Below are 115,970 nucleotides of genomic sequence, written 5' to 3'. Positions count from 1 at the left end.
GTGCACTGAGCGCTCTTTCTCACCATCATTAGTAGACACGCCTCCCCTTATCAGTTTTTTATGGTACTTGGCCCGGGTCACATTTCTAAAGCAGTTTTGAAATAACACTTACCCCACCTTTAAGTTGGTGATAAGCACATAAAAATAATACTTTTTTCAATTGAGTAATGATAAAGAACACTCTAAAAAATGCTGGGTTAAAAACAACCCAAGTTGGGTTGAAAATGGACAAACCCAGCGATTGGGTTGTTTAATCAAACATTTAACCCAATCACTGGGTTAAAAGAACCCATTCACGGGGTCAACACAACCTAATCGCTGGGTTAAAACAACCAATTGCTGGGTTTGTCCATTTTCAACCCAACTTGGGTTGTTTTTAACCCAGCTGTCCTACATTCATTAGTCTCACTGTGTTGTGCTTGGAAAACTGCCACATCACCAAAAAAAATGTGAAAAAAAGAACTTTAAGAACTTTAAAAAATTATATATTTATAGGTATCGGTATCGGCAAGTACCAGGAAAAAAATATCGGTACTCATACTTGGTCCATAAAATTTTTTATTGGTGCATCCCTACAAGAAACACAAGCAGAACAATACAATACAAAACATAATCATGCATGTGTGAAATTTTGTATAAAAATATTTATTAAAATAATAAAATAAAAGGTAATTCAACTAAATTAAAGATTTATATATTAATTTTTAAAGCAATTTTATTGCTATTATTACCATCAAATGAATTATAAATATCTTTTTTATAGTCTTATTTATCTTATTTATGTGAAATCGCCCACCTTTTGAAACAACCTTTCAATCTTTTGCGCCCCTATGACATCTTAAAACGTTGCCTGCGGTGGCAGTTCACTAGGTTTTGGAACAGAGCTAATATGTTGCATGCCCCATAAAGCTAATGCAAGGAAGGAGGGGATGAGATCAGATTAAGCCGAGGGGTGAGGCCCCAACCGTGTTGGATAGTCTGCTGGGGAAGTTAAAGGTGGAGGAGTCAGCTTTGCATAGAAACGGTGGACGAGTGAAATTGTCTGATGTAGACAGGAATGAGCTCCGACAGCTCCACTAAGGACAGAGGAAGGAGCTTATTTCATGGCTGATTTGTTTTAATATCTGGAGCAACAGCAGGAGAGTGTGGGATAGAGGCACAGAGCGAGGGATCGAAGGCAGCGGAGGAGTGCAGTTCCAGGGGGGAGCTGTAAAAGGAGAGGAAGAAAGGGAGAGTGTGCGGAACTGAGAAGACAAGATAGGGTACAGAAACAAAGGGGGGAGGACTAAGTGTTGCCAGGTGGCCAAGTCCAGTGAGAACATGTGAAAGAACTTGGAGAAAGAGCAGCAGAGGAACCCTGCATCTCAATATACACACTTTTCTCTTACACCGTAAAAGTATGTCAAATGAGTAGGATGTCCAAATACTCAGTATTCATGATGTTGTAGATTTGAAACCAAATCGAAATACTTTAGGATGGGAATTTGTACGGCCATATTTACAAGAGTTCAGCAAATTTTGCGGTTGAAATCCAGTCATTTCAATAGTATGCCATCAGGAATTTAACATTAGGACGGAAGATTTCCCAAAGGCAGATTTCACAAACGAGTTCAAGTTGGTCACACGTTCGCCGCTTTGACCAACAGAAAGCCGCTTGGATTGAAAGTGACTTTAGTGTGATGTGTGTTTCATACATTTCCACAATATTAGACAGTAGACAATGGACCTATAGGAAATCAATATGACCGCACCTTTGCTTTCTGAAGCCGGAGGCATTTACACGATAACGTTTTCAACTAAAAATGGAAAAAAGTGCATGTTTTTGTAAACAATACCGGGTTACACTTTAGAATACTGTTCAGTAATTAATAAATAACAACACAGGAACAATAGAGTAACGCAATGTTCAGTTGAATGTGGCGATTCATTAACAGCTAATCAATAACTTCTATTTTTCATACTAAGAACTACGATATACAGGTTCATAATTAATGTGAATAATTAACCCACTATTGAGAACACTTAAGTCATCATTACTAGTGAGTTACCATGATCTTCACTTTAGAATACTGTTCCAAATCATTAGTAATTCCTTTAGAAGGATGTAGTAACACTTGAGACATTACTATCCAAAACCTTACAAGAACCTCAAAAACTGACAATGTCTCGAGTCAATATTAGGGAGTTATCATGCTTTTCACTTTAGAAACCTGATCCAAATCATTAGAAATTCCTTCTGAAGAATTCGGTAATACTTGAGTTATTACTAGGTGGGTTACCATGGTCTTCACTTTAGAATTAATTATATATTATGCATTATTCACATTATTTCTGAACCTGTATATAGTAGTTCTTAGTATACTGTAAAAAAATGTCAGGCCTCTCCAATTCAAAAATGTATAATGACTGGTCACATCAAAATTTTTCAATTAGCCAAATTGAATTTCGGTGAATTTAATTTTATCAATTGTGGCAACAGTCTGTTAGCATGTCAGTCAGTCTTCATAACAGTCAGTCTTCTGCATAACAGGATGTCTTGATCTGGTGAAGAAAAAGCAGCACTGTACAGGCTAAAAACCTGCAAATAAAAATAAAAACTAACATTAATGACAAAGTTCCCCTGCATCACGTCTGGCAAGTGACAGAACAGAAGTTACTTAATTATATAATGAGGATAAGACGAATGAATGGATGAAGAAGAAAATCACGAGCTTGATGTGTTTGGCATTAAAGGAACACTCCACTAATTTTGAAAATAGGCTCATTTTCCAACTCCCCTAGAGTTAAACAGTTGAATTTTACCGTTTTCGAATCTATTTGATCTCTGGGTCTGGCTTTTAGCATAGCTTAGCATAGATCATTGAATCTGATTAGACCGTTAGCATCTCGCTCAAAAATGACCAAATACTTTCGATATTTTTCCTATTTAAAACTTGACTCTTCTGTAGTTACATCGTGTACTAAAACCGATGGAAAATGGAAAGTCGCAATTTTCTAGGCCGATATGGCTAGGAGCTATTCTCTCATTCCTGCATAATAATCAAGGAACCATGGGCGCAGCAGGCACAATGATATTACGCAGCGCCTGAAACCGGTAAAAAAAAGGATTTGAAAACGATAAAACTCAACTGTATAACTCTAGGGGAGTTGGACAATGAGCCTATTTTCAAAAATAGTGGAGTGTTCCTATGCAACCCCTTCTCACTCCCAAGGCGTCAAAGTCTGAAGCATGGTCAAGTGCTTTCCGCGTCACAATAAAGACGCTAAAGGCACCCCTAGGCGTCACTATATCGACGTGCTGAGTGCTCCATTCATTTCAATGAGAATGCAGGGGATGGGCATGGGAACGTTATCGCCATGATGATACGATATAGGTATGATTTTGACATAATGACATGTTGGACTAAATTCTCAATTTAATCAGCCAGCAGAATTGTATTTACGCTATCTAGACACGTTTTAACATGTAACCCAACCCCATTCCATCCCTAAATCTACCCATTTGTGTGGTATATAAAACACAGATATAACAGGCAGATAAGACTGCATGCACAATTTATTCAAAAAGTACAAATATTCCGAGGCCAAGCGATTGATTTGTGTGAAGAAAATCCCCAAAAGCGATCAGCGTCTCCATCTGCAGAGGATCATGAACACATTCAATTTCAAATATTGCCGCCCGTTACATCAAAACAAAATTGCATTGGCTCTCGTATGTCTCGAGACCAATTGCGTCATTACGTCAGCTTTGATTGTAAAATGTCATTAGCTCTCGTGTGTCTTGTGACCGAATGCGTCATGCTAAAGAGTCGTTTGTATTATTTGAATGAAATATGAAGGAGTGCGTTAACGGAGCGGCGGGATCATCATCTCAGCGATTAAAACATTAAGATCAACTGTTCTTTACATAAAGACATCGTGTGACTTCAGAAGACTTGGAATGCAACATGAGTTAATAGTTTTATACTTTTTGGTCAGTTTTTTCAATAAATAGATGTGACTGTACTTGTATTTGCCTGTTATGTGTTTTATATTGTTTAGGAGTGGGTAGGTTTACGGTAGGAGTTGGGTTAGTTGCTCCAAAATATAAAAGAAACCTTTAAATATGAATAAAATATTAATAAAATCATTACTGCTTTTACAAATGCAAAGAATAACATGAGTCTTGATCTTACGCATTGGGTAAACAACTGAAATGAATGGAGCACTCAGCGAGTCAATATAGTGACGCCTAGGGGTGCCTTTAGCGTCTTCATTGTGACGCGGAAGGCACCATGCTTTGGTGACCATCCTATAAAGACAGATGCATACTGTAATCTAACGGCACTGTGTTCAACAGTCTCATGGCTCACATATCACACAAATTACTTAATTTACTTATTACTTATATGAAATAAAACTATTGGCTACCATTAGATAATTATGTGGTAACTGGGAACACAATCATGAAACCAATGAATGCATGAACTCGTGATTCTCTCGTTTTTTCAAAATGTATTTTTTTTACAGTGTAGTCCTCTGGGAGGTATAAAAAAATGTGTAGTTAATGATTAGCTAATAGTGGACTACCACATTCAACAGAGTGCAATACCTATAATTCGTTAATCCGAATTTATGGTTAGTTAATAGTAGTTAGAGTGTTAATAATGCGTTACTCATTTGTTCCTGTGTTGTTACTCAGTAATGACGTAGTGGTATTCTAAAGTATTACCCAATACCGTTATTGTCTCCATGTAAGCAACAAAAATGCAAATTTGTCAAGAAAATTTGTTTCTTTACAAAGTTGACATCGCCAACTACTGGCCTGGCATGCACAATACAGTTTTTTAACCGTTTTCGCTGATCCGTGAAACTTTTCAAAAATGCAAAATAAATACTTTTCTGCTTTTAGTACATTGTTGTAATGTAAACGTACCCTTAAAGTATTAATGGAAATTCTGTGATCATTTACTTATCCACACCCAAGATATTATTTAAATTTTTTTCCATACAATGAAAGTCAATGGAGTCCAACAACATTCAGATTATTGTCTTTTATACTTCACAGAAGAAAGAGAGTCATACGTTTTGGAATGACATTAGGGTGAGTCAATTATGACAGCATTTTTTATTTTTTAGGTGAACTATGCCTTTAACAGTGTCATCGTATGTTAGAAGAAAGAGGGAAGTGACAAAACATCTGTCACGAACATCAAAAGCCTTGCTCACCTTTCTAGTCCGCGTTGTAAGCACAGGAGGATTGACAGGAGGTTTGACAGAGGCAGGAAGCTGTCGGAGAGGGCTTTGCCTCTAGAGCTGAACACTTTGGAGGCGTGACTTTTAGAGAGGAACGTACTGGAGCCGAACTTGAAAGAATCCAGTGCATGTACAAGGTGAGAAGTTCAGACATGACTGATAATCTTTCTCTTCCAATTTGTGTCTTTTATGTCATATTAAATCGACGTAGTGGTCCCTTTTCTAAATGTGCACTAATTCATTGATATTTACCACTTCAGAAATAAGTGTGTAACTACTTGAAATTCAAAACTCCCCTTGTGTTTTCTAGCCTCTTATCAGAGTGCATGTTAATCACGCTTCTGTTTTAGTGCACGCATGTCGAAACAGCCCTCAGAACCTTCGGAGCTCTTAGTCTCTGAGCATTGTTCACAGTAAACGACATGAAATTCACTTCGCCTCTCCATCGTTTTGTTTCACAGGAAAGTGAGCCTTTCTAAAGCCATTTGGAGAACGTAAGTGCCCATCTTCCTTTATGCATGGCGGTTTGGAGGTGGGCATAAAGTATGTTGGGGAAAAGCCAAAGTGACATGCTTGTTTGAAAGGAGTACTTGAACATACTCCAAAAACAAAGAGCACTGTCGCACGCCGCAGTCCCATCCCTCTGATTTGAAGGCTGGCTGGTGTCATTGGCTCCAGTGTACATTTATAGTGCTCTTGTCTGTTTGGCAACAGTTCTTTCTCTCCATCGTGACAGCTGGTTGTCATGGCACCTGTTGCGGTGCTCGGTACCAAATTATTGTTGCCGCTGATTGGTGACATCATTGCTTTCATCTTCCTCTCAGAAGTGAGGCTGAGTGGAGGAGCAAATGCTTTGAAATCTAAAGCTAGGGAGTCACTTATGGAATCCAGCGCTATCAATCTGACCCCATTCTGAATTCAGGGCTCATCCCCCTCGTCATCATTAGTGACAGCACAGATCTGGAGCAGTACATGTGTGTGTGAGTGTGTGTACTTGTACAACTATCTTTTTGAGGACCAGTTTTAGAGTCTCAAGAGTAAAGTGAGGACATTTTGGCCGGTCCTCGCTTTCGGAGATCCCTTTAAAGACCTGTTTGAGGGTCGAGACTTTGTTGTAGGGATAAGGTTATAATTAGGTTAAGGTTAGGTTTAGGGTAAGGGTTTGGGTTAGACAGTTAGTTGTGATAGGTAGGGTAAGGGTACACTGTTAAAAAAAAATCCCCATAAAATTACGGTAAAAAAACGTTTTCCAGAACTTTACCGTAAAAAATACGGTAGCAACATTTGAGATTTTACTGGACAGCACTTTTGGATTGATTTACTATCTATTTTACAGTTCAAAACCGTATAATTTAAAGGTTTATATTGTAATAATTATGTGTACACTATAAAAAAATGTATACTATAAACTGAAATAATGTTAAATTACCAACCTATTGAAATACTAATATCTGTTTTGTACCTTTGATATATACTGACAACCACCAATCACAGTGTTGATGAAAATCACGTGATGAATCAAAGCTCATTACAAGCAACTTTTAGGAGGACAATAGTAATATATAGAAGGTGCACAGTGTCATTCACACAAACACTACACACCATTATTAGCCTGACAAGCCAGACCCACATCAAGATGTTGGGTCTGGGAACTCAACGTTGGCAGGGCTCGAGGGGCGGGATAAAGGGTTGTCTTTCAAATTCCCTCTGCACGCAACAGAATAGCGCTACAACCAACCAGAGCAACGAAGAGGGTGAAGCGGAGCTAGTTGATCGATTAAACTTTCGCCGGACCGGTCGGCAAAACTCCGAACACATCTTCATTTGTTAAGACTGACTTCAGTGCCGTTCTTTGTTCTTTTCTCAAATAAAAGCTTAACTCCAAGTCTTCCAGAGTCGCGGCCAAAGCCGATTCAATAGACCGCTGTTCACCAGCTTCTTTGTTTACAAGTAGCATGCGGAACCGCCGCAACTCTGCCGTCATTATGTTAAGCCCGCCCACCGACTCTATACACGATGTGATTGGCCTGACCAGAGTTTGGTTTTTCCAGCTCGCACGCCAACGGAGAGTTGCTAGACGACCCTGGCTGCAAATTAGATTTGCTGCCGCTAGGGTGCGTCTAGATTTCTAGGCTACACCATCATGGTAACAACCATGAAATTTTAAAAATGCAATAAACCTTAATTTAACAACATTAGATGTAACATAAAACCCTTATGTACATAACTGATTAGAAAAAAATAAGAAGAAACAGTTATTTCAATGAAAATAGGGAATTCTGGGAATGTCAATTTACAGTTTTTCACTATAAATTAAACAATGACTTGTTCTTTTTCACTTCCAAAAACCGTAAATTTGATGGTATTTTACTGTCAAATTAAATTAAATGTAAGGTTAGATCTATTACAGTTATTCACCGTATATGGTACAAAAAACTTTCTGTTAACCAATTAACTGTTTTCACCGTAGCATTTACAGTCTTTTACCGTTAAAATCATGATAATTTTTTACAGTGTAAGGAGTTAGAGATTGCATTGTGTCAATGAATGTCCATGAACAAGAATGTGCGTGTGTGTGTGTGTACGTGTGTGTGTGTGTGTGTGTGTGTGTGTGTGCGCGTGTGTGTATGCGTGTGTGTGTGTGTGTGTGTGTGTGTGTGTGTGTGTGTGTGTGTGTGTGTGTGTGTGTGTGTGTGTGTGTGTGTGTGTGTGTGTGTGTGTGTGTGTGTGTGTGTGTGTGTGTGTGTGTGTGTGTGTGTGTGTGTGTGTGTGTGTGTGTTATGTGTTTATGTTTTTCTATCCCGGTGGGTGCTTCAGCCTGATTGCACATTGACTCATGGGGACTCTGGGGAAATTGGGGGGTAGGTTAATGTAAGGGGATACAAAATACAGTTTGTACAGTATAAAAACATTATGTCTATGGAGAGTCCCCTCAAAGATAGTGAACCAGATGTGTGTGCGTGCATGTGCTTTCAGGGGTTTGAACTGGGATGTGAGTCACTACACTGCCAAGAAAGAGGTTGCTTTATACCAGACTACCCCTCTATTAAGGGGCACGGAAATTATTATCCTCCTTTTCAAGACTTTTTTGGGATGTTTTCCACTGCACAGCATTGCTTTTGGCCTCTGGGTTGCATAGGACAAGTTTTAAGAGCTGAGTGACATCACTTTCACATTTGGCCATGTTATTCTCTTATTTTTACAGAGTCTCGGGTAAGATGTGTCACCCGTTGTTTTTTAGGAAATATTCACAAAATAAAGTGAATTCCCTAGGGTAGTTGACAAACTGACATGAACTTTTTTCAACATCAGTTAAGGTTAATTTTTTATATAATTGTATAAGGGAGTGTGTATGTTTTTGGATGTTAACTGATCACCTTTTCTTTTAGGTTTCAGAGTATCTGAAAACCATCCTTCAGTAAAAGTACAGATACCTTACACCAAAAATGACTCCATTAGAAGTTACAAGTCATCTTTTTCAAAATGACTTGAGTAAAAGTCTTAAGAGTATCTAATTTTAACAATATAATTTTTTTACTCAAGGTTTTACAATACAATAGGTTCAAAGATGCACTAGTCCTCAACAACTAAGAGACATGCCAGTGAAAAACAAGAAACAGATTTGTAAGAAGAGCCATCACTTGTTTATTTTCTAAAGTCAAAATAAAACTGAACACCTCAATATTGCAATCGACACAACAGCCATTTAATGTCTACAGACACTCAAGTCTCAGTTAGGCTCAAGTGCTGTAAAAGGGCATAAGTAAACCGATAAGCTTCAAAAAGGTCTCTTCAATATAATTGATGTTATAATTAAAGACTAAAAAAGTCAAAGCCTACTTGCTCTGGATATGCAGGTTTTGGCCTCCTCTCAAAAATAAAACATCTGCAATTCAGCAACTATGCCTGCTAATCCACTCACATTCATGTAAAGCCTTGTTGACAATTGGGTGAGTTAGGGCAAAACACACCCTCCAATGTCCTGTAAATGGCGATATTACTTCTTTTGCAACAGAAATAAACTGCTGCAGAAAAAGTACGGTGCCATACAAAATGTAATATGTAATTACATTACTCATTACAAATGTATTGGCGTAAAACAGTTCATATACTTGTGTAGTCAAAAAGAGAGTAAAAGTTGCTACAGTAATATCCTTGATACTCAGTCAAACTACAAAGTAGCCAAAATTAAATACAGTAACTATGCCTAATTTCACTGCAGTTAATCAACTAGTTTATTTCAGTGGTCATGCAGTGAGACAAATACATTTTGAAAAGTACAAACATTACACAGTTTGACAAATGCTGTTTAAAGTAGTTTATGACAACACACACCGGTTTAAATTGAGGAACCATTTTACAGCTTTAAAGCTAACAATTCATATTTGGCCCATTTATCATAAATTCACAACACTAATGGAAACAACTGTTAGAATCAACTAAATAAGAGTGTTACACCGCAGGATAGTAACACTTTAGTTTAGGGTCCAATTCTCACTATTAACTAGTTGCTTATTAGCATGCATATTACTAGAATATTGACTGTTTATTAGTACTTGTAAAGCACATATTAATGCCTTATTCTGCATATTCTACGACCCTTAAAGGTATAGTTCACCCAAAAATGAAAAATTCTATGCTTGGATGCCAGCCAAACTTAGCCCCGCCCACAACATTTGAGGTCGGGAAGTTCAGTCTGGACTTGATCCGTTGTGGAGCAACTGCTCGAACCAGAGCTGTCACTTACTCCGTTGCTCTGATTGGTAGGTCTATCCAATTGAGTGCTGAGTATTGTAAATAATATAATGATATGCTTAAAATAAATGTGCAACTAGTAGTAAAACAATACAAACGCAAATGGGACAAAAAAAATGCATTTTAAGTTTAGAAACATTTTTAGTCCAATTACGCGCCTATCTAAGGGTGTGTCATTGTACTGTGTTTTTTATTAAGAATAATAGGCCAATGAACCCAAAATTCAAGCAACCCGCCCCTGAATTGGCGATACTTCTAAACCGAAGGTATATGCGCACGGCCGCTCTGTCAGATCTGTGTTAGGTTTTGCTCAATATGATAATAAGTGGCAGATCAGAGGGCTTGCTGCAGTTGAATATCTAAATATCACAATATCATAGTATAAAATACTATGTTGAGGATGCAAGATAATTTTATAATTATAATATGACTGCGTGGTGAAACGTACTCATATTTAAACAACTATCGCTTTGTGTTGTTGGTCAGATAAAATGACAGAGAAAAGAAAAACATTAGATCATTTTTTCAAAACGCCAAATAAGTAGGCTACAAAATGTTTTTTGTGGAACACATATCCTTGCAAGTACGAGTACAAGTACGTTTTGGGAGTTCATTTTTAGTCCATCTCTGCAAAACGGACTTCAGGATGGACTAAAATGAACTCCCAAAACGTACTGCCAGATTCTGGAAGATGAATTCTTCAAACAGTGGTACTAGAGGATGTGGTGCTGGTCCTTCAAGAGTCACTCTCAACCTATCTGTCCATAAAGCCTATAAAAAAACCTTCTTCATGTATTTTACAACACTTCAGCTTGTGATTCTTATCTAGTGGGGGTCATTTTTTAGGATTCTTTACCTAACTGAAGTCTCTGAGATCCTGACACCTTGCACTTCTGGAGACTCCAGGTAGGTTGCAGCTCTGGAAAATGGTGGCGCTGGAGACTAAAGGGTTCCTGATGGTTTCACCCTTAATTCTTCACCTTAATTCTTAATTCTTTTGCAGTTAACAGGTGTCTTTTCTCCGCCACATGTTTTTGTCAGATCCTGCTGACCCAACGAGCATTTCACTGTCCAATGGTCATGCCTTAACTGCAATGTCTAGTATTGCATTAGTATTGCATCCTTCTCATGGGCATTTAATACTTTTTGACTTTTCAGTCTGAGTTAAATCTCTTTTTTGGCTCAATTTATCTGTAAAAGAAAACATGCCTAATAATTCTGCACACCTGAATATAAGGTGATTTTCATTTCCAGCCTTCATGAACAATTATATACATTATTAAATACTAAATCAATAGTAGTTATTAGGATTACTGTGGTTTGGAATTGGTCAAATGTGCCTGGAAAAAAAATATGATCAGAAAATCAACGTGCCTAATAATTCTGCACTCCCTGTAGTCCCATTTTGAGAACTACGCCGAGACCTAAAGCACGATCAATGTAGAATCCAACAGCTTAGATACGCGCGTCTTCCTCTGCTTGTTAACAAATCCCTTCTGAGTCATCTGTCCGAACGCCGGATCTGCGTCATATTCTCGCGCATGCGTCGTGGAGGCACACACGGAAGACAAGAACAAGCTGGATAAAGGTGTTATTTTGATTTTTTTTTGCGCACAAAAACTATTGTCGTCGCATCGTAAAATTATTGTAGAGTCACTGTGGTGAGATTGACTTTGTAACGACGTTTTAAGTGCCTTTTCTGGGTCTTGGGAGTATTAATGTACTGAATGCTAATGGAGGCCTATCTGAAGCCTTTCTCAGCCATCAGCTTTCAACAAAAATATCTTCATTTGTGTTCCGAATATGAACGGAGGTCTTACGGGTGTCGAACGACATAAGGGTGAGTAATTAATGACAGAATTTTCATTTTTGGGTGAACTAACCCTTTAAGTAGCATGAGGTAAAGCATAACTTTTTACTTATAGTTGTTTAATAGGTGTGCCCAAAAATTTGCCTGTCTAAAAACCAGACTTTGTTTACATTCTTTGAGGAAACAAATGAACTGCCATATTTTAGTTTAAATTAAAAGGCAATGTTTTTCTAGTGTTGTCTTTTAAGACAATATTATATAATACCACATCTTTTTTATATATATATTTGATTTCTTGCTTATTATTTAACAAAATATGATTAATTAATTAGGCTAGTGTAAGCCGGGGATGGCTGTACTTTCCATATTACTTACAATGGCAAGACTCAGAAAAATTCAGACAGTTGATGATTAACAATAAAAGACACTTTAAATATTCAGCTAGTGTGAATATTGCAAATAAACACCTTTGTGACTCATCAAAACAGTATAAAAGGTGAAAGGAGTATTTTCGAAGGGCAAGTGCGTATATGTGTGCACACTTTGTGTCACACTTTGGACAGCTCTCTCTAAACTCAGTGTCTGAGCTGCTCCAGTTAGCTAATGGTCCCTGCAATGTGTTCCCTCAGTGGTGCCATTACTCTGCATTCCACATGGCTGGCGCACTAATAAACAAACTGTGAAATGCATTAAATTCCGCAGAGAAATTTGCAGGGACGAAACGTACCCTCTTTTCAGAGGTATTTAGATTTCTTTTATTGCGACTTTCTAAGCGAGAGATTTTTTTAATTGTCCGTGATTGGAAAAGCAGTGAGCCCAATCGTTTCTCCTCTGCTTTGTAAACAGATCTGTTCAAATCTCTTGAAAAGCGTGAAATGACTGCACCACCGGTAACCTCCTCTAAATGAGCCTGTGCTCTCTATCTTCTGGTCGGAGGCTTGGCTCTTCTGTCGACACATCCCTCTGTTTATTGTTGGAGCAGATCTCCATTTGTCAGTCTGGCACTTGGTTTACCCTTACACTAGAAGAGGCCTGAGGGGGGGAAGGCAGAGAACAGGTCATGAACAGTGTGTGATAAAACAGCTGTGCCTTGCTTTTGCTAGTATCCTAATCAGTCTCAAGATACAGACACTGTCCATGTGAAGATGGACAATGCATCTCCCATGAAGAATCTACCTATGGATGTTTTGACTTAGTAGAGTTAACCTAGCAAAGATAGCAACACTGGCAACAGATTATGGTGCACATAATTCTCCATTTCAATTATGAATATATTCACTACCATTGAAAAATTGGGGGTTGGTAAGATTTTTTGTATGTTTTTGAAAAAGTTTCTTATGATCACCATGCCAGGCTGAATTTATTTGATGGAAAAATACAGTAAAAAAAAAAAATTATTTCAATTTAAAATAAGTATTTAATTTATTTCTGTGATGGAAAAGCTGCATTTTCAGCATCATTACTCCAGTTTTCAATGTCAGATGTGCTGCTTAATTTTTTAATGGAAATCATGATCCATTTTTCACAAATGAATTACCTATTTTTCTTTCCGCCCTAAATTAAAGACATGAGTCCACATTCCACCCTGCAGCCTTTCACCACGAGAGTGTGTATCGAGAGCCGAGTGGTCTTGGCAGAATTCTGAGATAGGTAGACATCAGTTATTCTGGAAACCATCTCGCGAAAGTCCACAGTGAAAAAAGGAGATGACGAATGGACCAGTTACACAGAGTCAAGGCATTTCCTTTTGGGTCGCTCACAACAGAGGCCGCGTGTAAGTGTATATGTGTGTGCATGTTTAATGGTGTTCTGGAGGAAGGGCTTATGAAAGATGTGTGCTCACATCTCTAATTAGAAAGACTGATGAGGGCTGACACCTTGCCTGCCTCATGTTATCTGTCATTAGTGAGAGTGCACTAGATTATGTGGGCCATGACCTATGTGATGGTGAATTACCTTTCCACCATTCTCGCTGTTTCTCGCTTCCAGTGCTCTCCAAATATCTGAGCCTAATATAGCCTGAACCAACGAAGCTCACGCGTAAGACCCAGACAGAACAAGAAAACCACACCGCCATATAATGTATCTCTCAATTATACTCCAATGATAATTGCTTTGGAGCATATCCCTGGTGCTTCCCCTGGTGTAAAACTGATACCTTGGCCGATATGGTGCAGACCATCTGGTGGTTCCTCTAGCAGACAATGGTCTCGTGATATGGGGGTTGATGGAGAGCTTTGGCTTTGCTCAGGGTATCAGCTTTTAATGCAGTGGTCCAGAACAGTATGCTCAGTCAAAAGGACAGGATGGGACGGAGTGCTTCAGAGGCCTGCAAACGCTCAATGCCATTAGAGAGGGAGGAGGGTAGCAGGCAGTGAAAGGGCCGGATGGAGACTCTTATGAATAGTGCATGATTTATGATCTTTAATTTACTGCACTTTCAGAGTGCATGATGTTAAGTGGGCCGGTGCTATTGCAGGTACAGTGAGACCACCGGACCACGACTCCCAATGCTGGATGGAGCTGCGGTTTTATGTGGACATTTCTGCAGGACCAGGTGTGGGGGAATAAGCAGCTTGGCAGGTGTCTGTATTCAAATCTGTTGTTTGAGAGGGAATCCTTAAAGAACTGGAGACAGCAGGAAAGTAATTAAACATAATTTCACAGCTTAATTGTGTTTACAAAGAACACCTTTTGCCTGGCATGCTGTTGGAGAGAATGAAAGGATAGTTGCGTTGCCTACTGGCTCTTTAGCGACAATAAGCAGGCAGTGATTTTTGAGGGGATTTAAAAATAAAAAGAGCATTTTGTAATTTTTGCCAGTAAAGGATTGCAAATGGAGGACTTGAAAACAGAAGGAGCATGATCACACTTAACAGACTTGCTTTCATAAAGAGTTAAAAACAACCAAACTGTTAATTGTCTGAAAGAATGGACCTTGTTGTGATATAGGCTACCCATCATTTAAAAAAAAACATGTTTTAAAAAAAAGTAGGCTATACATTTTTTCAACACTGTGAACAGGGCTGTGTCTCATTCAGGGGTGCGTTTCCCAAAAGTTGTTAGTTAAATATGGTTGCAAGTTCCATCGTTATCAGTTATTATTAAGTATAGTTCAACGAGTCAGTGTTTCCCGAAACCATACTTCCAAACGAACATTCGTAAACAGCATCGCAAAGTTGTGTGGTTGGAACGACAGCTCTCGACCTGTGGTTAGAAACATAGTTTCTTGTTTGCATAACTTGTGGACTTAATAAATCCTTATCCTGAGCAAAATAAGCAAGCTGACATTCAGTAATCTATATATTTTATTTAGAACACATAGGCCTAAAATTGTCATTTAGGCTATGTCTTTTAGTTTGAGATTTAAAGCACTGTTTTCAAAGAGTGCGCATGTGCAACCCGTAACCCGTAACCCGTGTTTTTCCAACCTTCTACCCGTGAAAGTGCACTGGAACAGCAGTCAAACCCGTGACTTCCCACCCGTGAATTTGTACTAGATTGATGTACTCCCAGTTACGCGCTCCAACGACACATAGCCCACGAAACAACAATGGCAGCCCCTACGGATGCTGCGTTTCTGAAAGTCGTACAATAAAAACCAAATCGTTTATTAATATAAGGTATTGCTCTAACGTTATTTATCCGCAAATGTTATGCATTATCAGCATCTTTTCTAGCGTTATCTAGTTTTCAGTGCATTGAGTGCAAGAATAAATGAATACCAAATACATTTCCAAATATACAAATGACGTAAAATAAAAGGTACAACAGCTTCTCTTGCCTTATGCACCATTTTTTCTCCTCCCTTTCCCTCAAGTAAGCAAGGAGTAAGCACCTTTGGCGATATAAATGATTGTAAATGAGCATAAGCCCCATTCGGTCCGCCATGCTTTGTTTACATCTACCACAATTTCTTGCGCTCAGGCAGTTTGGCGTGACTTTGCCTGGAACGCTACAAAGTCGTGAGTCGTGGTTTGAAGTCGTAACTTACGGGCTTAAAAACCTGCCTGGAACGCAGCATAAGGACGAGCCAATGATTGAATCTGGAAATAAAGCAAAATAACTGAGAAAAATCAGATGCCATGTTCATAAATTATAGCAAAAACATCTAGCATTAATTCAACCTTAAACGGATTCATTAAAAGAAGTTATTTCTCCACCACCTGCGTGACATCATTAACCAACGTGGTTGAACGACAAATTTGTGACTAGTGATTTCTTCAACGATGCATCGTACTATACTATACGTACACTCAAAAAAAAAAAGGTTCTATATGGCACCAAAAATGGTTCTTGGCTCGTAATCATAGGGGAACCTTTTTTAGTGCTATATAGCACCAATTTTGGTGCTTCAGCGGTTCTTCAGAGGTTCTTCACCGGTTCTTTGACTAAGGCGCTATATAGCACCTCTGAAGAACCGCTGAAGAACCACTGAAGCACCAAAATTGGTCAAATTGATAGACAGAACAATGTTTATAGTTCGAACAATGTTTAAACATTTTGAACATTTCATTTCATGCATTACCTGTGTTGAAATTACAGTCCAGTAAATTCCTCTTCCTGTCATACGCTCTAAAAAAAAAGGCTCGTAATCATAGGGGAACCTTTTTTAGTGCTATATAGCACCAATTTTGGTGCTTCAGTGGTTCTTCAGCGGTTCTTCAGATATAGCACTAAAAAAGGTTCCCCTATGATTACGAGCCAAGAACCATTTTTGGTGCCATATAGAACCTTTTTTTTAGAGTGTACCAACTAATAAATTCAACTTCCTTTGGGTGTGGACAATTCTATTCAAATTCATACTCTTGAATTGAAAGGTAACCGATTCTTCAGCTCTGCAAGCAACACATCAAACAGAATCCAAAAACTATTTTAACTAAAAATGATTTTTTTAGAACATTTAAGAGATTTAAGAACAAATGTTTATTTTCCAAAAATAGAGCTGCTAAAAATGTTGCAAATGTACAGTAGGAGCAGAATGTGTCTGACTACACCCAGACTCGTGGCTTCCACAGCAACAGCTCTCTCTCCTGTCAAACTCTGTTTCAGTCCTGCTGTAGTGAAGAGCAGACTCTTAGCAGGGTGAGACCTCAATGAAAAGACAGCAGAGAGCTGGAGGAATGAACTCAGAGAGGTTCAACAATGGCTGCAAAAGAAGTTCAAAGAATGTGTTCAGAGATTACACATCTTTACAATGACACAGAACATATTCTTGTAAAGATAGTGGGTGGCTGTTTGAAACCACATACCTCAACAGACAAACCCAAAAGGAAAAGCCTTTAAAAATGACTTGAAAACACAAAGGATACAGAAAAAATCACATTGTTTTTAGTCATAGTTATATAAGTGCATATATGAATGAAGAAAAATACCAATAAACATACAACCCCAAATCAGAAAAAGTTGGGACAGTATGGAAAACGCAAATAAAAAAAAAAGAAGTGATTTCTAAATTTACTTTGACTTGTATTTCATTGAAATATTTCATGTTTTGTCTGGTCAACTTCATGTCATTTGTAAATATACATCCTTTCCTGTCATTCAGACCTGCAACACATTTAAAAAAAAAGTTGGGACAGTAAAGCATTTACCACTTTGTAATGTTGCCATTCCTTTTCACAACACTTAAAAGACGTTTAGGGACTGAAGACACCAAGTGATGAAGTGTTTCAGGTGTAATTTTGTCCCATTCTTCCTGCAAACAAGTCTTAAGGTGGGCAACAGTACGGGGTCTTCGTTGTCGCATTTTGCGCTTCAAAATGCGCCACACATTCTCTATTGGAGACAGGTCGGGACTGCAGGCAGGCCAGTCAAGTACCCGTACCCTCTTCCTCCGCAGCCAGGACTTTGTAATGTGTGCAGAATGTGGTTTTGCATTGTTTTGTTGAAATATGCATGGACGTCCCTGGAAAAGATGTCTTCTTGAAGGCAGCATATTATGCTCCAAAATCTCTATGTACTTTTCAGCATTAATGGTGCCTTCACAGAAGTGCAAGTTACCTTTGCCAAGGGCACTGACATAACCCCATACCATGACAGACCCTGGCTTTTAGACTTGTTGCTGGTAACAGTCTGGATGATCCTTTTCTTCTTTGGTTCGGAGCACACAGCGTCCATTCCTCCCAAAAAATACCTGAAATACTGATTCATCTGACCACAGTACACGTTTCCACTGTGTGATGGTCCATCCCAGATGCCTCCGAGCCCAGAGAAGTCGACGGCGCTTCTGGACACTGTTAACATAGGGCTTCCTTTTGGCACAGTACAGTTTTAACTGGCATTTGTGGATGTAACTACGTATTGTGGTACTTGCAAAGGTTTGCCAAAGTAGTCCTGAGCCCATGTGGTGATATCGCTTATAGATGAATGACGATTCTTGATGCAGTGCCGCCTGAGGGATCGGAGATCACGGTTGTTCAGCTTAGGCTTGCGCCCTTGTCCTTTACGCACTGAAATTCCTCCAGATTCCTTGAATCTTTTAATTATGTTATGCACTGTTGATTGTGAAATATCCAAATCTCTTCCTATCTTTCTTTGAGGAACATTGTTTTTAAACATTTCAATAATTTTCTGACGTATTTGTTGGCAAACTTGCGATCCTCGGCCCATCTTTGCTCCTAAAGTATTAGACCTTTCTTGGATACTGCTTTTGTACCAAATCATAATTACAATCACCTGTTGACATCACCTGTTTCATATCACATCATTATTTAACCATATTACCTCATAACTAGCCCTAAATTGCTCCTGTCCCAACTTTTTTTGAAATGTGTTGCAGGTCTGAATGACAGGAAAGGATGCATATTTACAAATGACATGAAGTTGACCAGACAAAACATGAAATATTTTGTGTTCATATTGTCTGCAATGAAATACAAGTCAAAGTAAATTTAGAAATCACTTTTTTTTTCTTTTTTTTTTGCGTTTTCCATACTGTCCCAACTTTTTCTGATTTGGGGTTGTAGTACATGATGCTCTTGATGAAATATAAATAAAAAAGTAATAAGTGACTCCATTTAAAATTAAGAATCTCTTCAAGGCCCCAGAAACGATTCATCCATCTATTTTCCCAACTTTGTCCCAGGGATGTTGGGGAGAGTCAACTGAGAATACATGCTGTGTTGGTGATGTGAGCAGGAGAATTAAGTCAGGCAGACAAATAAAAAAACCCAAAGACAATCCCGGTATCCAGCACATGTCACTGTTGTAAATTCACTTCCGTGGTTACATATCTGCATTATATAGACGACTGGTATCCATAGAGACAAGCTTCACGGATCAGGGTGACATTCCAAAGTAATATCTAATCTTCAGCAACCTGATCTCATTGTCATTCAACTAAAGCTTTGCCCTTTTGGTGGTATTTATTCTATTGTGGATTTTGACTTATTTGAACATGCAAATGAGGTATAATGTAGACCTGGGGCATCTGCTGGGCTCAAACACACACACATCACGGTTATCGGGATGAGCACCCACCTCCCCATAGCCTATCACAGTAGTCCCATAAGCCTCTTGGACTGCGTGGAGGCGTGCGGAGCCTAGAGGCCTGCTGTGCGTAAAATCACCCCTAACACCATTAGAAACATCCAAGCAATCACGCTACATGGGCGTGAGACAGACAACAGTGCTTTCTGTCCGTGGCGTTTTGAAGCCATTCAGACTATTTTGTCGAGAGACTCATTTAGAAGACTGGCCATTTCCATTGACTGTTTCCTGTCTCAAAGAAGCTTGATTACTAGAGAGTGAGACAGACTGTACAATTCACGTGAGTGGGATTGTTACAGGAATATACGATTTAGCAGAACTGATTAAAAAGAAAGAAAAATTGGCACCATTTGGGCTCATTTTCATATAGCTGGAGTTAGGAGTGTAAAAGAGAAATTGTACTTGAATTAAAGCATGGGTACTGTGTTAGTTATTCAGTAAAAGTAAACATGATTCCTAGTATTTTTCCTTACATTTTTCTAACTGGGACAGTTTTATTCTGTTGTTGACCATGTTTTTTTTTTTATAGTAAGAAACAACAACAAAAAAAGCTATTATATGTTGAGTGAAGCACTATAGAAATTAAATGTAAATTTTATTGAAAATGTAACTTTTTAGGATTATGCATCCAGCTTTGCAGGTAATATTTTCAAAATAACATTTGTATAATTTATTTTGACATTAATACAGTATGAATGTACACAATATAAAATAACAAAATAAATATTTAATTACTTTATTACACACACTGTAAAAAAATCAGGTCTCCAAATGAAAATTTTCTAGTGACTGATCACATCCAAATTGAATTTCTGTTAATTAAATTGCATCAATTCTCAGAAATTCAATTTGGCCAACTGAAAAATTTAGATGTGACTAGAAAATTTTCAATTGGAGACCTGAATTTTTTTTTTACAGTGCATTAAAATATATGTCTTTATATTTCAGAAAGTGGGTCCCTTGCAAGCCAATCTTCAAATCTGGGGGTCCTTTGCATCAACATATTTGACAAACCTCTGGTCTAGGGCTCACCAGATGTTAAGCTACAACCAATACTGACCATGTTTGAGTCTTAAACGAGGGTTGTAACAAACATAAAATGCATTGCTTTGGGACAGAGATTCTGTTTGGAGTTTGGAGTCAGATTTGTTTTATGTTTTTGAAGGACGTCTCAGACTCTTGTGAAATATTATTATTTCCTATTATAATATATTTTAAAATAAAATGTATTCCTATGATGGCAAAGCTGAATTTTCTGAATTTTTCACATGAAGTATGATTAGGGGTTTTCACACTGCGCTTAACACCAGGTTGTTGTTGTTCTAAATTCCACTTTTAACTCTAGCAATTTAGAGGCTGAGTTAGCGATTCTTTTATGAAACATGCTCCAGAGCAGGGTTAGCACCACTTTTCCACAGTTAACCCTGTATTAAGGTGGCAAACATGTGCATTGTGTTAGAATGTTACAGCTAGATGCTTAGCAACCAACAACTAATTGTATGCCTCATATTCATGTGTTTTGGACAGTCATTTTGTAGCATTTGAGGGGGGAAAAGGTCAATTGGTGATAGAAAACTTGACAATTGGAGTGTAGAGAGCATTTCATTCATACCTTTAGTCTGAAAAGTCCATTCAAGATAAACCCGATAGTACAGTTGGCAATATATAATATGAAGATGCAATGCTACAGCCTTTTTGTAAACATATATCGTGTGCCATTCGCCCAATCAGTGACTGACAACACAAATATGCAAATAAGAATGTTAACCCATGTACAGTGTGAAAGGCCAGTTTATATCTACCCAGGATTAATTGTTAACCCCGGTTAGATCCTTTTCACAGACTGTGATGACGCGTTTTAACGGTCATCAATATCATAAATCCTGCAACATTTTTTGTATTTTCATTTTTTTTATATACATATATATATATATGTACATTTATAACACTAATACTTTGTACTTTATTACTTTTGCATCAAATTACAATAAAAAAGTTACCGCTGCTGTGAGGGTGTTTAGTAATAGCGTCTATAGGAGTGATGGTAAAAATGAACATATTTCTCTCCTTTCACTGCCGTTATCAATCTCACTCTATTTTTTCCCTCTTTTTGAAAGTTGTGAAATCACTACTGTGGCGTTTTTCTCTTGCTATGTGAGCAAATGGGCATACAAAAAAAATATTTAATGTATTCTCTCATTCACAGCTATAATATTTAACCCAACTATGACGACTTCCGCTCTGAGAAACCCGGAAATGTGAAAAGGGTCTATTATGAACACTGTGAAACATGAATCAAGATAACCCAGGATTCCATTTACCCAGGGTTTAAAATGACCCAGGATTAACTAATTCAAGTGTGAAAAGCCCTATTGTTTCCTTACACAGTATTTAGTTCAAGAGCCCTTGAGTAAAGTACAAATTCCCCAAAATAATACTTGAGTAATTGTTCTTCGTTAGTATATCCAAGTGCCTTACACAGCCCTGACTGGAAGTTTCCTGTGGACAGGTGAAAGGGGACGACACAAAGGCCTTCAACCCTGCTTTTTTCTTCAGCTGCATGCTCAGCTCAGCCCCAGAGGACATATCAGTGCCTCCACAGTAAACACTCCTACTATTTGTCCTGGGCCCTCTCATGAGACCAGCTCCATCCTGCACCCTAAATAGCTTTAGGCCACAACAAAGAGTAAGGACTGGGGGAGGAAGAAGGTGAATGAGGGAGAGAGAGGGCAAGGCACAGAGGAGGGAAAAGGGTGAGGATGTGTGAAGAGGGGCTAAGAGCTTCTGTCACTTCTGGTGTGAACACAGAAGAACCGGTCGGCGACGGGGGGTTGAGTGGACGAGGACGGACCAGGTCATAAATTTAGCTCCTGTGAAGCCAAGTGAGGGAATACACAGACAAAGAGGCATAAAGGAGGCGACGCTGGCACACTTGTGGGAGGAAGCCGCCATGCTAAAGCAATAGCAGTTATGCCGGGCCCAATACGCAAACACCTAATTGACACCAATGTCTCAATCATCACACTGTCAGCGCAACAAATGCTCAGTCTGACCTGACCCTGACAGACATCTTATCAGCCCAATCAAACAGACCAAATGAGACTGAAAACCTCTCACCACAGGCAACAAAGAGGCTGGGCTATATATGTTTTGCATGCCAAACTACACGCTGTCTTCTCTATTGTGTGAGGACAACGCTTTGTGAAGAGATCAGCATGCCTTCAAGACATTAGCTGAGCCACATTCTGTGAGACAAAAGGCTTAGGTAATTCTCTTTTTTCTCACATGGGTGACTCGGGCTCTTCTCTCCTGCTAAAGTCTGACTCCATTTAATGAACGCTGCAAAGAGCGATGACAAGAAAGGCCTGGGGGAGGGGGCCGCCGTACTGCAGCGGAGAGATAAAAATCAGGCCCTACAGGTGGAGCTGGGTTCTCTATCAACACCACCATTGTTTCCCTCTCCAACCGCCACACGGCAAAGAGCCGCAACCTGCCCAGATCCTGCTGACATCATCGCGTACCGTACGAAAACCCTCTGGATCCGATACATACAAACACTTTTGCTTGTTTGGTTTGGTTATGCTGAAAATGACTGACGCGGTCTCAACCATTAACCCTAGAGGCTTCTTTGCATTCTTAGACACTGTGTCAGTCTGAGCAACACCCCGCTTGAGTTTGCCAAGTCCAAACAAAACCTAGAGAGGCATCGGTGTGAAAGGGTGCACTGTTAAAAAACATCTGGTTAAATTCAATTCAACAGAGAAACAACTTTTTTTATATAAGATATAATCATACGTGGTGTTTCGGGAATGTCCTTATACTGTTTTTCACTGTAAATTAAATGGCAATTCCTATGTTTTACTTTGAAAAAACATACATTTGACAGTATTTTACAGTAAAATTACATGCAATGTCATGTTGACAGTTTTTTTTTTCCATACCATATATAGTAAGATAATAGATTTGTCTATTTTTACAGTGTGGGAGCGATGGAATCCTGTAAAGAAATGGACGGAGAATGAATAATTTTGATACTGCTTCATGTAGCGGTACACAATCTTTTTGTATACTCTCACATGACGGAAGACTGACAGATGTGTTGAAGCCATTGAATTGGGCCTGAAAATAGATGGACAGGAGGCCGCCGATGGCTCGAAAGGATGCAAGACCTTTTATTGTATTGTTGTTATTCCCTGAGAGACCTTCTTTGATAGGGTTTTTTTCCACTCTCTTGTACCCCATCAATCTTTTTCCAATTACCTGTCTTGTCTCCCCCAAATCTGTCACAATTGTTGCCTTGGAAACTAGTAGCGTCCAGTGCCATTATATTTCAGACCATTGTTCGATTTGTGTTGATGTGACAACATTCCCCCAGACGAACGATCCTGAAAAACATCATGGCGTGATCAGGTTGGGAAGCACTTGAATCGGATGTAATCAGTACTATAACACGACTGGCTTAGAATGAAAATGTTTGATAAAAATTTCCGATAGCAGAAAAATATTGTCTTCGATTGGCCTCCGTAATAACTGTCACGGTTGGCATGTGGGGCGAGAAAAAAAGAGAAAAAAAAGTGATGTCTCTGCCCTAAAGGACATTTCCGTTCGCTGGAAGCCCAGGGTACTTTGAAAAGCACCAGAAGTGACAAGACTCCCTCTTCCAGACTGTCATGCATATACATATACACATACACACAGAGACTTACACACTCACACAGAGGACTCGCAGAATGTCATTAGACGCCTGGTATCCTGTGTGGTGAGCTGTCAGCTTGTCATCTTTCAGTCGGTGCACTCGACTGGACAGCGGCGAGCATGCTGGGATGTGACAGCCAGTAAAATGGAGTCTTGTCATTACTTCTCCCCACACCTGCTGTTCTGGTTCCCTAAGAGGCAGCAGACAAATAAACATATAAACAAGCAATCTTACAAACATTCCCAGTGTTTAGAGCCAAATATGAAGAACATATGTACAGTATAATGCGTATAAATGAATGGACAAGATTGTTAGTTTCAATATGTTTCAAAAATATGATGCTTCACTAAATTCTGTCATTCACTGGTTGTAACATGACACATTACAAAGTGCATGTCAGCAGAGTTAGGCAACATACAAATATCAGCAAGTTGTCAGTGGCCCTCAGGCACATCCATTCCATGGTGTGCATCAAGTCAAGTCAATCACTCTATCAACATCTGCAGTATCATCTGCACTCTAGTCTGGTCTGTCTTACAGATCAGGGGGGGATCTAAAAAGATCACAAAATAAATAAAGTGAAATCATTTCAACAAAACAGATAATTGGCCTGGAGACCCTGAGAGGTCGCTGTCTTTACAGGGCAGGAGGGGAAGTTTCTTCAGTGTATTCACCAAACGAGAACAAAGATGTGTGAGAGCGGGAACTAGGGTGAGAAAAAGACTTGCAAAATGAAGCTAGAAGTGTGTGAGCTGCACTTTTGTGGAGATTGGGGCTCATTGTAACACTCAATACTCCAGTGAATATTTCTCAATCAGATTTTTTTCATTTCCAGGAAAAACAATGAACAGTTCACTGACACATCACATTACAACATGCCATTGCTAAATTTAAACACAGTAAACCATTTATGAAACACAAAACACTTTGAAACAATTGTAAAAGATGATGTTTTGCCAACAAACATTACAATTAATAAATTGCACTTTATATTAGGTGGCCTTAACTACTTTGTACTAACATTTAAATTAATCATTTGATACAATGCACTTATTGTGTACATACATGTTTTTACATTGTACTTACATTTTTAAAATTGCCTGCATGTAATTACATCTGTAATTAATTTATGTAGTTACATAATTACATTGTTGACACTTCCCTTACACCTAACCCTACCCTTAAACTTACCCATCCCACCACACCTGTCCCTAACTTTATCATTAAACTTACCCATCCCACCACATCTGTCCCTAACTTTACCCTTAAACTTACCCATCCCTCCACATCTGTCCCTAACTTTACCCTTAAACTTACCCATCCCACCACACCTGTCCCTAACTTTACCCTTAAACTTACCCATCCCACCACACCTGTCCCTAACTTTATCATTAAACTTACCCATCCCTCCACATCTGTCCCTAACTTTACCCTTAAACTTACCCATCCCACCACACCTGTCCCTAACTTTACCCTTAAACTTACCCATCCCACCACACCTGTCCCTAACTTTACCCTTAAACTTACCCATCCCTCCACATCTGTCCCTAACTTTATCATTAAACTTACCCATCCCACCACATCTGTCCCTAACTTTACCCTTAAACTTACCCATCCCACCACACCTGTCCCTAACTTTACCCTTAAACTTACCCATCCCACCACACCTGTCCCTAACTTTATCATTAAACTTACCCATTCCACCACACCTGTCCCTAACTTTATCATTAAACTTACCCATCCCTCCACATCTGTCCCTAACTTTAGCCTTAAACTTACCCATCCCACCACACCTGTCCCTAACTTTACCCTTAAACTTACCCATCCCACCACACCTGTCCCTAACTTGATCATTAAACTTACCCATCCCACCACACCTGTCCCTAACTTTTCCCTTAAACTTACCCATCCCTCCACATCTGTCCCTAACTTTACCCTTAAACTTACCCATCCCATCACACCTGTCCCTAACTTTACCCTTAAACTTACCCATCCCACCACACCTGTAGCTAACTTTACCCTTAAACTTACCCATCCCACCACATCTGTCCCTAACTTTACCCTTAAACTTACCCATCCCTCCACATCTGTCCCTAACTTTACCCTTAAACTTACCCATCCCATCACACCTGTCCCTAACTTTACCCTTAAACTTACCCATCCCACCACACCTGTCCCTAACTTTATCATTAAACTTATCCATCCCACCACACCTGTAGCTAACTTTACCCTTAAACTTACCCATCCTACCACACCTGTCCCTAACTCTACCCTTAAACTTACTCATCCCACCACATCTGTCCCTAACTTTACCCTTAAACTTACCCATCCCACCACACCTGTAGCTAACTTTACCCTTAAACTTACTCATCCCACCACACCTGTCCCTAACTTTACCCTTAAACTTACTCATCCCACCACACCTGTCCCTAACCCTACCCTTAAACTTACCCACACCTGTCCCTAACTTTACCCTTAAACTTACCCATCCCACCACACCTGTAGCTAACTTTACCCTTAAACTTACCCATCCCACCACACCTGTAGCTAACTTTACCCTTAAACTTACTCATCCCACCACACCTGTCCCTAACCCTACCCTTAAACTTACCCACACCTGTCCCTAACTTTACCCTTAAACTTACCCATCCCACCACACCTGTCCCTAACTTTGCCCTTAAACTTACCCATCCCACCACACCTGTCCCTAACTTTACCCTTAAGCTTACCCATCCCACCACACCTGTCCCTAACTTTACCCTTAAACTTACCCATCCCACCACACCTGTCCCTAACTTTACCTGAACCCCACCTCAATATTAGCAAGTGTTTTGCAATACAATATGAATACAATAAGTACATTGTGCTTTTTTATTTTATTTTATGTAAGTACATAGTAGTTAAGGCCACCTAATTTAAAGTGGGCAATTTTAAGCATATGTGATAACAGTTTTGTTTTAAAAAAGTCGGTTTTATCAACATTTGAAGATGAACAAAAATGCCTCTTGAGTGGTTTCTTGAAAAGTTTCATATGCTCACCATGGCTGATTTATTTGATCAAAAATACAGTAGAAACAGTAACATTATGAAATATTATTACAATTTATTACATCTGTTTTCTGTTTTAATATATCTTAAAATGTAAGGTTACACTTTATTTGAAGGTGTCATCGTTACAGTGTAAGTAGAGATATATTTAGTTACATAGAGTTAGGATAGGATTAAGGTTTGGTTGAGGGTTAGTTGCATGTAATTATGCATAATTTACTGTTATTACTATGGTAAGTACATGTAACATATGTAACAAGGACACTGTGAAATAAAGTGTTACCAAATGTAATTTCTTCCTGTGATGACAAAGCTGAATTTTCAGCATCACTACTCCAGTCTTCAGTGTCACGTGAAAACCTTTAGAAATCATTCTGATATGCTGATTTCATGCTCAAGAAACATTCATGTTGAAAACAATATTTTTGTGTAAACTGTTATACAGTTTTGGCAGGGTTCTTTGATGAGTATAAATTAATGTTGTCAAAAGAACATTTATTTGCACTTATTGCATTTATTGTGACAAATGTCTTTACTGTCACGTTTGATTAATCATTGCTGAATAAATATATTAGGCTAGTTACTTCAAAAAAGAAAACAAAAAATTACGTATCCCAAATGTTGAACGGTGCAAAAGTAACCTTCAAACTTCTGCTTACAATGTGAATAAAGAAAAACATAATTAACATAATTTTTATGTGAGAATGCAGTTGTAAGATCATGAATTACCTGCAGTTTAAGCTTATATATAAGAAAAAAATCAGCATGGCGTAAAACATTAAAGACACGTTTCTAATATATAGTTGCATGAGTTATGACAATATTTCTAATCAGGATTAGATGGACTTTGACAGCACCAATCAACTGGAATTATATACTTGGCCACCAGGGTGGGCAGTAGACATCTTTTAAAAAAAACTTACATTACCATAGAAACATTTCAAACTTCTTGTCACAACAAACTAAAAGGGCAGCTGGAGAGTTCTTCACATTTTTTACGACGCTTGAAGGGCAAAACGTACTACACACATCTTGTACATTCAGAGAATGTAGATTGTAACGTTATGCTGCGATATTAGGAGCTCTCTCGAAAGGCAATGCTCAATTCTCAACGCTACTGTTAGTCTTTGAAACAACGGTGTGTTTAAAACACACTGCAGCAGATCATGGACAGTTTTGAGTGCACGAGTTGTAAATAACGAGGCGTTTGTAACCAACAGTCTGTTTGATCAACACACACACACACACACACACACACACACACACACACACACACACACACACACACACACACACACACACACACACACACACACACACAGTGCCTGTCATCTCGGCGCACACATGCGCATCACCTCGGTGCAGCCCGTCCTCGCGATTGGCTCGAGCGCGTTTGTTATTGGTAGTGACGTATGTGAAGTGACGACCCTCCCGTTGTGCGGTGCCTCCGTCTGTGCGCTTCTAGAGCCACGGTCCTCGCTTCAGTGTTTATTTGGTTGTCATGGCGGAGGGACGTGGAGAACTATTGCCTCAGCCGCCGCTTCACCTCTCCTTACCCCCGGCCAGCAAGCGTCCGTGTTTGCGTCCCGCACCTCGAGGACCGGGTCCGGGGCCTGGCCCGGGATTTCCGAACTCTCGTTTCCGTTGCCCGGAATCTCTACTGGACTGCGCCGCGAAGGCCGTAGCGGAGAAATGGGCCTTCGAGAGGGTGGAGGAGCGCTTCGAGCGGATCCCCGAACCGGTTCAGCGCCGTATCGTGTATTGGTCGTTCCCGAGGAACGAAAGGGAAATATGTATGTATTCGTCGTTTCAGTGCCGAGTGGCGGGTGAAGAGGGTCCAGTAGTGGGCTCGAGCTCGTCTGTTGGATCTGGTACAGTCCCCGGAGGGGTTACGAACACAACAGGCAACACAGGGACGGGGGGTACCGGAGATGGACTGCCTTTCCGCAGGGGAATCCGGCTTTTGGAAACCGGTTGTGTGGACAACGTCTTACAAGTCGGTAAGTGCCGCTTTAACCGTACGTTGAAAGAACGTTGAAAGTTACATCAGAAATATTTGTTTCACTTTCTAGCAAACGAAGTTTCTTGAGAAAAATGGAAGTGGCCTCGTTTAGAAACTGTAACCTACCAGCTTTTTTTCTACATGGAGATTTCTCACTGCCAGTAAGGGAGCGTTTAAATGCCTGCCGTATTGCGAAAGAAACGGAGCGCACGTTTTAAAAATTAAAGGGCTTCCCTTTGGGTATGTTGCAATGTGGAATTAATTGGTATATGTGGCTGAAATGTTCATTTAACACTTGATAGAACACTTATGTGCGTTATAAGGTACAGTAAAAACACAACATGAACGAAATAGTGTATATTTGAACATTCACAATGTGGTCTGTCGAAACGGAACATTCTTTCCCAGGTCGCGAGGAAGAAAAGACTAACATGCTGGTCACAATGAATCTCTGTTGTAGCACACCGAGCTGCTATTTTGTGCTAATATGTCCGTCTAAAGTTGGTTTCGGAGAATTGTTAGCTTTTCTCCGCGTATTTTTGGTTGCTTGACGGTTGTTGGGTCTCTTGATATAATTAAGTCCAGGGTAATCCGCTTGAATCCAAATCCCATATCTTTTGTTTATTTGCTGGTTGGTCAAGACAAAGGACGCGTATTTTCCGTGGTAAAACGAATGATAAAACACGTGCCTAGACTTTATCTAGCTATCTGTTGTTTTATTTCGAAGACCCTTTTTGATATATTCGTTCAAATTAGTAAAAATTGTACTATTCGGCTAAATGTGCCGTTGGGTTGTCCTCTTAGAGGCTACAGCACAATAGCTCAATACCCCCCTCGCATCGGGCTAGTTCTTCTGTATTAGCCGAATAGCAATTCTTTTGGTGTGTAGATGTGTTTTTCTCAACCATAGAAACCCGTCACAGCATTTTAAAGCTTCATTTAAACGCACTAAATCGAAAAATTGTGAAAGCAAGCAACTCGAAAAGGCTTTGGTATTTAGAGCACGAAGGCAGTTTCAATGGCTGCCTAAATGTCTATACATTTTCCTCCCCCACTCGCTTCACTTCAGTAAACATACTGGTAAAATACTATCGTGGAAGAAAGGGAAAAGTGATTTTTATAAATACGTACAGGCCTTTGTATGGCTCCAAAGCACAAAATGATAAATTAAGTGCTCATTTGAAGTAGTACAATTGCACCTCACTTGTAAGGTCCAATGTGACATTTATAACGTTTGAGGCTTAGTTAAGATCAACAAAACCATTCACAATATTCAATATTTAGCTTGTATACCACGTACGAACAGGAAAAAGCATAAAATCAGTCACGTAGTGGACCAGCCACAGTTCTCCTATAATGTAAGCTTTCTTTTCTTGAAATAGCATTTACAGGAAGCCCCAAATCTCCAATAATTGTAGGTGTTATGAGAGTAGTGAAAGTACACGTATAACTAATTCAATAAAGAAGCCATGATTCATTTATTCTCACAAAGATCCACTGTGTCCCTTTAAAAGGCCAATGTTAGTGGAAACGTGATAACCTAGCTGTAATGAAATAACATGGGCACTTATTTAGCAACCTTGAAAAGCTCCCTTCATGAGTCAGTGTAGCCCCTTTTTCACATTCAACAAAACTAGTTCAAGTTATTTTGTGTTTTTAAAGTTACCCTATATACAAGACTATCTTCAAAAGTTTCTAGACTAGACTTAATAGTGTTACATGAAGTCATTCTGGTTTATATTTTTAATTCTGACGATAATACGCAGATGCCAAAACTACACTGCATTTCTAGGATTGCTTGAGTTTTTAAACATTAACCCTTTAAGTGCGAATAAGCACAATCTTTTGGATTGTAAAATAAACAATGGGCTATAGTTGACAGATCAGGCGTCTGACAGGAAGGGTATGTCACCACTTGATAAACTGAGATAAAGCAGGTTTAATTGCATTCTGTTTGGCTGTGTGTGTGTGTGTGTAGATTGTGTTCTTTTGGTTTTGATGGGTACAGAAACTAAGAGCTGGACGTGTACATCTGATAGGCAAGACAATTGTGCCCTCAACCATGAATAGTCTAGAAAATGTGTGTGTGGGGGTGTTTTTTTCACACCAATACAACTACTAGATCCACCTATGCATGGTTGAATACACTTTTTTTTGGTCTCCCTTTTTGTTTTACCATTTACTCATAGTTTTTTTTTTAGACCTGTTTAAAACTCTCAAAGACATTGCTACAAAGTGTAAACCGCTTTTATCGTTTATTCAGCATGTTAGCCGAAATGAAGTTAGGAAAGATTCATACTCGAAGGCTTACTCACGGTAAGCCAGGCTTACTCTGAAGTTTGCCAGAAAGTTCAGAACAGATTTTGTACTTTTTCCAGAAGCCATAGCGCAAAAACACCCAAGCCTGGGGATGCGGAGGATGTTAAATTCATCGTTATCCTCTGAATGGTCAGATTTTCTGCTCCAAATATAAAGGGCTGGGCGGCTTGCTACAGGAAACCTATTTGATAATAATAATTAATTCTCATTTGTGTTTGTGTAATTCAGCCACCCAACCCCAGCCTCTGTCTTATGAAGTCCTTAGAGAGGAGGTTCTAGCTTTGAGTTAGGCTTGAGGATTATTGGGTCATGCTTTGTTACCCAGCTGTAGAAAACTCCCCCCATTCACAGAAGGGTGGGGGGGGGGGATTGTCGTTGTGTGTGTTTGGGGGGGTGGGAGGGTGGTTAAGAGTATAGCTTTTCGCAACGGAGCACAAAGCTGTGATGTGAAGCCTTTAGAAAACCTTCTTCTGTGGATAGCAGGCAAAAGTTCGGTGGGATTATGACTGGAGGAGCCACTGAGAGGTTGTTTAGTCCCTTTAGTGCCTCTGTAAAACCTAGGCAAGCATTGAATTGAGTTATGTTACTCTTCTGCCAAGTGACTCAGAAGGCTTCAGGTTGATGGAGGCTTCAACTCTCCTTTTGCTATTACACACAATGTTAACTTTTTATTGTGGACGATCGTTGGAAGCCAGTTTGTTTGAGTTTTGAGGAGGACGGCCATTAAGCATTAGGCCATTGGCTGCTCTGTGATGTCACTAGGCCTGTTTTTAGCTCTTTGTCTCCTTTGAGTGTTGCCATCATTTTGGTCTTTGTAATCGGGACACATCTCATTCAGCACCATACAAGTTCAACAAGGGACCGCTAATTCTGCTCTATCTTTCATCAGCCGTACAGACAATATTTAATCAAGGTAATTAATTCCATGCCTGCAAGTCTCAAAGAAAATCACTTAAACAAATCTCCTTTTCACACTTATTAGCACTCTTAGTTTTGAAGGACACGGCCATTAAACACCCCCCCCCCCCTTTGTCTTTATCAAAGAAGGGAAATTAATTTGGAAATAGGGGAGAGGGTGGTTAGCCGACTTGTCAGCTAATCAGTGGCAACTAGAGCAAGGTGAATAACAACTCGCCGCATTCCAGGACAAAAGACCTGTCAGAGACTTTGATCAGGTCCTTGTTTCCGAACGCTGAGCTCAGACTTGATAAAGTGACGCAGTCCCACATGCTGTCAGGTTTTTAAAAGTGCACCCATTGAGAAGCCCATGCTATATGTGTTTTTCACACAGTGTGATGTGTTTTTGTTTCCTCAGTGGATCTGGCACCCGCCCAGGCTCTGAAAATCAATTGCGACCTTGCCCTCTTTGCATTTTGCTGCAGCTCGCCCCATACCCTCTGATTTCAGTTTATCAGCGATGCACTCCTCAGACACGGCCCTGTCTGCTTCACAGCTGTGTTTTTGCTGCAATTGGTTTAGTTCAGTATCTCTGCTCCTGCAAAATGGAGCTCTGATTTTGAGCCAGAGGCAAGGTTCCCGTCCATACCCTACCCACGTGCAGCTGCGAGCTCATCTTCCTGCTGCAGCTTATCTGCCTTTTTATTGGAACTTAGTGAGTTGCATGCACACACAATGCATTCACTCATTATGCATTATTGCCCCGCACAATCCTAGTTTAAAAGTGCTGGCTGTTAAACGTCTCTTATCATATAAGCTTTACCTCTTTGATCTCTGCACACAGGCGGCTGATTATTTTGTCGATATTTCGTCATGAAGTAGTCGCTTTAATGGAACTTTTATGCTCTGGGTGGAGCGGAATATGGCTTGCGTGCCTTTAAAGCTCCGATTTACACAAGATACACATGTTTCAAAGCTTTTGGAAGCGCTGTAACCCTTTTTTACTTTATCGCTGGGAGGGACATGCCCCTTTTTTCTCTCTTTTTCCTCCCTCTTGCCTGCTCCTCTGTTTGGGTGTCATTGTCAGAGATAGAGGCCGCTGAGAGTTGCTCCTCTTTAAAGAAGGGGCCTCCAGACATGCCTAATAGGGCCTCATTTGGCTGTAATTGCCTAACAAATGTTAGAGAATTCCAGAGGAAACAAAAAGAGAGAAAGGAGAAGGCAAATCAACCAAGCGAGAACAGAGGAAGGGGGGAAAAATTGGTTTGGAGGTGAGATTGCGTAGAGGAAATGGAATCATATACTATGACATGCTATGTTTAGGCAGGCAGAAAATAGAGGACGGCCCCTACCTTCAATTTGTAAAGACGTGGAGGAAAATCCTTACATCTGGGGCTGTAACACTAAACGCGGAGTGCAGGAAACTCAAGCAGCACTCAGGCAGCTACCCTCCCCCATAGAAGGCCTTTCATCCAGCTGAGATTTTGTGTGCGGGGAGTTTTTGTGGTCAGTTCACATGGAAACTTAATTTTCTAAGTCTGGACGAGAGAGGAAGGATAATGTGTATTGGAGATGAGGTCAAATATCCTGCCAGAGGGTGAAAGAAAGAGGCCCCGGTCGGTGGCAGTTAGCAATGTGCAAACTTCTATGCAAATGTCACATTGGAGCCTGTGGACTTTTTAAAGCCGTCACTTCATATGTGTGTTTATTCTAGCCATACAAACCATTCCATTGCAGTTCCTGTTTTTAGCTTGACTCGTTGCCAGCCACCAATCACACGGGTGCACTGAGGGCCCCACCATTAGCAATGTGTGCTTTAAAGGTCTCTGTGATTGTGTTAATTCTAAAGCCATTTTCTCCCCGTTACTTAATTCTGCATATTGAATAGCTTCGTCTTGTGCTTTTGATTTGTACTTGTCTGTTTCAGCAACCTTTATTTTATTTTTTTGTTGGTTACTGCCCAAAGCTCAGCCATGTTTGATTCCTTGTGATCTAGCATAGAGTAGTAGCATATTCTTGCTAGTAGAGAAACTGCAGAAAAACATGTATCCTCATGTAGGTCAATGTCCTATCGATTTACGTTTTAAAAAAAATACATTAACAGTGCAATTAGTACATACAGTTTATTGAATACACCTTCTGTGATGAGTGTTTTTTAATTAAAAAAAATATTTTTAGTTAGTTCAAGTTGTAAAATGTCATGTGGTGTTGCTCACCAAAATACATCTTCATATTTGATTTTTTTTTACTTGAAATTTAAGTTATTATAAATAACATTATTTTAATACTTTTACTTTATGCTACCACATTATTTTTTTTTAAATTGTAACTTTTTTTTTAGATCATGGAATTGAATTTTTTCAGAACCATCTAAAACCAACATGAATAGAGACTATTTATTTTTCTTAGAACTTAAAGGGGCTATATGCAACTTTTTCCCCAAAATAAACGTAACAATAGCCTTTTTATTTTACCATTTATGACTCAAACATCTCCTGATGAGCATACTGACACCTTGTCCGCTCACAGTGGGTGCACCTATAAGCCTGTATCCTATTTTTCCTATTTTCTGGCGGGTCGTCTTTTCCCGCGCTGTCTGCGGATGTGACGTCACCACCGCTGCGAGAGCGAGCAGAAAATGAGAGCAGTTCTATTTTTTGGCCACAGGTGTCAGTCGCGAGTTTAACTTTCAGAAAAACGCATATAGCCCCTTTAACACGTGTTTTAAGCTAGATTTATCCTTTTGTATATATATATATAAAACATATATATATATAAAACATCTAGAGAACGCCCTCAAGTTAGGCCAAGAAGATTTGTCTGTAAGGGTACTGTCTAAACGCACAGTTACCTGACAAATATTTTTAAAGTAAACCTGACTCTCCATTTTCTTCCACCCCAGATAGGGGATTTCATCTTTATTTTTTATTTCCTTTTAATTCCTATTATAACTGTTATACTATATATATTTTAATTTTTTCACTTATGACTATTTTAACTTAATTTCTATGTAAAGCACTTTGAATTGCCACTGTGTATGAAATGTGCTATACAAATAAACTTGCCTTGCCTTGCCTATATTGTGGACACTTTTATATGTCATTGACCCAAGTATTGTAACCTACTTGCTGCCATTTCACTGCCTTCTAATTAGATTTGTACGCAGATGGTACGCAGAAGTCCACCTGACCGTGAATATTTATTCAGTTCCAAGCACGATCCAGGTTTTTTTTTTTTGAGTTGGGTTGACTGGTTCAAAGGTCAGATTTGATCTGATTAAAATATCATTAATTGATACCAGAAATTGCCATTTTAAATCTCTGAAAACATGCTCGGAGTGAGATTCTTTAAACGAAAAAGTGAGTGAGCTTTAATCTGCCTTTGCTCAAATTTCAACAATTTAGCACAGCCTGCATCCATTATTTTTGCATTTAATTATTTGTCTCAAGAGGGCCTTAGAAGGTCTGGCAGGGGTCTTTGAAGGGCTGATAGGTCTTTGAGCATAAAGCCCGAAGTATGTCAATCCTCTACTTCAAAAGCCTTCACACCACTAACTGAGGTGCCTTTTGTTCTTGCCTTCTCCCTGCACTTTCAAAAGAGGATGAGCACTTACAGTTTTCACTTTTTCCATTGGGTGGAACGGCCAAGTTATGCTAATTTGTGGCTGTCAGCCTCGGCTTCCCAGAATAAACATTAATTGCCTTCAAAGCTTAAATACACATCAGTAAGGTAGATTGTACACCATTTAGGTACATTGGTATTAGTAAACTGCCGTTGTTTAGACTCTTTAACATAGTCTTTTTGTTTGTTCTAAGCTTTTGTAGAACTTCTTGCGATCACCACCACACTGCAAGGCCAATGCATGACTCAGGATAGCGCTGCACGATTTTGGGAATTTTTTCTGGGTTAAAATTGTGATTTGCGATTTTGCAAAAAAACAAATTTTCAAACAAACATACACAAAATTATAAAGAACCACCAGGGTTTGTTGTGTTTATTTGTAGTACTGAACAATTTGGTCGTCAAAATGTTGTGATTATGAATGACTAGGCCTAATAGTAGTTATTATGATTTTTATTATTACTAAATAAAAATATTATGATTTTTTATTATTACTAAATAAAAATATTAAACAACCGATTATTAAGAAATTTTACTATTGAAATAACACTGTTGAATGTGGATGCAAATATAAAATATGAGAGCATCTTATGAAGTATTATTTTTTTAATTTTTACCCAAAATAGGGTGGTGTGAGCATTTGAGTGCTAAACACTCATGTAATGTATATTTCATTCATTCTGGAAGTTGGAGGGCACCCATGTGCAAAAAATCCAAATAGGCCTTGCAGAAGTAACAACCCGTGACGTTCCTGGAAATCCCTTATGTGGACAAAGACATCCAGCTATTGCTGTAGCTGAATAAAAAGAAGATAGAACTGATATCTTTGACTGATAAAACAGGAAGACAATAGCACACAACTGAGACAATATGTTTTATCTGTTCTTCAAGCCATCTCGTAACAACTTTTGTATCTTTTGTCCTAATCTGTCAGGACTTTAAGTTTGTTTCATGACTCAAAGCTTTGACCTGTCTTTGACTTACAAAGTACCATGACTTTGCATATCTTGTGGAAAACATGACTCTTGTTCTTGCGTTTCCCCAGCATATCACCTCTGAAACATCCTGCCTCCCCCTCAAGTAACCGAAGTGAATAGCGCACTGCTGATATGAGCTTGTTAACAGTGAGAAAGAAAACAAAACATGCAAGGAAGCACATCAGAGAGAGAGCTGGGTTTCACAAGAACATCTTCTTCCACCTCAAGTTCACCGCTGGTGTTTAGCACGATATGTTCTCCGTCATGTGATCGGGGTGGAAGAAATGGCATGTTCGTGCAGTTGCAGATGGCTGCACTCTCTATTATGCTTCATTAGCATCAAATATTTCCATCCCCATTCTCTATGTCAATCATTACTCACATATGAGAGGCTTAAAAATTATTTGGCTACTGAATAATACAAGGACTATTCATTAGCCAGCCTTACATTTGTACGCCCATCTTGCGGACAGGACCACCTCTTTTTTTCAACATTAAAAAGGTATTCTTGATGAAATATTGATAACTCCTTTTTCAAAGCAGGGTTTGCAGGAAGGCATCACATGCTGATCTCAGTGCCCTGGTAGGTGCGCACAATATAAATATCAATGGCTTTCCGTCTCCCCCTCTCCCTGCCTACTGGCTTCTTTTTCAATATAGCCTAATGACAGGCCACTGTTTCCCTGCAGTGGCTGTGCTGATATGGCCCATTAGGCACTGGTTTCTTGCAGGCAGCTGAGTGAACAGATGACTGCAGGAAAATGGTTGGAGGAGAGAGGGGGAAACAGCAGAACTAAAAGGCAAATATGAAAGGCAGAGTAAATAACCAACCTGTCATCCCCTGCTCCCCACCTCCCCAGCCGCCCTCCTCTGGAGGGCAAGAGAGACACGTGAAAGAGCGAGAGAAAAAAAAAGAAGCACCTCATTAGTCTTCCAGCCCTCCCTGACTCTGGGACTGACAGAGAACACGTCAGTGCAGCAGCAGACATGCAAACATGCAGAGAGGGGGCTACCCCGTCCCCTCCCATCCTTTCGTACTCCAAACATGATTAATGTGCGCAACAGCCGTGGGGCTTTATGTCTGGACCGTTCCTTCCCACACCGCGCGTTCTTGAGAGCTCCAGCCCTCCGCATCCTCCCAGGGATGCCTGCACCCTAGCTCCCTGCCAGACTTGCAGACGCGGTCTGGAAATGTAATTCGCCATGTCCTCCACAACCAGTGCTGTGGGACCCAAAACTTTGACTTCTGCACCGTTCAGCAGAAATAACAGTTCAGATAATTGGTTTTGGTCTCTCGTAATCCCCAATAGTAAGCTACGACGCTGGTGCAAGAATCAATTGATTTGCTCTGGGCTCCTTACATATCGAACGTAAATGCCCGAGCGAATCAGGCTCCGAAATGCACGTAGTGTGTGGGCAAACTGCAGTTTCCAGGTCATATTCGAACACCTGACTTTGCCGAGGCCCAACGCAAAAGTCATGTGCTGGAAAGAAAACAATGCGATGAATAGGCTTGGCTCTTGTATAGGCAGAGGGGGGAGAGTATGTGCTCTTCAATGGGGGATTGTGGTACTTGTCATGGTGTAACAGGATCAGCGTGCCCTCCACCCTAGAGCGCAGAGGGCAGCCATTGTTATGCTGCAGGAGAAAGGCAGCGGGGGCCGCCGACCCGGGCTGAGCTCGTCTTGTGGGGGTGATGTCCTCCGGGCCCTACACTAGAGACAAACGCAGAGGACACTTCTCTTGCTATTCTCAGAGGTCACTGGGGAAGACAAATAAAGCTTATCAGAGGTTGAGAAGAGCAGGGAGTAAAAATTGTGAATGTAAAATTAATTTGAACGTTTGTTGTCTTTGAGTAATGCACTTTGCAAGGGCATTCCTGATACCCCTTCAGATAAACAGATCTGTCAGTACACCACAGTCACCGCTTGAGCATCTCAAGAGCAACTTCTCGGCCATCTTTTGATTTTAAATTCAATTTTTTTTTCTCTAGTATAATTTCTCCTCAGAAGGAAGGAACACTAAGCACTTTTTGTGCTGTGGCAGCAGAATAAGGCAGGCGGCGTCAGAAAGTGTAAATCAGCGTTGAAAGTGCGCGGCCTTATCTCCTGGATAAAACCAGCCTGCAACAATGGCATTAAAGCACAACTCATGAAAGCTGCAATTAAACACTATCTGATCTGATTCTGTTCGGATGACATCTTCTTTTTCTTTTTCTTCTACTTTCTGTATAATGAAAGCCCTCCACTTTGGTTGAAAGACACGGAACCGTCAGTATAATTGGGAAGTAATCCTGATAGAACCGGACAGAAACTTCGCAGTTGCAACCTAGCAAAGTGTCAAAAGAAATCCGTAGATGAAGGTTTGAGATGGTTGGTTTGTTATTTTAACATCATTTGACTACTTTTAGGGGTGCGATGGTTAAAAATACTCATAGTCAAGAATCCGATCGTTTTTTCGGATCAGCAAAAAAATTGTGTATGTAGCTGGGGGGCAGGGCAAACACAACTTTGCATTTTATTTATTATTTAGAACACTTTGAGTACAATACCACAGCAAAGGCGACTAGCCTAACTAATGCAAATCTAACTAATGCAAATCAAACATTATTAAAGACAAGTGAACAGTCAGTAAAATAAGAAGAAATAAACTAATTATAAAATTGAGTAATATAATGGAACAAAGATGTGAGTGAAATAAACACTGCTTTGTTTTTCATGTAGGTCTAAAGCCCAAAGTATAATTTTTTTTAAAAACACATATCGCATTCGTACAGTCGAATGAGTAGCCTTTCAAAGTATACTCTATTTGAATGCATGTGTCTGTTGTTGTTGTTGCAGTCTCTGGTATTTTGATTTTGTTGTTCTTTAATTTTGTTTTCTACTGTGAAACAACGGGCCGGGCCAGTGTTGCCACCTTGTGGAACAACTGATGAGTGCACAACAAAGTACACGTGGCTACAAAAATTGGGCGGGGGGCGTACTATTCTGGTGACTAAATTCACGCACTGTATGCGAACCCTCATGTACGCCTAAAAACCGAAGTATACTTTGGGCTTAACAGTATTAAGGCACAGAAATTAAATAATTATTTGTAGTCTTCACAGTTTAAAATATATATAAATATAATTCATCTTTGTTAAAGCTACAAAAATGAGATTTTTCTCTCTTTTGTTTTTTAACATTAATGACACCGATGTTAGCAGGTATTCTATCACTTTAAGGCCGAATGCACGAATCCAGTATAATGAGACACATCCGTTTTCTTTTTCAGTTGTTTACTTTCACTTAAGACATAACTGATAAGCTATGTTTATGAGGATACTCACCAATAGGGGTATTTTGACATAATTTTGCGTGTATGTGTCCTTTCAAGCTCAAAACGATTCAAAAGAGAACTCGATTCTGTGTTTACACGCTGTCTGAAGCGCTGCTCTCTTTGTGCGCCAAGGGGGCGCGCAAGTCCCGAATTGAGTTCTCTTTTGTGTCGTCTTGTACTTGAATAGTTTAAACTGGTTTGAATGTTTAAATTGACAGGACTTAAAAACACATGCAAACTTTCACTCTATGATAGTTAAATCAGTTAAAACCCTAACCCCAATTGCAATTAATTTGCTAATCACATGCATTCCAAACTGTGGGTCGTGGTCCGTACGGATCATTACACCCCCAACTACTACCTATTATAATTTCTATTCATATACACCCCAATTTGTGAACAAATGTGTATTTTTGTGTACCACTTTTATTTTAAACTCTAAGTGATATAATGACGCTAATACTAGCGGCTCTTTATATGCGAATCGTTTGTTTGCACTCACCTTCCCTCGTGTTGACTTCAGATATTGACATTGAGCCAGTGGTGCGGCATTACCTTCTTTATAAAACTATTACCATTCTAAAGATATTACAGAGTAATGGATTTGTCTTGCTGTATTTTGAGCTAGCCAATCTGGGCCTGTATTGAAGCACCCGGTGCACAATTTGTTTTCATCAGCAGTAAATGGTGGATCATTGTAGCCGTGACGGGAAAGCACAAAGACCAGCTAATGAAAGGCAATAGCTGTGGCCTCGGTCTCATCACCACTCACTGCGCTCATGGATGAAAACAGGTGTCCTCTTGGGGCTGGGGTTTCATTTAAAGAGGGATTTTAAAGGAATATTCATGACAGCTATCCTTCATTGGGTGGGTGAAGGGAGGAAAAGAAGAAGTGGGGGAAGAGAAAAAACGTCAGTGGGGTAAATCAACCAGTGATTGAAGAGGCCTGTCTGGGATAATTCAGTTTGATTGGACTCTCTGTCTCTCATTACAATTCCAGTTTCAACAGGGAGACGCCCCTCAGTCACCACTCCACCATGCTCATCTCTTTCTGAGGATGACAATGCCCTAGTGCAGGCACTGAAATAAACAGGAGGCCTGGCGTACATGGTTCAGCATTGCTATTCTGCTGTGTATAACCTTGAGTCCACTTATAACACCTCAGACTTGTTTATTTTGTCACAGATTGGAAACTTGTACTCTTGTTGTGATGAAAATGATGAGTTATTAGAGGCTATTTACACAGTGTCGGGTGGAGTCATCGTATCTGGGATCCAGAAAATCTTGGGCACAAATACAGACATTCATGTTTTAGCCTAGACAATACAGTGAGTCATATAATTTTAAGGTTTGGCGTTTACTTCTATTGCATTGTTAAGGAACCTTGTTTCAATATGCTGTCAGCACAGGAAGTCAAGCTCATAATGCTTGTTCATGTACCGACAACCATTTCCTTTGTGGCATCTTGGTGGTTTGGGACCTCATCATCTTCACCTGTGTCATAGTTTCATACAATCTGGCCTCTTTTCGTTCCATGTACCCAGTTTAAGGGTTAGGATTATGTTCCGCTGTGAATGCTATATCGAGACCCCATTTCGCACCTGGCATGTCTGTAGTCATGTCTAACCTGTCATTGCAATTGGTGCAATGGTGAAATGGTACTAGCATGCATTGTCCTTTTCAGAAAGCAAAACCAATTCTGCCGTCCTTGGTAAACCGAGGAGGTTAGTGCTACATTTGATTACAAAAGCCCAGTGCTGGGAACTCCCTAAGGGTGAACAGCCATTGGACCATGTCAACAGGACCCTTTAATTGTCCAATCCCACCCTCCACCCCTAGGCACTCTGTTTTAATCAATAAAAAAGTCTACCGATGCAGATCTCGTATTGCTGGCATAAAAGGGTGATTTTAGCTTAGCTTGTAGCCCCTTTTGTTAAGTACTGAAATACTTTCATGGTTACATCACCTACCCAGGATGCTGCAGGCCTTGAATACTGTCAAATCAAAACCAGCTTGAGTCGAAATAGTGATCCCTCATTCTATTCCTTATCCCTTTTATGTAGTTCCTGCTTTATTTCACCGTGTTTCAGCATGGCTGGAGTTGAAGGGGTTTCCCTCCTCTCCCTCGGGTGCCACAGTCTCTTGGAGTTCAGCCCAATTCGAATAGTGTGTGCATGTGTCATAAACACACCCTGGCTTTGAAGTCAATAGATCACCACAATGGACGGCTGCCTCTCAATTCCCCCAATTGTAAACCTAGAAGCCCCTTTGTGCAACATACTGTCTTTTGGTTGTACTTCAAAGCGTACAGTTTGCTTCAGACATGGAATAATGTATTCCAATGTGATGTCCAGATGAAAGTGATGCAGACCCATGTGCGTGTGGACCTGCATAAAGATGTCATTCTAATACAGTATGCTTTATTTAAATGCAGGAACCGAAGAGCACTTCTCAGGCCGTTCCAAGCAAGTCCTATAATCTGTAGCACAAGGGCACCTACACACTAGAGTTGCGCTGAATCAGAGAATATGTATTTCCGATTGATTTCAAACTAACTCTGCTCATTCCATTTCCTCAAAATATATATTTTGCATTCTAGGGATGCACAATGAATTAGTACCATATTGGTTATGGGTCAGTATTAGAGATTTTTAATGTCAGAATTTAATTGTGCATGCTCATTCTCTCTATTTTTTTTTATTTAGAGTGCCTTAAAAAGGATAGCCATTTTTTGGATTGTACATTTATATTATGTTTTAATGCCTAAATTCACTTGTAGCAATTAAAATTATTAAATGTGTTTTTTTTTTAAATTAGACTAAACAATATACAACTTTAATATTGGCCATTTATAATAGCTTCGCTTATCTTTGACTTCAGTTGATTATTGAGGAAGTGCTCTTTGATCACTTTCTGTATAACCTTATTCACAATTTGAAATAATTTGTGTTTTTAATATATTTTTAGATGCCAAAATTTTTCCGTTTTCCGACATTTTTCCGGTACCTATTGAAATGTTGGTATTGTGTAACACTAGTGCTCATGTGTTCCTGTCCATCAAGTGCTCCATCAGACCTTGCTGTTCCAGTGAGTAAACACACTTAGTACCAGTATCCATGAGACCTTCTTGACCGGTGCCCAGATGCTCAAAATATTTGTCTCATCTCTTCACTGTGAAATGTTATTTGAATTTTGCTCAGTCTGTGCTGATTAGACAGAAAAGCCCCCCTTTCCCTCATCCTTCCATTAATATTTCTTTTCCAAGCCTCCTTCCTTGCATTATTAACAAGCCCTCCCCCAATTAAGATGGATGAGACTGCTCTTGAGGGTATTTGTTCAGGTAAGATCTCTGATTAGCATATCTGATGGATCTGCCTTCATGCGCTGATTAAAACCTTCCTCTTTCCCCGGGGCAACTTTAAAGAAAGAAATGCTCGATTGAGGACTCTCACACATACTGCTAAGACAAACCACAACAGACCACGCTACAGTGATGGTTTCATTACCTGTATCCCTGCTAGGACCGCCCCGTACTGTCTCCTTATTACTTTAAGCTTCCTTCAGAGCACAAAACCGGCTTGTCATGCATTCCCTTTATTGTTAGGGCATGAATAACAGGATTAGCCCTAACAGAATTCATGAGGAGCATTGCTGAAAGAATCTAAGTTAAGGAATAGTCGGAGGAGCTGTGCTTGCTTAAATTTGTTAATGTAGCTGATTAACTGAAGCAAGCACCTACAATAAAAATCTATAGGCTTCTTGTTTGAAGCATTGAAGCCTAGTCTCAAGGACACGAAAAAGCAGACCAATGAAGATTCATGCCCGTGACCCTTAGGTACAGAGTCCAGTCTCCTGGTCATAACTCATGTGCTGTCCGCATAATACAAGCAAGATCAAGAGTAATGAGCTGTGTTGAACATCCGAGCTACAGCACAGATGGGACTTTGCTAGTACATGTCAAACACAATAGAGTGGAGCATGTTGTGGTAGAGTGCTGAGGTTGTTTGCATCAATACAAGGCTTTTTTGCTTTTTTATATTGTTTTTAGTGTTTCCGTTTGTAGCTGTGCAAATTTTGTAGGCCGCACCTGGATTTGCACGTTTGGCTCTCACCGCGTTTCCTGAGCACAACGATTTAGCCTCTCTCAGGATTGCAGCAGTCGAGAAGATCTAGGGGGCTGCCTTGTTTTATCAGGTTGCGAGGCTGTGCAGTCTACTTACATCTGAGGTCATGCAAATGAAACCCTGATAAAGAGGGGACCAAGAGGAACCTTGTGCTTGCTCTCCGGCACCTGCTCCCAGCTTTGGGAGACAGACTGCACCAGTGTCTGCTGCAGCCAGCTTGGCAGGATCATCAGTAATACTCTATTTTTGTCTTATTCTGCAGCTACGATGGGAAGTGCTTGGATGGGCTTATTTTTGTACACCTGGATCAGCACTTGGAAGAGGGAAAGCTGTAGCATTACTTGGTTTACTGATTTGTTAAGGAATATCAATTGTTGACACTTGTGTCACGTTCTTGAATATTCCAGCGCCATATAGTCAAATATCTGCTGATGTTTACATATGAAGTCCTGGCATGTGAACGAAGAGCTCCTCACATTTTCATTCACTTGCCTAATCAGAGAAAATATGTTCATATCAGAGATGAACTATATATGGTCGTATTAGGGATGCACTATATATACAAAAAGCTGTTCATAATTTTCATGTAATGGCCAATAACTAATAAATTATTGTGTATAATTAATCTATGCAATCAGATCTGCCTCTCTTCAATCAACAACCGATGGTTAGAATCAAGTCGTCACCCTACATTTTTTTCAGTTTTAATAATACATTTTTTCACATTTGTACATCACATTTGAAGTTCTGCCGCTTCTTCGGTTACTGTTCCTAAGGCTCATGTAGGAATTATTTGATCCAGGCACTGTGGCTCATTCGCTAGAGTCTCATTGGACCTCGATCCACACTCTGATAATAGAATTGCCGTCACCCCTGGAAGAGACATCAGGCCTGGCTCCTACATCTCCTCCCTCAGCTCCCTACTCTCGTTTTTTTTTTTTTACTCCCCCCTCTATTGTAATACTGGAGTTTGGCTCTGTGCCCGGTTTTCTCCATTGATGTCTTCCTCCCTCCCTCTTCTCGCTGTCCCTCTGTCTCTGTGAAGTCCACACACTCCACTCTTTGTGGCTGCGGTAAAGGAGGCAGCGTGCCCGTGGAATTCAAGTAACGCATTCCACTGGATACCCCTCCTCTGCCTCACACACACACTGAAACCCTCCTGTTGCCACCCAGTGCTGTGCCAGTTGTGTGTGTGGGTCATTATGTTTGGCGCGTGGCCCTAGATGGGGTGTCCTGCCACCCCTCACCCCCTGCTAGGTTTCGCCTGGCCTTGGCAGATGCCTCCTGCTGACTCGGGACCCCACATTGCTGGATTTACTGCTTCCATTCCAGCTTGTCACCTCTGAAAAGATTGATAAAAACGATCATCTCCTCCTCCTGCTTCTCTTTTATGCTCTCGCATTGTTGATTTTCTTTGCACATACATCCGCAAAGCAGTTATTTTGAGAAAAGACAGACATTTAATCTGTCGGTGGGATGTGCTTCCGGGCTTCCATTTCATAAAGCTTCTATCGGAGACCCGTCTGAACAGATCTTCTGGTAGGGCAGCACCTCCTCATCTTACCTCATGGAATAAAAGAGCCTTTCACAACTGGGTTTCCACGTTACAAATGCTAGAACGTCTCAGGGCTGACATCTATACTAATGTACAAAGCTATTTTGAATTGTACACAAGCATACAAAACTCTCAGCTAGCACTATAAAGTGCAAGCAATGTAACCGGAAACTCCAAAGACCAGCATTTTTGAGTGGGGTGTACAGAATTTTATCCTCCCTCCTAGTGGTCAAGGGAAGGGGCCAGAATGCTCTGGTTTAGGAGTGTATGTTTTGTGTTTGTTGTTGCTAGTGTGCCCGCGGTTCGTCTAAAGGCCTGCCATGCCCTGCTGGGTCCTCTAATCTCAGGCGGTGAAGAAACACCCTTCACTTTCCACCAGAGTGCTGCTGGAGCAAGAGAAAGGTGCCAGCTGTCTCTATCCTGTTTATCCTTCACATTCACAGTTTGAATGAGAAGTAGATGGTTATTTTGGTCCTCTAAACCACACTTGTGTTTCTCTGCTCTGGAGTTGATGGATGTTCAGGGCTTTTCGAGGCTCTGCCTCTACCTGGTAAGGTGGGTTTTTCCAGCTTGCCTGTGGGGGCAAAGCCAAGCTCTGTGGTGCCAAGTTTCGAAGGGTTCAGCTGGCACAAGCAAGGCCCTTTGTTTTACTGCACTCTGCATTCAGCCCCAGTCGCACAACTGTTTTGTCGCTGGTCTGAGTCAGTTTGCGATGGCGATGACCTTGGCAAAAGAGTGAGGTGAGATGCACTGTATTATGCGAGCTGTAATTGCTGCCTGTCTATGTAGATACTGCAGCATGATCGTTTTATTCTCATTCAACAATGCTGAATGTCTCTCTACGTGCTTTGAATTTTTCATACCATGCTTTCTGGCATTTGCCGCTGTGTTTTTGAACAGCAGGGCACGTCTGCAAAGTTTGGCGAACTTCTTAAGATACCACAAGTACCTTATTTTCCAGCTTTCTCACAGAGACCTTCCTTGGTCGCCCTCTTCAACAGGGACATAGGGCGATTTATGAATATTCATGCAGCTGTCCTTGGTTACTAAAAGCTGTGCTTAAATCTACATAATTTGTGTTTAAGTGCCTTTCAGATGGCCTTTTCCTTTTTTGACACTCTCAAGAAAAGGAGCCATACTTAGTAATCAAGCTGCCATTGTAGGACGGATCCTAACAGTCGAAAAGCTAGTCAGATGTTCTGGCTAAAAGCAGCCAAAGGCTGTTTTTTGAATCCGTTGTTTCAGTGTCCAGTCTCATAAAGCCTGAATGAAGCACAATTTTGCATTTGTCAAAGCTTTAGAGAAAATACAAAGGTGTTGAAGGGCTTTATTGTAAGAAAAACTGATCTTAAGATTTATCACCTGTACATTTTGTTTGTCTACATTGATCATGTATTTAACCTTATTCTGACCATTTGTGTCTCTCCTGGCTTGCCATAGAGAGGTTGTCATTGGTGAGCTGCTCTTTTGAGAGCTTCAGGGCTGTTTTAATGAATGGATATCTGGCAATAGGCCTTTTCTTTGTACATAGAGCCCAGCTAAAGTGCATTGTGTTGTATTGTTTACAGAGCATTTCCTATTATTCTGTATGCGAGCACATGTGAATGTCAATGAAATCCTTTAAACAGCCTAGTCTGAAATGAGCTGTGTTACTTATTTGAGCTTTTTTCCTAAATGAGAGGGATTTAAAGAGGCAGTCCATTTTGAGCAGTGCACCAATCAGCAGTCCCTGTCTTGCTGTGTTTTAAATTTGTAATGTTTCTGTATAATTGCACACATGAACTGAACAAATCAGTTTAATGCGATTTAATCAGTCACTATATTGAACTTAATTCAGCCCTGTCTTGCTAAATGGACTTAATTACATTATACATTTATTAAACATTAATGTTTAAATGTATTATGTTATTGTTTTAGTTTATTATTATTAAACGTTATTTATATAATTTGTCCCCAAACTGGGAAAACTATCATAATGCACAAGGGGGAACCATTCTGCACTTACAATAGGACATTGTCTCGCTTCGAGAGAAGACATTGCACTCCAGGCCTCTTGGGTGCTTGAGTTTGTGCTGGCACCAGTGCCCCTACTCTGCATTCCTCTATCTCCTATCTGTCTGTTTCTGTCCTCCTCCTCTCCTGTCCGTCTGGGCCGCTGATCTCCCAGCAGCAGTGGTCACACAGGACCCTGCTTCCAAGCTGACGCCTGCTATCCGCTGCTGGCTTTTTGTGGGCAACAATGGCAGGCCAGGCCCCAGCCTGAGGCCTAGACAGACCCGTCAACAACAAAGGGGGCCTGTGAATCAGAGGCCCAGTGGGCAGCCGGTGCAGGGGGAATAAAGCAGGTCAGGGCCAGATTAAGAGTGCTGAGGGGAACACAGCGCAGGCCTAACGGGTGCATGCCAGCTCAAAAGGCACTCCTGAGAGAGACAGAGGGAGGGAGGCCACAGACAATAGGAGTTTAAGGAGGAGGGGGGATAGTTGGAGGAGGAGCATAATTGTAATTAGAAATGCCGCCATTGCTGCCTCAGCTGATTCCTTAGCTGTGCACACCTTCAGGGTCTCATCACCGTAATGCATGCAAAAGCTAAGCTGGAAGGGCTTGTTGGGAACGATTCCTTTGTTTGCACTCCCCCTCTTGTTTTTTTGTCCTTGTCCATATGCTTAGCTTGGTTTGATGAGCATTTTCTGCAGGAAAAACGTAAGGAGGGGCTGATTGGATGTTGTTTTAGCACTATTTAATGGAAAACACGAAGATGATATGGTTTGGCTTTATCAGCTAAATTAAGGCATCTTTGTTGGCAATGAATTGAAGACAAATTCTTGGCTGAAACCAAAAATGATGGCCGAAAATTAAAAACATAAAGGCTAACTCGAACCTTTTCTTAAAATAATTAAACGAATTCTGTTAGTTTGATATTTTTCTAAGTGATTACACTTGTTGTTCATTTGAGGGAGAAGAAAATGAGTTTTGGCTATATAAAAGCACTATATAGCCTATCTTATGAATACGTTATTTTACATACATGTACATACATGTTGTTTAGTAACAGTTTCTCTGTCTTCTCAATTGAGAGGCAATCATCTCATATATTAGATGAGATGTTGCACTAAATGGCCCCACAGTGTCTGTGCAAGCATGGGAAAAGTGAACGCTTTCAGAGTATAGCGACTTGTACAACTAGGAAAAGCAAACATGCATTTGTTTGCAATTTTGTTTTGTTTTTTCAGTTATTGCATAAGAAAAGTTTGTTCACTTTTTCATACAACTTTTTCAGTCTCTGAAATCTCAGTGCATCCCTGGTTTAGGAGAGTGAAGGAGGGAAGAAAGAATAGTTTAGTTTAGAAGGCAGCAGGGGAGGAAGGAAAGGCAGGCGATGTATTGCTGCTGGGACAAGCCCAGAGTACATATTGACATTTTCTTACCTTGTAGATGAAAACACAAAGCACACAACAGATGTGAGCTTATTGGTCCTCAGAAGTTTTTTTTCCGTCTTTTATCTGATACTGGTTTTACAGCTGCGGGGCAAACTGAAGTCATACCTCCTCATAGGAAACGGTTGAAGATGGAATGCTGTGGGAGAACAGAAAAGAGACTTGTGAGGCCCGCGCGAGTTATGCGCAAAGCCGTTTTTCTCAGTCAATCGCTTTTCTTTCCTTTTCTCGTATTGATTGGGGAATTTTTTTTTTTTTTTGTGAATGGATGAGTCATGAAATATAAGCTTCTTAAAGCATTATCTATCAGTGCAGGCTATGCTTCTAGTGTGAGCAGAGCTCAAAGGAGCCATTGTGTCCTGCAGACTGCGGCTTGTCAATTGCAGGCCAGCAGATGGTTTGTACATGTTTGCATATTAAACGCAACCAAGTCTGCATTTAGGGAAATGGCCAAAGTGGCAGAAAGAAATCTTGGAGGGCATATGCTGATGCACAAGGGCTGATGGTGGTTGGCTGTTCACAAACAATCCATCAGTGATCAGGGAATGTGCAGGCCGGTGACCTTTCCTAGCTGTCAGATTGTCTTATGCATGCAGACTGCCCACAAAACAATACCACAACTCCGATTTCTATTCAGACACAGTGTCTGGATGGCTCGATACTGACTGTAGTTTAATAATATGGCTTATTTTGCACAAGACAAGCATTGTTTGATCATCTTTACAATCCGTCTAGCAAATGAAAATGTTGAAATTGTTCTTTCGTGTGTTTGCTTTCTTTATATCATCTGTACAAAGAAAAGAACAGCTCAAGAATGACAATCTAGTCCGCTCTGCGTACCGCACACTGCTTTGGCGAAGCATGCTTTCCCTATTGAGCAGGCGAATGGAAACATGCATATTCAGCTAGCTTTTTAAATGCAATAGAAGAAAACCTTGAACAGAAATAACAATGAAAGGATATCCCCCGCCTCTATTTCCACACTGCACTGTTTCACTTCAAGTGCATCTGCTTTTATCTCAAGCAGGACATCTGGTTGCACTTATGGCCTGTCCAAAAGTGCGATTCATCTCCTCCTTTTCGCCCTGTACGCCTTCAAATTCGTCCGCCTCTCCGGCTTGTTTTCAGCCTTCACTGGGTGAATTATCCGAGAATAAAGGCTCTTCAGCCGGGGCTAGTTTGCATCAGATGCTAAATTGTTGGTTTTGAACTACCCGTCCCTGTATGATTAGCCCGGCTTTAATTTCCCCCTTCACTTCACGCACAATGCGCTTGGCTCGGGCTAATGGTGGCCGCATACTCCTCTCCGGGTCTTATCTGCGATTTCCATGGGCGTCAAACCTGCTGCTCGCTGCTAGCCCACTGAAAGGAATGCTGATTGAGCCCAGTGCAGTTCTTTCTTGAGGTTCACAATTCGGTGGATCAGAAATCAATTATGTGTGATCGTGACAAATGACTTTGGGGGGTGGGGGGTACTGCTGTTTGAGGGACATCACAAATGAATCAATCAAGCCTTTATCAGAGCAGATAGAAACCCCTGTGCACAATATGAATGTGTGTGCCTGTGCATATGCATGTCTGTTGTGTCGAGATATATGGGTGGGGGGAGCTGGGATGCTGATGCGGTGTTAACCATATTGCTGCTGGGACAGATGGAAGATGGAAAGGAGGGGAAGGGCAGGAGGGGGGGAGGCTCTTGTGCATGCGGCGTTGGCCCAGTGCCTGCCGTACAGGACCCCGTTTGGCCTCCATGGCTGATTAGAGGTTAATGGTTTAAGAGTGTGTGGGGATGCTGTCATGATTGGCTGAAAGGTTCTCGAGTGGGCGTGTCAGAGGGGGTGGCAGATGGCGAGGATAGAGTGAGGCTGCAAGTAAATGAATGAAAGAGGGGGACTTCTCTCCTGTTCCCTGATCAGTGACCATCGCAACAGTGCGAGCTCCGCCTATATGCCTGCCTTCCCCAACAGATGGTCAGTGGCTCAGAGCTCAGTGGCTAAAATGACTCCTAAAGCTCAGGCTGGATGAGCGTGCATTAGCGGGCATCGCCAGCGGATTAATTATGACTGTTACACATACACAGAGAATCGTAACGTGGCCGGGTGACTGTTGTGTCGCAACGTTGGTGCGAAGCTTGGCGCCGAGATTAGAGTCGGCCCAAGAGGGGTACGTTTCCTGAGAGAAGACGGTCTCATGTCATATCGAGGTTGACACAAAAGCCCACATTCCTTCCCCAGTGATGGGATGCTCACATAATTCACCCAAACTCCATGTTTTAGTGTTTTGAAGTTACTTTTTGTAGGGTTTTGTTTGCATCTCATGTGTGAGGGAAGGGAAGCACAACTGTTTTTAGCACTTTGCTGCTGTTCTTCTACTTGGGCATGAGCTTATGTCACATGTTTCCCTTGCTGCCAGCTTAAAGTACACATTAGTAAGAGTGTTGTTTCTCACTGTGTTTTATGCTATTCTGTTTTTGCTATTTAATGTTGCATTTGGTCCTGGTATGGCTTAACCATACACTGAATGACTTTTCCTTCTTTCCTGGCTTAAAGTCCTGTTTACATATGAATACTAGGCCCGACGCATCGACATAATCGATTGAGAAAATGCGCCAACTTGCGTGGAATATGCGTTGATGCATCACATGGTTTACGATTATCCCTAATTCCCTGTCATGTTTCACACAAAACAAATCTCTAGAGCAGATGCTAATGGCTAGTATGGCAGCACCGCTGAATACGGTTGCGTTCATACAGCATTTTATTTTTTTCAAGCATTCTTCACAACAGCATTCTCGACTTGCCCGCACTGAATGAACAGAACCGCATTGGACAACTAGTTGTCTGCCATGTCGTATAATGCGAGAGTCACACTGAACTATATAATCATGACCGCCAATCGTGAACTGCGTCGTGAGCTGCAGTGTGTGCGAGCTGTGAGGCGTGCAGCTCAAACGTGCGTTCTACATATAGCATTTTAAGCATTTTAAAATATCCGATGGATGAGCTCACGCCTCATTAATTCAATTACACACTGTCAATTATGATAAAAGTTCCTGATGTTATGGACATTGTCATTTTTGATTACTTTTGCTGAAAGCGGGTTTGACTTCAGCTGTCTGTTCTTACAGAGATTTATTCAAGAAGATACTTTTTACATTTCAAGACTCACACCTTGCTGTCAATGACTATGAATGCAGCCATCGTGAACATTTGTATTACTGATAGATGCCTTTTAATTCTTGGCACTATATATATATCAAAATCTTTAAAGTCGAGTGGATTCTGTTTAGCTGTCTGTTTTTATTGTCGATCATCTGGAAAATATCATGTTCCTCTGTCGCTAAAGCTGTGCTAATTTCAAAGAATTAAAACAAAAAAGTTCTAGTTATAATATCATTAGGGCTGTAACTAACAATTATGATTGACTAATCATTTATTTTTACAATTAGTCGAATAAAACATTGAAAGTTTAATGGCAGAAATGTTGGTTATTTATTGGAGTAGTCGAACATCATTGTTAGTTACAGCTGTAATGAATACTATAACAATAACGTTTTTTTTATTTTTATTATTATTATTATTTGAAATTAGCACAGCTTTAGCGACAGGAATGCTAACGTTGAAATCACGTGCGGCATGATCTTTTCCTGCTGATCAACGATAAAAGCAGAGACAGCCAAATAGCATCCACTCGACTTTAAAGAGTTTGAGCATTAAAGCAACAGATTATATAACTGCAGCACACACTTATAATAACCAGAATGTTATTGTGCGTTGGTGTGGACGCTAGTATAGTTATCGTTTTTGATGTAAATGGGCCTTAAACCTTGTGTACAGTTTAGCAGGCATCTGAACATGATGAAATCATCTGTTGTGCCTGGTGCGGACACAACAGACACACTCAAGAGATTCTTTGTGTGGTCAGAATGACTGATATTAACAACAGCAGTGTCATTTATTTCTTCTAGATGAAGTTGCATGGCTCATTTTGACTGATACCAACGCTCCATCTGCTTATGACATCCACCCTCGCTCCATTTCCCAGCAGAGTTCATCTTTCTCTCTCTGTCCCTTCCCTTCCTCTCAGGTAGCAAATGATCGAAAAGCCTCTAAAGATGGGGGTGGGGGAGGGGGATCTATGCTCGCGCCATGATGGAGGTTAGCCAGAAAAGAGCAGTTGTGGAGGGGTTGGTGGAGCAGCATTTAGTTCTGAGCAACAAAAGGCCTGGTGGAGAGGGTGGGGGGAGAGCCAGCGATATGAGAGAGAGAATAAAAAGACAAGGAGGGCTCTTCATGTCCATCAGTAGCAGATGCGTGCTCTCTCCAATGCAACCCCTGTCACATGAGCCTATAGGCTCATCTGCTCCTCCATAACCCCACCGATGGACTACGCCATAGTTGCCATCACTGCCGATCCTAACATGCGTCACTCAGGAATCCAGCGTCAGTGATCAGCACAGTTTGTAATAGTTGTGTTTACTTAGTCTATCACTGCTCATTATTATTCATTTTGAACAAACCCCTAAACTTTAGTTTTATATTGCAGTGCGTTAGGAAATGTACTTTATTTAAGCCACTATTACCCCTAATCATTATCATTGTCACTCGGCTGCTTTTGATAGTGGGTGGGATGTGTCCTTCATGTGACTAATGCTGTTAAGTCTCAACTGTAGATTTTTGCAGTCCAAGATAATGCATGATCTGATAATGCAAAGCTTCGCATGAAGGTGCCCTCATTGCCCGGGGCATTTTTGAAATGTAAAACAATTCAGTCTTTGCATACGATGTGGTAGGCAAGATGATCCATTGTTTGCCTTGCAAACATGCATTGGGCCTAACACAACTTTGATGTTTAAAAAAAAAAAAACAGGCCGTAAAACCCCTTCATACTTCACGTTTTGCAAACAGGATCTGTTGCATGTTTTGCAAACAGTATAGTTCACTCGCAGTCGATGCCGTAGTGCTGCGCTCACTCTCGAAGGTGTCAGTTGCGGCATGACAAAAACGGACAGTTTGATCAGTCTTGCCGTAGTTCTTAGAAAAAAAATGAACCCTATAAATGCACTCCTTTCTTACACACTCCTGTGGATCTTTGTTTCTCAAACCAAATTCACTTTGAACTTGCATTGTGCCAAAAGTAATTTGCAACACATAGGGGCACTCCCTCTCCTTTTCTGTCTTTTATCAAAATGAAAACAGACATCACCATAAACTCCCCTTAATCAGATGGCTCTGTTGTGTTGGCTGTGCCTGAAAGGGTTTGGCAGTAAATTGGACGTCGGATTTCTTTTCTCCAAAATCTCGGGGCTGAGGAGGGGGCCAACTTCTCAGAAGAACTCGTCTGAAAAAGCCTTTTGTGGGATTTGGCAAGGGAACAGCCGGCTTTGCTCATGCTTATTAGGCACCCCTGTCACACCAGCCGAACCCTAGAATTAATTGTGATGTGTGCGGTTGTCTGTCTCCCTGCACATGTGTGTGTATATATGTGGGCACATGTAGAGACACCTTCTAGCTCTGGTACAGTTTGTTCTGGTCACGGAGGCTTTATTTGTCAGCTGGACACATTTCTGGGCATATGGGGTGGTAACGAATAAGACTTGCTCTGCCTGTTCCTTTCGACAGCCTGTTCCTTGAATCATTTCAGCTGTCTCTGCAAGGATACATGGGATCATGATTCTGTCATTTGTAAGCTTACATAATGATTTGAGATTCAAATGATCTCTGTGAACCCATGTAGTTCCTGTGCGTTATGATGAACGGATCCATTGCAAAGGTTTAGAGTGATACAGTAATTCTAGTCCCCCAACCCCCTTCCTTTGGCTTTCATCATTAATAATTTAGTAGTCAAGTGAAGAACAAGCCCTCCTATTGGCCACGAAGACATGCATACACTCTTTCTACATTTATGTTTTTATGTTTTTTTTTCTCTCTTTCCTCCAAGTCTTCAGTGGATCTTTGTTGCGTTGTTTTTCTAGGATGTTGCAGAAACTGGAAATAAAGCAGCATCTTTCCATGTTTGATATTTACTGTAATCATCTGATGTCTCCAAACATGTTTTAGACTGATACAATCTTCAGGTATTTTGGAGATTTTGAGTCAAATGTTTTGGATTTAGTGTTGGACATTTTTGCAGCCAATTCCCTATTAGGGTTCTACTGTAGTATGATCCTGTAGGATTTGGAGATAGGTTGAATAACATCTCACATATCTTGTGGTTTGGTAACCAGTAGTTACCAAACTAGTTTCTAGTACAGTCAAACAATCAGATCCGTATTTGGTAGCACCCTAATTTGAGTTTAGGCATTGCTGGTTACCAATCTTGACTTACAGCCTCCAGATCCATTTACGTTCATACAGTTAGCTTGAGAATTGTGTTTAGGACCAATGAAAGACAAAGGCAGTGCTATTCGAATTGCTTCAAATGTCATTTGTTAACTTTAACTTTTTCTCTCTGCTTCTTTCTATCTAGGTTTTCACCTCAGTGGCACAGTCACAGAGCCAGCCACGCAATCCGAGCCTGAGACAACACACAAGGTGGCCATCAGCTTCGACCGGTGTAAGATCACATCGGTGACATGCGGCTGCGGCAACCGCGACATTTTCTATTGTGCGCACGTGGTGGCACTGTCCTTATACCGCATCCGCAAACCCGAGCAAGTCAAACTGCGGCTGCCCATCTCAGAGACACTCTTCCAGATGAACAGAGACCAGCTGCAAAAGCTGGTGCAGTACCTTATCACGGCCCACCACACAGAAGTGCTGCCCACTGCACAAAAACTGGCGGATGAAATCCTGTCCTCCAACTCTGAGATCAACCAAGTACATGGTAAGCAGCACAAATGAGGTCTTGTAATGTTCACATGACCAAAATGTATTTTCCAAAGCCAAATGTTCCGTAGAATTTAAAGAAAAAAGGCAAGCTTACACCTAGGGCTGGGTGATAAAACGATAACAATAATTATCATGATATAATTTTCCTTGATACAGGCTGGCCCACATTGTACAGCGGCCCACTGGGAAAACTGCTTGGTATTGTGCAGAAATGTGATATATTTATATTATTAATGTATTGAAGGAGTAATGGAATATAATTGTAGTATTTTTTTATTAAGCTATAGCATGCTACTGTCAAATGTGCATTTCTAAGAGACATAACGCATAATATTATCAATATTGCAGCCTGCACTGCAAACTGTGCCGAAGATACAAGTCAGGCAACACAAACTATCACCAGTTAAAACATGCAGAAGCAAAGAAATACATTTTTCTATTAAGATGTTTCTTTTGTTGGGGGTAAAAAAGACTGAAAAAGGGTTTTTATCAGCTTTCTCATTTATTTTATTTTATTATAAATGTTTTGAATATTTTACCACAGATTTGTGAAATGTTCACCTGTTTGGCAAGTTTTGTCATGTTCTGACAATACAGAGTAATTTAAAACCACAATTAACTGTCAGGTTTCTACAGCTTTCACTCAGGAGTATGCCTCTAAACTTAAAGTAATAAAGATTTGACATTTATTATGATAATTATCGATATCCACTGATTTGAAAAAATGTTCTAGTGATATTTTTTTTTGGGCCATATCGCCCAGCCCTACTTGAACCCTTTTTAAAGCTTTACTCAACACACTATGCTAAAATAATTTCCATCTCTTCCGGATCGTTTGTCCAAGGAGCCTCTGAAACCAGGAAGTCCATCCTCCTGCCCTCTAACCTGGTTTTGAATAGGAATCAAGAGGTCAGGCAGAAGCCCTTATCAATGTTTAATCAGTGGCTACGCGTTGAATCCGGAATGTGCAGAATGTGTTAACCTGCCAAGATGTTGGATCAAAAGTGCAAAAGGACACTTGAGTCCTGCTTATACAAGGACACACAGCACCTTCTGTTTATAGCAGTTTGCACCTCACTAGCCCATTGCAGCCATTATAAAGCCATTAAGTACACTAATAATTTACTATTATGCTGAACATGGTTACAGTCTACCACAATCTGAAGCATTACAACAGTTCTCTTATTTCAAAGCACTTTACATGCAGCACAGCTGGCTCAATAGATATCCTGTACATTTCGATACTCTCATAGTATATAACACCAATGCTTATGTCACACACTGATGGTAATCTACTGTATGTAAGTTATTATTGCTCCCCTAAGTCCACCCAAGCCTTTTAAGAGCTAATCTCTAACTCAAGATGGATCTTCTTATCATATAACACATGCCAAGGACAGGGAAACGTGCAAACGAGGCAGAATCAACCGTTCCACTTCCATATATAGCATTTATATATGTTTAATACCTGCAGGGGCACCCAAAAGTCTCTGTGCAGTCACTCTCTCTGTGCATTCTGTGTATGAAGCAGCTTCATGGTGTCTTTAAGTGGAATTCAATAGGGCTGAATGTGCTGATATGTTTTGTTCTGGAATGGAGGTGGGGGGTGGGGGGTGTTGTAAACCTAAAGTGCATCGACATATTGGAAATACAGTAAGACCTTCCTCAGATAAAGTGATTGCCTCTAATGCATTTTGCTTTTCGTTTTTTCCCTCTTTTTTTTCTCAGTGGCAATGGGAAGCAATCTTTTAAGAATCAAGCCTCGATAGCTATGATTTGACCTCACCCGAGTGTTATTATCATTTTGTAATGGTAAAAAAACATGGGTATTCTGCCAAAAGGAAGTGATATTGTTGATTTTCAGTTATGGTTTAGAGTAAGCAGGCTCAGGAAGTATTAATGTGTACAAGCAAATTTCTGTCTACTGTTGAATTGCATAAGCTCGTAACCCAGGCTTCCACCCTGTTTTTCTACCGATAAATTATATATGTTATTGCTGAAAATATCCAAAGTTAACTGGGTGTATTTGTCTCCCAGGGGCCCCAGATCCAACAGCAGGGGCCAGTATTGATGACGAGAACTGCTGGCACCTGGATGAGGAGCAAGTGAGGGAACAGGTCAAGCAGTTCCTCTCTCAGGGAGGATACTATGGCTCAGGCAAGCAGCTCAACTCCATGTTTGCCAAGGTGAGACGCTCTCGCTTTCTCTGTGTGTGTGTGTGTGTGTGTGTGTGTGTGTGTGTGTGTGTGTGAAATGCTCAGTGCGAAAGGTGCTATTATGGTGAATTATGGGCCCATGAAAACCTAGGAGGCCCATTTAAATCAATGTATTTTAATTAAATGTCAAGCTGCCTCTTATTTTCAATATCCAGTGCAGTTCATTGCTTTACCTGTCTGCTATCTGAAGATTTGAAGAACTGTACTTCAATTTTTTGATATTGATGCTGAATATAGTGCTCAAACACAAGCATTCTGATCTCAGTCCTTTCAGCTAAAACATTTGGGCTGTTTTCCCTATTTAAATATGATTTATGTACAAATGATTTGCTTTGTTCTTCAAAATATGATGCTGATTTGTGTTAGATACGGGTATTAGTCCTATACTTGATGCAAGAGGTTAAACCAAGATTTGTGTGTGTTGTGCAGGTAAGGGAAATGCTGAGGATGCGTGACTCAAACGGGGCACGGATGCTCACGCTCATCACGGAGCAGTTTATGGCTGACCCACGTCTATCTCTATGGCGACAACAGGGCACAGGAATGACCGACAAATGCCGACAACTCTGGGACGAGCTGGGTGAGTTTTGTCTGCTTAACCCGTTGGGCACATTTCTCGATCACCATCCTTGTTTGTCCTGGAACAACCTGGAACATTCTTATCAACCAGTCAAAATTACCACTGATCTTAGGATGGTTAATGCTTAGGGTTAGAAGGTTTGGCCTTTTGCTGTTTAATAGGATACTAACCCTAACCCATGTGTTCATTCAGGAAGGTGTCCTACTAGGCTAAATCATGTTTTTCTGAGCAACATAGCACAGTGTACAGAAGACCAGTTTTGTATTTAAACACTAACGTACATCCTCATCCCTCTTCTGTAGTTCTACAGAATTGAATTTGAATCATTATTACTTACTCTTCTGCTTCTTGGTTCAATATCCTTAGCCTTAAGCACATTTGTCCATGTGCACCGTCTGACCTGCAGCAGTTCAGTCAGGGCAAGTGGATCAGAGCACGACTGTCTTAGTCTGCGGCGCATGCAGAGGACTGGCCGCCCTCCTCTATCGGGATGGCATGAAAGGGCCAGGATCAATGAGCTTTAAAGCTGCCTCCTATTGATCGGGCCATTTAAAGAGGTTGATGAGAGCACATCCTGAAGAGGCTCATTTGAGAGCTGCATCTCTGGCTTCCTCTTCCTCCAAAACGGTTGTAGCTGTAAACAAGACGCACCTGCCGGAATGACTGTGCATTCTGATTTTCAAGAGCAGGCACAATATGACCGGAGCGTCTAATAAATGTCCAAGACAGTTCTGTGCTTCAGTTGACAGCCATGCTGATTGGCCGGAGCACGGCAATTTGGCCAATAAGAGCAGCGTGTACATGACAGCAGTGGAAAAAGATGCAGACCCGCCATCTGTTACCTAGATACAAAAAGGCATTGCAGAACGCCACCAGCTACACAAGCCCACCAGACAACCCTACACATGCCAAATTTAATTCGCTCCTCAGTGCCAGTGTTTGATGTTGATGCGCTAGAGCCTCTTCCATTAAATGTGCTAATTTTCCATTTCACATTAAGCAACAAATCAAAAGCTGCGTTCAAGACTAAACTGGTTTAAATAGTGCATAAAAAATTGAAAAAGTGGCAACACCACCTCTTTTCCTCTATCCCTTTATGCTCATTTTACCTTTTAGTTTCTCAGTCTTTTGTGAGCCACACTTCAGTTATAAAAATGTCTGTGCACGGTGGGTTTGCAGGTGCGCTGTGGGTGTGTATCGTGCTGAACCCGCACTGTAAGAGCGAAGAGAAGAGCGGCTGGCTGAGACAGCTGAAAAAATGGGGAGACATGGACATCTGCCCTCTAGAGGATGGCAATTACGGCAGCGAGCTGCCCAACATCACCAACGCTCTGCCACAGAGCAACCTGGCTCAGGGTTAGCTTCTCTTCAGTTGTTCCAAACCTAATATTATCCACTTATCTTGATGTCTGTTGCTCACATAACTGTATTTTACTCTGTGTAGACTCACTGGCCCGGCCTAGAAGAACGGTGTTCACAAGAGCAATGGAGGCTTGTGACCTGCACTGGCAGGATAGTCACTTGCAGAGAATCATCAGTAGTGACTTCTACATGTCACCTGCCTACCAGAGAGAGGGAGAGAGTCTGCTCTTCAACCCCCAGGGCCTGCCACTGTGGCTGGGTATGTATTTACATATTTCTCAGCCATTTCAAGCTATGTTTGACCGTGTTGATTCTGTCCTGAGAAGCCAGTCAGTTTGGGGATCTCTAGTGGGTGAGTTTTTCCTAAATCAGACTCTTGAACAAAGGCCCGTTCATACCAAGGAGAATAACTATGACATTTGAATAATTGCTCTAATTCTATGAGAATTACAGCTATAGCCATAATTACACAGAAGAATGATCACGTTGGAATCACTTTTAAAGCTGATGAATGTTAAAAACATTGACAGCCATTCAAAATCCACCTGAGCTCGAGCATTTAAAGCAGCAGACAACAAACATCAGTTATAAACTTATTATAAACCAGAATGTTATCGTGCATTGTTGTGGACTCTAAAATAGTAATTCTTATGGTTCTCGTTCATGGTGAGAAACGAACCTTAAGTCTGAGAGGAAACTTCGCTCTCTGTGAGACCCTTTCTGCTGTGTGTCGTAATCTGTCTGATTTCACTTCAGTATAATCCAGGAACTAAAATAAGCAGTTTCCATTAAGATTTGGTCTGCAACATTTAACTTGAAATCTGAGAAACTGCCCCATCTGAGAGGAGCCCCACCATGTTTATACCGTGTTATGTGACTTGTTCCAGATCATGTGCCTACAGCATGCGCCAGGGTGGATGCTCTGCGTTCCCATGGTTACCCCAGAGAAGCCTTGCGACTGGCTGTTGCCATAATCAACACCCTCCGGCTCCAACAGCAACGGCAATTAGACATATACAAGCATCAGAAGAAAGGTAACACATTTATCAGATTTGCATAACATATGGCCTTACTCCAAGTGCATTTATTAATGCTTATAATCACAAGCTTTATCTTTTCGAGAATTACCATTTCAACGTTTTTTTGTAGATTTGTAGACACCTCAAAAGAAAACTGGTACAGTTTATGTCGTAACTGCTCAGGGTAACTTTAGAAACAGCCATGTGCTTAAAAAGTGCTTGTTTTGATAGTTATTTGAGCATTGACATTCATCATTCATATGTTCCCAATACAAGTAAATATTTCTCGTTCTGCCCTCAGAACTGCTGCAGAGGGGAATGACCAACACCACCAATCTGGAGGGCTGGGTGGGCCACCCCCTTGACCCCATTGGCTGCCTTTTCGCCACCCTCACGGAGACGTGTCGAGTGGAGGATGACAATACCATGGATACCGGAGGTACACAATTATAGGCTGTCATTGGGCTTCTGTCTTTTTACAACTCTCCGAGACGCCTTGGGCATTATTCGGTTCCTCGCTCAGCTACTGGCCTGTCTTTGAGAGCTTCATTCAGTCTGCTGGAGCCCCATCTCCTCGCTCTTAACAATTGCCCTCCTTTTCTGTGCAGTGTTAAGGGGTGCTATTGTATCAGAAAGGTCATTCTACCCACTCAGTGGTGTAAAACGTATAAAATCAATCAGCATTTGCATTCCATACATCCCTTCAGCTCAGGCCAATGGAAAGTGTCGACCATTGTATTCCTGTAATGAGGAACCCACAGAGAGGCATTGTGTCCCTGAATAATACTGGCAAATGGTACTGTGACTTGGAAGAGTTTGTTCATATATGTGCGCTTGTCCCGTTGTAGCACTCCCCTTTTGGCCACGGCACTGTAGCGGTTGTGTCGGGGTGTGTTTGCGCCTGTTGTGTATTACACTGTATGTTTGTGTATGTGCTAGAGAGCATAGCTCTTTGTTTGACTCTGTTGCACAGTTGGAAACATCTGGCATGTGCTGGGATGGGGGCGGACTCTCGATTTTAACCAATCAGAATGTCCGAAGGTCAGGATCTTAGCTTAGCAGGACCAGCAACAGCAGCTGCAGCGACGGCCTCAGCAATGTGGAAAGCCAAAACAATGCTCTCTCTAACCCCTCTGCTTTACTTCTTAGACAATTTACTGTAAACCAAATCTGGATAGGACACCATAGCTTGGTTAAGTTGTTTTGTATGGTTTTTTTTATGATGATTGTGAAATACCAGTAGAGATGTTGTTTTTACAGTGTAGCCAGATGATGGTGAACCCATTGATCCATGTCTGCTGCCTATTGTACAAACAGGATTGACCAACGGGATCATTTGCAAGGGGGATTTAAATGAGCTGGTGTTGAGGGTCAAAATTCTTACCAAACAGATGGTGTTTTTTTTCTCAGCTTTCATGCAAACATCCTCAGAAATTAATATAGATGCCTTAGTTTGGGGTGTTTTAAATGTGTAAGTTTGGAGTCGGTAAGAATTATTTTATGTTTTTAAAGAAATGCTTTTATTCAGCAAGGATGCAGTAAATTGTCTGTCTAAAGGATCATGTGACACTGAAGACTGGAGTAGGACTTCTGAAAATTCAATCATAAAAAATAATTAACATTTTAAAATGTATAAAAAAACAACAACAGTATTTTATTTTAACTTGTAATAATATTCACAACATTACAGTTTCACTATTATTTATCAACTTAATGCAGCATTAGTGAGCATAAGAGACTTCTTTCAAAAACAATGCAATGCATTTTTTTTCTTTACTATGATTTTGTTCATACATATTTTTTTTTCTTTAAAATAAAAACATTTGTAAAAAGCTGTACATTTACATTTAACAAACACTACTTTGTTTCCTAATAGATTCTGGTGAGCCCAAGCCTCCAGTGTACCAGCATGTGCCAGTGTGGGGATGTCCAGACGGAGGGGAGTCATACCTGGCGCTGGCGCTAGAGGTGGCGCTGATGGGTATGGGGCAGCAGCGGCTGATGCCTGAGGGCCTGTACGCCCAGGACAAGGTGTGCCGGAACGAGGAGCAGATTGTGGCCAAGCTGCAGGAGATGGAGCTGGATGACGTATTGGTGCAGACACTCCGCAAACAAGCCATCCTCCTTTTAGAAGGTACAAACTCTCTTTGTTCTCAATATCACATCTACTTTTCAACCTTTTGCTCTTGTCGTCACCCCATAGGCACTATCCTCCCTGTGTGGAGCGGTTTCCTCCCCTCACTGTTCTCTTGCTTTTCCCACAACCTTTTTCCCCCATGTGGATCTCAGTCTACTTTTATCTTTTCCTCCTCCCCATCTCTAGCGCGTGTGTGTGTTTGTGTGTGAGAGAGAGAGCTATGCAGAGGCCAGCCTGCAGATCTTTTTACAGGCAGTGTCCCCAACTCCCTTCCCCAAAACAGGCCACCCTGCATCTGAGCCTCCCACTGACATGCGGTGTAACCTTAGAGCAGACATCTGCGCTGCTACTAGGGAGGACAGACTCTGTCAAAGCCCATGAGGCCTTGCCGCCTGTTTGCCTTCTCTTCGTCCTCCCCAGCCGTCCCAGTGATACGCTCGACTCAGATTTCTCTCTCACTTGCAGTGCGCGCCCTCACAAACTCACCAGCCTCCTGTCCATCAAGCCTGACTCAACCCTGCAATCTGATAAGATGGACAGCTCAATTCTGATGTGGTCTCTCTCTCTCTCTCTCTCTCTCTCTCTATTTCTCTGTATGTTCAGGTGGTCCCTTCAGTGGTCTGGGGGAGGTAATCCACAGGGAGAGTGTTCCCATGCACACATTTGCCAAGTACCTGTTCACCGCTCTCCTGCCGCACGACACAGACCTGGCGTATAAACTGGGCCTTCGTGCAATGAGGTGAGACTCTTTCCCTCCATCCAAAGTCCATGTGTATTAGCTCTGAGGTCTATGTATGCTAGTATCCTAAATGTTTACAAAATTCACTTTTTGTTCATTTTAAATGTACAGTCTTTATCTTGGGGGGGAAAACAGACCAAAATATTGATGACTAGTCCTGCATTACACAGATTTTTGTCCAATCATTTTGTCCAGTTCTCTAGGACGAGAATGTCCCTCCACCAAGTAGCAAATGTAGTTACTATCTTGTATGGTTTTTAAAGAAGTCTGCTCACCAAGGCTGTTCATTTTGAACTGTACTTTCAGCAGCCACACGATCCTTCTGTAATAATTCTAATACTCATAATTATTCTAATATGCAGTTTCTAATTATTATAAATGTTGAAAACATTATAAATGTCTTTACGGTCACATTTGATCAGTTTAATGCATCCTTGCTGAATATGTTAATTTCACTGAAAAAAATCTTACTGACCCCTAACATTTGAACAGTGGTATATATTAAAGCTGAAAAGAAAACTTGTGTTTATAAATGACACCATCTTGCCAAAGAATATTGCACATTCTTTTTTTTTCATTCTTGTGCTTTTTAAATGTGTGCATTATTTTCACCTTTAATTATGGAGCACAGTTCCATAAATTAGATTGAATCTCCACGATGTGCTCTAGCTCCAGCCATATAAAGCCTCTATGGGACCTTATTACTGTATATCTGCACGAGGCATCATCATCCGAGTCTAGCTCATCACAGTCCTCGCTAATACACAATCAATAGCACTGCTCCCTCTGTGCACCTTCTGTGAGCTAGTGTGGTGTAATATGTTCACTCAGACAGGAGTAGCAGAGCATTGAGCGCTATTTATGCATTCAGGCCGAGCTAGCAGAAACCAGAGCACTGGTATGTGTGGAAGTAGCACTTTGTAATCTGCTAATCATGTCTGAGTAAAAGGCTGTAGAAATCAGTCAATCACAACAGACAATTAATGGAAAAATGTTGTCGAGTTTCTATATTGGTCTTGTTATAGGCTATGTGAATAACTAGAGCCTTATATGTGTGAATAATCCAGTATAATGATGTTTACTGCAGGCTTCCAGTGCTGGAGTCCACGGCTCCCTCAGGTGACGTAGGGCACCCTCACCACGGCATCTCCATAGTGCCCAGCAGATACCCACGCTGGTTCACGTTGGGCCATCTGGAGTCTCAGCAGTGTGAACTGGCCTCCACCATGCTTACTGCCGCTAAGGGTGAGTGCTGCACACGATCACATGAGGTTCACTTTAAACAAACTTTTATGTGCTGTGCCAGTGTTTAGCTAAGAGAATTCTGCTTTGTGTCTTAGGTGACATGTTGAGATTGCGGACCGTTTTGGAGGCCATTCAGAAGCACATCCACTCCTCTTCCCTCATCTTCAAATTGGCTCAGGATGCCTTCAAGATCGCTACACCGGCGGATAACCCTCCTGACATCACGCTGCTCAATGTAGCTCTAGAGCTCGGCCTCCAGGTAAATCTAAATGGATCCTTATGTGATGCCTGGTTTGATTTTTACGTTTACATTTATGACCAACTATGCCAACATGTAAGGTCACCCTAAAACATTCTTTTATTGGACATCCAATGAGCCCACATAGTGTTTTTTTTTTTCCCCATTACCCTCATTTTCTCTCTGCATATAAAAGGTTTTGACCCTTTTCTGATGTTTGCACGAGATGTCAAATTTAAACATATATTTGTTAAAAAATACAGAATATTGTGAAATATTACAATTTCTAATACGTTTTCTATTGTAGTACATTTTATAATGTAATTTATTCCAACATGGCAAAGCTTCTGTGTTATATCAGAAGTCATTCTAATATGATGATTTTCTGCTCAAATAAACATTTCCTATTATTCAATTTTTTCAGGATTCTTTGATTAAATCGAAAATTCAATAGAACTTTTATTTTTTTTCAATGGAAATCTTTTGTTACATACATGTCGTTACTTTTGATCAATTTAATTCATCTTACTGACCCCAAGCTGTTGAACAGTAGCGTAAAAGTGGTTTTTATATGCTGGTTTGATTTCTGATAGTGAGTAAATTTACATGTACATCAAAACAACTATGTATATTTGTTCCAGTACACTGTTCTGCATCTTTTGTGTGTCTGATGAGATATGATATTTCTCTGCAGGTGATGAGGATGACTCTTTCCACACTCAACTGGAGGCGTAGGGAGATGGTTCGTTGGCTAGTCACATGTGCTACTGAAGTCGGTCTGTATCAAGCAAAACTCTGACTTTGATATGTTTTTCCCTGCCAGGTTTCATCTAAGGTTGACATGCACTTTACTAGTTTTGTCTTTGAAAATGTCACGTAAATGCTTTATTCTGACTGAAATTGTATTTGTCCCATTTTGGTGAAGTCGGACTAGCAGACCTGGGTTGTTGCAACGTATTTAAACTGTGCCACTATGCAAATATCAGCCAATTGTTTCCCTGTAAATGATAAGTTAAATGACTTGGTTAGTTTATCATGTGGTTTCTAAATGCAGGTTGAACCAAGGCAAATGTCTTCTCTGTTCTGATTGGTTCTTTTTTTCTCATTGCAGGGTTGAGAGCATTGGTCAGCATATTGCAAAGCTGGTACACTCTCTTCACCCCCACCGAGGCAACCAGCATAGTGGCAGCCACAGTGATGTCCCACAACACCATCCTGCGCCTGAGCCTCGACTACCCTCAGCGGGAGGAACTCGCCAGCTGCGCGCGCACCCTGGCCCTGCAGTGCGCCATGAAGGATCCCCAAAACTGCGCCCTGTCCGCCCTCACCCTTTGCGAAAAGGACCACATCGCCTTCGAGACGGCTTACCAGATAGTCATCGACGCCGCCTCTACGGGCATGACCTACTCTCAGCTCTTCACCATCGCCCGCTACATGGAGCACCGCGGCTACCCCCTTCGAGCCTTCAAACTGGCGTCTCTCGCCATGACCCACTTGAACCTGGCCTACAACCAAGACACGCATCCGGCCATCAACGACGTGCTGTGGGCTTGCGCTCTCAGCCACTCGCTGGGCAAGAACGAGCTGGCCGCCATCATCCCCCTGGTGGTCAAAAGCGTTCACTGCGCCACGGTGCTCTCTGACATTCTGCGGCGCTGCACCATGACGGCCCCCGGCCTGGCCGGCATCCCTGGCAGACGTAACTCGGGCAAGCTTATGAGCACTGACAAAGCCCCGTTGAGACAGCTACTGGACGCCACCATCAGCGCCTACATCAACACCACCCACTCCCGCCTCACGCACATCAGCCCGCGCCACTATGGAGAGTTCATTGAGTTCCTCAGTAAGGCACGCGAGACCTTTCTATTGGCCCAAGATGGCCACATTCAGTTCGCCCAGTTTATAGACAACCTCAAACAAATCTATAAGGGCAAAAAGAAACTCATGATGTTGGTACGGGAACGTTTCGGTTGAACCTCGCCTGACCGCGGGAAACTCTTTCTTCTTTCATTCGTCATTTATTTAAGGCATTATTTTATTCCTTTTTTTGGTCATCTTTGGTGAATTTTTACGTTTTATCCGTTTGTTTTGATCTCTTTCGTCTTGTTTTTTTTTTTTTTTTTTAATTGTGAACAATTCCTGTTCACCGAGTTATTCTACCAGGTCGAACCTGTGGAGGGGAGAAGAACAACTGTAACTATGACCATTTATGTTTTTGTTTTGGCTCATTCTTGATTTGGTTTAATCAAGATATTGTGATAAAAATGTAAAAGTGGCACATAAAGAGAAACCAAATGATTATGTGGTAAATTGAGCGTGGGGAGGCGTTTGGTTGGTTTCGGAAAGGGGCTTGAACACTCAAATCAAAACGGTCATTCCTGAAACACTCACACACAGTGTTATCAGCATACCTCGATCGTATTTTACGGATCAGCTTTAACTCTCTCTGGAAAAGGCACATCACCTCAAACTTAAACTGCAACTCTGTCGAACCTCCCGACCACGACTCAAGCGAGCCACAAGACGTGAGCCCTCCCCTCTCTCCTGTGTTTGTCACTATCGGCTCATCCTAATCTCTGTTGGAAAATTCAGTAAGAGAATACCTGTGCGCTCAATCCTTCCATGCTGTTTCCTGGTCTTACTGAATTTGAACAAAGCAGAGAGATTTACCCATCGATATCAGCCATACATGTTTCTCTGTTACCTCTCAGTGGAAAAACCGAAACAAAAAGACTTGTGAGATTGAGTAGCAGTAATAATATATATGTACTAGCACTTCATTAAATTCCATCCCCTACACGACGCATTCGGATCAGCAATTACTTACTGTGTGCAAATTAGGTGAACTGTATAGATGCATTCGACGAAAACGGCTATATTGGCAGAATAAGAAATTAGCTGGCTTTAAACTGTAATATCTTCCACATTCCATGACCTCCGCCCTCCACAAGTGCCCCAGTGGATCCGAACACTTAGAATGCACTCTGCGGCTTCCATCTGAAGGAAAACGAGAAGAGAGGAAACGAGAGAAGATATGCTCAACTCCGTTCTCAGGGAATCACTTAAAGAAACAAAACAGAAAAAATAGTAGCATAAGCATTTAAGATATTGTAAATATGAAAGTGTCAATTCAAAAAATTGTAAAGTTATAATTATTTATGATGACTGTATGTTTTTTCTTTTTCTTTTCGGATACTTGAATTTGTTGGGCTGGGAATGTGACGACCGTAAGAGGAAAGACTTTCAGAAACATTTCTCAGGTGCTCCTGTGTACATTTCTGATTAGCGGTTTTATTTGTATCCTATTTTTTTTTTTTTTGTAATACCTTTTTGCAAGAAGAAGCATGTAAAGAAAAAAAAAGAAAGGAGAGGACAAACATTTATGAACAGACTATGCAGAACCACTTCATGATTTGCCCTCTTCCTCCTCCATCTTTTCTCCTTGTTTGGCTCGGGGGTGGGGGCGCGTTTGTATCTGTAAGTAAAGTAATCTGCACGAGCTTCAAGTTTGGATGGACTTGGCCTTCGCTCTACATACACTCTTTACTTTGAAGCCTTATAGTCTTCTCTGAAAGCACTGCACGTGTTTCAGGACATTGTGTTGCCAATGTCATCGAGAAAATGGACCTACACCTTCGACTGGCCCAAACAAGGAAGAAGGGCATCTGGTATTCTATTCTTCTTCGCTTCGACACGGTCAATGTACTTTAGGGTCGTGATTTATCTTGTATTGGGGCTTTTTGAGGGCAATAGAGTCTGTTTTGAGGTTGCGACTTACTATTGCCTAATCGAGACCTTGATAGATGCTTCATTAATGGCTAAAGCTTGAGGAGATTTCTCAATGTTGTCGGTTAAGGTTGGTCACTTTCATTCGAGTAGTTCTTTTCGTTTTTTTCCAAAATTCATACTAGTTGCCTCGGCTGTGGCATACTCAAACCGCGAGGTGTTAGTGACGTTATGCAGCCTTCGCTCCTCACAGCCTGCTCGGTGGACGGACCTGAGAGAAAGCTCACAGATTAGGAACATTTTCTTTTATTTAGTTTTTATAAACACATCAGCAGAATGATAATAGTGCTGCCTGTTCGATTAAAAAAAAGACAAAAACGACATAAAAAGGAAAAAAAAGAAGAAGAAGAAGAAGAAAAAAAAAAGAAAAAGGTGAAAAAAAACCGAGCATTTTCTGTAGCTAACTAGTTGGTCCAATGGCATCTCAAAAAGAGAATAACCTCCTCTGGCTTTTGATTTCTCTCTTCCATACTCTTAAGTGTCTGTATGTGTTAACTGTACCAGTGTTTTGATCTGTCCCTAGAGTTTAGAAGGAAAAAAATAATCGCTGGTAGAGATTGTTCACTAGTTCATCTACTGTTTGATTTTGTTTCGTTTTAATTTAAGGGAAAGTGTTTGTCGCCTCTTTGTGCTACTGAATTATAAAAAGGTATCCAGTATTTGTTGCCACAAAAGTATAGTTCATCAACACTTTTTGTTTGTGCAACCTCTTGAGCTAATGTCTATACACAAAAATTTATTACTATTTATGTAATGCTACTACCATTTTATATGATTTGTGTTGAATTTCAGTGCTTTTCTATGAATAAAGTGTGAAACACGTCTTTGCCCTTTTTTAATGCGACATGATTTACAGCTGCTGTAATCTTGGCTCTTTATGAAGTGCAAATGTGATTTTTGTGATGTATTTGCGATACAGCAGGAGCTCGTATTTTATTTCGGAGGTAAAAAAGCCAGTAGCCTTTGGTTTGTCACAGTCCAGAAATACCACACAGTCATGCGTAGATGCTTAACCTATTATTATGAAACTCTTGCAACAGTAGCATTTACTGATACTGATATGGCTGCAAATACATAGACTGTGGTGACACGTTTCCACAGTTATCAACATCGCAAATAATGTTTCTCATATTTTCTTTTATGTATTATACATTTAAAATGCTACACTTTGTGTTGTTACATTGGCAGCAAATAAAAAAAAAAAGTAAGTAGGGAGTGATGGCAAACTTCACATAATTCCCTCTTCTGACTGCTGTGAACCCTATATTTTTGCTCTATATTTGAAAGAAGCTGGGAAAACAGCACCATGGATTTTTAGCAAAAATGATTTGCTCGTCTCCTATTCACTACTATTGAAGTTTACCCAACTTTGATGACTTCCGTATCTAAGAAACCCGGAAATGTGAAAATTTGAATAAAACTGTTTCTTTTTTTTTTTACTTTGTATTAATCAAGGAATCTTGAATGTTCCCTCAAAAATATGAATCAACACAACTGTTTTGAACAGTAAGAAATGTTTCTTAAGTAGCAAATCATCATATCAGAATGATTTCTGAAGGATCTTGTGACACTGGCGACTGGCGTAATGATGTTGAAATGCAGTTTTGTCATCACAAGAATAAATTACATTTAAAAAAAAATATTACAATAAAATTCAAAACCTTTATTTTAGTGTAATATTTCACAATATTACTGTTTTATTGATCAATTAAATGCAGCCTTTATAACTTAATCTTACCGACCTCTTGCTTAGTATTTTTTGTCTTGTTTCGAGTCCAAACATCTAAAAAATCTTAAAACAAGAAGCATTTACTAGACTAGCAATCTGCATCTGTCCGTCAAATAACGTGCTCCACGCGGCTCCGGGGTGTTAATAAAGGCCTTCTGAAGCGAATCGATGCGTTTGTGTAAGAAAAATATCCATATTTAAAACTTTATCAAGTAAACTTTTGGCCGACTGCCTTCCCTGTTAAATTTATGGAAAAATTGTTGAAAGTTCCCCTGCCGATCGAAAGACTAAAGCGACCAGGTCCGGTCGTCATGACGTCACGTACGCATCTTGAGTTTCACTTTCAACATTCAACACTTTTCCATGGAAGGCAGTCGGCCGAAAGTTTACTTGATAAAGTTTTAAATATGTATATTTTTCTTACACAAACGCATCGATTCGCTTCAGAAGGACTTTATTAACACCCCAGAGCCACGTGGAGCACGTTATTTGACAGACAGATGCACTTTTTATGGACTTCAAAAACAGAGCAACTATGAATCAAATTCTAATGCTTGGATTAGCCTGGACTTTTGTAATATAACTCAGATTTTATTCGTCTGAAAGAAGAATGTCATATACACCTCGGATGACTTGACGGTGAGTAAATTATGGGCTAATTTTCACTTTTGGGTGAACTATCCCTTTATTGTAAGAATGTTTAGATATATGGACTGGAAACAAGACAAAATTACTAAGAAAAGCATTTTTTTTTTTGCAGTGAATGGGATATTTATTTTTTATCCAGAAGAGAAAGACTTTAAATGCTTATGTTTATTCTGTCAATGTTTAGGTTAGGTGTGTACGCTAGTCTGTATGCTAACACGCATCCCCAATTTTGATGTCATGCGGTCTTTAAAGGCCAATACACAACGCACAGACAAACACCAACAAACAAGTTGGCAGTTGGATTTAGAATTTTATGAAAAATAACTCATGTCCACATTGCCCCAACAGACACCAACAAACACTGAACATGTTCAGTTGGATGAAAACAACCCCTGACCAACTCTAACAGACGCTGACTGGGGTAACACACTGATCCAACAAAACCTAACAAACGTGTTTGTCTGTGCAGTGTGAATTGGCCTTAAAGCTACACTGTGTGATATTTTCCCCCATCTAGTGGTAAAAATGTATATGACCATCCAGTGAATTTTAGTTTCTATTCCTCTCAATTCCGATTTCGTTTTAACTCCTACGGTGGCCGATTTAGTCCAAGATTAACATGGCTTCCAGTTCGACCTCGTCCACATTCGACACAGTGCCATCGAGTGTTAAAACGCGAAAGGCGAAGCTTGAATTTACGGGTATGTCCCTCTTTGGCTAATGTACTTTCAAGATGGAGGAGCAACATGGCGACCCGCATTCGAACCCCTTACCCGTATGTATTTTCAATGGCATATTATAAACTTACGAGAACACTTTATTACTTGAAAGAAGTAAATATACATTAATGAGCACATATATTTTTGAAAGAACTAAGTGTTTTTAGCTAAGAATAAACTAAAAAAGTTACACAGTGTAGCTTTAATGCACAGAAAAATCACTGCAGTTGTGTAAAAATACTTGATGCCCCAACACATTATGTCTAGTCTTCTCTTTAGAAAGTGTGACTAAAACCACAATAAACTCCAGAAAAACCTTGTGTCAGAGTGATCGACTGTGTTAGAGATGCAGTCGACAGGAACAATGCTCGTTGGGCCTGCTTATACAAACTATCCCATCCATCAGGGTCCCTCACAGCTGCTGCTCTTCATTGTGTCTTGGACCCGGTGCAGCGCTCTGCTCCTGTGAGGACCACTGAGTAAGTGTTTGTCAAGCATGGCAGTGCTGCTGGCTGAAATATGGATGGGTTTGGCTCCGTTAGACACGCTGCAAAGAGAAGGCATTTCCTTAGCCCAGTGATTTAGCAGAAGTGACACGCCAAGAAAAGAGAGACGAGTAATTGGCTTTCCCACCTTGTTCTGAGCTTCCAGCGCAGGCTGAGGCTGTCAGATTGGAGCGAGGAGTAGGTGTTGGGCTTGGTGGGGGAAAACAAGCATTGTTTATAAGTGTAACGATGTTACAAAGGCTTTTCTTTCATTAGAACCAAACCCAGCATCAGAAAGAGGACGTCTAAACGCAGTCATGGAGCACACAAGCCTGTCAGGCAACTCGGAGAACTGTTGTGCTTCTGGGCAGGTTTGTGCAGCGAGAGGAAGCTTTGTCCTTTGCACCCTGCATAGCAGGTTCTGCTGTCAGCGTAATCACATATTGTGTTCATAGGGGAGCTGATTTGCAGAGCTTTGTTCTGCTGCTCTGATTTTCCCAGAATCCCTCTGTAATTGGGGTGTCGGAAGACTGGGTAAGGAGGGGTGGGGCAGCATGGGACTTTTTTTAGGTGGGAAGTGGGGGGGGCTGAGCGGGTATGGAGAGCTGGGGTGGATTGCGAAAGAACATTTGAGATGAACGGAAGTGAAGATCAAATGCAATAGTGCGGTCCTCGAATTTGAGCTGAACGCTAATATACAGTCTAAGAGTTTTAGACTTTTCACTGATTGTATCACTCCACTTGTCTCTGTTTGCACATTAGATACTGTCAGTCTGAGTAATAGTGGCAGGATTTTTCAGTGACAATTTTACAGGTCACAATACATCTTTTTTAGTGAGTCATTGAATCATTCACTCACTCCAAGCAATTCGCTCAATACACTGATTCAAGGAGGAACTAAATGCCATTACGATACAGTGCTCGGAGATGTGCATCAGTTTGTGCTTTTACTCCGTTTGGAACCATTTTCGTTGGTGGAGCCAAAATAGTAACTGGCATTGTTGTGTATAAAATGTAAGTTACATAACTCATATGTTTAGAAATGAACACTAACCAAGATAAATAAAAGCTAAGGATTGTTTGTCGTTATTTTATGTTAGCTATTGCGTTACCCCGCCCTTAAAGGGGTCATGAACTGGCTTTTTTAATTTTTTTTATACTGTTGTCTGAGGTCAACTTATGATGTTCGCGTGGTTTCTACATTCAAAAACATCATAGTGAATAAATAATAGGCTATTTTCTGCCCTGGTTTTGAGCCTAGCTCCTAGAACGCTCGGTTTTTATGGGCGTGCCCCATTGAAGACTTGGAAGTAAACGCCCACTGCTATGATTGGATAGCAGTTTCGCATATTATAATGAGCTTCAGCTCCTCCATCAGTACACGTGGGGAATTGAACTATCGGTAAGCGTGCAGACAGGGTTGCCAAGTTTTTACAACAAAACCGCCCAATTGCTAACGTTCCTCAAAACTAGCCAAAAACAAGCCCAATAGCTTTCCTGGGGGGTTCTCCAGGAAAAAAATGCATTTGGGGGGTAAAATATGTGTTATTTTGGCAGGGCTGGCAGCTAAAAATAGCATTCCTGGGTCTGTATTTCACATAATTGGGGTCGCTTCAACCCGCGGACATGGCAACACAGTGCCGTTGAGTTCTGTTGACATTTGACAACTAACGTTATGCGTCGCTCCGTTGCTCTGATTGGTTGTAGGTCTATCCAATTGAGGTCTTTCCTGGTTCGGTTGAAACACGCCCCATAATCACAGCCCAACGGAGCAGAATCAGACTCATATTCTGACTAGAATTGAGTATGACGACGTCAGGCTAGACGTGATGCATTCTAGCAACAAGACGTGACAAATCAATCACAAAGCACAACCAATCAGAAAAGTGTGTGGGCGGGCTCACGCTTAGTATGGTCCTGCAATACCGGAGCGGAGGTAAGATACATTCAATCTGAAGTCTTTGATACGTTCATCTGCAGACCCACAGAGCCATGCGTGACAGCAGCTTCAGGACAGCAGCGCCAGGCCAGCAGTCTCAAGTGAGGGTGACATGGCGTGCCTTTTCACTTGCCCGTTTATTGATGGTGATTGCAAAAACTGTCATGCAGATCGGCTGAGGATGGGAACCGCTGATGGTGAATTTAAATTTTACTGTAACTGTAATCATAGGCGCGAGCGAGATGATTGACAGGACGCTAGCGGAGGCACAAGCGCAAGATCCCTTTTGTTAATAACAAAAAACCCAAACCACAAACTGAGGGTTCCCTGTTTTACAGGGGAATTTTCAAATATCTTTTATTTATTTGTTATAATTCGAGTATAGCTATTTTATGTCATCTGTCTTATTCATTTTTTTAAACAAAAGTTTAATATACGCAAGTTTTTTTATTGTACTATTTTATTGTTGTTGTATTTTAATTAAAAATAGGCTAATAACGAACAAAAAAATAAACATTCGTTTGAAAGTAATTAAAGAGGAAATTATGAGTTAAGCAATAGCCTATGATATGAGCAAGAGTGCTATTTTCCAGAGTAGCCTATATCAGCACGATTGCAAAATGCGATATACATTTTATACAACAGTTCAATAAACAACAAGTTGTCATTTTGTACAGTTTTGCTCTATTTTTCCAACAAAAATAGATTCAAACAAAGTATAGGTTTCGTTCTCGCATAATTCACCATTTTTGAACAGTCGGTTAGAACGAATTAGTTGAATGATTCTAGAATCCATTACGCCGCCAACTATACTGGCAGTTTTATAGTTTCATAGACCTGGAATAATTAACATTTTCCAAACATTTCATATTTCTATAATTAAAATATTATATTTAGAACATAAATCTAAAAATCTCATTACATTATTTAGGCAATTGTAATTACAGTGTAAGTGGATTTTGTTGATATTGATTTCATTTAATTCTTATAACAGCCATGGATCGTGGTAAATAGTGTAATTACTTAAAAAGATGGTCAACAATATGTAACTTTACTTTATAAGAGGTAAAGTTAAAACGTGCCCTAAAAAGTGAGCATGCAATTTTGAGAACACCAAGGAAAGAGCACGTTTTCCTTGACCCCAAAGTAAACCGTCAAGGACGCACGTTTTGCTGTCAAATCCATTATTATCCAAAATCCTCTAAAATGTTAAATAATATTAAGGAAATACAGAAATTATTTAGAAACGCACAACAGCAGCTACATATAGAAAATACCCAAAAAAAAAAAAATGTATACCATCGCTTTGGCGCCCCTATGCGCCGCATATAGCGCATACCCACTTTTTGCGCCACTGAGGGCGTAGATAACGATCATCACCACCCCTAACTTTTCTACAACTATAAGCTCCACCTTAACCACACCGCTAAATCTAACCTAAAGAAAAACCTAAATATTAATGGCCACACGTGCTGAATGGTTAGAATGACCAATCATTTCGATTTTACAAGATGTGACTCCACCGAGCTGACGCCAACTTGAAGTCCTCCATCTCGCTTTTCACAAAATTTCAAATCAATCTTGGGCCAAGCCCCCCCAAAAACCCTCCCATCTGATAAAGCAGTGATAGTGCAAGGACCTGACAAATGATGTACAGCCTGCTGTCTTCAGGAACATATTGGATTTTCAGGCCTGCTGATTTGCTGAGAGATTGAGCCCAAACCCCCACTTTCATCCCCCTTGTGGCATCTTAAAGGAGGCCTTGGGGAATTCAGCTTTTTTTTTTTTGTGGATTCATTGTTGCAATTAAAAATAATGCCAGGAGCCCCTTGAGGTATCCCAGAATAAGTGTGTGCACGTGTGTGTATGTGCCTCGCTGGAAAATGGGCCCAGCCCCCCAATCACAGCTGTGCTCCATGGACACAAACTAGCGGCGGGCTGGCAGGGGCTTAAAAATCCAACAACACTAATCAGCAAATTGATTACAGGACATTTCTTCTTTCGGCAGGGCTTACAGCACCGAACACACAATCAAGGACAGACTTATCCTGCATTGACAACACCGCACACCGGTCGGACGAGGGCAAAAGAGGGATGCAGCTGCCACCATTTCACACTAAATGACCGTAAGCCAGTGTGGGAAAACATCCATCATGTTGTTTCAATTTACAGTCTGTGGCCATTTTTAAAACAGACAGTAAACAACTTTGACCAAAAATGAATTAGGAATGCTAACAAATGACAGATTTGAAATCCTATTTCAAAACTATACATTTTCATAAACGCAAATGGGGTTCAGAAAGCACTAACATGATTGAAAACTGTCCAATTCCAATAAATCCTTGTTTTGAAGTTCAGGGTTCTTCAAAACATCTTGCGTACGTCACGTCACATGATGTGTTGCTGGGGAATCCCACTCCCACCCTCCCAAAAACAAAAACAACTGGATTTAAAGGCTTTGTGCTTATTCGTCGTTTGGTATTACGTCCTCTGGGATTAACATTTCTATTACTAAATGCGAAAGGCAGTAAGAGAGACAGTAATCATAGATCAAGAGTGTAACCCCCCCCCACCACCACCGAAAGACTCGTGCAAAACAAAGGGAATAGGAAAACATGATTTAGGTACGTGACATTCGACTCGGAGAAATTCCCCTGAGGGATGTTTGTCTTAAAAGGATTACTCTTTATTTCGCTTCATATAAAACATCCATTGATATGTACACACATTCTCAGTGGTTCATTAGTGTCAGTCACTATTCCAGTGAAGACAGTCTCAGCCCAGATGTTACTATGGCACTGCATTGAAAAACAAACCCATACAGCACTTCAGATTTAATCAGATTTCATCCTCCTTCACTTACTCCACATACTTCAGTGATCTTTCAGTGCATCGGCTCTAATGAAAACACATCAATCTAGGTGGAAAAAAAAAAATTTCTGTTTCGACTGAAAATTATATTAAAGATTAGATAGATTGGTGTGGAGCCATTATAAAAAGTAGGTAAAATAGAAAGATGGCCTACATAATCATTGAAATGAGTCAGGCTCAGAATCTCAAAGCCTGTCAAGAAATATCTGGGTCACATTTCACCACAAAATCATTCGAAAAAATAATGCATTAAGACTTTGCATAAAGAAAATGAAACCTATATTTCAGAAAATTAAGATAATTTGCATTGTGACATTATTTTCAATTCTCATGACTGTAATGTTTAAGTTTTACATTTTACACTGCCTTGAAGATTCTTATTACCATAATAGTTGTGTGTGTGTGTGTGTGTGTGTGTGTGTGCAAACATACATATATATATATATATATATACACAGCTGTGGAAAATATTAAGAGACCACTTAACATTGATTTCTCAATACGCACACACACTTTTTCCACATTATGGTAATGAGAATGAGAATGAGGGTAGGGAAATGTGAAATTTCAAATCTTGATAGTCATTTTTCTTGAAGCAAAATATGGGTTTTTCTTTTCTTTTCGATTTTTGAGTAATTTTTGACAGGCTTTGTGAGATTCATTCTATAATCCTACAGTGCTGCACTCCAACAGTTGTTGTTTCTCATCTGCTTTAGTTGTTCTGATGGGAGAGTAACGTCTTATTTGCGGTTGAGGAGCTGGCGAGAGTGGGTGTGTACGGCCTCCACGAACGCGCCCACATTTTCTGGATCCATATCAGGGTACAGGCCATGACCCAGATTAGCGATGTAGCCCTTGGTGCCAAAGCCCTCCACCATCCCCTTCACAATCTCTGATATGCGCTCCTGCTCACACATAAACAAAGAGAAGTGTTTAGGCTGGATATCACGCATCAGGTTTGTCCTCTGTCAAAATCTTTGAGCTAATGTTTTTCTTAAATAGGCTGGGCAGTCACACTCCTATAACTTCTGAAATGATGGTGGAAAAAAATAATTGGGAGGCATCAAGACAATGCTATGAAAGCCATGCTTGTAATGAATGAGCAATGAAAGCCAGTGATGGCTCTGTGTGGAAAACAGCTGTTCTTACGGCTCATATTTCCAGCGGGGCCTAAATTTGTCAAAACAAAATGGCCTCTCTGTTTTGAAATGGACCAACCAGAACTGAAGCATTGCTTTTCAACCACAAAACACTTCTATATAGCCTAGACTAAACTGAAGTGATGCAGAGAATTGGTTGTGTTTGTGTTGTTTCAACGTTTCTGTCCTCACCTTTGTGGCGTATAGAGCGCAGGGATCCATGTTGCCTTGCAAACTAACTTTCCCTCCAGTCCTGACACTGTGAAACACAAACAAGATGATATACACTACCATTCAAACATTGGGTTTTTGGAAGAATTCATTCTTGTGATGGCAAAGCTGAATTTTCAACATCATTATTCCAGGGTTGGGTATCGTTTGAATTTTAACGATTCTGGTTCCGATACGGATTCTGCTAAGCGATTTCTAATTTCGATTCCAATAAGGAAAAAAAAACACATTCACATTTATTCTTATTGCAAAATATTGAATTGTAGCTGAATACTATGAACAAAAATCAACAGGCTAAAGAACACTTTTGCCTATGGTTTAAACATACCACAAAAAAAAAACTGCTAATATAAATGTCAAGCATTATTAAAGACAAGTAAACACTCAGTAATTAAAAAAAGAACAAATAAAAAAATTTGCAATTGCGCAAATAAATACAAAAATGCGATTGAAATAAAAAATTTCAGGTATTTGAGTACAGAAACTGTAGTCAAATGTAAAATAACACTGCACTTTATTAATAAAATATAGGCCAGGGCTCCAGAGTGCGACTAAATGGTCGCATTTTGCGACTAAAATTTGAGTGTGCGACTGAATTTTACATCCAGACCAGTAAATTTGCCTGCTGTCGGTACTGAAGAAATTAAGAAAATACACTTACTAATTATAATTGACAGACGTTATGTCTGGCAAATTCTCTCTTTGCCAGCCGTTTCTATATGCGATAATATTAAACCATTTGTCCGTGATGCATTTTTGCCATTCGCAATCCAGAAGAGAGAGAAAGCGAGCGAGCTCACGTGGAGCTACAGCAAACACAACACGTCAGTCATCTTAATGACGATGGCCAATAACTAAACAAAAGTTTAGTCTGCTTAAACTTTAGGGATGTGCTGTGATATTAATCAAATTTTATTTTCGATTTTGGCTTCCAAGAATTATAAAAAGATGGTATGAGGTATTTCTATTATACCTTTCTATTATAGTATGAGGTAACTATTCCTATAGCCGTGTTCCGTCGAGCTCATCCTTCCCTTCACAGCCTTGCGCTGTCATTTCTCCTTAAACCTAAACTTAATGGGCCCTATCTTGCACCCAGCGCAATTGACTTTGTACACCGACGCATGTGTCATTCCTATTTTGCACCCGCGCAAAGCGTGCTTTTCCCTCCACAGAAGCACGTCGCTAAACTAGTGAATGAACTTGCGCTCCCTGGGCGGTTCAGCGCAAAAAAGGAGGCGTGTTCCGGCGCAAACAATCCCTGGTGCTATTTTGCTGTTCCATTAAACAATTGCGCCACTGGTCAGAAAAAACCTAGTCTAAAGTCAGTGGCACGTTGCGCGTTGTTCATTATGCTATTTTAAGGGCGCATGCTTGACCATAATGTATAGCGTGCACGACGCGCATACACTTTGCTCATGTAATCTACACAGATGCAACCGTTATTTTTGTAAATCATAAATTGTTACACTAAAAAATATTAACACATGAGATGACGGAAATCATTGTGGTGTGCCACGAAGATGTGAAAAAATAGGCATAAATCTAGCTTACAAATTATTCAGGCTAATTGTAGTCTAGTAATTAAGGAGACCTGTTTGCCCAATAGTGGCAACTTCTGGCAAGACATATATGTATATAAGGACATCTAACAAATTGGTTTGTCCGTCAAGAACCAGGAAAAAAAATCGGTGAGGGTGGACGCAGCGATGTCCTCTGCTGGCGTCAGGTCCTGAGTAGAGGCAGATCCACCTCCCGTTACACGGCGTGCCCGATTGATGCTGGCAAGCTTGGACTTTCCCCGTCTTCTGATGTCATTGTAGCGCTTGCGGCACTGGTGCGACGTCCTGGGGATGCCAGCTGATGAAACAATTGTGGCTATTTCCTCCCACGCCTGTTTAACCGACGCTATTTTGGGTGGGTTTCTCCCATCCCCATACAACACAACTTCTCTGTCTTTCACTGCTCTTACAAGAACATCAGTCTCCTCGGCTGTGAACCGCTCCTGGCGTGTGCCTGGTAAATACGCCATAATAATAGCAATCCATAATGGAACTTGCGCACCTGCTTTTACAGGGAATGTTGGATGACGCTCTGATTGGTTTATTCACGTTACGCCCAAACCACACCTATGAATAATGAAGCTACTTCAGACCAACCCATTTTAGATTTGCGTCGGGCGCAAGAGCCATTTATCCCGCCGGGAAAATAGCAACAGCGCCGAGACCCGCCCACAAAGTTACTTGCGCTTCGCGCTTTGACACTTGCGTTTCAGATCGTTAAAATAGGGCCCAATGTCAGATTCAGTGATAGTTGTAAACTGCAGTCTCTACTGTTGCTAAACTGCGGGATGTGTTTGATAATAAAGAACTATTAAATGCACAATAATCCGCGCAAGAGACGCTGTTTCCAACTTCAAGGCGGCTTATGTGTGTGTGCTGCGAAATGGACCGACTTGCACTTAATATTTTAGGCTTCGTGTGCGCGTGCGTCTAAACCATCAAATAAACAACAAATAGCCGGTGTCAAAATGACCGGATTGGAGAGTAGTTATTTTAACAGTTTATATCTTAAATGGGCGTAAATAGTTTGGAGAAATAGGAGAATATGATATTATTAGTTCTACATTCGATCGGTCTTAAAGGGGCAGCGTCTAATAAACCTGCAGACGATTGAGCCATTCATTCAAATTGAACAAAAGGCAAATAGAAAATATTCACATCTCTTGAATTAATAACTTAAGCTTTTATAAGCATTAATCTATCAATTTATACAGTGAAAACGATGCAGTGTTATTTTACATTTCATTACTTTATTAGATTTCTTTGTAGGTTTGTTCTTTACTTTAATATTAATGTTAGCAGACCTTCCGAATGCCTGCACACTGGTCCATTTACAAATAGATGTTTTATATTTTTGTTCAAACTTTGCGGTTTCTTTTGCTATAGATATTTTACTTTTCAGATTATAAAGCCATGGTAATTATGTTCTTAATTATGTTTAAAAAAAAAAAAAAAAAAAAAAGTATAATAAAAAGAACTGGTAAGAATACTGTTAAAGTACCGGATCGATAAGCAGTATCGGTAAGAGTAGTAATACCATTAAAACCTTAATGATACCGATCTCTATTAGTAATACAGTGGAAATTAGTAGATTTGGTTAGCATGTTGATTTACGGTGTGCGCCCCTAAAATTTCTGGTTGTGCCCCTAAAATTTTCAGTTGGGGGCCACTGTGCTCCAAGTGAAAAAAGTTAGTCTGGAGCCCTGTAGGCTATACATTACAAATAGTCACAAAATTTATTCCATCTAGAAGATAGAATTTTCTCGTCGTCTTTTGTTTGATTAACGTTACCATAGAGTAACATTCTATGTCTATGAAATTCTATGTTCTAGATCAGGAAAATCTGCCAGTGTCACTTAAAGAGCTGCACGCGTTTACATCTTAAAGGGTTAGTTCACACAAAAATTTAAATTCTGTCATTAATTACTTACCCTCATGTCTTTCGACACCCGTAAGACCTCTGTTTATCTTCGGAACACAAATGAAGATATTTTAGTTGAAATCCGATGGCTCAGAAAGGCCTATATTGGCACAATGGACTTTACACTCTCAAGACCCATAAAAGGTACTAAAGACGTCGTTACAAAGTCCATCTCACTACAGTGGTTCTACAATAACTTTATAAAGCGACGAGAATAGTTTTTGTGCGCAAATACCCCCCAAATAACGACTTATATAGTGATGACCGATTTCAAAACACAGCATCATGAAGCTTCGAAGCGTTATGAATCAGCGAGTCGAATCATGATTCGGATCGCGTGTCAAACTTTGGCGATCCAAACCGCTGAATCGACTCGCTGATTCATAACGTTTCGAAGCTTCAAGATGCGATGTTTTGAAATCGGTCATCACTATAGAAGTCGTTATTTAGGGTTTTTTTGCGCACAAAAACTATTCTCGTCGCTTTATAAAGTTATTGTAGAACCACTGTAGTGAGATGGACTTTGTAACGACGTCTTTAGTACCTTTTAAGGGTCTTGAGAGTGAACCGTGCATTGTGCCAATGGAGGCCTTTCTGATTTCCATCGGATTTCAACTAAAATATCTTCATTTGTGTTCCGAAGATGAGCGGAGGTCTTACGGGTGTCGAACGACATGGGGGTAGGTAATTAATGACAGAATTTTCATTTTTGGGTGAACTAACCCTTTACGACATAACCGACTGTGTTTATGAGAATATGTTGACATATTTTTGTGTGTATTTGTCCATTCGTGTGCTGTGCAAAAAGACGAGGAAGAGAATTCAGTTTATTGTAGTGCACTATTCACTATGAGAAGCCGTTCTGTGCGTTACTTAGGGATGTGACGGTGATTTTCCCACTGGTTAATCGATATGTGACAACACAGATAAAACCAGTATAAACGGCGGGCGCTTTTCAAATCGCTAATTTTAAACCGAAAGCGAGTGTTTTCAATGATTCCTATGAAAGTTAAGCTTCCCATAGGCATGAACTGAAAACACGCCAGACTGGACACGCACCATGAATGACAGTGCGGCCGTAAATGTGCACACAGGATCAGTGTTGCCAACTCTCGCGAGACAAATAAGCAACCGCAGCTTCAAAAAGAAGCCCAATATTACTATATTATATATTATGATCAATTATTTTTTATATCAATAAATGAGCCTGCAACATATTAAACTGAAACTTCTCGGAGTTTGAAAAGCAAAAACAGATGTGATTTTACAAAAATCATCAAATTGCCAATTATGGTAACCCATAGTCGGAGTTTGTGCACACATACTAGGAGCAGCGAAAAACACACATTGCAAACCGTGAAAAAGACAAGCTCTGCATCTCACTATCTGCCCTAAATAGTATTGAAAATTACTAATATCACATACTATTTAGGATGGATAGTATGCACATTGGGACGCAGGCAAGCACTAAGGGAGCGCTGCAATATAGCCACATATTTATAATAAAATAGGTGAGTATACTTGTTTTTTTTTTATTATAGCCTGTAATAATAAATTCATTATAAAAAATATTTTTTAAATTAAATTAGGTGTCTCTCCTCCCTGTTTCCTCTCCATCTATGTACATCTCGTACATCTATGTATACGTCTATAACTATCATTACGTGCATTTATAACATCACATGCCTGCACGTTGAACGCAATTTGTCTTCAGTGAGGGGGAGAAGGAGGCGGGATTTATGAGGACGAATTACTACAGCACTTGTATCATTGCACTGATTGGCTATTAGCTGTGAGAAGACCGTGTCAGTCAATGTATTGGACAAACAAAGTTGCTTGTCATATTTTCCGAACATAGTTCGTCCCTACCCAACACATTTTTTTTAAAAATAAGGCCAAAAAAAAAACTTGTCAAAAAGTTGCGTGTTATATGCAGACTTGGCATAAGCGGAAACGAAATGCGCGTTTCTTATCGGATCACCGGTTCTGGTAAATTTAGAACAGGTTCTCGATACCTATCCCTACGGTTAAGTGTCACATGATCCTTCAGAACTCATTCTAATATGATGATTTGGTGCTCAAGAAATATTTATTATTATTATCAATGTTGAAAACAGTTGTGCTGCTTAATAGTTTAGTTTAAAAAGTAAAACTTTTGATTAGTTTTGATTTAAGAAGGTTTCTACATAATTCCCATACTTCCATTTGGGGGCGACTATACAATTATTTTAAAATGTATTGAAACAGCAATGACAGAGAACAAGACTCTACCAAAGCCTTTGATTTGACTGGATTACAAATCCTATATTGACATCTGGTTGACTGTGATTCTATTTATAGAAGTCTAGAACCTAAAGTGTTCCGTTTCAGTTTATCCAGATAACAAAATGAGGACACAACTGTCTCAAAACGGACCTCTACCTATAAAAAACAAGGAAAACTCAACATTAATTCAGCAAAGAGTAAAGAGCTCTTCATCCAAAAGCAAAACAACGTCCAATTGTTTGGATTCACTTCTTTTGGAGTTTGGCCAAAAGCATAATATATTAATTTGCAATGTGGAGCGTAGCGTAATTTGTTAAACGTTAATATTTGTGCAGGACAGTAATCCTAAAACAGGGCTAAAGAACAAAAAGGAAAATGTCTTATAATGGCCAGTAAAAGTTCTGATCTCACTCCAACTGTGACACTACTTGCAATGTGAGGTGCACAAGCGTCATCCAATAAACTATCATCATTTTGGAGCACATCTGTCTGAGAGAACAGGCCAAAAAAAAAAAACATTCACACCTACACAAACTTGAGTTTCAGTGCCCTGAAATAAAACCATCAAGGGGCAAAACTGCAGTATAGGATCTTGAAGCGAGAATCGCCTGAACACTTTTGCAGGTGAAATCACAAAACAAACTCTCATCGCAGCTGCATCACATCTCTTTGACTGACCGTGCTGAACGTGGATCTATGGTCCAGTCGAGACCCACGACTTCATAACCAGACTCGGAGAGGTCCTCAAGCCCATAATGACCATCTTTAGCAAAAACTATCTGCAAATGAAACAGAAAAGACAGAAGTTACTAATGGATCATGGGAGTCTCTTTGGGACTCGTGCTGGAATGAAAGGCCTGCAACAAAACCCGACCAGATACTGACAACTAGTGGCAAATTATGTTATTACAAGTGTGGATTAGTGCGCTGTGCATAAAGTTGCTGGTTTCTGCTTACTTGTGCTCAAAAAGAAAATGTTAGCACTATATTATAACCAAGTGAAAAATAAATATTATATAACACTTAACACATCATTTTAATATTAATTCGAACATGAATATATGAAAATATACTCTGAATATATAAACATGTGATTTTATATATATTTTAAATTGTGATATTTCAGTTTACTAATAAATGTAGCCTTAGTGAGCATAAGATGCCATTCACACAGAACGCATTTTTTTCCCTTTCAACTGCGCTACTATTCCATTCTTTTTCAATGTAAATACGGCCGGCCTAGACGGAACGCCTTTAACGGTTGCGCTCAAGTCTTGCATCTTTTGCAGCATCTTGCGCATGATGATACAGCTTTGTGAAAACGCGCCGCTCGAGTTAAAGGAACACTCCACTTTTTTTGAAAATAGGCTCATTTTCCAACTCCCCTAGAGTTAAAGCTGCCCTATGTAACTTTTCCATCCGCTAGAGGTCGCCTATTCAAAACAAAGGCGTAGTTTGATGACGCCAAGTTTGAGCACGGATTCATGGGAGATGTCATCTTCACCTCACAGCGGTGGAAAAGAATCGCGATAGGACTCGGGCAGAAATCATGTTCATGGATGAGATTATTAACGTTACTGTAGTATGAAGCAGAGCAGGACCGAGTGTTGAGGACCTAAGCAAGGCCGCAGGAGCGATTGTTAATACGAATAATAAGAAGAAGAGCCTTGCGAGCAGCTGGACTTTTATTATGCCAGTCGCCTGCGCCATTTCCGCTTTTCCGGTCATGAGTATGAGGCAGCTCTGTTTATGATATTAGATACAGGAGTGTGTTGAAAATTATGTTATGACGTTACTCTGTGCGTTTGCCCGGCGGCTGCTATGACACTTGTTCACACTGCAGTAAGAGTAAAGCGTTTCTGCAAAATAAAACCGGAAATCGAGGGTAACGCAGATATGACGCATTTGACAGGCAACTCACAAGTCCCGGTTCCTTGGGTAAAATAGCAATTTTCTCACGATTTACAAATAGTTGGAAACCTTTGGGATATTGTAAGTACTCAACTGTAATAGATTACATTTTTGTTTACAAATGGTTTACTTGTAGTGGTAACCATGGAAATCTACAAATACTATAGTTGAACAAGTTACTGTAGTAAAACCATGGTTCATTTTAATAAGGGACTGCCAGTGACAGGCTGTTGCAGACATAAAATGCAACCAACTTTGCACAAACTATGTAGGCTATAATTTCGATTTGTTTACTGTTAAATAACTCAAACATATTATGTTTTTCTGTTTTGTGTTTAACAGGAAAAACACGTTCTGTGTGAACTGGCCCTAAGAAACGGTGAAAAATATGACATTTAACTATTTTACGGTATGTAATTATTTAAAAGAACATTAACCAATGTTATTATATAATAATATGATATATTATAATTTAAATAATAATACCTTCTTATTTTTACTATTAATTTCGCTCCAAAAAAAAGCATTGACGCACTTCTCAAGGTACAAACATATTGGGATGAACTATGTTGTTGTATTCCATTTGCAAGAGCAGAGAAAGACTGCAAGTTCATTAAAAAAAACATATTTTTAAATGGGTCATATAATGCCCCTTTTAACAAGATGTAAAATAAATATTTGAGTATGTGAAATTTTAGCTCAAAATATCCCACAGATCATTTTTTATAGCATGTTAAAATGGTCACTTTTTGAGGGTCACTTTTTAAAATGGTCACCGTTTTTGTGTGTCCCTTTAAATGCAAATGAGCTGCTGCTCCTCCTTTCTGGAAGAGGGCGGAGCTTCAAGAGCTCGAGTTTGCAGCTCCGCAGACACGCACTGAAAATGTGAAACTGTTCGCCCTTTCATGTTCAAACCGGAGTCGGACAACGATGGAGAAACATGACAACATGTAGAATGCAACCGGACATTTCTGAATGGTTAGTTGATGAATTTATGTAGCTGATGTGGAGTTATTATCTTCAAGTCATTGATTAGCATATTCTGTAATGATAATCTATAAATCGCTCATGTGGGAACTGTTGTAAAATGCACAGAGCCAGAGAATATCTGCTGCATGAAGGTAGAACAGGTATAGTTTAGTTTAAATACGGTTATAACTTGTGTTGTCATCTTGCTTTTATGACATGCTATTGCATTTGTGTTCGTACTGTATTGCAATAAATGTGAAAAGACGATTGTATTGCTCTAAATGTGCTAACGTGGCCTTTGTTGTGTGTTCCCGGGGGCAATTTTAGGGTTAGTGATGTAACTAACACATGACTAAGCTTGTTGTAGTTCCTACCAGCCGTTTGTTGTAGTCCTTAAAAAGCGATTTCTTTAAAAGAAAATATTGAACTGTGCTTTAAACTTTGAGCGTCGTAACTTTGCAGACGTTCATGCTAAAAACAGCAACATCCCACACTAACTACAGTTAAAAAAACGTGAAATCATAATCAACCACCCCTTTAAAAAACTAAATACAGTACTCAAGCTCAAAAGATAAAGTCTACTCACCATAGGCACATTGTCTAAACCAGATTCTTTGATCTTGTCCTTAACACGGCGAGCAATGTCTCTCAGATATGGCAGAGAAAACTCTTTAAACTCCACTGGACCCAAACAACCAGTATGAGACTCGAAAACCTGCAGAGCCTACAGAAAAAAAAACATTTAGTGACAACGGTTTAAAATAAACTCTCTGTAACATTTTTACTGAACATCTAAATAGCGCTCCCCTCCTTCATATCATCTCACTCTTTCTCTCACCTGAGCTCCAGCTTTCACCTGCCCGAGAAGATACACCACTATGACATCTGTTAGCTGGCTCAGTAGTTTGTGGCTGGCCTCTGGGTACCTGTAGAGCCAGCGTTTAGCCTTCGAGTGTGTCGCAGAGCCTCCACCTTCAATCATGTAGGACATTAGAGTCCACTGGCGTTCATAAAAGACAGAGCAGATGACGATTGAGGTCACGTGTTCTTTAAAGCAGTATCTCTAGTTATAGAGAATCGTTACTTGTTTTTCTCACCGGGGCTCCAGTGAAGCCAATGAGAGGAACTTTCCCCTCGATTTTGTGCCGTGTCAATGTGATGGCTTTAAAAACGTAGCCGAGCTCAGACGACACGTCCACTTTAGTCTTTAGTTTCTGCAGATCTTCAGGCTCCTTCAGTGGTTCTGGGAACGTGGGGCCTTTTCCTGGACACATCTGAACCTCCATTCCCATGGCCTGCTCATACACATTTCACATATGAAAAGACATGTACATTGTAAATTCGGCAAGTTAGAGGTCAAATTATGTGTCATTGACCTGAGGGACCACCAGGATGTCAGAGAAGATGATAGCAGCATCAAATGGGAATCGTCTCAGAGGCTGAAAACAGATCATTGAGAGTGTTAAAACTCAATTATAAGAAGGAAGCAGGTAAGAAGGTGCTCAGTGGTGCCAACCTGTAGCGTAAGTTCACAGCAAGCTTCAGGGGAACGGCATGTCTCAAAGAAATCTTTCCCTGCCCTGGATTCCCTGAACTCTGTTAAACAGATAATAAAGCCACACAGAGATGAATGGATGAAACGAATAATAACGAGCAATAATAAGCACTGGCACATACCTGGCAGATAGCGGCCGGCCTGTCTCATACACCACACTGGAATGTGCTCGATCTCCTCTCCTCGCGCGGCTCTTAAGAACGTGTCATTCTTCAGCTCTGGGAAGTCCTTGGGGCTGGGACGGAAAAACAGCAAAGACAAAGCACTACAATGTTTAATTCACAGAACATTATTATTTCTTCAAATCTGTAGCCGTCTGAATTCATGTATCGTTTGAAGCCCCTCCCTTCAGGGTGATGATGATCAGGTTTCACAGATGTTTTAAACGCAAGTGAACCGAGTAGATAAGGGCTTTTGAGATCGGGGACTAACGGTTTACTCATTCTTCACAGCCTGATAAGCATTTGTGCCACACAAAACACACCCTGAAATCCACACCACAGTCACGCAGATAAACAACTCCATTCATCATTTCGAAATCAGGAAGATGTTTTAAGAAATTAACATTTTCATTCAACAAGGACAATAAATTGATCAAAAGTGACATTAACTACATTTACATCGAAACTTCTACAAAACTTTAAGCAGCTATATGATGATAACTTCTTGAATTAAATCACATAAAGAAAACAGTAGAGTGTGAATGCCCAAAAAAGTCATTAAATGATGTTTTAATAATAGTACTATCTATTACTCTTCATTGTTTCATTATCAATACTAACATAAATGCTATTTGAAAACAATGCACTTTATTTTCCCTCTATTGTGATTTAAAGAACGGCATTATTAGCGTCATTATTATTGACTTTATTTTTAATGTTAACTTTATGTCTGACACTTCGAACTGTACTATTACTTCCAAGGGAAATGTTCCACATATCAAGAAAATACGTTTTCAAAACGAAACTGCTGATATAATATGCAACTTCTCAGACAGTAGCTACATCTTGAAGCCCTGTAAAAACGAACATCTTCTGGACGGATGACAGGAACTGAAAATTTAATGTTATCATGTCAGTGAGCTCTGGCCTATAACAATATACATATAAAGAAATCATCCAACTACGCCACTTAGCATTCACTCATCATTGACTTACAGAATGAGACTGTCCTTATCCATTATTGTCGGCTTCAACGGAGAGCTTGAATGAAACTCTTCAGGCTTGACAAGCTGTTTTACTGACAGTGTGTGTTATAACAGTTAATGTACGTCACGCCTCCAAACTGAAGGACGCGGCCATCTTGAAATGGTAACATGACCATAGGTAGGCGGGATTTAGAGGGGATGTAACTTAAAGAGGACGCCTATCAGATTATTCAACGGTAATATACTTTTAAAGAGTTTTATCAAGTTGTAAAAGCTATTCCAAATGGGTTGAAACATGTATTCAGTCACCTCTCTTTCTGAAGTAATGAAATGAAATTTCCTGAGCTAATAGCTGATGGTATCAAACTATTTTCTCATTCCTGCGATTAAAACATTTTTCAATCCAATCATAACTTCTCTCCTAGAGGGATTTTTTTCGAAAGCAGATTGCTGATAGTCATTGGAAAGAGGCATGGTTAAATCCATATATGGATGTTGAACAAAGTTAAAGAGGTAAGTTAGCCTTTAAAATACTTCACAAAATCTACCCATTAAAGCATCCTTATAAAATTAATGGACAATGACAGCAAATGCACTTGTTGTACTGTACACAGGAAAACTTGGCTCATTTGTTTTACAACTGTGGTTTATCTTTAAAATGTTGGTCTGATGTTAGTTCTTTTCTAAGAGACGCCCAAAGAGATGTTAATTACAAATTATCTATAAAATATGTTCTTAAACACAGAGAAGCAAAATATCTGAATATGTTGTAAACATCTATATTTTGCATGGTAAATATTACATCCATAAACAAAAAATTCATAAATTCAAATGTAATGCATCGGAGTCGTTGAAAACACCCTTAAAGGGATAATTCACCCAAAAATGAAAATTCTATCATCATTTACTCACCCCAAGTTGTTCCAAACCTGTATGAATGTAACAGAAGTTTTATTTTTGGTGAACTATCCCTTTAATTTTACATTTATAACAAAAAGTATGAAATTCTGTTAAAATGTCCCCACTATGCTTCACCAAGTTCTGGGAATCTTCAATGTGTTCCTAGTTAAAAGGAAGAAATATTTGCTTGTTTTTTTTGTTCCCGCTTTCTTTATCCCTCAGAATGTTTGCAGCTGTGTAATATCTATCACTTGAAGCATTTTTTTCTTGACTGTATGTTGAAACCTGTTATAAGACTCATTTGGTTCAATAAAAAAGCTAAGGGTAAAAAACAAACATACAAACAAAACAAAAAAACAGTAATACACTTTTCCAAGGTAATATCTCTTAGTTTTGGCAGCATTGTATTTTAGGACCCATAATTCTGTACAGCCTATACAACTGTGTTACTAATCACAAAATATTCACTTTATTAGGTTTCTAGATAATGTACAAATGTACAGAATATTTGAAATGTACAGAGCATGTCATTCTTAGCTAATCAAAAGCAGGGCATTTTTAATCACAAATTTCTGATAAAATATTTCCCCCTGCCACTGTTCATTATTGTAACATTATCAATATTTTTTTATTAAAAACAGTTGTACAAAAAAGAGAGAGAATGCCATATCATGATCAGTGACCTTTACAGTGCAAAAACATCTGAGATGTGTCAACATTCATTTTATGATAATTTATATCACTTTATTACACTACTGTTATGTGTATATCACTTGAATTTAATTACATTTATTGGTATAGCTCCTTACATATCCTTCCAAATCAGCTTTACGGATAACTGTCTCGGAGGGCCCTAAAAATATATACTTTATCAAATCTTTTATTTTTGCTTAATTTGTTTTTGCAGAACCCACAGTGACCTAGGTTCCAGTTTTCAAACCCATAGTTTTTAATAGAAGAGATGTTATGGTACGTAAAAATAATAAAACTTTGATGGTGTACTGTGAAATATAAAATTATTTATAAATCGAAATGCAGTCATTGAAATGTGAATGTGAAGAGCAAAAGTAGCAAATAGGCTGTTAAAACTTCAATTTGAAGTAGAGATAGAAAATCTTAACCTTGCTTACATGCAAATAAGCAGATTGATCCAATTATTAGTTACATATTAGTACATTGATTCATAGATAAATCGCAGATCTTTTGATCATCTTGAAACATTACAAAAATATGATGGATGATTGTGCATCATGGCTGCTGTTGGTACTGGCCCTCAGTGGCTGTGTAGAAGTCATCTAGTACACTCTGAATATAGTCAAACGTGGGCCGGTCATCTGGTTTATTCTTCCAGCACGTGGTCATGATCTCGTAAAGTTCAGTGGGGCAGTTTTCAGGCCGGGGCATCCGGTATCCTCTCTGGACAGAGCTCATGACTTCACTGTTACTCATGCCTGAAGCAAAGAAAAAAAGAGGGAAGTGAAAGGGTAAGTGGACAGATGAAGAAGAGAGAGAAACTGAAACAGGAGTCTCATTGTGTGAACTTTTCAGAAAGGTCTTGAACTTGGCTGCCTATACAGTAGAAAGTTAAAGAAAAGGTAAGAAAACTTCAACACCCATAATGCACTGAGCATGTTGCCATCCAATGCCACTCCCACCAGCAGTGTTGCCTAGTCCGCGGGTTGAATCCCCCCGGAACAAGATTCTTTGGGTGGGTTTTGTTGTGCAGACCTGGCAACCCTATCCACCAGTCTGCCGTACGCCTACCATAGTCAAATACCACCTTGCTTTAGTAGGAAATACTTCTTATCAAACTGTTAGTCATAATGGTCCTTAGCTGGTCATGAGCTGGTTTAAGCTGGTCCCAAGAAACTAGCTCCAGCTCAGGACCAGCTCAAACCAGCTGCCATGCTTCAAAACATACCTAACCAGCATATGCTGGTTTTTTTTTCAACAGGGATATGAACAAACCCATATAAAACTGTCAGAATATAGGATAAATACACCGATCAACATTATTCCTAATATTGTGTTGGTCCCCATTTTGCTGCAAAAACAGTCCTGACCCGTCGAGGCATGGACTACACTAGACCACTGAAGGTGTGCTATGGTATCTGGCACCAAGATGTTAGCAGCAGATCCTTTAAGTCCTGTAAGTTACGAGGTGGGGCCTCCATGGATCGGACTTGTTTGTTCAGCACATCCCAAAGATGCTCGATTGGATTGAGATTGTAGGGACTGCAGGTGAAAAATAGCCTTTTGGCTAACTCTGGCATATTGACAGAAATGTTAATTAATATGCACTGTCCCTGTAAATAAATAAATAAATAAATAAAATCTGGGGAATTTGGAGGCCAAGTCAACACCTCAAACTCGTTGTTGTGCTCCTCAAACCATTCCTGAACCATTTTTGCTTTGTAGCAGGGCTCATTATCTGCTGAAAGAGCCACAGCCACCAGGGAATACTGTTTCCATGAAAGGGTGTACGTGGTCTGCAACAATGCTTAGGCAGGTGGTACGTGTCAAAGTAACATCCACATGGATGGCAGGACCCAAGGTTTCCCAGGAGAACATTGCCCAAAGCATCACACCGCCTCCGCCGGCTTGCCTTCTTCCCATAGTGCATCCTGGTGTCATGTGTTCCCCATGTAAGTGACGCACACGCACCCGGCCATCCACGTGATGTAAAAGCCATTTTACAATAGCCATCACAATTTGGTCCTTGTCAAACTTGCTCAAATCCTTACGCTTGCCCATTTTTCCTGCTTCTAACACATCAACATTGAGGAAAAAATGTTCACTTGCTGCCTAATATATCCCATCCACTAACAGGTGCCGTGATGAAGTGTTATTCACTTCACCTGTCATAATGTTATGCCTGATCGGTAGTTATATATAGAATAAAACTGGAAAGTTCGGCATATGGTAGTGCTACTAAAATGGACATTTCTCGCTTAGTGCATGAGAAAAGTGCCTTTAAAGATATGTATTGTAAATTTGTAATTAAAGTCTACAGATACAAATAGATCAAGTTTAATAAAATGAAACACTTAAATGTGTATTTCAGATGTTCACATGTAATGGAAGCAAAATGGCAAAAAATCTCAAAATTGACCTGTGTATGAACAACAATGAGTTTGCCTGTAGTGTCTTGCCTTTATATAGCGAGGTGATTATTAAGATTAATATGTGACCACCAGTCCAACATAGCTAAACCAATGGTGTAAGTTTGTTAAACCAATGAGTGTTTAGGAAACCAGTCATTATTTTTGCAAATTACATGTGGTAACATAAGCAGCACAGAAACGATAAATTCACCTTTCAGATGTATCAAACAGACCAAAACTGAAATACTTAAAAGTATCTAACACACTATGACCAGTAGATGGCGACAAAGTCCTGATAAAAGATTTAGTTGGGTCATTATGACTTCTCTGCAGCTCTCTCCTGGAGCAATGCTGATAGCCAGAATGCTTTGTTTACACTCAAATGTAATCAAGGTGCCATTACCACAATAGAATTACCTGGATAAGGAATTTTCCCGTATGTTATAATTTCATACAGGAGAACGCCAAAGGACCACATATCCGATTTGATGGTGAAAGATCCGAAGTTGATGGCCTCAGGTGCCGTCCATTTGATAGGAAATTTCGCTCCTGAATTAAAGAGACACAGAACACATCCTCAAATTCAACTCCTCTGACTCCACCACTGATGCAGGAAAACCTTCACAATATGCAAAACAGCCTTAACATGCACAGCCCGGAGTGGCGTCTGACATAGTAATGCTGTAGAAAAAAATGACCTGTCCGTCCAGTATGCTGTTAAACCACTGAGAGGTGTCCCACTCACCTTCTCTGGCTGTGTATTGGTCATCCTCAATTACTCTGGCCAGGCCAAAATCAGCTATTTTGCACAAGAGGCTCTCTGAAACCAGCACATTAGCTGCTCTCAGATCACGGTGGATATAATTCTTCTTCTCAATGTAGGCCATACCTTCAGCTATCTGCAGAGACACACACAAGCCCAGCATTACTGACAAAAACTGTTTATGGTCAGTTTTTAAAGAAATTAATACTTTTATTCAGCAAGGATGCATTCATTTGATCGAAAGTAACAGACATTGATAGCCTCACGTCATCATACTCAGATTCTAGTCAGAATACGAGTCTGATACTGCTCCATAGGGCTGTGGTTATGTGGCGAAAATGCCTCTGCACTACATTGGATAGACCTACAACCAATCAGAGCAACGCATAGTTGTCAACAGAACTCAACTGCACGCACGCTGGAAGAAGTAGAATAAGATGAGTGTAAAAGATATTTGCCGGTGTTGTAAAAAGTAATTTAAGGATACACAGAGTATTTACCAACATGAATCGATCATCATTTTTGAGATAAATAGTGAATGTGAATGCATATACGAACAAGTTCTCCGTTTAGGATTAGAACGAATTTAACCCAAGCCCTCTTTGGTGACGTGGATGATTACGTTACTGTTAGGTCCATCATCGTATAAAGCCCGCCCTGACAATTTGATTGGTCCGAACAGCTCTGGTTCGAGCATAGTTGCTCCACAACGGATCAAGTCCAGACCGAACTTCCCGACCTCAAATATTGTGGACGGGGCTAAGTTCGGCTGGCATCCAGGCTAAGACATTGATAATGTTAAAAAAGATTTTTATTTCAAATAAATGCTGAACTTTTTATTCATCAAAGAATCCCCCCCCCCCCCAAAAAAAAGATTATTGTTTCCATATTACAACTGTTTGTATTGATAATAATCAGAAATGTTTCTTGAGACTCAATTAGACTTCCCCTGAAATTGCCTCATCGACACGGCATCCTCAGTAAACCCGTCTCCGGCGTGATGACATCGATCTTTCGAATATTTCGATCTAATATGACCTCGGTCCTGTAAAGTTGCCAGAATAATAATCATACACTGTTTGTTAATTGGCCAGAGGAGACTGAGCCTGGTTTCTCCCAAGGTTTATTTTTCTCCATTATGCCACCTGATGGGAGTTTTGGTTCCTTGCCACTGTCGCCTTTGGCTTGGCTTGCTCAGTTGGGGACACTACATTTCCAACTAAATATCAAATACATTTAATTACTAAACTAAATGAAATACATAAACTAAATTACTGATCTGTCCACATTGTCACTGTATGATAATTGAAATGTGCTGGATGACATCACCGTTTTCCCCAGAGCGTCTGTACAGCCGAATCAAATTCTGTTGCGTTATTTTCCTGTTTATCACTGTGAAGCTGCTTTAAAACAATCTGCATTGTAAAAAGCACTATATAAATAAAGTTGACTTGACTTGAGCATCAAATCAGCATAGAATGATTTCCAAAGGATCACTCGACACTGATGCCATCACAGGAATAAATTACAATTCCATATATATTAACATAGATCACAGTTATTATTTGTTATTGTAATAATATTTCACAAAATGATGATCAAAATAAATGCAGCCTTGGTGAGCATAAGAGACTTCTTTGAAAAACGTTTAAAATTGTACAACCCCAAACTTTTGAACAATATGTATTTGTGTACATAATGAATCATTTAGGTTAGTAGAGTATCACAGTAAATTAACAAGTGGTGGGTTTTTCCACTAGAATTTGGGTGGTTTGATTTCTCAGTTAAACCAAAAGTTGCTTTAACACACGGAAAAAGATTTTCTCACTTCTCCATCAGCATCCTCTTTCACTCTCTGAAACAGGATGTGCAATTTTGCCATTTGGTGCCGTCTTATCAGAAGTACGGTTCTACTTAATCCTGAAGTCCTTAAGACTTATAATGAAAACAAATGTTCTTCTTTGATTATGTGGGTCGTCCTTGGAATCAGTCGTTTTGGCTGTAATTACTTTATGAATTCTATGATGCTTTAACCAGTCATATATTTTCATTCGTCCAATTCATTGATACAAGTTACCTTCGTATTATTCTGGTTACCACGTAGTAATAGAAATTTAAACGTAAACTTGAATTCATAGATCTAATAGATGTTTTATTCTTGAGAAAATGAATCATTACTCTTTGTTTTTAAATACTGACAGAGAAGAGAATCAGTTCCTCTTTTTCTTCAACCAATGGAAAAAGTGACACAAAAACCTGTGAAGTTACTCCAGAAATACCGAAATGGAGGGCTAAGAGAAGAGCAGGCTGGTTTGGCTAGAACAAATATTTTTACCTGTGCAGAAAAATCGATTAGCTTCGGTAACTGAACTTTACAACCAGCTTGACTTTTCAAGAAATCCAATAAACTTCCTGAAGAAGAAGGAAAAAAAAAACATTGTTAACATTAACAGTGCAACTACATTTTTCTTAAACTATAACTCTCATATCAATGCATATTCTCGGATTTTAATGATCTGGGGCCGTATTCACAAAACATTTAAATGGCAGTAAAAGTTTTCTCTTAAAACCTATCCACAAAGCTGCTGAGAGCAACTTTTACTAAGGAATAGAGAGAAGTCTTAAAGGGATAGTTCACCCAAAAATGAAAATTCTGTCATCATTTACTCACCCTCAAGTTGTTCCAAACCTGTATGAGTTTCTTTGTTCTGCTGAACACAAAAGAAGATATTTTGAAGAATGTTTGTAACCAAGCAGAGAGAGCAACCATTGACTACCATAGTATTTTTTTCCCCCTACTATGGTAGTCAATGGTTGCTCTCTCTGCTTGGTTACAAACATTCTTCAAAATATCTTCTTTTGTGTTCAGCAGAACAAAGAAACTCAAGTAAATGATGACAGAATTTTCATTTTTGGGTGAACTATCCCTTGAAGCTAAGGCTATGAATGATGTCAACACGCTTACTAACTATGACCACAGTGATTGGCTGATAGGGGATTTAATTATAGAAATATTTTGTTTAAGAGGTGTCATGTTGCCATATTCAAATAAAGATTTTAAAAAGTAAATAACTCGACTGTCCTCGATCCCCTTGGACAGTGCCCCTAATATGCTTATATTTGATCATTTGTAAGTGTGAACTCGTAAAAACAACAGCCACAGGTAATCTGACATTATTATTAAAGATACATTTATTATCATTATTGCCTCAATGTTGTAGTGTCTTTGGGCGGATTGCGGCAACATCCATTAGGATTGTTTAGCGATTTGGTCTTAGTGACATAGTAGTCCTCTTGACTACTCCTAGCATTTCACGGATTTAGGAGCTAGTTTTAGTGCTGAAATGCTTTGTGAAATACTCTAAGAGCAAAAATGTGGGGGTCCTAAAATTAGGACTGACGGCCATTATGTTTAAGAGTTTCTCCTAAATCGGCATGTTAGGAGCTACTTTTACCCTTAAAATGTTTTGTGAATACGACCCCAGAAGAGTATGTATTTCTGTACCGTTCGCCATGTACTCAGTGATGATGTAGATGGGCTCGATTTTGGTGACGACAGCATAGAGGCGCACGAGTCTGTCGTGCTGTAAGGTTTTCATCAGGTTGGCCTCCTCTAAGAAGGCCTCCGCTGACATTGTGCCCGGCTTCAGCGTTTTCACCGCCACTTTGGTGCTGTTGTTGTAGTAGGCTGCAAACAAAATGAAACCCCAAATAAACACACACCATATTTCTCTGTGGTTAATATGGACCTTCCTATCCGAATGCCTCACACAGTTGCAGTCCAGCCACAAAACCGCAAACTAAAGGCTGACTCTAGCACGAAACCTAGCGAGAAATGCAACCACGGGGCATAGAATGAATTAGCGGCGATGCAGGAACTGTTAGTCAGTCTAGTCAAACCGTTTATAGGAACTGACTCCAAATCCCCGCATTTTCTCATCAAGGACCTTATGTAACTCACAGTTGTCCATAAACTACATTTCTCAGAAGTGATGACACAGCGCCACTGCGTGAAGGACGGTTACTGACCACAGAGAAGCGAAAAGGCTTCAGATACGTTGCGCAACTGTGAACTTGTATTGTTATTCGTGTGTGCTCATCCCTCGTTCCACTTAAATGCCATTTGCCGTTCACTCAACACAGACAACTTCCTCATCTTTGAAGTGGTTTGCATACTAATATCCACTGGACATTTAATGGCATTTGAGCAGTTGAAATTTAGCTGAGACATAACAAAGTAGGGGACCACCAAACAGTAGGAAGTCTTTCCGTTGAGTGTTTATGTTATCATACAGACTTATAGTGTGTTTAAGGGCTGGTAACACTGTGCCAACAAGGTCACAGGGCGCCTAAGGAAACATCTTGGCCACGGGCAGTCGAGCCATTTGTATATTTGTTAAGACCGCTTCCTGCAATTCATCATGTCGGCTAAATGGGAAAGAGGCACATGAATAATAACGAAATCCAAATGCAAATCCTGCGTCAACTGCATAGCCGTTTCCTCCTCAGATCTGACTGATAAGAGTCTCGTCTGTGCCTGGTCTCTGTGTACTATCAGTCTGAGCTATAAGGGAGCCATTCATGCCCGCCAGAAGCCACAGCAGGAAGACTCGAGATTTGAATGCGTGTTGTCAAAAGCTTTTATGGCTCAAAGAATTCGATAATAACAATAAGCCTACACATGTACAAAGGCCATCCTTTAGGTTGATCAATCGATACAAACACAGAAGGATGCCACTTCTAAGCCCACATTAAACTGTGGGTTTTTTTGATCACACACTTGGGGGAGCTTAGAAACGGAGAGAATTTGAATAACAAGACCATAAAGAGAGCAACACTTTTTTTGCTGTAGTTTAGGAAGCCTAACGTGTAATGGGCTTCTGATGAAGCAAACACTCCATGATTAAACGATTCCAGATATTTTTGTAAACCATTGTCAAGATAAAGGGATTCATTTCCTTAACTCACCCATCCACACCTCTCCGAACTGGCCGGCTCCGAGCTTCTTCACCATTTTTATGGATTCTTTAGAGATTTCCCAGGCGTCTTTGTCCCAAGGTTTCTGTGCTTTGGGCTTCTCACATGATCTCTCTAGTTTTCGACATAATCCGTCTGCTTGTTCTGTGACAAAATTAGGTACATTCTTTTTATTTCAGCAAACCAACCCAAACCGAAGATAATAAGGAGTGAAAATAATCGTGATAAAACGTTCAAAAGTTTGGGGATTGTGAGATTTTAAAAATTGTTTTTAAAAGATTATAAATAGTCTTTCATGCTCACCAAGGCTGCATTCATTTGATCAAAATACAGTAAAAACAGCAATATTTACAATTTAAAATAGCTGTTTTCTATTTTATTTAACCTAATGTATTCCTCACAGGAATACATTAGGTTAAATAAAATAGAAAACAGCTACAAACTCTTCAGCGTCACATGATCCATCAGAAATCATTCTAATATGCTGATTTGTGCTCCTTTTTATTTAAAAAAAATGTTGGGCCTCAATAGATTTTTGTTAGGATTCTTTGATGAATAGCATTTATGTGAATAAAAAAATCTCAATGACCCCAAAACCATGTATACATATAACTTACTGTGGTAATGTTTTATCATGCTGCTGATGTCACTGAATGTGATTTTCGGAGAAATGTAGTAGCCGCCATTATCCAGAGATCTGATCTTATAATGTTTAACAACATCCTGCCCTTGAGAATCCACATCTCTGATTGACAGTGAATAGCTTCCTGTTCAAAACAACGTAGAATATGTTACACCACAATTTTATATTACCACAAAAAAAAAAAAAAAAAACTAGAGCAGGCAATAAACAGTGCTCACCTTTTGAGGTTTCACTCTCCCGTATTAGATAAGATCCTGGTTTATTAGCGGGTGCCAACAATTGTCTCTCTGCATCCTTCCTTGTGATTTCTTTGAAGAACCATCTAAATTGTGTGTCAAAAGATAACACACCAAGATGAAAAAGATCAAGTGCTGAAACATGAAAAACTGTGTTGTTGTTGTGTTTGTAATCCATTGTATTGAGCAGCACTCACTCTTCTGTCTCAATTGTGTCTGCTTCTGCAACATAGTTTGAGGGAATGAATCCTTCCTTTCGTGTGGTCAAAGACTTTGCCTTCCACCACTCTCCGTGCCTGGAAAAAATATCACATTTCACGATAACAGGCAAAGAGTAATAATAGCAGTGACAGAATGATGATGACATTCACTCACTCTTCGAGAATCTTTAACTTTTCTCCCTTTTTAAAGCCCAGATCATCGGCGTGAATGGCTTCATATGGATACAAAGTGACGACAATTTTGTCTGCCTCTGTGTTAAAAAAATAACAAGCAGCAATTTTACAAAAGCAGTTCAAAGCTATAGAAGGATGCAGAATGCGAAACCAAGATCAGACCTACTTTCCATTTTTTCAAACACCTGACCAGGCAGGAGGCCGGACATCTGATTATTCTGTGAAATAAAACATATCCCATTCATCAGACAATCCTGAAAATGTTTTCAAAGTATCAGAAACCCCTTCTCTTCAAAATCTCTGAAGGTCAAAACAGCAACGTTCATTTTAACTGGACAAGACTGCATGTTTTCCCTCCATCTAACTCACTACTTACTATATGAGGCTTATGGGAGGTTGGATCTCTCACATATACAGTTTGGTCAGTACGTACTGGCTGGTGTTTGTTCCGTTCAATCACACCTCCATTTTGGTCAACATCCAACTTGGATTTTTTACAACCCATGTTTCCTGCAAAGAATAATAACCACCATTTCAAAAAATATGAACAGATTTTGGATCAAAACAAATGACGCTTATGAAACTCTTTTGACACGTTTACATCAAAATAATACATTACATTATGGCCCGGTTTCACAGACAGGGCTTAGATTAAGCCAGGTTTAGGCACACATTTATGTGGCTTTTATTAATGTGTCTTAGAAAAGAAAAACATTACTGATGTGCATCTTGAAACAAAACAATGGCAAGGACATATTTAAAGATATTTCAGTGAAAGTTGCTTTCAGTTAAAACAGCTCAAACATGCATTTTAGTCTCGGACTACATAGGCTTAAGTAGGGCTGGGTATTGACATACATTTCACAATTGATTCGATTTCGATTCACAAGCTTGCAATTCGATTCGATTCAATGTTGATTATTTTGGATATATCCTCCTGGGACCCAGAAAAAAAGTTTTTTGAATTTTGTATTTTTTCATGTCATTACATTGTTTAGAGCAAAAGAAACATTTTTGAAAAATTATATTTTATTCATATGTTATGATATGTCCTCTGTAGTTGACACCAGGACAATGACATGAAATTGCATGTATAGGCAAAAACAATGGGATTTGTTTTTAATTCACCAATCAATTTTTAGTTTTTTTTTAAACAAACTTTGTTTAAAGATGATTCTGAACTATGTTATGAAAGATATAATGAAATGCATTGATATACCACCATTTTACTTTATGCAATATGTTGGTAAAATGGCCATACTTGGATTTTCCCATTCAATGCAATGCATCTGTCTCTATTTTGCATATTAATGTGTTCTTGGTGCAACATAAAAAGAAGTGTAATAATGGGAGTAATAATTGGCAACATTTTCATAATAATATCTAATATTTCACATGAATATTGATATGTAATTTCTCCAAAATGCCTGATAAACATGATTTAAGTCCTGGTGTCCTCTACAGTGGACATGTATGAAATCAATGCCCTGTTTTGTAACAGAAAGTCATATTTTGATTAGAAACCCCATAACATTTTCCTGGGATGTTGATTTATAACAAACAATTTGAAAATTAATCCGATTTAAATTATAATTAAAAAATATTATCATATTTCCATAAGAGTGCTAAACATTAATGTCAACCGTTTTTAAAGACCAAGAAGAAGTTGTTGTCCTGGTGAAACCTCCAAACATTTGGTATCTTTGCAAAGCCCCGAATGTGCTCTTTAAAGGACACCCAGACATGTGACATGTATGATGTCAGAGAAATTCACTAAAATATAATGTCCACTACAGTGGACAAAAGTCTATTCCTGGGTCCCAGGAGAATATATCAGGAACAATACATGGCAAATTTTCTCAAGGAAAACAAATCACTGAACTAATGGTGTAAACTATGGGAGTCAGTTGTAGCCTACTACACTCTTAAAGAATGGTGCTATATGGCACTAAAAGTGGTTATTGGCTCGTAATCATAGGGGAACCACTTTTAGCACTGTATAGCACCGATCTTGGTGGTTCAGTGGTTCTTCAGCGGTTCTTTGGCTGAGGTGCTATATTGTACCGCTACAATATACAGAACATGTTAAGATATGGTGCTTTATTGCACCAAAAGTGGTTCACCAATGATTACGACCAAGAACCACTTTTAGGGCCCTATCTTGCACCCAGCGCAATTGACTTTGTACACCGACGCATGTGTCATTCCTATTTTGCACCCGCGCAAAGCGCGCTTTTCCCTCCACAGAAGCACGTCGCTAAACTAGTGAATGAACTTGCGCTACCTGGGCGGTTCAGCGCAAAAAAGGAGGCGTGTTCCGGCGCAAACAATCCCTGGTGCTATTTTGCTGTTCCATTAAACAATTGCGCCACTGACCAGAAAAAACCTAGTCTAAAGTCAGTGGCGCGTTGCGCGTTGTTCATTATGCTATTTTAAGGGCGCATGCTTGACCATAATGTATAGCGTGCACAACGCGCATACACTTTGCTCATGTAATCTACACAGATGCAACAGTTATTTTTGCAAATCATAAATTGTTACACTAAAAAATATTAACACATGAGATGACGGAAATCATTGTGGTGTGCCACGAAGATGTGAAAAAATAGGCATAAATCTAGCTTACAAATTATTCAGACTAATTGTAGTCTAGTAATTAAGGAGACCTGTTTGCCCAATAGTGGCAACTTCTGGCAAGACATATATGTATATAAGGACATCTAACAAATTGGTTTGTCCGTCAAGAACCAGGAAAAAAAATCGGTGAGGGTGGACGCAGCGATGTCCTCTGCTGGCGTCAGGTCCTGAGTAGAGGCAGATCCACCTCCCGTTACACGGCGTGCCCGATTGATGCTGGCAAGCTTGGACTTTCCCCGTCTTCTGATGTCATTGTAGCGCTTGCGGCACTGGTGCGACGTCCTGGGGATGCCAGCTGATGAAACAATTGTGGCTATTTCCTCCCACGCCTGTTTAACCGACGCTATTTTGGGTGGGTTTCTCCCATCCCCATACAACACAACTTCTCTGTCTTTCACTGCTCTTACAAGCACATCAGTCTCCTCGGCTGTGAACCGCTCCTGGCGTGCGCCTGGTAAATACGCCATAATAATAGCAATCCATAATGGAACTTGCGCACCTGCTTTTACAGGGAATGTTGGATGACGCTCTGATTGGTTTATTCACGTTACGCCCAAACCACACCTATGAATAATGAAGCTACTTCAGACCAACCCATTTTAGATTTGCGCCGGGCGCAAGAGCCATTTATCCCGCCGGGAAAATAGCAACAGCGCCGAGACCCGCCCACAAAGTTACTTGCGCTTCGCGCTTTGACACTTGCATTTCAGATCGTTAAAATAGGGCCCTTAGTGTCATATAGCAACATTTTTTTTTTTTTAGAGTGTAGGCTACATTAGCTTACTATAATATTAAAGGTAAAAATGTACTGATTTGTATACAGACACTTAAATTATACTCAATGATGTTTTTTTAAATAATAATAAAGTTATATTAACTTTACTATTACATCATATTTCTACTCCAATTTGTTTTTTTGAAATATAAACATTTAAATGGTGGCTGTCGTTAGAACTTGCCAGATTTATTCACACATACATGCATTAAATATTGAAGAACATAAAAAATTATAATGAATAGCCTATGTAATATGGTGCATATATTTAGCAAAGCGCTCCTCTCTAGAGTTATTTTTTCTTGCTGACTAGCAAGTTTATGGACACTCACGCCACAGCGCCATATTTATTATGTTTTTTAATTTTCGTAATACAATGGACGTAATTTGAAATCTGATACTTTGTTTCAAAAGTAACAAAGCACAAAGATTATTGCCATTTATTGGATGGGAAGCGCGCTACAATGTCCCGTTCATTCATCAACTGAAAACAGGATGACTATTCGATTCTTGGGATTTAAGAATCAATATCGTTTCGTAAAGATGAGAATCGATTAAAATCGAGAAATCAATATTTTTTTTCCCAGCCCTCGGCTTAAGCCTTGCCTGTGAAACTCGGGGAAGATCTATTTAAGATTTTAGTACTTGTATTACTATAGATGTCATTGTTTCAGTAAAGATAATTCAACTTGAATCAACTTTGAATATGTCCTCATGATGGAGAGGAGATTCCAGACCATGGTTCTTACCCTCAACACAGATATTGATATTGATTTTTCAGTGCCAGATATGATACAGACGATTTCTTTATACTGCGTAGGGTATAAACAGATACTGCGTAGGGTTACTTGATGATTGATAAATATTTTATTAATGCTTTTTGACACAAAAGGAAATCATTATACTATAAAATGAAAACATAATATTGATTACAAATTTTAAAATGTATTAAATACATTTTAAATATTATATTATTTAATATTTATAATATATTTTAAAATGTAAATATGATTGTTGTTGTTATTTATAGCATTATATTGATACAAAGATGTTTTCCTATGATCGCAGGATCTATCATTTTTTATCTTTGTTTAATTACAGATACATATAGCCAGAGAACAATGGTTGTTATTTAGGTTCCTTCACTAAAAGGTCTGAATACATGTGGGAAGTAGAATATAACTTACTTCACAATTTTGTTTCAAAAGCCAAATCCCATGACGAATACAATTAAGTCATGTAGAACTGTTTTATTTGCATTTAAAACAGTGATGTGTGCTCATTCAAATAGGTCATGAGAAAAATCAAGTCAGTACATGAGGCTGCCATAATATATTAAGAGGTCTCATATACAGTAATTAATACCATTAATATGCCTTCTAAGATATACCCTCTCAACATGTTATAAAGAACACTTGCCGCTTGCAAAACCCAACAAAAGGTCATGTGAACACATTATAGCTCACATTACGGCTCCAAGCAATAACCTGTTTAATATAAATCATCAACCGAAGAGGGTTCTGAGCTATTTAGGTTAGAGTTCCATTGGGAAGAAACCAAGGTATTTCCCGCAGAATAGACGTTGTTTCCTTATTCGCAATTCTAAGAATATAAGGGAGGGGTAATCATTCTCTATCAAAATCAGGGTTGCTGTGGAGGTCATAAACTTTGGGTGTCAGCTTTACCAAAGAAGCGGCGACAGGACTATAAGAAGGAAATGCATGTATCGTAAATCTCTTAGGCAATGCACTTCAAGTCAATAAGCAGCAAACACTGAATTACTTAATTTCCTATTTAATAGGTTACAATTTAAAAAACGACTAAAAACATGCAATGAACACTTAGGAAAGTAGATAGATGGCCGTGCGATTTTCAAAAAGAATCTCAAAACTTGTTTAAAACATGCTAAAAAGAAAAAAGCATTATTTCTTCAGATCCCATATTTTGACCCAGCATTGCCCTCCCTCTGGGAAATTCTGACTAGATTGTTTGGCCATTATTTCCAAACTGTGGTATGTCAGGAAGTGTTTAACACTGTTGCCTTCTGACCAATTCAGTGCCCAAAGTAGCCAAAAAAATCCCTGCCAATAAGTCGGAGCAATGTAACATAGCCAAAACAGATATCTCTCTCAAAGCAGTGTTATTTACATATTTACAATCGAAGTGATGTCAGAAGTATCAGTTCCTTTTACAAATCAAGAAGTTTTTCCTTCAGCACATTTTGTATGAGTGTGTCTGTTTGCGTGAATGGTAATAAGGAAGAAACGGGAAAAATTGCCCTCCATTGTCCTTGAGGTGAAATGTTAGACTAAATGGCTAAACAACACTAGGACGAAACTGCATATGTGCCTGTCCTGGACTCTACTGATGTGGCAGTATTTTTAGATGTCAGCAGGAAACTAGTAACAAGGATATAATGCTAGATTAATGCGCAAGCAAGCAGGCCACTGGGGCTGCACACTTCCTCCTCTGACCAGCGTCTCTAGCGCATTCAGTAACAGGAAAGACAGAGACACACAAAAGAACTCTCAACTACTTCTGAGTTTCACTCTAGCCTATAGCCTGCCAGAACGCTAGCCTATGTATCTTGAGATTGACTTGTTGAATGATGCAACATAATACAGGCTATTTAACTCTAGTTTTTGCAGCCTGCAGATACAGACATTTGAGAGGCTGGAGGAAGGACAGTACGGCCTAATTTCTGAGAAAGAAAGAAAGAAAGAAAAAAAGAAAAAACATAGAAAAGGGCGTCTCTGCAACAACTCAGATCAAGTTTCATGGTGTAGAAACTCACAATCTTTATCTAAAAATAACATGGGAAGCATGTCCTGAGAAGGCTGCATGTCATTTACATGTAATTTTCATGCAAGGCAACCTGTAAAATGCAATATTTGGAAGAAAACATGACAATAGTCTATATGTATTTGAGTTACTAATGTAATTTTAAGGGTTAAATCTGATGGTGACAACATTTCCCTGATGTTTTCCCTCACATTCCTTAGAGGAAATTGATTCGAATGAGCGATAACGTTTCGGTTACTAACGTAACCTCGGTTCCCTAAGATGAGGGAACGAGTATTGCGTTTTGCTAAAACGCTATGGGGGAATTCCTTTCCTCGAGATATTGAAGCAAATTTTTATCCAAAAATACCATGTACACGCAGTGCAGCTGCACAGCTCTCAGCAGGAAGCAGCTGCGTGCTGATTGGCTGTGCTGCTGCAACTGCAGCAACCTATGGCGAGACCGTGGGGCGGGACGGACCAATCAGGTCCTTCCAAATTCCCGCCACAAGGGGCAACAGAATTTGCATAGCCAAGGGTATATAAGACCCACTCTCGCAAGGTTAGTCAGGTTAATCGACTGAAGCGACTCCTGAGCAAGTGAGCAAGCACGGCAAGCAAAACGCAATACTCGTTCCCTCATCTTAGGGAACCGAGGTTACGTTAGTAACCGAAACGTTCCCTTACGAGAGTACTCTCGTATTGCGTTTTGCTAAAACGCTATGGGGGACCAATGCAAAACGCCGTGCTTGCTTAACGGCTCTAACGCCGACGACACCAAACCCAGGCCAACCTAGGTGGGCCCGTAATATGATATCAAGAAGTCCCAAAATGAGCCAGACCTGAGTCAAGCCCTTAATGAGAATGAACACGATATACGTGTAATATAATATATAGACCGGACATAGTCGGGCCAGGAATAATGAATGGCCAGATAATTCGAGCCGTATAAGGAATGTGCTATGACTTATACAATACTTAACCCAGACCGGACTTTGAGCCTTAAGGGGTTAAAACTGTACACAGCAAGAAGCCCAGCCTATAAGGCCGGGACATCTAATATAATCTGATAAGTGGACGGGGAGGCCCAGCCTGCCGCCACACATATCATTTAGAGAAATGCCAATAGACCAAGCCCACGAAGAGGCCATGCCTCTAGTAGAATGGGCTTTAATGCCTAAAGGGCAGCTGAGATCTTTAGACTCATAAGCCAACGAGATAGCATCTACTATCCATCGTGACAAGGTCTGCTTTGTAACCGCGCACCCTAAGGTGCAGCCGCCAAAGCATACAAAGAGCTGTTCAGTTGCCTAAGCAGCGGAACGCTCCATGTATATCCTCAGCGCTCTGACAGGACAGAGCAAATTAGCATCTTCTTCATCTATCGGTGATGAAAGTGCTGAGAGTGAAATGACCTGTGCTCTGAACGGAGTCAAAAGCACTTAGGTACATATCCATGTCTTGGTTTGAGGACGACTTGAAGTCGTTTGGCCCAATTCCAGACACGAAGGCGCTCACAGAGAGCGCGTGCAGATCACCCACTCGCTTAACTGACGATCGCCAGCAGAAAAGCGGTCTTTAGTGACAGGAGCTTAAAGCTCACCGAATGCAGAGGCTCAAGTGCAGAGCTCTTCATGACATCCAAGACACTGGACAAGTCCCATATAAGGACTGAAGAGGGGGCGAGGTGGGTGAAGCCTTCTAGCCCCTTTAAGGAAGCGAACAATGTTAGTCCGTTCACTTGAATGTGATACGCTGCTATAGCAGCCACATAATTTTGAGCGTGGAGGGGGAACGACCCGCGTCCAGAAGCTCTTGTAAAATGTAAGCACTTCTGACACCTCACAATCCTGTGGGGTCAGACTTCGCGCTTTACACCAGTCCGAAAAGACTGACCATTTGTCTGAATAGAGCCGCCTGGTCGCGGGGGCTCTAGCTTCAGTAATGGTATTCAATAATTTTTCAGAGAGGTTCTCATGTACCCGCTGATGGGCCAGACATGAAGCGCCCATCGATCGGGACGGGGATGCCAGATCTGCCGTCCCGCCTGCATGAGGAGGTCTCTCCTCAGCGGGACCGGCCACGAATCTGCATCCGACATCTGATTCAGTAGTGAGAACCAAGGTTGATTTCTCCAAAGCGGGGCTATTAAAGCACAGCGCATCTGCTCTCCCCAATCCTCTCTATGACCTAAGGTAACATTGAGATTGGGGGAAAAGCATAAAGAGGAAGGTTGGGCCATTCGTGGGCCAACGCATCCTTGTGCTTGGAGAATTATATTCGGCATTGAGCATAGCCTTGTGAGGCGAAAAGATCCACTTTTGCCTCTCCAAGAACTGCCCCAATTGTCTGAATTGCACCTGGACAGCATGTCCGGACCCAAATTCAGAATGCCTGGCACATGAGTCGCTCTCAGCGTATTGTGCTCTGCCCATATTAGGACTTCTTACGCCATTGTGTGCAGATCGATTATTTTCAGACCGCCTTGGCAATTTATATAGGCTACCACCGACCTGCTATCCGTTCGGACCAGGGCATGGTGGTGCTTTATGTACGGAAGGAAAGCTCTTAGCGATAGCGTGACCGCTTTCATCTCTAGACAGTTTATATGAAGGCTCTTCTCCGAGTCTGACCAGAGACCGGAGACTGGCCTGCCCTCGTGAAGGGCTCCCCAACCTAGGTTGGATGCATCTGTCGAGATAACTTTCCACTTCGTAACAGTGCCCAAACTCACGCCCGTCTGGTACCAGACGGGATTTTTCCAAGGAGCCAGAGCCAACACACAGCTGTGGTCTACCTTGATTTGCAATCGGCCCGAGAGCCATGCGTGAGCTGGAACGTGGCGATTCAGCCAGTGCTGTAGGGGGCACATGTGCAACAGACCCAGTCTGAGAACTAGCGCCGCCGAGGCCATGAGACCCAGCATCCTCTGAAAGTGTTTGAGAGGAATGCGTGCACCGGACCTGAGGGAAACCGCTCGGATCTGAACAGAGAGCGCGCGCTGTGACGTCAGTCGCATGCTCATCTGCAGTGAGTCCAATACTGTTCCCAGAAACGAAACTTTCTGTGTGGGAGACAATAAACTCTTGCCACGTTGATTCTGAGTCCCAAGCATTCTAAATGGTTGAGAAGCCAAGATCTGTGGTTTAATAACTATCTCTGACGGAGCTATTCTGAGCCAGTCGTCGAGATAATTGAGAATTCTCATTCCCCGAAGCCTCAGCGGGGTTAGCGCCGCTTCCATGCACTTCGTGCGGGGAGTCAGAGATAGACCAAAAAGGTAGCACCTTGTATTGGTAAACTTTTCCCCTTGAAGGCGAATCTCAAGAATGGCCTGTAATGAGGGGCTATTTGTATGTGGAAAAAGGCATCCTTTAGATCCACAGTGAAAACCCAATCACCCGGCGGATGTGCGCGAGGATTTGTTTCATTCTCAACATTCTGAACGGGCGCTTCATAAGGGCTTTGTTCAGATGTCTGAAATCTAGAATGGCCTGAGACCACCACCCTTCTTTTGGCACAAGGAAGTAGCGACTGTAAAAGCCTGACTCGCTCTGTGAGGGGTGCACGGTTTCTACCGCTCCCTTAATTTAACAGTTTGATATTTCGGTTCGAAGCACGTGACTCATGTCACTTCTCACCGCTGTCTCTACCACAGTGCGAAAGCACGGTGGTCTGCGAGCGAACTGTAGCGAGTAACCTTGTTATCGAAGCCAAGGGTTGAATTAATTTGTGGGGCGGGTCACTGAGTAACAGGGACCTGTTAGCCCGGATGCATTGTGCTAGTAGCACTGTGAGAGGCGGCGTGCACTGAATGGTGACGCACGCCTTATTGGGTCGCCTTGGAAGTGGCGCTTACCAAGGGGATTGTGTTTGTGTACAGAAGAGCACGTTGCTCACGGGCTCATAAATAGTAAATAGGGAAATAGTGTTCCCAGCCGCCTGAGTGCAGGGGGCCGGAGAACGCAGAATAGTGGCGAACGCTTTGTGTCGCCGGGGAAATGGTGCATGTGTACAGGCGAGCGCGTTTGTTGCGGGCTCGTCGATTGTAGGAATAATGTTTCCAGCCGCCTGAGTGCAGGGAGCTGGGGAACATAGGGAAGTGCTTGAGTGTAGGGGTACAACTTTGATGTTGGCACCTGCCTACAGACGAACTCGTAACACTGTGTTTAGATAGTGTTACTGTAAAGTGGACGCATTCTTGCGGATTAGTCCACGTGCACGTTAGCGGCAGGGCTAATGGATAGCGCGTGCTCTGCAGGCGCGGGTCTACCTAGCCACTAGAAAGCTCTGATTCATTGTAAATAATGTGTGGTGGCGCGCACTGTATAATGGGCGCCACTACATTAGAGTATTCGCGGCGTACGCCAGCGAGCGAATTCACAGAGGTAAACGCATAACAGCGTCAATGTGCAACTGAGCATGTTTGGCCACAGGCTAGTTATTGCAATGTTACATCTCCAGTCACCTGAACTAAGGGAACTGGGAGAATATCAGGTTTATTGAGTGATTTGTGGCACTGAATTAACAGTGCTTATGCAGGAGTGCACACTATGTAGTGGACACATTGCCTACAGTGTTGAACCACTCCAGCCGCCTGAATAGGGGAACTGGGAGAAGTGATATTTGAGGGGAAAAAGGCGCAAGCTTGGCAGCCATTTTATGACCTCGTTATGCTCAGACGGAGAGCGCGTGTTATGACGCGCTCTCGTCTGCGAACGCGCGCTGTGCAGAGAGCGCGCGCTGCCATATAAGGCTGTTTACCTTTGGCAGCAAGCGCGCGCTGCAGCGAGAACGGCTGTGACGTAAGCGCGTTCTCGATATATCCAGCAGCCTGAGTTCGCATGTCTCTCCTCTAGCATTCTCTGCCCGCGGCATATCAGGGCGGCGGGGCGAGAGAGAAGGAAGAGTGAGGAGAGCTTATGTTGAGTTCACTCGTGTGTAGAAGTGCACATCTTCCATCCGCGTGGCGGCAGTATCACATTCTCTGTCAGCGGCCATTTCAGGGCGGCGGAGTAAGAGAAGAAGCGAGTGAAAAGCCCCGTATGCCCGCGGCGCCATTAGTACGGCGGGAATAACATTCTCTGTCCACGGCCATTTAGAGCGGCGGAGGAGAGAGAGGGAGGCGCGTGGAGAGCTCCATATATCTGCGGCGTCATCAGCGCAGCGAGGATATAACCTTCTCGGTCCGCGGCGCGTTTCAGCGCGACGGAATGAGAGAAAGGGAGAGCTCTGTATGTCCGCAGCGGGGATATAATGTTCTCTGTCCACGGCCATTTAGAGCGGTGGGGATGAGAGAGGAAGGAGTGAAACTCTGTATGCCCGCGGCGTCATCAGTGCAGCTGGGAAAACCTTCTCCGTCCGCGGCGCTTCTCAGCGCGACGGAACGAGAGAAAGGGAGAGCTCCGTGGGGTATCACATTCTCTGTCCGCGGCGCCTTAGCGCGACGGAACGAGAGAAGAGGAGCGCTCCGTCTGTCCTCGGCTTTATTTGAAGCGGCGGAGGACCAATGTTCTCTGTTCGCGGCGTAAACACGCGGCGGCACGAGAGAAGAGAGGTGGAGAGCTAGAAGCTCTTAGAAGTGGCGTTGGCAGCAACGCACATATCATAACACACATACATAGTATAAAGGATATTTTAACGCCGGATGGCGCAGCTGGAAGGCAGGCTGAAGGCGGAGAATCCGACATCCTCAGGCTGCGTGTTCCGCTGGGTGCGTGTCGACGGCGGGCTTCGATCCGGAGCTCAACGATTGCAAGTCGCTGAAGAAGAATTAATCTGACTAACCTTGCGAGAGTGGGTCTTATATACCCTTGGCTATGCAAATTCTGTTGCCCCTTGTGGCGGGAATTTGGAAGGACCTGATTGGTCCGTCCCGCCCCACGGTCTCGCCATAGGTTGCTGCAGTTGCAGCAGCACAGCCAATCAGCACGCAGCTGCTTCCTGCTGAGAGCTGTGCAGCTGCACTGCGTGTACATGGTATTTTTGGATAAAAATTTGCTTCAATATCTCGAGGAAAGGAATTCCCCCATAGCGTTTTAGCAAAACGCAATACGAGAGTACTCTCGTAAGGGAACTTGATCTTAGATGTATTTAATGGTACAATGTTTGAGGTAATTTTAAAATCATTTTTTTGATTGCAGACTGATATCTCAGAAATCCTGAGCACATTTTGAGACATTGTTGAGATCTTGTCTAAAACTTCACTGGAAGATTTACTAAGATTTTTTTAGTAAAAAATCTTAGTAAATCTTATAATAGACACACACGAGAGACACTTCAGACTGAAATCATTTGTGATTCCTCTTTTCTATGGGAAATATTGAGATTTGTATGCTAATGTTGTGCGTGACGACTGGCCAAAATAATCTTAAACGCACTTTAAGAGATGAAAGTGATCATTTACAATTCTTCAGTTAATAAGTATCTAGATTTTACAGACAGTTTATTACTCCAGGAATTATTAATTAGGCTAACCGGCTTTTTCTGTTTTTGTAGCCGAGTTTCCATCAAACACATTTACACATCGCTAATTTGTTATTTCATTCAAAAGAAAGAAAAAAAGAAAGACCGATTAAATTGATATTTCATAGGTAAACACTGTATACGGGATTAATCCGTTAAATTTCACTGTAACATCAGTATCAGACTGTGAGAAAGTATTTACTAGAGTAGAGCAGATAAGTAAGAGCAGTCCACCTACCTGTCAAATGTCATAAAAACAGGTTAACTCGAATTTAACGGGAATAGTTTGTGAGAGAAATGCCCGTCGAGTGTGCGCTCTCTGACTCTCATTGAAGCGACACACACACACACACACACCGAATGAGGAACCCGAGACTGGACGCCTGCTGTTTTTACTGCTTTCAACTTCCTGGTGTACAGTATTCACCGTGTTGATCAGAGTTCTGTTTTATTTGTTTGCATAAAACCGCAGTGACATTACGGTTAACAAATGCAGACTCCTTAGTGGAAACAACACCCGCGAATATGGTAGGAACATAGGGGTAAAAAAAGCCATTATTATTATTTTTTTTTTTTACTTATGTGGTCATCAAGATAAGTGAAAATAAGGCGTACAATGAAAGTATCTAAAGTAATTTCAGGATTATGCTATGATATTTTTAAATGACCAGAATGCATCTATGACAAAGGGTTCTAAAAATATGGCTTCTTGTATAATAAAGTGTTCATGTGGCTCAATTTACCCCAGGTTAGGGGTAAGTTGCACCATCTGGGTGTAAATGGACCATCTGATTGAATCTCAATCAAACCAATGTGAAATTGTAAAGATAATTTACCTCTTTTTAAAAACATCTTCAATAATCAAATTTCCTTTAACAAAAGTCATATTTATTTTCTTAAAGCTAATTTAAACAACATTAAACCAACCAAATGAAGTTTGGTTTCATTTCTGAAACGATATGTTGAACACCAAAGTTGCAACCTTCCCAAAAACATACTAAACAGAGTTTAAGTAAAATTAAATACAAAGAAAATCAAATAAAAACGTATATATATATTTATATATAAAAAAAAGAATGAATAAATGTCATTGAAACTAATACACACAAGTCAAAAGGTTCTTGGCATGGTCGTTTTTCTGCAATGTCGAACATGTTAGGCCATTTGGTACTACAGGTGTAAAGATGTATAAGATTAAGCATCTTCTGGTTCTTATCAGAGAAGGATTTGGTGTACTTGTATATTGTTCCTATCAAATAAACTTTTATAAAATGATAAACTAATTATAATTATACCAGATTATACTTCAGAGATTTAATTTAACTACAGTACCTTATGGTAGGGTAAGTTAAAACACTGGCTCAATTTACCCCACATCGTTTGGCTCACTTTGCCCTCATAGCTGCCATTTTGGATAAAACTAGCTAGCTTACCAATTCAGGCTAATATTTAGCTAAATGATTTGCATGGTTTTACACATTGCTAAATAACCAATATGGATCATAAAGAGTTTAGACCTAAATCGTTCAGACCTGGACAAAGTTGCTTTGATCGATGCAACAGCAATTACATCTGTAATGCTAAAATTGTACTTTGACACGCCAAAAACAGTTTAAAACAACTAAATGGGTGCCTCCTCCCATGTGCTTCTCCGGTTCAGTCTGGTAGAAATGAAGGGTGGTTCCAAAATATATGGTCACATGACAACAAAAGTGAACAGTTGCCAAGATAAAGGTGGTGGGTCAACTTTTACACTGGTTCCTCTTAC

The 115,970-nt window shown here is 40.4% G+C and overlaps 3 protein-coding genes across 4 annotated transcripts; 1 reads left to right on the top strand and 2 right to left on the bottom strand.

Annotated features, from left to right (window-relative positions):
* The first annotated feature begins 28,439 nt into the window (after positions 1–28,439).
* Positions 28,440–70,258, top strand: zswim5 (zinc finger, SWIM-type containing 5). The gene is made up of 14 exons (XM_079820214.1): positions 28,440–29,035; positions 55,752–56,108; positions 58,151–58,299; positions 58,759–58,909; positions 60,089–60,265; positions 60,354–60,530; positions 61,159–61,305; positions 61,592–61,729; positions 63,167–63,424; positions 64,031–64,166; positions 65,254–65,411; positions 65,507–65,670; positions 66,344–66,425; positions 66,761–70,258. Exons 1-14 carry the CDS (start codon positions 28,537–28,539, stop codon positions 67,621–67,623), a joined length of 3,456 nt encoding a protein of 1,151 aa, XP_079676340.1. The 5' UTR covers positions 28,440–28,536; the 3' UTR covers positions 67,624–70,258.
* Positions 70,259–77,621: 7,363 nt separating this feature from the next.
* On the bottom strand, positions 77,622–90,706 carry urod (uroporphyrinogen decarboxylase). The gene is made up of 10 exons (XM_079819154.1): positions 90,537–90,706; positions 89,502–89,614; positions 89,341–89,420; positions 89,201–89,263; positions 88,922–89,119; positions 88,663–88,824; positions 88,411–88,548; positions 85,623–85,723; positions 79,158–79,224; positions 77,622–78,731 (listed from the first exon to the last, which is right to left on the bottom strand). The coding sequence occupies exons 1-10, from the start codon at positions 90,557–90,559 to the stop codon at positions 78,567–78,569; spliced, it is 1,110 nt and encodes a 369-aa protein (XP_079675280.1). The 5' UTR covers positions 90,560–90,706; the 3' UTR covers positions 77,622–78,566.
* A 580-nt stretch (positions 90,707–91,286) lies between these two features.
* lyn (LYN proto-oncogene, Src family tyrosine kinase) lies at positions 91,287–114,618 on the bottom strand. 2 transcript variants are annotated; one of them, XM_079820041.1, is made up of 13 exons: positions 114,441–114,618; positions 101,921–102,054; positions 101,711–101,762; positions 101,525–101,621; positions 101,347–101,445; positions 101,132–101,235; positions 100,888–101,037; positions 100,262–100,414; positions 98,799–98,981; positions 97,629–97,705; positions 95,276–95,429; positions 94,948–95,079; positions 91,287–92,877 (listed from the first exon to the last, which is right to left on the bottom strand). In XM_079820041.1, exons 2-13 carry the CDS (start codon positions 102,047–102,049, stop codon positions 92,675–92,677), a joined length of 1,533 nt encoding a protein of 510 aa, XP_079676167.1. In that variant the 5' UTR covers positions 102,050–102,054; positions 114,441–114,618; the 3' UTR covers positions 91,287–92,674. The 2 variants fall into 2 exon arrangements, with proteins under 2 accessions (XP_079676167.1, XP_079676168.1); XM_079820042.1 differs by having other exon boundaries at positions 91,291–92,877; positions 101,978–102,054; positions 114,441–114,609.
* Positions 114,619–115,970: the final 1,352 nt, after the last annotated feature.

This window comes from Gobio gobio (assembly GCF_949357685.1).
Source record: "Gobio gobio genome assembly, chromosome: 6".
Classification (NCBI taxonomy): Eukaryota; Metazoa; Chordata; class Actinopteri; order Cypriniformes; family Gobionidae; genus Gobio; species Gobio gobio.
The sequence above is the reverse complement of the archived record's forward strand: the minus strand, read 5'-3'. Positions and strand labels throughout refer to the sequence as shown.

Bases quoted from the DNA above. Each gene is read 5' to 3' on its own strand.
- zswim5 (XM_079820214.1), top strand. From the start codon at position 28,537: ATGGCGGAGGGACGTGGAGAACTATTGCCTCAGCCGCCGCTTCACCTC. The intron at 58,910-60,088 runs GTGAGTTTTGTC...GTGGGTTTGCAG, and splicing joins ACAACTCTGGGACGAGCTGG to GTGCGCTGTGGGTGTGTATC. The intron at 61,306-61,591 runs GTAACACATTTA...TTCTGCCCTCAG, and splicing joins ATACAAGCATCAGAAGAAAG to AACTGCTGCAGAGGGGAATG.
- urod (XM_079819154.1), bottom strand. From the start codon at position 90,559: ATGGATAAGGACAGTCTCATTCT. The intron at 89,120-89,200 runs GTCAATGACACA...GTGTATGAGCAG, and splicing joins ACATCCTGGTGGTCCCTCAG to GCCATGGGAATGGAGGTTCA. The intron at 79,225-85,622 runs GTCAGTCAAAGA...TGTGTTTCACAG, and splicing joins ATAGATCCACGTTCAGCACG to TGTCAGGACTGGAGGGAAAG.
- lyn (XM_079820041.1), bottom strand. From the start codon at position 102,049: ATGGGTTGTAAAAAATCCAAGTTGGATGTTGACCAAAATGGAGGTGTG. The intron at 101,763-101,920 runs GTAAGTAGTGAG...TTTATTTCACAG, and splicing joins CCTCCCATAAGCCTCATATA to AATAATCAGATGTCCGGCCT. The intron at 95,430-97,628 runs GTAAAAATATTT...GTGTCTCTGCAG, and splicing joins TAATCGATTTTTCTGCACAG to ATAGCTGAAGGTATGGCCTA.